The sequence below is a fragment of the Cupressus sempervirens genome, chromosome 5 (assembly GCF_028749045.1).
Source record: "Cupressus sempervirens isolate cs-2001-9-10 chromosome 5, ASM2874904v1, whole genome shotgun sequence".
Taxonomy (NCBI): domain Eukaryota; kingdom Viridiplantae; phylum Streptophyta; class Pinopsida; order Cupressales; family Cupressaceae; genus Cupressus; species Cupressus sempervirens.
Window position 1 is genome coordinate 929683117 of NC_143122.1, and position 144179 is coordinate 929827295.

Genomic DNA, 144179 nt, shown 5'->3' on the forward strand with positions numbered 1-144179 from the left:
TGCCTGTGAATGGAATATAAGTGAATCTTCTCCTTCCTTGTGTCATTCATCTAGGTTTTTTAATCTGTATGTGGTTGTTAGATTAAAGCAAGTCTAAATGTGTATATCTTTTGGTGTCATGATGGTTCAATAGTGCATGTATGGGAAGATATTGATTTGAACACTCTATTTTGGTGCATCACCCCCTTAGGTTAGAATAGGTAGATTTTCTTTCATGCATTCCTTCTCCCTTTTCCTCTCCAAGAGTAGTTAGGTGCACCTTGATAGTAAAGGAAGTCAGCATTCTCCAAAGATTCAACCTCATAGTTCAAGTCCCATAGCTTGGAGGTTGTTTCCGTGTTTCACAAGGTTGTCCTTAGGTAATAACTTTGGATGTGGGTGAAAACTTTTGTGACAATAGTTTTTGGCATGCCTAGTGGGACAATATTCAAAAAATTTCAAGTCTACTAGTTCAAAAGGAAGATTTCAAGATTAATACCAAGGAGATAGTACTGGCTTTTGTGTTCAAGCCTTCAAGAGGCTCTTTCTTCAAGTACTTAGTGACTCTGAGCTTCAAATACACCTGGTTCCAGACCAAAGTTGCAGTAATTCATGACCAAAGCCAAAACAAGGGCATCTTTTAGAGGTAAATTTTAGTACCAAGAGCTTTCATTTTCAAATCCTAGAAGAAGGAGGACTAGAGTATCTCTATTGCTAGTTAGGAGTGCAATAGCAACAAATACACCTGCAAGATCTATCTCTACTCCTCCTACTATTAGATCTCAACCTAGATTTCTATTAGCACATATTAGTAGATCACTTTCCTTTATGGCACAACCTATAGCCCATACTTTTTCCACCTTTAATGGTGGAAGTCCTCTTTTGTTGGCCCAAAGACATGACATACCAATAGCTGCACTCAAAAGTATACCAAATTTTACTGGTGAAACTTCTATCTCTCCCTCAAAACACATTCAAGAAGTTGCAAATGTTTATAATATCCATGGTATTATAGAGGATGATGTTACAGTTAGGATTCTAGCCTCTTCTTTAAAAGAAAAAGCACTACAATGGTATAGAGGTTTGGCTCATGGTTCTATAACAAATTGAGATGGATTAGGAGCAAGATTATGCAAACACTTTGAGGAAAAAAGTGAGCATTTCTCACTTTTAGAACAATTGACTACTATAAAAAGAGCCCTCCATGAATGTATGACTGATTTCAACTATAGATTTCAAAAGACATGGGATAGAATACCTGCTTTAGTAAAACCTACTCTTGGTAATGCCTTCTTGCATTACCTTAGGGCTTTTAATAGTGATATTGCCACTACAATTCAAACTATAGGAGGAGATACTTTGCCTAATGCCTATGACATAGCAATAAGGTCAAAAAATATCCTAATACAAGGAGGTAAGCTAGCTCCAAGGCCTCTCGTGCCTTTCTTTCCTGATGTTCCAAATCACCAACCAGTAATGGCTCCTCTTCACACAACTTCCACATCATAGTCCCTTGCTCTAGTCCCGCAAGCTTCCATATCTTCAAATGGGATAGATGAAATCAAGGAGATGTTGCAATCTATGATGTTGAACATAGATAAGAGATTGTAGGGCCAAGAGAAGAAACTAGAAGATAACTTCTCTGTGATGCAGAAAGTAAGCAACAAGCTAGTGACTTTAGAAAGATAGCAAGATCAAGGTAGTAAGGCTAATTAAATGCAACATCAAACTATGAACAGTGGTAGGCCACCAAATCAAAATTATGGGAACAATTCTTTTGATAAAAATAGGTAGAGTAGTCATGCTTCAACCTCAAATGTAAACCAAAGTAGGGCCATAGTCCCTCAAAACAACATGACCCAAGATCAAAATTTTTGTCCCTCCTGTATCTAGTCATATGCTCATTGCATGTGTCAGAAGGCTGAATCTTATTTGGATTTGACCATCCAAGAGCCTACAAAAGGAAAATCATACAAGGAGGACCAATTTAAAGAGGCCTCATATATGCAGGGACACGGTGATTGCTCTTTTATGAATCATTAGGTGGAGGAACATTGTAATGTAAACCAGGATTCCATTGCTCACAACACTAGGAGCAAAAGAAGAGCTATTGAAGATGCTACCCATCCTCTTCCCAATCTGGTCTCAACTTTCAAGGAAATACCTCATGATCAAGTAGTAAATGGTCAATCAAATACCTTTTAGTAGTAGAGGCAGAATGGTGGAAGAAAGAATGTAAGTGATCCTTAGGTTGTTCCACCTCAACCTCCTACAAATGCAGCTCCCAAGGTTTCTACCAAAGCACCTACTATGCCATTCAGTGTTGTAGAAAAAATGAAGAAAACAAATGTGAATATTTCCATGTGGGATGTTCTTGCTACTATACCTATGCAAAAGAGGTTGCTACAGCAAGAATTGGAAAGTATTGAACCAAAGGATTAGCCACCCAGCATGGAAAGTGACACAAGCCTAGTACAACCATCAAGGGAGGAAGAAACAAGTAAAATTTTTAGACCCCCTCCATTTTATGTATCTTTAATCATATGGGATAAGTTAGTCCACAATTGCATGATTGATTCAGGGGTTGATAATTCAGTGATGCCTAGGTGTGTTACTAACTTTTTGGGAATGAAATATGAACCCATTATCATGGATGTGCTACAGTTGGATGGTAGTACTATCAAGACTATAGGGATCCTTAGGAATGTGGAAATGGCCCTACATGCATGCCCTAGTTGTACTGTAACTCAAGATATATCTGTTGTTGAAGTCAAGCCACATTTTGATATTTGTTTGTCAAGAGATTTCACTACCCAAATAGGTGGTGATATATCTTTTGATTGGTCATATATGTTTTTTATGACAAGATATGGGGCCAAAGATTCGATCAAAGTAGAGCCTCTAGCCCTCCATCGTACCAAACCCTACACCCCTAATCTCATCAACATGAATTGCACTATCCTAGAAGTGGATGAGAATGACATAGTAAATGAGCCTACTACCTCCCTAGTAGAGATAGCTGATTTTCTCTTAGATGAATGGGCTAATGCATATCAATTTTATCCTATGTCAAAAACCCTCGAATCAAGCCTTAGTACATACTGTATATTAGAGAAAGATGCTCTAGTTCCCAATCTTGTGGAGACTAAAGAAGATATGATTGGGATATGGAGTATGTACTTTGATGGCTCAAGAAATAAGAATGGATCAGGGGCTAGTGTTTTGTTGATTTCTCCTACACAAGTAAGGTACTACTTCAACTTTAGGCTCCATTTTAGTTGCACTAATAATGTGGCCAAGTATGAATCCTTGATTCAGGGTTTCCTACTTGCTTGAAAAAGAGGAATTCAAGCCTTAAGTGTATATGGAGATAGTGAGTTGGTGGTTAATCAAGTGTGAAATCAGAATATCACCAAGAACGGTTTGCTCAAGTCTTATAAACATAGGTTATGGGATTTTCTTGAGGGTTTCAATGCATTTAATATTCAAAGCATCCCTAGAAATAAAAATAGACATGCTGATAGACTTGCAACAATAGGTACATCTCATGATGTGCCAAGGAATCTAGAGGAGGAGAAGAAGCAACAAATCAAAATGGTAGTAAGGCCTACCATCCCTGACAACAAAATCCATTGGCAAGTGTTTGAATCTAATGAGCAAATTGTAAGCTTCTTGCAGAATGAAGCAGAATCTTCAGATAGAAACCAGTCAAGACTACAAGATTAGTATGGTGATCAAATCATTAACCTAAGTTCCAACAAGTTGCCTAAGGGTCTCATTACCTTATAGAGTGTTTTCAATCTTGATGACCAAGCAAGAGGTAGAATCATGAACTTAGCTGCTAATGGAGATGATCACACCCCAATCATGGTTGCTGATGGAAAATCCTTAAACATGGGGAAGGTATGTTCTGAGTTTGAGCAAGAAATTTTTATTCATCTATGTCAAGAATTTAATGATATATTTGCTTGGACATATGATGATTTAAAGGGTTTTGACCCAAGGTTGTTTCAGCATACCATAAACTTAATTGATAATGTCAAACCAATAAGACAAAAAAAAGGCCAACGAATCCCAAAATTGAACCTTTGATGAGAAAAGAACTATCCAAATTGATTGAGGCCAATATAATTTTCCCCATCAAGCACTCATCATGGGTAGAAAACCTAGTCCCTATTAGGAAGAAGAATGGAGAAATTAGATTGTGTGTGGACTTTAGGGACCTTAACCAAGCTTCCCTTAAAGATCATCATCCTGTCCCTTCCATGGAGCAGATCTTGTCCAAGGTCAGTGGTTCAAGGAGGTTTTCATTTCTTGATGGATTTTCTGGCTACAATCATGTGTTGGTCAAAGAGTCTAATAGATAAAAGACTACATTTACCACCAAGTGAGGTACCTATGCTTATTGTAAGATGCCATTTGGGCTAACCAATGCAAGTGCTACATTTCAAAAGGTAGTGGAGATGTCCTTTAAAAGCATGATTGAAAAGTTTGTATTAGTTTACCTTGATGATATCAAAAAGTATTCAAAGAATGCAAAAGATCATTTTGATCATTTAAGATAGGTGTTCTCAAGGTGTAAAGAGTTTGGGGTATCTCTTAACCCAAGCAAGTGTGTCTTTGCTACTAATCAAGGTAAATTATTAGGACACATTGTATCTAAGGATGGTTTTACTATTGATCCAGAAAGAACAAAAGCAATACTTGTTCTCCCTCTTCCTAAACATAAGAAGGGGCTGTAAAGTTTCCTTGGTGGGATAAATTTTGTAAGAATATTTATCCCTAATATTGCTACCATGGTAAAACCCCTTATGGCTATGCTCTAGAAAAGTATGGTTTTTGCATGGACCAAGAAATGGAAGGAAACTTTTGAAGAGATCAAGGTAGCGATAGCCTCAAGCTCTACTCTCATTAATCCAAACTTTGAAAAGGATTTCATCCTTTATATCCTAGGTGGTGAGTCAAGCATTCCTACTGTCTTGACTCAAACAAATGATAAAGATGAAGAGCAGCCCATAGTCTTCTTTAGTGAAGGGCTTAAAGAGTATGACAACGAATACAACTATGTAGAGAAGTAAGCCCTTGCAGTCATCAGAGCTTTCAAGAAATTTAGACACCTCCTATCTCATAATAAAATTCATCTATTAGTACCCCATACTAGTGTGAAAGATTTCCTTTTGAGCAAAGATATTAGTGAGAAGAGAGCTGGCTGGATTACTAAAGTAATGGAATATGATGTTGACATCTAGATCACAAAGTTGGTAATAGGGAAAGGGTTGTGTAAATAGATGATATCATCTCAAGAATCAGATGAGGAAGTTGCTATGATACTAACAAAATAGAAAGAGACAAGAAATGATGACCCAAGGAATTGGATGGATGATATGAAGAATTTATTATTAGGCAATGGATATCCTCAAGGGTTAGATAGAACTAAAAGGAGATAGTATAGATTAAAGTCAATTCCTTATGTTATAGTTGATGGTATCCTTTTTAGGAAATATTTTTATGGAGCCCTATTAGGATGCGTTGACATAGACCAAGCCAAAAGAATGATCAGAGAGCTTCATGATGGTCCTAATGGTGGTCACTTCTCAGCAAGGATAACTACAATTAAGGCCATGAGGGCTGGTTACTACTGGCCATCCTGTTCTATGACTGTCATAGAAATGTGAGAAAATGTGAAAAATGTGCATTCTTCTTTGGCAAGCAATAACTTGCAGCTCTCCTCTTCATCCCATTCAAGTAGACCAGCCTTTTGCTCAATGGGGATTGGATTTCATAGGCCCTATTAATCCTCCTCCTAGTTCTAGTCACAAATGGATTTTAGCCACTACAGATTACTTTACCAGATGGATAGAGGTAGTTGCATGGAAGGACACCATAGAATCTTCCATTGTTGAGTTCCTTCATGGAATTGTAACTAGGTTTGGTTCCCCTTCAAGCATTATTTTAGATAATGCAAGATCTTTTGTGGGAGCTTAGATTTGTGCATGGGCAGTTATACATAATATCTACCTAAGCACATCCTCAAACTACTATCCTCAGGGCAATGGTTTGGCTGAGTCCTCCAAAAAAAACTTGATTAGGATTATGAAAAGAACTATAGAGGATAACTAGAGGTGTTGGCACCAAAAGTTGAAGACTACATTGTGGGCTGACAAAATAACACCTAAAAGTTCAATAGGGAATTTACCATTTATGTTGGCATATGGCAAAGAAGCAAGACTTCCAATTTCATTAGAATTCTTATCCCTAGAGCTAGCTCATTACCTAGAGCTAATTGAAAATGATGCCATGATAGTGAGAATGGTAGAACTAATGGAGCTGGAAGAGAAAAGAAGTCAGGCCATGTAGACCCTAGAAACACATCAACATCAGGTGAAAAGGAGCTTTGAAAAGAAGGCTAGGGTCAAAGCCTAGAGAGAGGGTGATTTAGTTCTGAAATGGGATGTAGATAGGGCAAAGCCAGGGAGGCACTCAAAATTTGATGCACTATGGAGTGGCCCCTATCTAATTGTTAGTTGCAAGTAGGCCAATGCTTTTCAATTAAGCAAGCCTAGTGGTGAAATTTTGCTTATCCCAGTCAATGGGATTTATCTCAAACCATCTTTTTGACAGGTGTTGAGGTTTCATGTATTTTAGTAGTGTAATTTTCTTTCTATTGGTTTCCTTCTTTCCAAGAAGTGCATGAGCATATAGGCTATCTCTCTATGAGATAGTCAATTCTCCAAGTTTTGAAGGTTGTAGAGGTTTTTGGTCTTTGGTTCCAATTTTAGAGTTAAGGTTTTCAATGTTTTGCTGCCATAAAGGTAGGGTTAGGGTTTCATAGTGCACTAATCTATAATTTTTATGACCCCATAGCCCAATGGATGTATAAGGTCACTGGTTATATGCATAGCTAGCTTGTGTCCCCTCTAAGTCGCCAGAAATGTTACCATTTTTTGCCTCCTACCAAAATTTGAATTTGAATGCTACCCCACCCAATGGCTATTTCCCATCTTTTATACTATTTTAATGCTCAAGAATTTAAAATGCAAAAATTTCAATAAAATGATCAAATTGACCTTCTTCTTTTTTGCAGCTTTCTACACCATCAAATCTTTGGCAATCTATGGTGGGCACATTCTCACATTCTCCAAATGCATGAACTTTATGTAATGCGAGGAAGCCCCTTTATGACATGTGGATCAGTGGGTCTATGTTCTTTCTATGGGCCAAAGAGGGAGGAAGTCTTAGTCTAGCTAGCAATTCTATTGGTGCTTACTTTCTCACATTCTAAGTTTTGTTGGATCTCCTGAGAATGTGGGGAAGTGCTTTTTGGCCATGTGTTAGGTGGGTCTGTCTTCTTTTAGACATCACAGATAGGGTAGAAAAGGTGGTAGGGTGAGTTGGCAGTTCAATTGGCACCCACTTTCTCGCATTTTGTCTTCTATCAGACCTCCTAGAATGGAGCCATGCACCCTAGTGATACCTATCCCACAACCTTTCATGTCCCTAGTTCCACCTCCCACTATCTGATGCGATCAGATCAATGGCTGGCACATGTTTGCAAGATGAAGTTCCAAGGAAGTTCAACAATGTGAGCATGACCCTTTGTGACATGTGACTGGTGTGATGTCATGGGCCCACCCTTCTCAAGGAGGTAAGGACGAACCATCTTCCATGGCAATTATCAAGAAAGTTAGAGTATGAAATGGGTATCTCATTGGTTAGTTTCACTTACTAGGTATGTAGTCATCTAAATCTCTAATCAACGTAGATTCAAATCAGATCAGTGGGTGGTGCATGCTTGAAATATAAAGATGTAGGGATGTTAAGGAATGTGGGCATGTGCCTTGCTTCTGAGTGTCCTTGTGGGATCAGTTTTTATTCCAGGTGGTGCCAGTTGTATCCCAGGGTGATGCTAGTTGGGGCTAGATCAGGTTGAGTCAGTTATTGAAGTATTTCATGGGCCCAGGTTTTCATGAATAAGCATAGTATATGGAGGATATTTCATGATCATTGATCTTATAGAGAGCGACGATCAGCACTTCCCTGCAATATGGAGATACAAGAATTTTAAATAATGTGGGAAATCACCTTGGTGATGCATGTCCTTGTGGGGTCAGGTTGTTATAAATCTGCAGGGTGGTGCTAGGTCATGTTGAGGAGTATGCCAAAGGGTTTGTGGGCCCAATATTTTTAGTGAATGGCACAATATATGGGGAATCTTCTTACCATTAGATCAAGTAGATCAATGGTCATCACCATCTCACTATGGTGAGTTGCACAGGTGTTACAAATAGCGATATGGTGATATAAGATCCACCACTTTTTAGAGTACTTCATGTAGTCCTTCATGCTTGGATTGATCTCAGATCAACAACAATCACTATCTCACTATGGCAAGGTGCTCACTAGACATGTATGGCAAGAAAGCACCTAAAGGGAACCATGTCCTTGTGGGTCTGGCAAGGGTATTAAAAATAAAGGCAACATAGTTAAGGCTGGCAGTTGGCGATTGCATTATGGTTAGGATTTGAGGAGGTGGCATAGTTAGTAAAGAAGGTGTTGGTCAACTGTGTGGAGACTTGCAGAGTGGTAAAATAAAATGAAGTTATTGGCCCACGTGGCCTAATTTGGGTGCAATATTCGATTGACCTACTAATCATGCTAATTTATGAGCTATAAACAGTGGAATTTGAGTTTTTTTGCATGATCTGATCATTGTGATCAATGACAACCACCCTTGAATGAGCAACAAACTCAATGAACATGGGAAAACACTCCACCATCTCTAATTTGATCCATCTAGTTGGTCAGAAGTGGTTTCATGGCATCATTTCTATCTTCTCAAGACCTTGTTTTAACAAAGATCAGATATCATTACATTTGGATCTGTGCTCAGATTAGATTTTCTTCAGATCTCCATGATTGTTCTCTATAAGACTTAATGGCAGTGGTTGTAGAGTAATGTCAATTGGAAAATATCTCAATTATGCCTAAACTATAAAGGCATTTTTTGTAAATTTTGTTAATGTTGAATCTTCTCTAACTTCTCTAATATTGCTCTGCAATTTCATGTGTAAATTTTCTTTGCCTCTGAACTTTATGACATTCTACCTTATCTCCTTTAGCTATTGATGTAAAGTGCAAGAACTATTTGCCTCTCATTGGTGTTTTGTAGAGATTTGTAGCCTACATGACTATATCTCTTCTGGCCTATGAATGGTATATAAGTGAATCTTCTACTTGCTTGTGTCATTCATTTGGGTTTTCTTATCTACATGTGATTGCTAGATTAAAGAAAGTCTGAATATGTATATCTTTTGGTGTCATGATGGTTCAATAGTACATGTATGGGTAGAGATCAATTTGAACACTCTATATTGGTGCATCACCTCCTTAGGTTAGAATAGGTAGATTTGCTTTCATGCATTCCTTCTCCTTTTTCATCTCCAAGAGTAGTTAGGTGCACCCTAATAGTAAAGGAAGCCAGCCTTCTCCAGAGACTCAACCGTATAGTTCAAGTCCCACAACATGGAGGTTGTTTCCATGTTTCACAAGGTTGTGCTTAGGTAAAAGTTTTGGATGTGGGTGCAAACTTTTGTAACAACAAGTTACATCTACACCATTTTTTGTAGTCCTATCCAAATATTGCTTTCACAATTTGTTCTATTGAATTCAATATCTTGGTTATTCATTCAAAAGATTCATGTCCTTGTTCCTTGCAATTGCTACATTTACCTCCAAACTTATGTTTCTCCTTGCATGCATTTTCTCTATGACCATGCTTATTGCAATTGTAGCACTTTCTCCGGAGACTCAACCGTATAGTTCAAGTCCCACAACTTGGAGGTTGTTTCCATGTTTCACAAGGTTGTCCTTAGGTAAAAACTTTGGATGTGGGTGCAAACTTTTGTAACAACAAGTTACATCTACACCATTTTTTGTAGTCCTATCCAAATATTTATTTCACAATTTGTTCTATTGAATTCAATATCTTGGTTATTCATTCAAAAGATTCATGTCCTTGTTCCTTGCAATTGCTACATTTACCTCCAAGCTTATGTTTCTCCTTGCATGCATTTGCTCTATGACCATGCTTATTGCAATTGTAGCACTTTCCATTAAATTTTGCTTTACCATCACTCTAATATTTGTTTGATGTATGACCTAACTTACCACAATGATTGCAAGTAGGCCTTTTATTCTTTTGAGCTCCTTGCTTGCATGATTCACCTTCTTCTATGTGTCTTATTCCATTCTTTTCCTTTTTGTTTGAACTAACTTTTATCATTGAACTAATTCATGTTTTCTTGAGATTTCAACATTCTTTCATAGGTTTTCTTTTCAATGTTTAGATCATTTTGCAATATTTCATTCTTTAAGCTTAGATTGATGAGTTCTTCATTTGCATTAGTGAGTTGGTCAATGAAGTCTACTTGTTGAAGGGATAGATGCTAAATGTCATTGTTCTTTTCTTCTATCTCTTCTTTGTTTTTCTTTTTCTTCTATGACTTCACATAATCTTACTGACTAGATTTCTTGTTCTATTTTTATCTTTCTAGCTTCTTCTTGAAGATTGGAATTCTTTTCTAGGATGTCTTTGATTACCTCATCAACTTCATCCGAGTTCCTTTCTAGACAAATATCTTCAATTCTTTCTTTAGTGTAGAGATTGTCATTCATTTGTATTGCAAGATCTTTTCTTCTTTTCAATGATTGAGAGAGTTTCTCCTTTTCTTTCTTTGGATGCCCACTAGCCAATTCAAGTTCCTAAAATTATTCTATGAGAACCACAAATCTCTAATGCTAATTGTGTGAAATATGAGGTAGAAAATGTTACTGAGAGGGGAGGGATGAATCAAGAACCAATAAAACTTTAATCTTATTCCACCAATTAATACTTCATTAATATTTTGATATAGTTGCATGCATGAAAGAATGAAAGAAAATAAACATTCATAGCAATTTGACACAAGATATGGTGACCCAGAAACCTTCCAAATAAAAAGCAAAACTAGGGTGGGGATGATACCCACAAGTTTTAGTACTACAATACAAATTTGGCCTATTAAGGCTTACAATTGATTATTTTTTATGATCTACCCTATTAGGAGAAATAAGGATTGCTAGGTTCACCTTGTGAAAGGATTTATAGAACATACAATAAAGTATACACTTAGTAAAGAAATTTGTGAAAGACTATTAAGTCTATGTTGTTAAAGGATTTAATTGATACACCTATTATGGTGAATTAGTGGTTGATCTTTGATCTGCAACTTTGATTTGCTGTTTGCCCCTTATACTACTTGTAGCCTTCTTAATTCACACTTTTTCTCTTTATAATCACTTCATACTTATTTGGATATGATACAACTCATTACATATATACCAATCCAAATCACAATTCAATAACATCATCTACAACATAGGTTTCCATCAAGATCACAAAGTTGGCTTAACTACTAAAACTTTGGTTTAGAAGACAAACTCATTGATGTTATGATACTCAAAAACCATACTCAACACTCAACATCATCATGCACTCAATAGATGTAGAAGCTCAATTCATACTAATCACTTCCAAGTAGCCTAAACTTGGTTAGCACTTTTGACTTGGTTAGCACTTGTGATTCAATGAACACTGCAAAAATTGACATATAAACTGAATCACTTGCATGACACTACATGGCTCGGTCAACAATAACATTGTGATCTCAGTATAAATTGAATCACTTGGTTGACACACCTTGGCTTAGTCATTACTAGATTCTCATCACTGATACTACAAGCTTAGTAGATACTGGAGACAAGGGTTGAGATTGTGTAACTTAGTTAATACAATGAGGTTTGGTTAGAACTATCACTGAACAACTTGGTAGATACTACTCATCATAAACTAAATAAATATTTTGGAACTTGGTAGCAACTATGGAACTTTCTAACAACTATATTACTTGGTAGTAACTGAAACACTTTGTTAACACTACAAACTGAAAGATAAGCTTGGTAGCAACTTAACCAATTGACTAAGTGTGAGTCACTAATAAAAAAATTTTGACCTTAATTTCAACACATCTTTCTTAGGATTTTGCAATTATTATGCACCTTTCTTTGTTATAGTAGGAATGGGTAAATTGTAAATAGATCTTTATATTGCTTTACTCTTAGTTACCACATCCTTTACATTATTCTTCAATTTACTAAATGCTCTATATTTTGTAGTAAATTTACCTTTGTGCAACTCCATAGCCTCATCTATCAATATCTTTCGCAATTCAAGCATGACTTAGGCTAAAGTGGTTTCCCTAAATTGTCTTTCTATTTGTAAGTTGTATTGCCATTTTTTCCCAAATTGGTCAAAAGACTCTTAGGTAATGAGTTGGAAATCTCTATAGAATTTTTTTTGAATGTAGCCATCATCACATATATGGCTACTTCTATAGTATTTTTTTAAAATTTTCCTATCTTATCAAAATCTATGTGTGCAAAACTAGAAAAATTACATTTGATTTTATATTGTCACATAAATTATCTAAATTAGAGGAGGGACTGTGGCTTACCACATTGAATTGACTCATTTCATCAAATTGTGTATTTTCCTCATTTTATTTAGCTAGAGCTACATATTTTCTCCTTACATAGGTCTTCTTGACTAGTTGGATTGGCTCTATTGAAGCAATATTCCTTTTTCCTTTAGATTTCTCAATAGCCTTGACTTACTAGTGGCTACCCTTGTGCAAGCCCTAGTAATTGGAGCTTCTAGCTTCTATTGTGGCAATTTCACAACCTTCCTTATGGGTTAATTTTCCACTACATGATCCTTATCCTTTATTTCCTTTTCAATAGGCTTGGGTTCTTCCTTGACTTCTTCTCCCTTGACACCTTCTTCATGAGCTCCGTTTTCTTCTCCTTGTCCTTGAGTTATTTCCAAAAGGGCTTGGAATTTTTCTTCCTCCTGTTCATCTTCATCTTCTTCTTCATCTCCCTCTTTGCCCAAATTTCTCCTTTAGCTTCTTCACAAGTTTATTCTTCTTTCTTAACACAATTTTTTTCTTCAAGTCAATTGAAATTTTGGACTTGTCTTCCTCATAATTTCCAAATGAGGTGGCACTTTTATCTATTTCCTTTGATAGTAGAGTTGTAATAATTGATGATGCTTCATCAATATTTATCTCATATGGTAAGGTCTTAAGCCATCTAACCCTAGGTAGGATTACCTCCACATATATATAATCAACATCAATTAGAAATAAAACATCATCACAATGTTTCTCAACTAGTGACACTAGAAATCTTAATCTTTGCTTCATAAACTTCTTAAAGTCTTTAAAATAACTTGTCATTACTGACCTAAAGTTCTCTCCAAGTTTCTCTATGAATAATCCAATATGAACTACAATAGACCTGTTGGTCTTCCAAGAAACTTTATTAAATAAAGGAAGTGTGTTCTACACATAAAAGAATATAAAAACTAATAAAGAGACAAATTTACAAGATTCACTCTTGATTTTCCTTATGGCTAGGAAGTTTTTAGATAGTTGTTGAAGTTGTAACTCAACAAGATTATAGGTGTGGTCTCTCTTTACTATTTTGTATCCCAAATCTATAGTCATGTGAGACATACTATTCAATCTACTAGATTGAAATAATTTGTGAGTTATCACTCTCATAGAAAAAGAAATTAGGGGGTTTGTGATAGAATCAATAATCATTCCCATATTATTCCATGCTACACCTATGTTCTTCTCAATTATCTCTTTTGAATCACTTTGCATGCTCTTGGGTCAGTCTAGGGTAGGATAACCTAACACTTAGCTAACAATCCTTTTAGTGATCTCAATTAGTCCATCTTCTAGCCAAATTAGGTTTTTATGTATTCTACTAAGCACAATCTTGATCTATTCAGTCTTAAATATATTATGGAAATATAGCACATGGGTCAACCCTTTCCTTTTATGATTTTATTCTCTTCCCTTAAAAATTCATCATCACAAAGTTGACTATACAATTCCCTAATCTCCATGTTACCTATACTTCCAAATTTACATGTATAAAAACAACTGACATCCTAAATCATTAAGAGTTTTGTTGGTAACATGGATAGCACACTAGATGGGTCTCCTTTGTATGCAATTTCTAGTATTGGCTGGAAATATGGTTGTCTAACATCATTACTAATTAATTTCACATTCAACACTTTCTTTCCCTCTTTCCTAATAGTTTTAGAAGAGCTTCTTTCTATATTTGATATCTAGGGTTATGAAAACATAAACAGTGAAACTTGGTACAAGTAAAATAACTTTCCAATCTAGTGAATATGTTGAGTTGTAGTTGAATTCAGTTCGTAAATGCAAGAATCTCCTATTATAATTTGACTTCATTCTCTTTGCACTCTCTATAATCTTGAATGAATGCAAATGATTTGAGAAATGGCTATATAACCCTAAAATTTTGTAATAAATTATTAATGCTTACACAATTGTAAGCTTGATCAATATAGGGTTTCCAACTCACTCAATTTACACAAGACTTCCACTTCACTCAGTTCACATAGCATGCTCAGCCAATAATGGCATATCTCCATAGCTTTGCATCAATTGAAATTCTATTCACACTCAATAGTAACTATGAAATCTTTCATGCTTTGCAACAACATGAAAATTGACAAAACTAAAGATTTCTTCTAGGTTCTAACTATTCCATTGCATCTTAATTTTGATTGCTTAGTTGGGGGTGATGTGATCTCTTGATCTATTGGATGAAGTGATCTCATCTAAACTTGATGTGCTACAATATTTTTTTTCTTCCATGTCTTGTTCATCTACACTTTGACTTTTTCAACATCAACCTTGTCTTTCCCTTTGTTGAATTCACTACTTGGTACTTTTGACCTTATTGGACAGTTTCTAATGATATGACTAGTCTTTAAATAGCTAATGCATGTAGTTTGACTCTACCATCTTCTATAATCACTTTCAAAATGGGTTCTAATGAAATTTTCAATAATATCTTCATACTCTTGATAATAGTGACAACTATACCTTGTGTTGTAATCCCAATTGTAGGATTTTATATTGTGTTGTACCTTTTTCTTCTTGTTTGATGTCCATTTGGCATTAGATGTGCATTCATATGCTTTATGTCCATACTTTTGACAATTGTGACAATATCCTTCAAATATTTGTGTACTTAAGGTCTTGGTCCTACATTCATGTTCCTAATGTCCTTGCTTGTTGCACTTGTGATAGTAACCCATGGATTTTTTCTTAGGGTTTTGATTTGCATTGTTGCTCCTACAAACATTGGCTATATGACCTAACTTTCCATAATTATGAAAAGTGGGTTTGTAGTTCTTACCTTTTTTATTTCTTTGTTCACCACATTTAGATGATTCTCCTTTCTTAGTACTAGGATAGCCCAATCTAGTAGTATCATTGTTAGATCTAGGATATCTTATTAGTTTCTCACAGTATTTGATGGCTTCATCGGGTTTGTTGGAACTTTTAGTAAAATTATTTTCTCTTTTTAGTTTAGTTCTCAGCTTTTCATTTTATAAGTTTAGGTTTGTGATCTCAATTCCCTTTCCATTTAATTCATGATTGGAAATCATCACTTGATTCATTATTTCCAATTGCATGTTAGCAATCCTTTGTACCTCTAATGTCTTCTCTTCCAATCTAATGGTTAGTGTTCTTTTGTCATCTTAAATCATGAATTTTTCTTCCTTAAATTATTTTTTCTACTTAGTTTCCCCACATAGTAGTACTTATTGGACTTCTTGTTCTATCTTAATATTTCTAACCTCTTGAATTAGGGCACCATTCTTTTCCATTAGATCTACATCTACTGCATCAAATTCACTTGAGTTTCCATCTACATCTAGTTTATTAGTGTCTTCCTCTTGGTAATGTATGGAATTTTACTCAATAGATATCTCTTTCCTTCTCTTAAATGAGAACTTCAAATCATCTAATTCTTCATTTAGTTGATGTAGGGAAAGTTGGATTTCAATCTTCTGGTTCTCAATAGTCTTTCCCAACTTGTAGACTTCCATCTTCAACATCTTTCCTCAAAGATAAAAAGCTTTCCTTTCTAGAGAACAAGGTTTTGATACCAATTGTTGGAATTAACAATGGGAAACTATGAGAGGTGGGGGTGGGGGAGGGGGGGGGAAGTGGGTGTGAATAAAAACTTCAAAAATTTGACCATAAAAATATTCACCACACACCTATATCACAATTTGCATGTAAACTAAAATACAAAACTAAACATATTCATCCATAGCATGAAAAATAATTTGACACATAACATATTAAATTTTTTACCTAGAAACCCTCCAATTAAATGGTAAAATTGAAGTGGGGATGACACCCAAAAATTTTCACTAATGCACTTGTAAAGTGTATCCAATGAAGGTTACAATTATTTGATTATAAACCATGATCTACCCTATGAAAAGTATGCCCTATTAAAGGGTTACAAAGACTAATAAATATTACCCTATTAAAGAATTTCAAAATCCTAATAGAAATGTGTCTACTTAAAGGAATTTAACTTACAATAAAGTAAGCAACCTGTTAAAGGATTTACAAAAGCCTATGATGTAGAGCAAGCACAAAGGAAGAAAGTATAAACCGAACTCCTACATAACCTCCAAAGTCTTCACAAAAGGATTGAATAGAGGATTTGGTTTACTTCCCTTAGTGGATACTCCTCCTAAAAAACTTTGAAATAATTTTCTAGACCCACCTTCCACAAGTAAGACCCAGGACCAATTGCAACCAACCTAGTGCAACTATGGCAACCTTCCTCAAAATGGGCAAAATGGGGATTTTACTATTCTTTGCCTTTATACCACCAAAAATGGAATGAAAAAACTTAAACTCAACATAAATAAGGAAAAACATCCATTGGATGCACTCCCAAAAACCCACTACTCAAGATGCTCAATTAGACCTATTAGCCTATTAGGTCTCCTAAAATAGTTTTGACCAATAACTTCAAAACTTTAAAAAAAACCTAGGGAATAAAATGTAGATTCAAATACCAATTTTCAAGTACTAGAAAACTCCTAAGTTCCAAATTCCAACTCCACTCCAACATGCCTTAACCAGTACCAAGTACGCAGGCCTAATTAGCCACTTTAGGCTTGGTTTTCAAGGTAAAAATTAAAGAATGGGTTCACAAAGTCAGATCTCCACCACCAAGCTATTCTTCAGACTCAAATAAGGGTACTTTTTTCTTATGCCAAGTCCTCAAACTTCTTCCTCCTTCCAATCCATTCAAACATCATCAAAACAGTGTCAAATACATGGAGATATTTGACCTAGGGCTTGCTCTTAAAAATCATTGCTGCAACCTCCTATCCCAAAGATTCAAAAATATGATAAAGAAAACCCATAAATTGCTCCATGCAAAAATGGAAATAATTCCACTAGTGGAGAATCAAGTTAAGTTCATTTTTGTGACCAAACCTTGATTTTAAGGGTTTCTTAGATCAACAACCAAAAAAATTGGATATCTTTTGCAAAATAAATGATAGGAACTTGAAACCAAAACCAAAATCTTGTAGATGAATAGTGTCAACTTCCCAAAGAAAAAAATTTAGCCTTCAACCATTGGATTCTATACTATACAAAAAAATCAGGGAAAAATGCACTGGAACAACAAATTTTATTAATTTCAAAGCAAGATACAATTTACTTCTTCATTCTACCTCCTCCTTAAAATTTTCAAAGCCTTTATAAGCTATTTGAAACTATTTGAACCACCTTATGATAGTTCTATTAGTTGGGAGTTTTTATTTGAAATAGTTGTCAACAAAATTACAAAAGTTGCTAAGCAACTTTTTGCAATTTTTGCAATTTTTTTGTGCTATGCCAACATTATCTTGCAAAATGGATTCCACCAACTCCTAGAGACTCTTCTAATGCTCTAAACACCTAGACTATAAAACATGACATTTACCAAAAAACCACTTTATCGGACCAATTGAATCCCATTCTTATAATTGCACCATGGGTTCTTGTGTAAATTACAAATGTAGATGGTCTTAGGGGGATCATTTGATCTATCCCTAGAACTTATTACATTAAGAAAGAAAACCATTTGATTAGGTTCTCTACACCATTTTCCCCAACATAAAAGAAACTCTAGTCTCTGGAGCATTATGAAGTGAAGGATGAATGCCATGGGCCTTAAGAGCCTTCTCAATCATCCAAGTTGCATCTGCTACTGTTTTCCCCTTCCACTGTACTAGATACTCATAATATGTCTTCCTCCTTATTTTTTAACTGATCCTTTTATCCAAAATAGTTTCCACCACTAGTTTAGGCATAGTTGGGATGGATTTCTTTAACTTCTCCTTGGATTCTTCAAGTGTACCTACATTTTCATTAGTTGAAAAAGAACCTTTGAAAGCATATAGTTCAAAAACATTAAAAATAGGAGACAAGTTAATATTAGGGGGTAAATCAATTTGATAAGCATTATTGCCACACTTCTTGACTATCTTGAATGGGCCAATATTTGTCATTTTTTAGTTTTGTATGCATCTTCTTTAGAAGCCTTGCCTTATTAAGATGAACCATTACCATGCCCCCCACTTTGAACTAAAGTTCTTTCCTCCTTTTATCTGCCTGCTACTTGTAATTGATGTAAGTATCTTGTAATCTGTCCTACACCTACTGATGGATTTCTTTCATGACATCTGAAAAATATTCAGCTTGTGCACTCCTATTATCCATCTCCTTAACATCTCTAAGTTCCAATGTACCCTAGGGCGAGTTCCATAAACAACTTGGAAAGGGTTTATACCAATGCTTCTATTAACAGAATCATTAAAGGAAAACTCTACCAATGGTAAAATACAATCCCATGAGACTCCATGTTTCTTGGAAAGGCACCTTAACATGTTTCCTAAGGACCTATTGACTACCTTAGTCTATCCATTAGATTGAGGATGATAGGTAGATGAAAAACAAAAAATTGTTCCTAACTTTCTCCATAGAGTTCTCAAAAAATGCCCAAAAAAACTTTGGATTCCTATTAGATATAATGGACAAGGGAAAACCATGAAGTCTAACAACCTCTTTGAAGAAAAAACTTGCTATATGGGAGGCATCATGAGTAGTCTTGCAAGCTATGAAATGAGCCACTTTGGAAAACCTATTCACAACTACAAAAATGCTATCATGACCTAATTTAGTCCTTGGAAGTCCAATAACAAAATCCGTACTTATTGAATCCCAAGGCTTGTGAGTTATTGGAAGTAGTGTATAGAGTCCTACATTTGATGTGCCTCCCCATGCTTGTTGAAAAATTAGACATTCTTCAACAAATCTCCAAACATTAGTCTACATTTTTGGCCAAAAATAAAATATCCTTACCTACTCTAGAATCTTGTCAACTCCAAAATGTCTTGCTAAATTGCCATGATGCTTCTCCTTTATAATGTTCTCCCTAATAGATTCCTTTGGAACAAAAAGCTAATCACCTTTGAACAAAAGTCCTTCTTGTAGAATGCACTCACTAAATTTAATATGATGCCTTTCTTCAATGGATTTGTAGACTTGCTATGCCTCCTTGAAATCCTCATCTTGCTCATACGTGTTCTTCATTGCATCAATGCCAATGCTTTCTAACTAAACTTCTTGGATTGTCAAATTTCTCCTACTAAGTGTATCAACAACCTTGTTAGTTTATCCCTTTTTATGCTTAATGGTGAAGGTGTAGGATTTTAAAATTTATATCCACTTCATATGCCTATGGTTTAATTTCTCTTTCATATCCAAGAAGCTTGAGGCATGATTGTCAGTGTACACAACAAATTCTTTAGGCAATAAGTAATGCCTCCATTTTCTAAGGGACTACACCATAGCATAAAGTTCAAGGTCATATGTTGAATATTTTTTCTTGTCCTCATTAAGCTTTTCACTAAAAAAGGCCATAGGCCTACCCTCCTAGCTTAGGACACCTCCAATTGCCTTGTTGCTAGCATCACACTCAACTATAAACAACTTGCAGAAGTTAGGGAGCACCAAAATAGGTTGGTCTACAATCTTCTTCTTCAATAATTCAAATGAATCGTTAGCCTCCTTGGTCCAAGAAAACACACATTTCCTTCCTCTTTTTATGGTATTTATCATAGGAGCACACACACCACTAAAATTTTTTATAAATTTTCTATAGAAAATGCACATACCATGAAAACTCTTTACGTTTGATGGAGTGGTGGGTGGTGGCTAGTTAAGGATGGCTTCAACCTTGGAAGGGTCCATTTTGAACTCTGCTCCTAATATCACAAACCCCTAGAAGATCAATTCTATCTGCAAAAATGAACATTTCTCCAAGTTTATCATAGGTTTCTCTTCATGAAGCCTATTCAAAACCAAATCTAAGTGCCTTAAATGTTCATCCCTATCCTTGCTAAATATTAAGATATCATCTAAATACAAAACAACAAATTTGTTCAAGAAAGTTTTTAGGACTTCATTCATTAGTCTCATAAAGGAGCTAGGTGCATTAGACAAGCCAAAAGGCATCACAAGCCACTCATATTTCCCTTCTAAGGTCTTAAATGTTTTTTCCCACTCATCTCCAGCCTCGATCCTGATTTGATGATATCCACTCTTGAGATCCACCTTTGAATAAATACTTGCCTTCCCCAAAAAATCTAAGAGGTCTTCTATCCTTGGCATAGGAAACCTATATCTAAGGTTATCCTATTGATTGCCCTAGAATTTGTACACAATCTCCAAGTACCATCATTTTTAGGGGCTAGGACTATAGGGACTACACATGGGCTTATACTTTTCCTAATAAACCCTTTTGCCAACAACTCTTCAATTTGTTTTTTTATTTCTTCATTCTATTCAGGGCTCATCTTGTATGTTACTTTTTTTGGAAGTGTGGCCCCTCAAATGAAATCTATGCAATAAATGATATCTCTTTCAAGTGGCAATGTCTCTAGTTGGATACTTGCAACTATTCCTCTATACTTTTCCAACAAGTCTCTTACCTCCTTGGGTCCAATATTGACAACCTTGGGTTGGTCTTGTGACTACTTGATGGGATTTTTTTGAAGTCTAACTACCAATACATAGCAAGGTATGTCCTTCTCCTTAATGATTCTCATAAACTCCCTTTCACCTACCAACATCACCCCATTTGTATTAGGGTTCCCATCATCTAGCAAAGGTGGCATAGTGTATTCAACCCCATCCTTGGTTATAGTATAGACATTTGTCTTGCCATCATCTTTGGCACACACATCATATTGCCATGGCCTCCCAAGAAGCAAATGGCATGCATCCATCTTTGCCACATCACACAAAACTCTATCATTGTATTCCCATATCTTGAACTCCACCCACACTTGCTCATTTATGAGTGTTTGTTTGTCTTTTTTCAACTATGACACCTTATAGGGGTAAGGGTGAGGTCTTGTGGTCAATTTTAACTTATCTACCATCTCCTTTGAGGAAACTATTGGAATGTCTTAGTGGGAAGAATGCTTTTGAAAGGCACAGGGTGAATTAGAAGTATTGGCCTTTCAACCACTTTTATAACCCTAATAACATATAGCTGAAATTAACATGCATGCATATAAACATTAAACAATCATGAGAAACAAACATGCATCACCACACAACACTTGAGATTTTGGTGACCCAAAAACCCTCCAGGAATAAGAAGATAAAAATGGGGTGGGGATGATACCCACGAAATTACTGCAGCAATTGATTTCAACCACTACTAATGGTTTGCCCTATTAAAGGCCTACCCTGTTAAAGGCTACAACACACTATTAATATGTGACCTATTAAAGGATTTCTACACCCTGTTAGGAGTGTGCCTTGTTAGAGGACCTAAGAACATTCAACTTAGAATGCCACCCTATTAAAGGATTTACATAAGGCTGTTAAACACACCTAACTCAATAGGATTTCCGAATTCCTAATACAATTGTGAGAGAGTATTAGAATAATACACCTGAACTAATCCAATCTCTAATGCTGATCTCAAGCTCTTGATCTGCTTGTCTATCCTTGATCTCTGCTAGATCTGATTTGTTGATTGTGTTCCTTGTTCTATTTTGATCAACTGGATATGTAAATGATGTCCTTTCCAATAAATCTTTGAAACCAATGGTCTACAATGACCTTAATAAAAGGTTCAACTTTTCCTTCTTCTCTCTAACAACTTGTTCAATGGTGTCAAGACTCCCTTACAAAGATTAGTGGATTGTTATGCATCCTTGGATAAAGTGTTCTGGCTCAAACCCTTGAAATTCACCCATTGGCTGCATGCAATTCCAAATTTCTAATTGGCTACATGAGGATCACATAGGTGGATGGGAGAATTTGATCTTATCTCCTTATCTTTTCATGAGTCATGCATAACTGTTTTACATCTTGGTTTGTATTAGCACAAACTCTTATGCTAATCCTGTGTTTCTCGGCACATGTAGTAATATTGATGCTCGACACCATCTATTGTAGATTTCTTTACATCCACTGTGTTTCCTATGTTACTTGGCTCCTATGTTTCTCGGCACATGTAGTAATATTGATGCTCGACACCATCTATTGTAGATTTCTTTACATCCACTATGTTTCCTATGTTACTTGGCTCCTATAGAATTCTTGTGTTACTCAGCTGTTGTTAGTTTTCTTGCATTTCTTGGCACACACTATCTTCTAATATACTCGGAACATGTTGAATTCTATATAGCTTGGCATATATTGTAATGTGTTCTGCTCAGCATCAACTATAGTTTTCTCAGTACTATCTGTGACTTGGCACATAAAGAAATTCTAGGTCAGCTTCCATTGTGTACTTGGCATGTATAGTGAAAATGGTTAAGTGTGTTGACACTCATTTGTCAATCTTATTTATTTGATAAATAATCTCCCCCTTTGACATGAGTGTCAAAAACACTTAACTTATCATTCATGATCTAAACCTTATGTATACATTCTTTACTTTCAAAAATTCAAAAAGATATTATGAACAAAAATATACCTTATGACTCCCCCTAAGTTGATTATGCCTTGTCATGTCATGAATTCTAATGTCTTGTGCCATTGTGCCTAATGTTCTCTATTTCTAATCCTGTTATCTTTTTATCTTCTCCTTTAATATATCTCTCCCCTTATAATATTATCTCTCCCTTTTTGACACTAATGTCAAAGGGTCGTAAATGGTAATGCCATGCTTGGCCAAAAATGTCTTATTTACCTCAAGGAGCATCTTGAGAGCTGCATCCCAATTATTCAATGCAATATCCAATGACTTGTGTTGGATTGCAAGCTCTACTACTAGATCAAAGGGTCCTTCATGAGTAGAAATATTTGGATCTTTCTTCAGGACTATTTCTGCATACATTTTCTCCTTATCTAATATCTCCAAGTGAGGAGTGATAGAGGCTTTTATTTGCATCAACTTTTCTTTAATAGTTGCCTCTTCTACTAATAATGCAGCTAATTCCCTCTGAGTGTGAAGTGTTTGAGCAAATTGTTTTTCACTCTGTGCAAGATTTGAGGGTAGTTGCATGCTGGAGAGCTTAAGTTAGCTCTCAAGGTTTAAAACTTTTGGATTTATTTCTTGTGTAAACTTGGAAAAATCACACAATTTCCTATAAAGGGAAAAGATATTCCCTAATACATTCTTTACATTATCTAGTTTCTTAGCTAGGTCAACCTATTCCAAAATTATGTTATTAGCTATCTTCTGGTTGACCTTTCCTTCAAACTTCTTTTCTGACCATTCCATAAGTTTTACATTTGTATCATGTTCTTCATTATTCACTTGGTCAACTATATCAGATAGTTGCTCAAGGATTGGCTTGCTTAAATCTAGAGGTTGAAGGTTGAAGGCATCCATGAATATATCTTTGATCTCATTCATTACTTGCTTGTATTTGTAGTCTTTCCTCATTGCCTCTTGCCTCCTTCTCTTATCTAATGCACTTTGTATCTCATTCATCTTTTCTTCAGTTAAAGTGCTTGAATCATAATAGGGTATTTTAATTTCTTCATCAAGCTTAAGAATGCCATAATGAATGGTCTTGGCTACCCTAGTAGAACTTGAGCTTGGTGTACTAACTTGTAAGGTCATCATTTTAGTACTCAGATTCTAAATGGGTTTGGTAGGAGTACTTATTTTTGGCAATTTAACCAAAGTTTGTATTGCTAACTCCTTATCCTATGTTTCTTCCTTATCTTCTTCTTGTACCACTACTATTGGAGGTGTACTTGATGTCTATACTATTATACCTATGACTTCCTGTACTATTGTACTTGAATTCTAATGAGCTTGTATGGCTATTCTTGGTGGTGATGGAGATGGTAGAAATGAAAGTCCAGTAGTTTGAATGATTTGAGGTGGTTCTTGTGGTGACACCTTGGCTTATTTGAGTTTATATATTGACTTTTGAAGATCATCTACACTGACCAATATGGTACTTGTACACAATTGTGCTTGAAGATTTGTTTGGTCAAGGATCTTAGTGAGATCCTTTGTAGTTAATGGATTGATGTTTTGACATGAGGTGTCAACAACATCCTTAATCCTTATGATTTTTGCAAGTGTGGTAGTAGAGTGAGGAGGACTAGGAGGTGGAAGTTGTGTGTCTTGCACACTTTGCTACTCATCAGTACCCCTATCTTCATCTTTTCCTTCCTCCTCTCATTCTTCCTTGTTTTCCTCTTCTTCAACCTTTTTCTCTACTTCTATCTTCTCTTCTCTCCTCTTTCTTTTCTCTTCTAGCTTAGCCATGGCTTCTTCCTTGTATTCCTCTTCGAGGACATCTTCAGTTTTCTTATACAAGTTCTTCCACACTCTTGTGGTTCTCTGTACAACTTCTTCAATTTTATTTTGGAGAATGGAGAATGTCTTATACTTAGGTGTAAACCTATTGTTATGCCTTTTGACTACTTGATTTACCCGTTCCTTTGTCAAATCAAGCAATATGCTTATTAGGGTTGATTCCCTCATATCCTCCTCCATTTTCAAATAGAAATGTCATCTGTCTTCTACAATTTTAGATAATTCCTCTGACAATTGTCCATCCAATTCAAGAGGTGTGTACTTGAATTGTGCCATTAATGCATAGACTGATTCTTCTATGCTATTCTATTCTTCTTTACTAAACTTATTGAAATCAATCCTTTTCATGTTACTTAAGTCTCCATTTCTAATCTTTTCACATAATATATCAACTGAAGACCTAGGAAGATGACTTACCTTTTTAGTCTGATCTTCCTCATTAGTATCAGGTTGAGCCACATATATTTTTCTCTTCCTTGGCTCTTCCTATACCTTCTTGGCTATCTTCTTCTTCTTTGTAGCTTCCTCTTTGGCCTTTTGTGTAGAGGCCCTTTTTGTAGCTCTAGTTGTTGGCTTCTTGGGCATTTGCACAGTAGCTTTCTTTGATTTAGGCTAAGGAGTAGGAGGTGTCTTTTCCTTCTTTTGATGACTTTTCCTTTGATGGGTGCTTCCTTGGCTTCTTCTTCCTTGGCACTCTCATCTTTGTCTTCACCTTGGTCATGTGATAATTCAAGTGACCCTTGTTCTGGCTCATCCTCATCTTTCTCATCATCACCTTCTTCTTCTCCTTCACTAATATCCTCAGCTTCACCTACCACACTTGTTTCTCCAACACCAAACTTCTTCTTTATTTTCTTTACTAACTTTTCCTTTTTCTTTACTGCTATGGCTATCTTGAGTTTAGTAACCACTCTTGATTTGATAGTGTCATATGTCCCAAATGCCTTTGCAATTTTGTTCTTTTCCTTTACAAGTAATGTTGTGATGGCTGCAGAAGCTTGGTCAACATCAAGCTCATATCTCAATGGTCTAAGCCATCTTGTTCTTGGAAGGATTGCTTGAATGTAAGTATAATCAATGTCAACCAGAAAGCATATGTCATTTACATGCTTTTCCACTAGTGAAACTGGTATCCTGATTCTTTTCTTCATTGCATTCTTGAAATCATCAAAATAGATAGACATTTGATCATCAAAGCTATCTCCCATTTGTGCAATGAAATCATTTATTTGATCAACAATGGTTTTATTCGAACTCTAGTTGACTTTGCCAAATGAAGGGAATTCCTTCATCACATAGAAGAACATACAAACTAGCACTAACCCAAATTTGCATTGTGCTCCTTTAGACTTTCTAATAGCTCCAAGATTTTCATTAATCTACTGCAACATGAGCTCTACAAGGTCATAGGTGTGGTCTTTCTTTACAAGCATATATGCCACATCCACTACTATGTAGGGTACAATATTCAACCTGCTAGATTGATAAAATTTATGTGATATGATCCTTACAAAAAAGTCTAATAAGGGGTCTTTTACTGTGTCAATTGTCATTCCCCTATTATTCCATTTTGCACCTGTGTTTTTCTCTATTGTTTCCTTCTTTTCACTTCTTAGTGTCTTCAGCCGATCTAGGGTTGGAAATCCTATAACCCTATAAACCATCTTCTTGGTAATCTTGACTGGTCCCCACTCTAGCCAAAATGATCCATAATGGATTCTGTTAAGTATTATGCATATCCACTCAGTTTTGAATACGATTGGGAAAATTAGGGCTTTGGTTAAACCTTTCTTCTCTATGATAGAAAACTAATCTTTCAATATACCATCATCATAGAGTTTGTCAAATGCATTAAAAATTTCCAAGTCTCCTATGGCTCCTATTTTGCAGTTATAACACTTTTGTACATCCTGAACCATAACAACTTTTTTGGGGATGGCGGATAGGGCACCAACGAGATCATTTTTATATGCAACTTTTGGTATGGGTCTAAACTTAGGTTTCTTAACCTCGTTATTGACAAGTTGAATCTCATGACTCTCTTTCCCTTGGGTTATCTTTGAACTAGATGCTATTTTTAACTGAACTAGGGTTTGACGATTAAAGGAAACTTCATAAACTATAAAACTTGGCACCTGAAGGAAATACCTAGTTAAATGCTTAGATCACTTGGGTAGATGCTAAATCACTACAAATCATTGGTTGAAAGCTTGAAAATTACTCAATCGTGCTCCTGGTAGTCACTCTTCATTTGAATGGCTCAAAAATGAATCAATTTTCACCTTTAAGAAACTCAAAAACCTTGCATTTAATGGATTTTTGTACTTGTACCTATCACTCAACTCCAAAGGTTTTTCAACTCGACACCCACTCGACATCTACCAACTTTGTTAATAACTCAACCACCACTGCAGTTTCACTCTGCATCCTAAGACAGTTCACCATCATCATTCAAAATTTTGTCTTAGCATCTTGTCTCATGCAAATTTATACTTTACAGTGCTTCTTCATGGTTTAGGGCTAATGTATGATACTTCCTTATATGCATTAGCCCCGTAGGCTCATCTTGTGATTAATTGGATGAGAAATGATCACTTAACCTCATGGGTGAAGTGACCCTTCCATTGGATGTACTTGATCCATCCTTTTTCTGTCATGTCTTCTTCATGTCTATTCTAATGTGTTCCACATCAATCTTTTCTTTGCCCTTATTTACTTCTATCTTGGGTACCTTGGCCTTTGTTGGACAATTCCTGCTAACATGTTCAGTTTTAAAGCAACTAAAGCAGGTAGTTTGGTTCAACCATCTTTTATAGTTTCCCTTGAAATGTGCTCTTATGCAGTTCTGGGGTTTATGTCCATACTCTTGACAATAGTGATAACTTTTCCTTGTATTGTATTCCCATTTGTAATGGTGTTCATAGTTGTCCTTTCTTACATGCTGATTTGGTGTCCACATAGGCTTTGATCTACATTCAAAGGCTCTATGTCCATACTTCTTGCAATTATGGCAATGTCCATCAAATCTTTGTGTCCTTGTGACTTTAGACCTGTAGTCTTGTGTCATATGTCCTTGCATGTTGCACTTTTTATAGTAACCATTGCTTTTGGGTGTGTTAGGCTGATTGATCCTTCTACTCCTGCCAACATTAGTGGTATGCCCCTTTTTATTACAGTAATGACAAGTGGGTTTTGAATCCTTACCTTTGTTACTTCTTTGCTCAATATTCTTTGATGATTCCCCAACTTTAGTGTTGTTGTATCCAAGTCCTAATGTATCATGGGCTGATCTTGGGGATTTCAACAATTGTTCAAAGTACTTGATGGCTTCACTTGACTTGTTGAGATTCTCTACTATTTTTTTTTTTCTTTTCAAATCATTTTACAATTTTTCATTCTCCATCCTCAAAGTAGAGATCTCAATATCTTTCATATTGAGTTCATGATGAAGGTTCATCATTTGGTCAAGTGTGTCCATCTACATGTTTGAGATCTTTGTTAATTCAATACATTTTTCTTCAAGTCTATTTGCAAGATTTCTTTTGTCATCTTCCATCATGACTCTATCCTCAACTGCTCTTTTCTTTTGTTTAGTGATTTCACAAAGCATCATGGCCTATGATTCATGCTCTATCTTAAGAGTTCTTATCTCTTCTACTTTAGCTCTATTTTTCTCCATCAATTCTTCTATTGCTGCATCAAATTTTTTGGAATCTACTTTGGCAAATACTTTTGTGGTATCAATCTTCTTGTAGTGAATATCATTTTTGGCTATAGCTATTTCCTTCCTTCTTTTTAAGGATTTTCTTAATTCCTCTCTAGCTTCCTCTACCTTGTGTAGAGCGAGATGCACATCTATCACCTAGTTCTCAATGATCTTCCCAAGTTTGAAGACTTCCATCTTTAGATATTTTCCTCCAAGATGTTAGGCTTCTCCTTGAGAGAACTTGACTTTGATACTAGTTGAAGAATGATTTTAGGAGGGGAGGGGGTGAATCAAAAGTATTGGCCTTTTAACCACTTTTATACCCTTAATAACATATAACTAAAATTAACATGCATGCATATAAACATTAAACAATCATGAGAAAGAGACATGCATCACCACACAACACTTGAGATTTTGGTGACCTAGAAACCCTCCAGGAATAAGAAGGTAAAATTGGGGTGGGGATGATACCCACAAAATTACTACAGAAATTGATTTCAACCACTTATGATGGTTTGCCCTGTTAAATGCTTGCCCTGATAAAGGCTACAACACACTATTAATATGTGACCTGTTAAAGGATTTTTACACCTTGTTAGGAGTGTGCATTGTTAGAGGACTTAAGAACATTCAACTTAGAATGTCACCCTGTTAAAGGATTTACATAAGGCTATTAAACCCACCTAACTCAATAGGATTTCCAATTGCCTAATATAATTGTGAGAGAGTATTAGAATAATGCACCTAAACTAATGCAATCTCTAATGCTGATCTCAGGCTCTTGATTTGCTTGTCTATCCCTGATCTCTACTAGATCTAATCAGTTGATTATGTTCCTTGTTCTGTTTTGATCAACTAGATGTGTAAATGTTGTCCTTTCCACTAAATCTTTGACACCAATGCTTTGCAATGACCTTAATAAAAGGCTCAGCTTTTCCTTCTTCTCTCCAACAACTTGTTCAATGGCGTCAGGACTCCCTTATAAAGATTAGTGGATTGTTATGCATCCTTGGATAAAATTTTCCCACTCAAACCCTTAAAATTCACCCATTGGCTGCATGCAATTCCAATTTTATGATTGGCTACATGAGGATCACATAGGTGGATGGAAGGAGTTGATCTTATCTCCTTATCCTGTCATGATTCATGCATGACCATTTTACATCTTGGTTTGTATTGGCACAAACTCTTATGCTAATCCTGTATTTCTTAGTACATGAAGTACTACTAATTCTCAACACCATCTATTATGTATTTCTCGACATCCATTGTGTTTCCTACATTACTTGGCTCCTACAGAATTCTTGTGTTACTTAGCTCCTGTTAGTTTTCTTGCATTGCTTGACACACACTATCTTTTGATCTACTCGGCACATGTTGAATTTTGTATAGCTTGGCATATACTGTAATGTATTTTTCTTGGCATCAACTATAGTTTGCTCAGTACTATCTATGACTCAATGCATAAAGAAATTCTAGCTCAACTTCCATTGTGTACTTAGCATGTATAGTGAAAATGGTCAAGTGTGTTGACACTCATTTGTCAATATTATTTATTTGATCAATAACAACATTATCAGAGGAACCAAAATCCACTATAACCTTGCAAACCTTGTTATTCCCCTTGCACAAAGTTTTAAATAGTGACTTTCTTTGAGGTGGTTTTGTAGTTGCAAGGGCTCTTATCATTGTTCTTTTTATCATTAAGGACTCACCATGCTCTTGAAGTGCAAGTCTAGAAGTGGTAGATTGGTACAAGGTAACACTTTGACTATCCTCCTCTTGGGTTAACTAAATACTCCTATCCCCTTGTTTGTTCTTTTCAAGGCACCTAAAGGACTAATTTCCTACTTGGTTACAAGTGAAGCATTTACCAGTGAACACATTAGGTCCTCTTCCACTAGACCTTCCTCTACCATTAGATCTTCTGCCCCTAAATGTCCCTCTATTTGTAGACTCGCCTTTAGCATTTGAACCACTAGATTCCTCCTGAATTTTGTCAAAGGATCCCCTTCCATGGAACCTACCTCTACCACTATTGTTTCTTCCCGTACCCCTATTTCTTGTATCTCCTTTTCTTTTATGTTTTTCCTCAATTTTCAAAGCCATATTAAAACATTGATGTATTGAACCAAGAGTAATCAATGTAAATTTATCTTGAATGCTATACTTTAAACCATTTACATATCTTGTAGGTTTTTTCTTTTCAGTTCATACATCTTGGCTCTAAGGGTCAAATTGTGGAATTCTTGTGCGTAGGTGCTAACATCCAACTCCCTATGCCTGAGATTCTACAACCTTTTATGTGCCAACACCTCATAGTCTTTAGGTATGAACTGCTTTCTAATTTTTTCCTTCATTTTCTTCCAAGTTGCAATTTTTTCCTTATTTACATCCAACCTCTCATTTTACAAGAAATTCCACCAACTTAAGGCAAGGCCTTTGAGTTTGGCCTTGGAAATCCTGAGTTTTTCATTTTTAGGGGTCTTGTCACATTCAAAATAATTTTCTACGGCCTCTATCCGATCCATACATTCATCAAGGTCCAACTTACCATGAAAAGTGGGAAAGTCCCCTTCTCCCTTCTTTCCAACCCTCTCCAATTATTCAAGGAAGGGCCTCTAATTTGTAGGAATGTTCTCTTGTTCTTGATTCCCTCCTATCTTTTTAGGTTCTAATTCTTCATCACTCCCTTTCCTCATTTTGTTTTTGAGTCTCTCCAACTCCCTCTTAATAGTCTTGTTCTCTTCCTAGACTACTCTACTTTTAGCCATCTACTCCTTGAATAGCTTGGCTAGTTCCACATTGGTGATCCTCAATGGGATATCCCTTTTAGGTTCTTCTCCTCCATCAGACATGGTGTCACAACAAGATCAAATTGGCTCTGATACCACTTAATGCAAAGCAAGCACAAAAGAAGCAAGTATCAATCCAACACCTACACAACCTCTAGAGTCTTCAAAAAGGATTGAAAAGAGGATTTGGTTTAACTCCCTTAGTGGATACTCCTCCTAAAAAAATCTAAATTAAGTTTCTAGACCCACCTTCCACAAGTAAGACCTAAGACCAATTGCACCCAACCTAGTGCAAATATGGCAACCTTCCTAAAAATGGGAAAAATGGGGATTTTACTATTCTTGGCCTTTCTACCACCAACAAGGGCATGAAACAACTTAAACTCAACATAAACAAGAAAAAACATCCATTGGATGCACTCCCAACAACCCATAGCTCAAGATGCTCAATTAGACCTATTAGCCCATTAGGTCTCCTAAAATAGTTTTGACCAATAAATTCAAAACTTACCAAAGGACCTAAGGAATCAAATATAGATTCAAATTCCATTTTTCAAGTACTATGAAACTCCTAAGTTCCAAAGTCCAACTCCACTCTAGCATGCCTTAACCAATACCAAGTACCTAGGCCTAATTAACACTTTAGGCTTGGTTAAAAGGTAAAGAATGGGTTTATGAAGTTAGATCTCCACCACTAGGCTATTCTTTAGACTCAAATATGGGTACTTTATTCTTATTCTAATTCCTCAAACTTCTTCCTCCTTCCTATCCATTTAAACTTCATCAAAACATGGTCAAATACATAGAGATATTTGACCTAGGGCTTGCTCTTAAAAATCATTTTTGCAACCTCATATTCCAAAGCTTGTAGAATATGATAAATCACACCCCTAACTCACTCCATGCTAGAATAGAAAGAATTCCACTAGATGATAATCAAGTTAGGGTCATTTTTGTGACCAAACCCTGATTTGAAGGGTTTCTAAGATCAAAAACTAAAAAAATTGGATATCTTTTGCAAAATAAATCGTAAGAACTTCAAACCAAAAAAAAAATCTTGTAAATGAATAGCGTCAACTTCCCAAAGCAAAAATTTTAGCCTTCAACCATTGGATTCCATACTATATGGAAAAATCAGGAAAAAATGCACTGGAATAGGAAATTTTATTAATTTCAAAGCAAGATACAATGTACTTCTTCATTCTACCTCCTCCTTCAAATTTTTAGAGCCTTTATAAGATATTTGCAACTATTTAAACCACCTTATGATAGTTCTACCCATTGGGATTTGTTATTTGATATTGTTGTCAACAAAATTGCAAAAGTTGCTAAGCAACTTTTTGCAATTTTTGCAATTTTTTTGTGCTATTACGTCAAGAAAGAAAACCATTTTATTGGGTACTCTACACTAGCTTGATAGGACTACTTGGTTAAGAGATTTTTACTAATTTAGCTATTAAATTTTTTTAGCCTTGAACCTTTGGTTAGCACCCCTCTAACAAATATCAGATCTCCTCTTTCTTGATGTATACTTGATCCTCCTAATTAGATTTATTTCTTTTGTCCTTTCTCTACTTTCCTCTATTCTCTCTAACTAATTTTATAATTCATATCTCTATCACAACCTCTATAGTCACCATGAATTCTCTCTCTATACTTAGCACTCACCCCTCTCTTCTCATCCATGCATACAAACTCTTTAGAGTTTTCCCTCCTTAAGAAGATAGGTGAAATAGAGTTAGGTAGGAATCAACAGTTATAATTCATCCATTTTGCTACTTAGAACATCCCTCCATCTGATTAGTTGCATTTACTACATAGGGATTTGTAATACACACTTGTATAAATAATCTAGAATCATAAAACAATCCTTAAGTCATCCAAAAAATAGGCTTTATATAAGTTTGTGCAATTACAAACAACTATGTCCAAAACTATTTACTTAGTACTAGAAGGATCTGATGTTCAACATCCATTAAATCTTCAATGATATAACTCATCACCTAAATGACTTGGCATACTCTATTTACTTAGCTTATGAGTGACTTGGCACTCACTATCTTCTTGGCACATGCTAGTGCTTGACACTATCTATGTATATTACTCAGCATGTATTATCTAGCCACTTATGCTTGACATGCTTCAATCACTTAGCTCACAACTATTTCTTGGCTTTCTCTGATCACTCAGCATACATTATTAATATAACTAAGTTTTTTGCACTTAGTTGTCAAAACCAATCTAAGAATAACAATCCCTAACCATAAAAGTTTCTAATTGTAGTCTAGAAATGTTGTTATATAGACCATAGTACTTATTTAATTGAATAAAATTATCATCATTAATGATTTAAAAATTTAAATTCCATACCTTTGGTTTTCAAGAATTATTTCTAATGGATGTCATTGCTTCTCCAACTACCTTTTCTACTGGTCTATCCTCTATTTGTTCTTCATCTTCATTTGACTTCGATTCAATAATTTTGCAATATTTTTCTTATTTTTCCTAGTCAACTAGGTTGTTGTTTGACTCTCTTCCTAGATGTAGATCCTGATAGCCCTTATTTTAGCTAAGCCAATCTCTAAAAATTTATGATAAAAATATTCTGAAATATATTGTTTTGTTAGGATTTGTTCTTTATTTTTTTTTAGTTTTCTAGAAAATAACCCTAACTAGATCAATTTTTGCCCTATCCCAGTGTCGAAAATCTTTCCCTAGTGGGGTGGTCTAATATCCTAAGTTTTGTGTTTTACCTTGTCATGAAGATTTTCCTAAAAATATGAAATCAATCTTCATCTCTACCCAAGGTTTTTTGTTAAGCAAGAGATTGCATGTCATTTTAAAATCATGTAGTACAATCTTATGATTAGGATTTAGGCATTTAGTCATGAGCTTAAGATTTCTATCTTCTGATGTTACGATGTAAGGGTTAGTAGAGGATAGTAAGGGTAAAGTGTTGAGTCTCTTGATAGTAAGATATGCCATGTGGTCATAACATTGTAGGTGTTTAAAATAGAGTTTCCAATCTTATGATCACCCTTTTATCATGTCATCTTAAGTGTCTCATGAGGAAAGTTTGAAGTTAAGTTATAAGATGTTATGACAAGTTATGTTCATAAGATTGTAAAGGTAAAAAGGAATACCCATGACCATATGAAAACAAAGGGATCCTAAGATCACAAGGATGTAAAGTACACATATTATGGAGAGTTTCAATCTTATGATAAATGGAGATCAATACATTGTAAACACTTTCAAGGAGACCTCCAAAGATATGAAAAGTTGTGATCATAGGATCATAGGAGGATATTATGAGGTGTCTGATGGTAGGATAAGGAAGTAATCATAAGATTGTAAGGATCAAAATGATAAAGCAAGGTGGGGCCAGGCACATGAGCATAAAGATTTTTGAGACATGTGGTAGTTCATATCATTCAATGCTATAAGGAGTAGTACATCATAAGATCTCAAAGGCAAGTCAAGAGCTTTCTAAAGCTACGAAGAAGTTCTTGATAATAAGATTGTAAAAATAAAGGTTAAGGCTTTTGAGGCAACAATAAAGAAAGGATGACTACTGACATGTGGTCATAAGTCAGTGGTAGCAATTAAATGTAAATTTAAAAGTTACAAAGTTAGTTAATTGACTATGAGCAAGAGATTGTAAGATGAGAAAATTTGAGACACAAAGTTACGCCAATCTATATTCATGAGATGTTTGTGAGGTGACTTTTGAAGTTATGAATGGGCTTAGTTAACCATGATTATAAGATTATAAAGCAAGTAAAGGCTAGGTAAGATGCCATGAAAAGGTTTATTATATATTTATCATAAGTTCATTGCTATGGATGGTGATTATGTTTCCAATGATTTGATCTTAAGATTAATTGTGTCTCATAAGATCATGAGAAACTTAAGGGTGAGCTCCAAATACATTGTAAATGGTATGTCGTAGGATCATAAGGACCATTTTCTAGCCTTACAAGAATGTGATAAGGGTTGAATTCCAAGTGATTGTAAGATCATAGTGCTAATTTTCCCTACCTAAGATGATACAAAGGTCTTACATTTTAAATTTGATCATAAGATTGAAAACCCCAAGTAAGACATAAAAGAGCCTTTTGCTTTTCCTTTAAGCTGGAAAATGATAGAAATCCCCTAGGAAATGAAGTTTGAGTAAATTACAGGAAGTTTGAGCTAGATAGTTAGTGGATGCTCCATTTGAGGTGATAGATGACTCTAAATTTAAAGCTTGAGCATGCATGATATCAATGCATAGGGAAGGTTGATGAAGTACACACACTATAAAAAGATTATCTAAACCAATAATAGGTTACCATTTGCAAAGAGAAGAGATTTTTAGTAATTGCAAAGTTTTTAGTGCGAGAAGATTATTGTTTTCAATACTAACTATAGAAATTCCTAGTGTCTTCAATATATAGTCAAAATTTTAGACAAACAAGTTGAGGAGATTCAAGCCACAGACATACAAGTGGTTGAAACTTTGACTTCTAAAGGAGCAAAAACTACATAGAAAAAATTGAATAGGTTTTCTGAAGAATGGATTAAGTTATTTTCTAAATCCTCCAATGCCATCTCTAAAAATGACCATGATTTTAGAGACACATATGAATTTTATAGAGATTCTACATGCACTAGTATCAATGCTTATGAATCATTCAGATATTTCTATCACAACTAAGTAGGAAAGATCCCTGTTTACAATCCCTAGAAGAAGAATTTGGCAAAGCTTCTCTTTCTAGAGGTATTCATAGATGTAGGTTTGGTAAAGGCCTTGATCAAATCATAAAATCTAGCCACCAAATCATTCCATAGGTAAGATAGGACTATTCTATGTCAACTAGATCATGCCTCATTCATAGAAGCTTTTTGATTGGATGGAGCCATGAGTGAACCAATAGATCTGGTTGACTTCCAAGAGAAATTTGAAAGAAATACCAAGGCATACATAGGGAAGTCTATTCTATAGTAGATTCCCATGGACCTCAAGCAAGTGGGTGATTACCCTAAGAAGGTGGATAAAAGGATACATCTAGATGAATTTAAGTACTATTTTGTAAAAATAGTATATGGTGTCCACAAGGTGGTAGGAAAAGATGGGACTCATATGGTATATGGGGTAGAATTCATTATTGCCAGAGATGTACAAGATTCCTACCATGGTGGAGAATATGAATATGTGGAGTATATTCTAGAGAGGATGAAGGATAATATTGGATTATAACAAAGTGGGGAAATTGGAAACTTCAAGTTCCACCATTGCTTACTGCTGATGCACTTGATGTTTTTCAACTTAGATTTCATCAATCACACCTCTAATGCATATGGAGAGCTTCTAGTTTAGCTATAGACATGGGTATGGGATAGTTCTCATCACTACTCTAACTCTATTTCTTTTTTCAACAATTTTAGTATTTTTATAATGAAAATGCTAGACCCAAGATACTTTAGGGCACCTAAGACTTTGAAGAGTCTTTTAAGACCAGCCCTACTACCTAAAAAATAAAAGGTTAGACCAAAATTGGACGAGCATTTTCTTATTTTTAACCTTTTCCTTATTAAAAGTATATGGTTTCCCTTAACCACCTCATATATTGCCTAAATTCATTTCCCCTAGACTTGCCATCATTGAAGTCATGTGGCAGTTACTCATGGTGAATAGGAAATACTTAGGACCTAAGGTACATAGAGGTACATTCTTATGTAATTTCTTTAGGATTGGATACTTTTCCATTGGAAAAGAATCCTTAGATTAGATACATTCTTTCCTCTACCATTCAATTTCTGAACTACTCCCTATAGAATGTATGAACCTAACAATTAGATGAGGAATACCCTCAAAGAAATTAAGAACTATGTGTTTCCAAGAACAAAGGAATTATCTCATGGGGACCTCATTCCAAAAATTGTTATTGAGGGGGAGGTAGCTGATAAATTGGCCAAATTTGATGATGTTCTATGGCTTGAGAGGGAATTGAAGAGAATAGATCCCAACTTCAAAGTTTTTTACATGGATGTCCCTTTCCCAAAGAGTATAATGAAGATGGTGGTAAACCATGCTAAGATTATGAGACAAATTCCATAAGAGCCAATTAGAGATGAAGAGAGGGTAAAGATTGATATCCTAGAGCCTAATGTAATTGTAGAAATTGAAGAGGATGAGCTTGCTAAGGCATCATGGGGCACAGAGGGAAATAAGAGACAAAAAGTTCTCCACATATATAGAAAAAGTAAAGCAAATGAAACTTTAACTACTACTTGGTAAGAACCAGTATTTTTTTTATCTAAGGGAAAATTACATAAAAGATAAAATAAACATAGTAGAGAATTCTCTAACTAGCTTAGAGCTAGTTGTAGCAAGACTAGATGATAGGATCATCCAAGCTCAAAAATTAATTGAAGATGAAAAATTCATAAAGTATACTCAATTCAAGTTCTTCCTCTATAAGATTAAATAGAGTGAACTTGTACTAAAGATGAAACTAGGGGATTCAAATAAAGAGAATCAATAATTGATTGATAAACTGCATGCCTATGATCTAGAGAGTGAAGTGATGCCTTTTGAGGAGGAAAGAGATTTAGTGTAGAGAAGTGGAATGCTAATGGTTCTTGGCTAGGATTTGAAGCAAGCATTTATGCTTGACCAAATCAAGAGACAAAAAAATTTCATATCTTATCAGGCATATTGTGCTAGGGGGATACAAAGGGGATTAGGTTTTAACATTGACACAAAATCTTTAGAAGTATGGAGCATTGTCATGTCCCCTTTTCAAATAATTAAAAATAATAATCTTTGCTAAGGCAGGCAGGCCCAAAAAGGTGAAGTTTCAGAAAAAGGGAATAATATTTCTAAGCTAATGGACTAATAAATGAAAATTATTATTAAAATATGTTTTATTAACCCCTCTTGGACGTGAGTTAGGGTTGTGCCCTCTTTTAAGGGGTTTGGAGGCATTTTGGGCTAATTCTAGAACTTGATTTTTGCACATTGCTTTGTTGTTCTTTAGAGGCTGCCAAACCTGTGGAGAAGGAGAGCCAAGAATGGGAGTTTGAAATTTTTTAGGAAGGCTAAGGATAGGAGTTTGAAGCCATTCCATGTGCATGCTCATGCAGAGTTTGCCTTTGTGCTGAATAGTGCAGATTTGTGATTTTTCGAGTGTGTTTTTTGTAAGAGTTTGGTGTTTTCGGTTGAGTATTTCATATCAGTTTGGTTTGCTGCTGTATTTCAGAACTTTAGATATTGAAATAGAGCTGAATATATTTATTTGGTCATGATTATACTTCTATGATAGATTATTAGTGTTTTTGTGGTGTTTTCGGGCTATTCTATGTTGTTTTCGGGAGCCCGATGAGCATTGTTTTTATCCTCCGTTTCGGAGCTGTTGTGTAAATTTTATAAAGATCTGAAAATTTCATTTTGTAGGCTTTTATGCTGCTGAAATTTTTATAAAAATTTCCACTTTCAGATTTACTAATAATATGTGAAGCTATGAAGTTTTTGGCACTATTTCCAGCATACCCGATTTGGGGTTTATTGAGAAATTGGTGGATCTTTGAAAGATTGGTTGTTTGATCTTAAAGATCTGATTAGAGGCTTGAATATCATATAAAATCAGTAAAGGAACATTTTAGTGGTATCAGAGCTATGATCTTGCCAGCCTGAGGGTTTGTAGAAGTTTGCATGTCAGTTTTGACAACTACCCAAATCTTGCATGTCAAAATTTATAGTTGCATGCTACTTCTAATCATTTGCATGTTAGTTCTTGGTGAATTTGGTGGTTGCATGTTTCTTCTAATCAGTTGCATGTCAAAATCTATGGTTGCATGCTACTTCTAATCATTTGCATGTTAGTTCTTGGTGAATTTGGTGGTTGCATGTTGCTTCTAATCAGCTGCATGTCAAAATCTATGGTTTCATGCTACTTCTAATCAATTGCATGTTAGTTCTTGGTATTTGAAGAAGTTATAACCTATTGAGGTTACACTCTACTTTATCTAGAATGGATAGGTATAGTACAGAGTCTTAGAGGACACGATCTTCGACAATTGATATCCAGAGTCAGAATAGTAGAAAGGATGGTTATTTAGATATTCGAGATAAACTTAGGAAAATAAGCCATGACATGTATGAACAGTTGGTTGAGCACCACCTTATAATGAATGACATGTTTTCTAACCCAGCTAAGGTGGATAAGTTGACTGGATTTCTATTTGGCAAATTTTCTCACAGGGCAGATGACACAATTACCAAGAACTTGCATGAGGAGTTTGAGAAACTAGCTTATAGCCAGGCTGAGGTCTCAGATTATACTCTACCATAGGAGGTAGTGAGAAAGGATATTATTTAGATTGATAGTAATGGTAAACTTGATACTCAAATTGAGACAATTGTATACAAGTCGTCAAAGGGTAATGTCATAGGTATTCAGGATGGTATAGTTACAACAGGTAGTGACTACAACGTAGTGGGTTCAGATTATGATTATGAGGATGTTGTTGTGCATGATGGTGAGATACCTAGTAGAGATGAGCAGACATTGAGCATTCATGACTCTGTCAAGAAAGAGTACCAGGCACAATTAGATGCTTCAACACATGAGGTTGAGGCTGGTCGTACTTCACATGATTTGTCCAGCCAGCTGAAAGTGAACAAAGACAATATTTTGACTTCATTATCTCATCATGATAGGTATGTGGAGTTAGTTGGTATTGGTCATATTACTTAGGTGAGGAGTTTTCTTGAGTTACCAGCTGATTCTAGTTTACAAATATGGACTAGAGATTGTTATATTGGCGTTTGGGATTCAGTTGACTAGAGATCTTTAACACTTTTTGGTGCAGTGTTTATTTGGGTGCTATCATGGATTTGATTAGCAGATTGCAAGGTGTTGTCTTTTCATGTGCCAGTAGCTTGTCTGATGCTGGTATTAGTTTTTATACACTAGTGTTGGGCTTTGTTCATATATCCAGTTGACCATACTTGCTAGAATTTGTTGATGATCTTTCATATTTGGTAGTGTGTATAGATGAGTCCTAGGATCATATTAGCATTGATGACATCTAGGAGGATGCAGGGGGTAGTTTTGAAGACTTAGTTTCCTTGGCAGTTTCTTTTGGTACAGAGGAGTTAGACATCAGTGCTACAGTTTTTGATACTCCATATGTTGACATGAGCTTTGGAGTTGATTCACAGGATATGGATGGTAATACTCTAGAGACTAGTAACTTTGAGGATACTCCTTTAGAAAGTGCATCAAAGGAGGTTTATAAGAGACAGTCTAGCCAGTGCCATCATGTGTCTAATCAGTTGAGAGTTAGTGAGCAAGACATTGCTATTGCTTGCCAACATTTTGAAGCTGCTCGTCAATTCTTAGTAGTTTATGGATGGGGTTCTCCTACTAGTGATGAGTAGGGAGGCAGTTATTTTTCCATGATAGAGTTCCACTCTTTATGGGAGGCTACCCAAATTTTGAGATAGGATTATATGCAGTTGGTAGCCGATAGAGATTATCTTATGGAGTGGGGCAGTACATCATATGATGCATTATTGGCCAAGGAAGATGAGGTGAGTGAGCTTACTCAGCAGCTTGAGGTGACTTCTGAGATTCTTGAGAGTACATAGTTGGCTTTCAAGGAGTCATAGTTTCATTTGGCTAAGGTGACCATGGAGTTAGAGAAACTACAGTCTTTACCAAATTCTATATAGTCACAAGCTATGGTGTTTGGTGATCCGAGGATGTCCATGGTCGAGATTGTCAAAGATAGTGGAGATGGGGATGCATCAATCCTTGATACTAACATTGGCATATCGGGTTTGTCCCCACTAGATTCAGGTTTAGTTGAGTTGGGTGCTACAACAAATTGTTGTGGTATGCCTGACATGGTGGTGACCTCTAGTACTAATGGCACGAAGACTAGAGATGATGTATCAAAGACCATGTGTGATGTTGGTGAGCCGAAAGTTGGCATGGTTCCTGCTAGTAATACTACTCCCTTGACAATGTCTTCAGAGGTAGTAGTCAGTTCCAAATTGGTTAGTGATCAATTGTAGTTAGTTACATCTAGATTGCAGTCTGAGCCACTAACTAAGATTGGCGCATTCTATCGACATTACATTGTGAGGTATGCTCATCTATTCACCTTTGATGACCATGTTGATGAGATGATGATACAGAGATGTACTTTGGTTCCTAGTGCTTATCATTATTTATTTGATATTTTGATGCCTTGGGATGAGAGTTGTGATGGGCATGACATGGAAAAAGGTCGTGCAGTTAACAGCTTGATAATACTTGACTTAGAGAAAGAGTTTTGGAGTGATGCTTTAGTGGGTGTTATTATTGATTCTACTCCTTTGGCTATGACATCTCCTAACTTAGCTGGTGATCAGTAATAGTGGTTTGTATCTCTTGTTCATGGTGAGCTGTTGACTGAGGTTGTTCTTTTTTATCAACATTATATTGCAGGGTATGTACATCAGTTAGCATTTGATCCTTGTGCTGTGGAGTTGATGGCAGACAAACTTGGTTTGGGTTCCATTTCTTGTTGTTTATCTTGTGATGGCTTTTCACCATCAGGGGTGCATGGGAGTTATGGTTATGAGATAGTTTCTGGTGATCTACAGAGTTGTGTTGACTACAAGAGTTGTACAGTGTGTGGATTCTCCATACTTGGTACAGTTTCATTTGGGAGCATTCACCATTGTTGCAGAGTTGGATTGTACATTCTGTATAGGCCAGTGGGATGCATTGATGGTATTTACTATGTTGGAAATTTGATTTTTCCACTCTACTTGATTTTTGATGTTCTAAGAGTTTATGTCTTGTGGGTTTTTGACTGTGGAAGTTGTGACTTTGGAGTTTGGTTGAGCAATAATTGTTAGTTTGATTATGGATTCCTCTTGGTTATATTGCAGAGGATATTGCAGGAGCCTATGTTAATTGACAATAGTATAGTTCATGACTACATTTGGGATCCAGATGGATTGATTTGTCTATTGTTCAGCCATTGCTTGATGACAAGAAATATTTGGAAGGGGAGGACATGTCATGTCCCCTTTTCAAATAATTAAAAATAATAATCTTTGCTAAGGCAAGCAGACCCAAAAAGGTGAAGTTTCAGAAAAAGGGGATAATATTTGGAAGCTAATGGACTAATAAATGAAAATTATTATTAAAATATTTTTTATTAACCCCTCTTGGACGTGAGTTAGGTTTATGCCCTCTTTTAAGGGGTTTGGAGGCATTTTGGGCTGATTCCAGAACTTGTTTTTTGCACATTGCTTTGTTGTTTGTCAGAGGCTGCCAAACCTGTGGAGAAGGAGACCCAAGAATGGAAGTTTGCAGGTTTCTAAGAAGGATAAAAATGGGAGTTTGAAGCCATTCCATGTGCATGCTCATGTAGAGTTTGCCTTTGTGCTGAATAGTGCAGATTTGTGGTTTTTCGGGTGTGTTTTTTGTAAGAGTTTGGTGTTTCTGGTTGAGTATTTCATATCAGTTTTGGTTGCTGCTATATTTCAGACTTTTCGATGTTAAAATAGAGCTAAATATATAAATATATATATATATATATATATTCATGATTATACTTTTTTGATAGATTATTAGTGCTTTTGTGGTATTTTCGGGCTATTCTATGTTGTTTTCGGGAGCCTAATGAGCATTGTTTTTATCCTCCGTTTGGGAGCTGTTGTGTAAATGTTATACAGATCTGAAAATTTCATTTTGTAAGCTATTATGCTGCTGAAATTTCTATAAAAATTTCCACTTTCAGATTTACTAATAATATGTGAAGCTGTGAAGTTTTTGGCACTATTTTCGGCATACCCGATTTGGGGTTTATTGAGAAATTGGTGGATCTTTGAAACATTGGTTGTTTGATCTTAAAGATCTGATTAGAGGCTTGAATATCATATAAAATCAGTAAAGGGACATTTCAGGATCCTGCATCAAACAAGCCCATGTTGATGGATGTGTAGAGCATAGATTAGGGAAACATGATTGTTTGTAATTTATAGGGTACCTTAGGTACAGAGATCTCCAAAGCCTTGAAACACTTCTCATTAATTAATGAGCAAAAAGTGGAGGAGATAGAAGCAAGATTAATTAAGGCCTTCCATGACTATATTGATGTCAATAAGTTATATAAGGATGAGATCAATAAGATCCATGTGTTCAAGCAAAGAATTAAAGAATTATAGGCCAAAGTTCAAGGGCTACAAACTAAAGTTGCATCTCTAAGAGAGCAATTGTCTAATGTAGAGAAACTTGCTACTATAGTTAGAGTAGAGAATAGATATCTAGGAACAATATACCAAAATCATAGTAGAGACAACTACTCGGACAAAAGAGCTTAAGAAAGAGGATATAGAGCCAAGATGAATGAGCATTGATGCTCCACCTCCATAGTAGGATAATGAGGTAAGGACAATTGTCCTTAAAAGAATTCCAGGCCATAGAGTTGAGACTCTAAAAAATATATCCCAATAGGCCCATACTTTATATATTTCTTTACAAGATTTTGAGCATACTTACAATGACAAACTTCTATGGCTATCACCCACTTTCAATCTTTACAGGGAATACACCTAGTTTTTAGAGAGGTTGATTATGTTGCTGGCTAAAAAGATAGATTTGCTGAATAAAATTATTATAGTAAAGGAGAGTCTAGAGATAGTAAAATAGTTAATTGTCTTCTTTACTAGAAAGGTAAAAATAATACAAGGGAAGATAAATGTATTATAACAACGAATTGAGCCCCGCATTCCACCTATTTTGGATGTAAACAAAAAATTGAGAGATTGGAAGGAATGGTCTAATTATTTAATTCAATGCTGACCCAATAATCCATACTATTAGTTTTTGAAGATGGTAGTAATATTCCTTTCAATAATTTTATTGATTCTTTGTTTAAGGTTGAAAGTGACTTAAATAAAATTTCACTAGAATCAAAACTAATAACAAAAGAATGTTTTGATTGTAAATTTCTAGACATATCTTATCATTTTTCTATCTATTAGGGTTTTTACATTTGTCCTCCCATTTGAAGCTTGTTACAATCCTTCTATATAAGGATTTCCAAGATGTGGAGTAGAGGTCCAAAGTTTGTAGAATTTTTAGAGTTTTATGTTATTCATAGTCAGTCCAAGTTTTTTGTTATTTGTCTAAATGTATTCAGTTTTGTAAATCTAAGAGTATAGTGAATGTTAAGTGATTATGAGTGTCAAGTTTTGAGTTATGCTTTGAGTTTCTATTAGTACTACATTGGTTTTCAAAGAGAATTAATATAAAAGGACATTTTGCAAATCTATTTCTTTTAGTTTTGTCTCCATTCTTATATATTTTAGATCTTGGGATTGAAATGAACAAAGTTCTTTCATTTTAATATAGTTTGAATGAATTGTATATCTCTTATTGATTGTTTTCATTTCAAAGAGTTAAGTAAACACTTTCAATAATTGATAGGGTTTTAGGTATATGAGAAGGATGTCATAAGAATAAAGTTTAGAGTTAACTATTGACAAGCTTAATTGCAAGTCAATTAAATAGGTCTGGAGTTACCAATTTTGACCTAGTATAACAATGGATAAGGCACTAAACAATTAATTTAGTTGCAAGTTTATGGTTTATATGGTTGCACAATGCATATATCAATCAAAAATCAAATTTCCCTTTATGTAATGAAGAACTAAAATTGTTGGTCGACACTCATTTGTAATAGCTTTCCTTCTTTTTGTAATTGGCTAGTGTAAACACAAAGTTTATTGTAGGTTTATGAAAAATATTGACAATTATCTTCTATAGGGGATAGATTTGAAAGAAGAATTATTAGTGAGAAAGTATCTAAAGAATATATCAAAGTAACCAATCATATTCAAATCCCTAAGGTACACCTACCTTGCCCCAGCAAAGCCTAAAGACTTGAGAGTCTTTTGTGCTTTGTTGAAGTTGGTCTAGAGATAAGATTAGTCATGTTGAATACAATATTTAGCTGGCCCTTGGGCTTGTTTTCATCTACAACATCCTCATATTGGGTTTAGAGTAACCTGGTAGTCCAAAAAACACTAATAGACTCAATGGGTTTATTTTTTACTTTATAAAGTATTTCTAACTTTTGATCAATTAAAGGAGTGACTAATTTCTCTTTAACTATATTCACTTCCTCTAAATATTTCTTCTTCTAAATAGAAATAGGTTGTACTTGTGCAACTGTGGTATAAGGAGAAGTAGGTAACTAAGAAGTAGATCTTGTTACTATAACTTCTTCTATGGATCCTACCACTACAAGGGGTTTGGTTGCAAATACCTCTATTTTTTCACTTATCTTTATTTCCAAGGTAGTCCTTTTAACTTCATTAAATTTGTCTTTGGTCATACCAGATTCCTTTAAGATTTCTTCTATCTATTTGTCTACCCTTTTGTTTATTTCTTTACCACAAAGTTCACTATAGAATTATTTAATATTTTCATCATAAATACCCCATCTATGGTATTCCTTATCCCTATCATGCTCTATGATGATCTTCAGATAACTTTCTATTAGATCTTCACTCATTTCATAGCCCATAGGGTCTATGAACTTAACTCTAGGTTCAACTACTTCAATACATGTGACATCAGTTGCAACCATGAAACATATGTCATCATTGTAATTTTCTACCAATGAAGGAGGGATTTTGAATCTCTCTATATTTTAGATTGGAAATTTTTCATCATCTTAGTTATATCTTCTATAATTATTTCTCTTGACTATCTTCTATAATGATAATTGATTAGGTTCATTGTACACTAGTTTCTATTTCATTCATGACCTAGAATACCTAGAAATGTCCTAATAACTTGAAAGAAAATGTGAGTTATCAGTGATTCAAATCTGAAAACTATAGTCTTGGTCCTTTTTAGTTTCTCAATGTTGTCAAGAAAATATTTCTTCACAATTTCAAAAAGATTAAGCTTTTTTCCTTTTTACTATCATTAGGTATGCTGGATGGATGATTCTAGTAGGTACAAAATTCAACCTTGAATTATGGTTCATTTTGTATCCTAAAATTTTGTTGATGATTCTTATATCCTCCTCCTTAATCAAGTCAATTTTTATTTTTCTTCCATCTAACTTGGTCTTTAGATTAGTTTCATCCATTTTATTAACAATATTTTTGCTTACTAGATTACTCCCTTTGTTACTTAATATAGCGAGCTTATGAATCATATCATTGTTAATCATAATAGGGATGTCTCTTACTCAAAATAGTCCTTCATGGATTCTTCTCAAGATTATTTTGCTCCATTAGTGGTTACCAAACTCTGTATAGAACATGTGCATGATAATATTCAATTCTTCCAAACATTGAAAACCTTTCTTCAAGGAGAAGTTATTATTACATAACACATCCAAATCCTTGTGAATATAAATATCACCAATAGTATTAAACTTGTAGTGAATGTATGCTCTTACATCCTCTACATGTGATACATTTGGTGGAACTTGCAAAAATGCTCTCAAAGGATTATCTTTGAAAGACACAAATGAGTGTTTCTTGAACTTTTATCATTATCTCTCACTAACATCACTTATAGTAGGATTTTCCATCTTAATTGATTCAAAAATTGTTAAAATATAACTAAAAACTAATAAAATATGTAGAACTCATGTAACTAATACTTTCTTACATCGCACTTGTAAATGTTTCAAATTATCCTTCAACTCATTTCAAATTTCTCTCAATTTCTTATTAACTCTTCATATGATTGGATGCTACTCACAATCTTGTTTGCATCCTTTAAATCCTTTTGAATTGGACTTTTCACTGACTATGCAACAACTCAATTTGTGAAAGTTTCTATCTATTAACTAGTAAAACTTGTTTTCATTCATACAACCTCATATGATCTCTAAATGACTTGTGCTATTGGCCAAAGATCCCTTATGACATGTTGATCCTTCTATCAACTTTTCAACCTCTAATTTAATATCTAATCTTTTTTATATCTTTTTGATGCCTTATCTTCAATGAAAAAAATACTTAATTCAAATAAGATGAATCACACACAATGGATGACATCAATTTCTCATCAGGTGCATCAAAATAGTGTTCTTCTAATACCACATGTGAACTTGATGGATCATTTTCCTTCATAGATACTTCCTTGAATTCTTCACCATGATCTTTGAGTGCCTCTTTTTTACTTGTGTTTCTACTATCATTTCTTCTATCATTTATATTTTTGTTCCTTCTATAGTTTGGGTTCCTATTTATGTTCCTCATATCCATTCTATAAAATCTTGCAATGTGACCAAAATTATTGCATAACTGGTATATAGGTGTACTCCTTCTATGATTAGGTCCATTATGATTGAATAGTGCTTTGAAATTCCATGCAATGTGTCCAAAGTTGTTACACTTGTAACACACAATATTTCTCCTTGTTCCATCAACTCTTTTCCCTTCATTAGATCTTCTTGAGGATCTCCTTCTTTCATTTCCTACAAGGTTAGTATCCCTAAACATTCTACTATTTTCATTATTACTATCAAAATTAGGTTTCCTAAAATCAAATGTTTTATTTCCAAAACCATGATGGTTAAAAGAATAGAAATTAGTAATATGTTTGAAAGACTTACCTATATAATATTTTTTGATATGACCAACTTACTTACATATAAATCATCTACCTTTAAATTCATATCTAACTTCTTTGGGTGGTTCAACTTGCTCCATTTGTTTGCATCCACCACATTTTTCAAATTGACTTACTTTCTCAACTTATTTAGGTGATTCTATAGATTTTTCTTGATTCATTTTCATTAGGATCATTCTTCTTAAGTTAAGGGGTTTCAACAAATGGATTTGGTTCTTTTCTAGCTTCAGATTTATTTGTTGATTTTTCTCCAATAAGATATCAAAGAGCAGTCTTATCATAAGAAGATCTCTAAGAGAATAGTTGTTCTTAAATTTTATCATTAGTATAATATAACATCTCTAATTATTGCTTATCCTAATTCAATTATGCTTTCATAATAGTATTTTACTTCTTGAGTTCTACATGCCCTATTTTGCTAGAATCTAGTTCAGATGTCACTTGTGTTAGATGAGATCTTAAGTTTGCATTCTTAGATTTTAGATATGATTCAATCTTGATATCATATTTTCTTCAAGCTCAATTTTAGTTCAATAATATTCAATTCATGTTTGAAAATCTCATTTTCTTTCTTTAGGTTTTCTACCTCATCACTATAATTTGTCTTCTTTCTAGGTTCTTTTCTAGATTTGAGATGATCAATCTTATCTTTTAGTTTCCCAATGTAATCTTTTTTATCTTTATACCTTTCATTTAGGTTGTCTCTTTCTTAGTAAGAAGATCAATCTATTAAAGGGCTTCTTCAAGATTCCTCTTTAATTATTATATATCCATAGGGGTCTTACTCAAGAAATTAAGATTCTTCTGAGTAACTAAGCTTTGATACCAATTTTTAGAAATAGATAATACTAAGAGTGGAGGGAAGGGGGGGTGGGGTGAATTTGTTGGAAATATATATGGTAGGATAAGTTACTTAGAGTAGACAGGTGAATCAGTAACACATAAAACTTAATCCTTTATTAACAATTAATCCTTCTTATGTATATTGATCTAATTTCATGCATGAAAAATTGAAAGCATCAAAACATTCATAACACTTTTGATACACAATATGGTGACCCAAAAACCTTCCAAATAGAAAATAAAATTAGAATGGGGATGATACACACAAGCTTTAGTACTATAGTATAAATTTGGCCTATTAAGGCTTACAATGATCACTTATAATGATCTACCCTATTAGGAGTAATAAGGACTACTAAGTCCACCTTGCAAAAGGATTTACAAACATATAATAAATTATGCAATCAATAAAGATATTTAAAAAATACTATTAAGTCTACCTTGCGAAAGGATTTAACTGATCCACCTATTAGGATGAAATAGTGGTTGATCTCTAGTCTACAACTTGGTTTGCTGAGTGAAATTCCTTTGAGTGTAATGATCACCTTGCTATGATAGATAAATATTTTCTACTTCTTATATTTTTATAGCCTTTGTACTTCACACTTCTACTCTTATTTTCTTATTACATTACTTCCATACTATATTTTGGATGTGATATAATACATTACATATATACAAATCCAAATTACAAATCAACAAAGTTAGTTACAATACAAGTTTACACAAAATACACAAAGTTAGCCCAACTATAGGAACTCAAGGTTTGAAGACTAGCTCAGTCAAGTTCTAATATTCAACATTCACTATTAATTCTTGGCATCATCTTGTACTCAATAGATGTAGAAGCACAATCTATACTGATCACTTCCAAGTAGTCTTGAACATGGTCTGCACTAGTGACTCAACAAATACTATAAAACTCACTTGATTCACACTGCATAGCTTAGTCAATGCTATCACAATGAGATTAGTATAAACTAAATCACTTGGTTCACACTATGTGGCTTGGTCAACACTTGATTCACATCACTATTACTTCAATCTCAGTAAGCAATACACAACTTGGTTTGGACTGAGAAACTCAATAAATTTTATGAAGCTTGGTTTACACTATTGATAACCATCATGTTAGAGACTACTCAACGCAAACTATATACTGTTACTTGAAGTTGGTAGCAACTAGAGAATTTGGTAAAGCCTAAAATTCTTGGTTAACACTATTAATTGTACAATAAGCTTAGTAGATACTATCTATCTAAATAAGTGTGTATCACTAATAACAAACTTGTCTATAATGTCAAAAATCCCCCCCTTTGGCCTTAGTGACAAAAACACTTAATCAATCAAAACTTATTTCCAAAAATTTTGAAACACAATCTTCATCTTATGTCTTCAACTCAATAGCATACTCTAATTTTGATATTTTCAAAATTTCTTTTGTAAGAGATGTTTCTCTAAGTATCTGTACATATGTATAAAATATGATGTTGCTCTGCCATACCTTTATATACAATATATTTTATATCTTTTCACATCTTTCATAAATCACATCTCTTCCTCTTTTACATGTGCCTTTCATGTTATACATTTTTCTCCATCTTTTTGTATACTACATCTTATATTATACTATCTACATTTTCTCATCTTCTCATATGATATATACATTTTCTCCCTTTTTTGACATTACTGCCAAAGGTGTATATTATATACTATATAGTAATGCCAAAATGTGACAAGAAATTAGAATGTACCTTTAGAATCAGTGTCATTGTCTTGTCCCAATTTTCTTGCAATACCTTGCTTGTGTGCAATACAACATGAACTTAAGCTAATAGTACTATCATGTGATCTACAATAGAGAAGTTGTTATCATAGATGAGTTTGTTAGCATGTGTAATATGTTTCTACAATGCATCCATGTTTGGGAAAATCATGCCCTATATATCTACCAATGTAGCTCTTATCCTAGCTTCTTCTCTTAGCAATTCTACCTACATATCAATTAAAAATCTGATTTTGTATAGTGGGTAGAGCTGTAACTTGGGTCAAGTTGCAACTACTATGCACTTGCATTTAGATCTTCATTAATCTTTGAAAAATTATCTTTGGTTTCCTTGGTGAAAATTGAATTATCATAGAGTTTACTGAATAATGAAGTCATGTTGTCACAAGAGGTCTCCAATGATCCTAGAATAGTAGACAAGTCTACTTGATGAATAGAAATCAACTATGCTACTAGCTCCAAAACTTTATTCTCAAATTTCTTCTCCACTCTTTGCAACAATTTCTCTTGTCCATTCATATCTTCATTAAATTTTGGACTGCCTCTACTAAATGAACCAAAATTGGTTGAGAAGTATCAACCTCTATGCTAAGTGCCTCTATTAGGAAATTCTTAGAATCTTCAAGAACTTGAAATTATTTCTTTCTTTCTTCTCTAAGCTTATGTTGCTTAACTTTCTTCTAAAGTAGCTCTCCAAATATATGCATTTGATCAGGATTAAGATTGGAGATGTGCCAATTTGGGATGACTATCTCTTCATCAAGATCAATTTCTTCTTCCTTCTTTTTGCCTTTACTCAAATTTTTTTAACTCAGTTGAGGCTTGGTCTCAACTATCCTTGTACTTATTAATTGCATACTGGGAATAGATATAATTGTAGGAATAGTAGGACTGGGTAAAAAAGTAGATACTGCACTTATTGAAAAAATACCTTATGTAACCAAAACTGATGGTGGAGAAAGTATTGACTACTTAGTAGATGAAGTGCCTATCACTTTTTTCAATGAAATATTGAGCTGAATAGGTGCAAAAATTAATTCAGTGCTTGTACTTGTAGTGTTTGACATAATCAACTCTACTATAGCTTTTTCTATGCTTGATGTTTTTAATGTTTCACTTGGACAATGAGGAGGTGATTCTATGATCACTGCTACAATTTTCTTTGGGTTAGTCTCCTTAGTGCTTTGAACTTCAAGTAGATCTTCCTCGGTAGCTTCCTATTCCTATTCTTGTTCCTCATCATCTATATTGTCATAATGTGTTACTTCTTCATCATTAATTTCCTCATCTTTGTCATGTTTAGCATCACCTTCCTTGTCAATGACATTAACAAAATAATCACTTTGCTCATGAAGATTGTAAATGTTCTTCCATGTGTTGGTGGCATTCTTTACCACATGTTCAATGTCATTCATCAATATTAGACAAGTGCTAAACTTCAAGGTAAGCTTTTCTTCGTTATTCTTTAAGGATTCTTTTATTTCCTTATCATTCAAGCTCAACATCAGTTTCCTTAGGGCTTGCTCTATATATCTTTAATAGTTTTCCTTCCATACTCCCATATTGGCTTTATCTTTTCCATTAACTCACTTGGAATCTACTAAATGAGTTCATCTAGATAATATTTCCATTTTCCTAGTTTAGACATGACGATGTCTTCAACTTTCTTCTTCTCCTCTACAATCCTAGTTTCATACCTTAATACTTTGAAGGTTGTTATGTTGGCTCCTGAATCTATTTCTTTCAATCTTTCCTAAAAGGTGGGTGGAGGATTCTTGAAAATTATATCCTCAGCTTCTTCAACCATCTTCAATTTCTTTCTGGTTGTCCTCGTGAATATTGTAGTAGATGGTTTAGCAATTTTCATTATAATAACCTTACATTTCTTCTTTACTGGCTCTTCTTCCTCTACCTTTTCTCCATCTTCTACTTTATCTTCCTCAATGTCATCACCTTTTCATTTAGTTAACAAAAGAGTAGAGCTAGATTGTTTCAATTTTTCTATCCTCTTCTTCCCTTTGTTGACCACCTGAGGGATTTTTATTTCAAGTTCTATTCTTTCTTTTGCTTAATCATAAGTGGTAAAGTATGCAACTTTTGGATCAACAAGCTCATTTAACAAATTTCATCAATACTAACCTCATAACCTAGAGGCTTGACCCATGCAATTCTTGGTCCAACTGTTTGTATATACACTTTATCACAATCAACCATGAAACAAATATCATCTTTGTAGTTATCAACAATTTTCTTAGGTATCCTAAATCTATTATTCATTTTATCCTTACATGCATCAAAGTAGTTATCCATAATACTAACATAGTTTTCTCCAAAATCTGATATATATTCATTAATTTGGTAAAGAAAAAGTACATCCTTCCTCCATACGAATGTACTTTTCAATGAAAAGAACTTTTGAACATAGAAAAATAGACAAGAGTGAACCAAACTTACAAGGATTGTTCTTTGAAGTTCTTATGCTCTCCATATTTTTGTTGAACTAATTCAACATCAACTTGGCAAGGTCAAGTGACATATTATTCTTGACCACTTTCTATACAAGATCCATAGCTTCACATGATACACTATTGATTTTTCTTGAGCTATATAACTTATGTGCAATGATATGTATGGAAAACTTCATTTCCATATACATAACATAGCTAATTTTCATTCCTATTCCATCCCACTCGGCTAGGGTTTTCTTTTCTAGCTCAATCAGACTTAGGGTTTTGGTCATCTTAACCTTTTTAAGCTTTGGGAGACTTGTGATCCTATGAATCATTTTCTTCATTATCATAATAGGTTACTCCAACCACAATTGACCATTATGCACATGGCTAAGAATGAATCTCATCCATTTAATTTGAAATTCTTGTGGCATGTGAGGAATGTGAGTCAAACCTTTTTCTTCAAGGTTTTGATGCTCTAGTTTTAACATGCCATTCACACATAGCTTCTCCAAGGTTTCATCCATTTCTAGGGTTCCAATATCTTGAATAGAAAATTGAAAATGTGAATGAATATCATTAATCAACAATACCTTGGATGGAGTTTGAGATTGTGCTTTTCTTGGATCTAGGGTTTTCATGATAGTAAGATTCAAGCCTTCTATTCAATGCCTCAAACTCACATATATGACCCTTTCTTAGTCTTATTGCTAAAGGATTCCATTTTCTTGGTAGGGTTTGCAAAGATACGAAAAAAATTTGATAGCAATTTCCACAAATCGTTTGGATGCTTCAAAAATCACTCTACACAAATAGCTTTGGAAAATTTGTGGTGGCAAATGAATTTGATTTTGCCATTTTATCAAATTGTTTCTTTCAATCACCATAAGTTCCTAGTATGATAGCTTGGTAGATGATAGTCTATCTTACACTCAGCTTATATTGAATGCTCAGTGGGAACATCCATGACTTGATTTCCACCGAATAATGAGTTACTCTTGACCTTGCTTAGTAGGGTCTCATAATTTGACCTTGCTCAATAAGGTCTACAACCCAACCTCATTTGACAATGATTGGAATCTTCTTCAATACTCTGTGATCCCTTTATATCATGAATGCTGATATGGATCTTTCATTCTACTGACTAGAATTGATGTAAGATGTCTTCTTTAGAATCCTAGTTCCATTTTTCCTTGTGAGAGATCAAGTAGAAATAATTGAGTCACCTAATTCTTGAGTGACATTTTCTTCATTTCTTGGACTTGCATTTTTAGAAGATTTTAGAATCTATTGTTGTCTCATCTACTTTTTGATGTTATTAGCCTTGGCTTTCTTTTTATCTTCAATACTTCCAGTATTCATATAGTTCTCGGAAAGATGACTAGGTTCTATACAATAAAAACATATTTTGGTGGAATCTCTTGTCCTCATGTAATTCTTTACACAATTCATTCCAATGTATCCAAATTATCCATAGTAATGACATTTGCACAAAGTGTTATAGTCCCAACCAAATACAACTTTTCCAATCTACTTTTTTGGGTTCAATATCTTAGTTTTGCATTCATAAGATTTGTGTCCATGCTTCTTGCATTTGTGAAATTTTCCTTCAAATTTAGGTTTCTCTTTGCATTCATTAGCTCTATGACCATGTTGATTACAACTGTAGCATTTTCTATTGAATTTAGCTTTCTTAATGCTCCAAAATTTGTTGGATGTATGATCTATCTTACCACAATGACTAAAAGTAGGTCTTTTATTCTTTTGAGCTCCTTGCTTGGAAGATTCACCTTCTTCTATATATCCAATTCCTACATTTCCTTTTTCTCTATATTGGCTTTGCTCATCAAATTGATCCATGTCTACTTAAGATTTCATCATTCTCTTATTGGTTTTATTTTTAGTGTTTAGGTCATTCTGTAATCTTTCATTTATTTTTTATCTTAGATTCATGATTTCTTTATTTGCATTGGTGAGTTGATTAATGAACTCTGCCTGCTGAAGGGATAGATGTTGACTTTCATTGTTCTTTCCTTCTATCTCATCGTTTATCTCATTTTTCTCTTCCATGACTTCACACAATCTTACTAATTGAATTTCTTTCTCTCTTCTTAGTTTTCTTACTTCTTCTTGAAGTGTACCATTATTTTCCAATAGTTCTTTGATTGCCTCATTAGCTTCATTTGAATTGCTTTCTGAATCAATGTCTTCAATTCCTTCTTCAATGTAGAGTGTGCCATTCATCTAGATTGCAAGATCTTTTCTTCTTTTCAAGAATTGAGAGAGTTTCTCCTTTTCTTTCTTCAGTTGTCCAATAGCCAATTCCAAATCTATCTTTTCATTGTCAATAGACTTATTAGGTTTAAATACCTCCATAGCTTCTAATCTTTGCTAAATCTATTAAACTTATTTCCTAAGAACCACAAAGCTCTAAAACCAATTGTTGGAAATATATATGATAAGCTAAGCTATTGAGAGGGAGGAGTGAATCAATAACCAATAAAACTTAATCCTTTATTAGCAATTAATCCTTCTTGTGTGTATTGAGCTAATTGCATGCATGAAAAATTGAAAGCATCAAAAAATTCATAACACTTTTAACACACAATATGGTGACCTAGAAACCTTCCAAATAGAAAGTAAAACTAGGGTGGGCATGATACCCACAAGCTTTAGTACTATAGTATAAAGTTGGCATGTTAAGGCTTACAATGATCACTTCTGATGGTCTACCCTATTAGGAGCAATAAGGACTGATAGGTCCACCTAGCAAAAGGATTTATAAACATACAATGAAGTATGCACTTGGTAAAAAGATTTACAAAAGACTATTAAGTCTACCTTGTGAAAGAATTTAACTGATCCACCTATTAGGATGAAATAGTGGTTGATCTCTAATCTATAACTTGGTTTTCTAAGTGAGATTCCTTTGAGTGTAATGATCACCTTACTATGATAGATAAACCTTTGCTGCTCCTTATACTATTGTAGCCTTTGTACTTCACACTTTTTCTCTCCTCTTCTTATTACGTTACTTCCATACTATATTTTGGATGTGATACAATACATTACATATATACCAATCTAAATTACAAATCAACAAAGTTGGCTACAATACAAGTTTATGCAAAATATACAATATCATCCCAACTATGGGAATTTGGGTTCTGAAGACTAGCTTGGTGAGGTTCTGATACTCGACATCTATTGTCAATGCTCAATATTGTCATGCACTCAATAGATGTAAAAGCTTGGTCCATAATAATCACTTCCAAATAGTCTTGAACTCTATCTATACTAGTGACTTGGTGAATACTACAAAACTTTACATATAAACTAAATCATTTGATTCAAATTGCATAGCTCAATCAATGCTATCACTACAAGCTCGATATAGACTAAATCACTTGGTTCACACTGAGTGGCTTAGTCAACACTAGATTCACATCACTGTAATTGTGACTTGATAAGCACTACACAACTTGGTTTGCATTGAGAGACTTGATAAACCTTATGAAGCTTGGTTTACAGTGCTGACCACTATTATGGTAGAGATTGCTCGATGCAAATTGAGTACTATTCCTTGAATTTGGTAGCAACTATAGTGACTTGGTAAAGCCTAAAATGCTTGGTTAACACTGATAACTATAAAATAACCTTGGTAGATACTATCTATTTGAATAAGTGTGTGTCACTAATAACAAACCTGATTGTAATGTCAATAGAATCAATATTCTACTTACTTTCTCCCACAACTGAATATTTTTAATTACTTTATAACCTACAAATGAAGGTAAACCAACAATGCTAAGTATAAAATAAATCCATACACAAAGAGAGCTCACAACACCATTTTTTTTTAACTAGGGAAACCTTAGCCAAGGGAAAACCCCAATGGGCATAGCACCAACAAAATAATCCACTAAACAAAAGAATCCTATTAAGGATATTGACCTTGTTAGGAGTCTATGAAGTACATATAATATCTCCATCCTTGTTAGAGGACTAGGCCCTATTAAAAGAATCAACCCTAATAGGAGTTTCTTCAACCTTGTTAGGAGTTGGTATTATAAATTTATATAAATGCAAGAGGATCTCACTGCCAAAACATGCAATTATACAATATAGTTCCTTTATACACAAGAGATAGATATAAAGCCTCTTTACTACTGAATGTTATAGTCAGCACATCTCTAATCTTACATTAGAGTTTGCATCACATAGCATTCATATAAGTTTATGTATCATGTGAATAGTTCACAACACCACACATAACTTCACAAGTTATAATCTTCCTTTATATCTTATATTTTAACAAATATATGTCTTGTCGGCCTTCAAGCTCTCACACACTTGGAATATTATAAAAATAACTCTTGATAGCATAGATTTAACATCTAGGATATCATCCTTAATTAGTTAAGAAATTATTTTGTACCCAAAATAATTCCTTAACTTTTAAATTACCTTTTACTACTAAGCTTTGTTTTTCTATGTAAACTACCTTGATTGATAAAGCTAATATATTTGATATCATAGTATTTGCACTATAATAAACACTTAGCCATGCCATTAAGACACTTTTTACTATCTTTTCTTAATTAGGCACATACCAAATATCTCTATAGACTATGTATTACCAAAACTATTTCTAAACTGCCAATTAAATTGTGAAACAGTTAGACAATTTTCTATGACTAACTATGAGATCAACACTTAGACAATTTTCTATGACTAACTATGAGATCTTTATCTATTAATTATGCCTTCTCATCCTGAGATATATGTTTCCATAAATGAAAAACCTAACTCGTCCTACTCTACCTTATTGTCAATAGTATGATCTTTCAATGTCCCTAATAAGGCTCAATGATAAAAACTAGGACCTAACTATATAACACATGTAATTTCAGCTTTGCATACTAGCTTGAATTTTAGGTTCATTTTAGCTTAGTTTTGTATTTGGCTATTGAGAGAGTCTTCTTATCTTTTATTGATGTGTTGGCTAATTGTGTTTACCTTGTGCTTCTTTTTTCTCCTCTTTCTTTCTCTTCTTAGGATTATTAACTTAATGTTTCTTTCATTCTTTTCATCACAAGGGGTTAATTTTATCATCATCTATAATCTATTCAAGTGCTAATTTTTGAAATCATGAGTCTATATCATCACATAGAGCTAACCATATGAAAAATAAATATCCATACATACATGAGCATAAACATGAATATGAGTATACATATCAATATCACATGAGAACATAAAAATAAGTGTTGAAAGATAAATACATCCATCACATAAGCGTGTAAAGAAAGTTCACAATTATAGAATGCCATAATATAAATAGCAAAATCTCATATATATAATGGTGAAATATCAAATATGCATTGACCTGAGTAGATAATTTGGATAAGTGTCTCTCAAAATGATACATCAAAACTCTCATAAGGACATCAAGCCTATACTAAACCTAGACCCTAGGACTAACACCCTTCCTTGTGGGTTGCATGTGTCTAAGGAGAGGCTACTTGTTTCTTATCTGGTGGCTATTTGGCTCCCTTTGATCTCCCTACTTTTTCTATGAAGAGAGACATCTACTTATCTGCTCACACCACAACTATATACATACTCTAGTAGTATGTTTCCCTATCTCCTTATCACATTGCCTCTCATTTGGCATCTACTAAATCCTTTTAGAGGGCCTACTCTTAAATATTTGCCTATGTTGTTACATCTAGAAATTTTTGATCTCTCATATCTATAGTGGTCCTCATCTATTGGATCTCTACCTCTAGAGGCCTAATCCACTACTCTCATAGATCCTCTCTCATACCTACCATAGATTTCTTATGTATTTTCTCTCTATCACTTTCTCACTCTACATGAAGCTATCTAACCAGTCTCTCCTCATCCTCTACTCAAAGTCTACTTGAGATACCCCTTTATATGTTTTCATGAAGAGATCATCCCAATCCTTTCATTGTAAATATTGTGTCTCTTATAGGCACCCTATGTAGTCTAATATGGGTAGCCAATCTTATCCTCCTCCTCTCACACTTAAGCATTATTGGTGGTCTCCATTGAGATTCTTCCTTTGGTTGAACTACCTCCACATGTGGCTAATCACAAATTTCTCCATTATTTCATAATGTCTTCCCACCAGAGGCCTTCTATAAAACATATACTTGAGCTCATAATGTGCCTCATTCCATCTCTCACAACTCACATACATCCTCCACTTAGATTCAGCCAAATCATCAAACATGCCCTTGTAATAGGTCACATCCACACTACAAGGTTGTATGATAAACCTTAATTACCACATAAACACACACATACACACACATCGCTCTATGTGTGTGTATGGGTATCCCCTCTCTCTCAACTAAATCTTGGGATGTATCACTATAAGGTAGTCTCATGCCCACACCTATGCTAGAATGGTTTGGAGCTCATGATACATATCTTATATGATGATTGGTTCCTATGCCATATATTGTGGCCTTCCCTCCAAACCCACCACTAATATTCCAAATACATATAGTAATCCCTTATGGCTCTGATTCATGGTCAATGTATGGATGATCAGAGAGCACACTATATACACCACCAAATCTTGAGCTCCACAATCTACAATCAAATGCACCCATACAATGTGCCTTTCCAAGATGGTAACATCCTATAATACCTCTTTTAATGCAACTCTCCCCACTACTAGGGTCTTACCATAGTACACCTATGACATACAATCTCATATCAACACTTATATCAAAAGAGATGGCATAAAGTTAACTAGTGGACACGCTCATAACACTCATTGGGTATCCATAATATGGCACTCACAAGATGTGATACACATCCTCTAATGTAACCATGGCCTTTCAAGTGGGTAGATGGAAGGTGTTATGCTCACTATCCCACCTCTATTCTAGCATTTTCAAGTGGGCATTGTTTGGTCAGATATTGGGCAACTTTAATAGCCATCTAAATCCCATGGTCTCCAAACTCCCTATGTCTATTTCATCTAGCAAGGGCACTAGTATAAAACCAACCACCTAGGTTCCCTATAGTTGAGAGCTTGAAACACCTCCTACATAATCAAAATATACAAACATGTCAATAGTCACATGAAAATCAAAATGAAACTTAGTTCATCATAACTCAGCTACTAGAGCAACAAACTAAGATGTAACAATGATGCACAATGAAAAAATTGCATAGTACTCATAAAGTGTTCAAACAAGTATCTTGCAATACTTTCTTCCATACTTGTGCAATATTTTCTTCCCATGAAACACTTGGCATGGTATCATATGATTGATTGGTGGGTCCAATGCAATATAACTCATAATAGGGCTATGATACAATCTAGTTGATGATACTTTTTGAAAACCTACGAAAAACCCTAGATAAAATTCTATATGTTCAAAATGCTAAAAAATATACTAAAATAATGAGTCCTTACTGATGGACCATACTGCGAAAGCTAGTTGTGCAATTGCATGTGCTCAAATCAATGTCTAGCAATCATAACTCCTATGTGGACCATAACTCTCTCTCTCTACTCTAAAGGTCTCAAAAAATAAAATAGAAAAAATTATTTGAAAATGGCCCCTTGCGCTCCATACATAACCTTTTGACCCTATTTTGACCTAATTATTGAACTTCTTAGATTTGCAATATTTTTTTACCCCTAGTTGATTTCAACATCTTGGATCCATTTCAAGATCGAAATTTTGATTCAAGTTCATCTTAATGGTCAAAATTGCATTTTAAAAATCTTCTTTCTTCTTTGTAGTTAACTAACTTTTTAAGATTGAATCTTGCTGGGAAATTCTTCATTTCTTACTTTTCTTCAGCATTTCTACTCTCTTCACCACTCTTCTCTTTCAATCCATTTCATTTTATTTCACTGTTATTCTTACTTTGACCTAATTCTAATACTTTATTCTTCTTGATCAAATTATTCAAAATGGGGCATATCTTCATTCCTTGGTGGTCATTCTCTTGACCTTAATCACTTATTTGTCATCATGGACTTTGCTTTATCTCAATTCGATCATATCCAACTCATTTTTGAATCTCCTCTATTTCATTTTGATTTTGATCCCAAACGAGTAGGAATATTTTATCATTTCTATAAAAAAACATTCTACTATGACCATCTATTTTCTCTTTCCACTAGCTTTGACTACTTTGTTTGACATATTAGTTCTCATCTTGGGCATTGGTATTGTCTATTTCTTCTTTGTAAGACCCGCTCTAGTACCCTATTTTAGATTTCATAAAATGAACATGATTAAGAGTTAATTAGAGTATGATGGACATTTTTGTTACTAATAATTATTTATGAGATCCTTTTAGAGGCTAAGAAAACTTTGGTTATGATAAGTGTAATAACCATTAAATACCTTTAGATGGAATAACTAAGATCACCTGGAAATGAAAATCTATATGTTCAATATAGGGACTCAATCAAAGAATAGTTCACTAGCCAAATTAGGGAAGATGGATTTCAAGCACGATGACACAATTATGGAAACATTCTAACATATTGAGAAATTAACCCTAGAAACTTACTCACAAACCCTCATAATGTGATAAAGGGATATTGCTAGGAACATCTCTATGTTTAACTTGACCTAAAGTTACTAGTTAACCAGTTTTCACATTAGTGATTTTCACTTAGGACATATATGTTAAGATCCATTTTATATTATTTTTACAATTCACTAAAGATGACTTAGAGTTTCATTGTTATGCGAGAAAGAGTTGTGATGATACTCTGATTGAAAATGATTTATAGTAAGAAGGATTAATGTTGATACACATATTCAATATTTCAATGTTTTAAATATTTTATGAGAGTGATAATGAATATGCACTTAGATGAAAGTTAAATGCAATATGATATTGCAATGTTTTACTGATAGTACTTAGAGCATAAGTGATTAGATGATAATTAATTGTATATGTTAATGAGAAGTATGAGGTATTGGATCAATGTTGTACATGTTTGTATGTATCCTATATTATTTTATTGGGTTATTGATATTTAAGTTGAGTGTGCAGGAAAGTTGAACCATGGAAACTTAACAGGGAAACAAGGTATAGACATATGTTTAATAACTCTACCAAGGTGAATCTTTGTAAGATTTGTAAACCTTGTTGTGGTGTGCTTATTTCATGAACATGTGATGTATGTGTGTTTCACTTGACACTTGTGCTTGTTATGTGAAATGACATGTTATTCATCAATGGATCATGTGGCCACCTTGCTCCATGTTATATGCTTCGATTGAGAAATTTTTTTATTACCTTAGTTAGGAAAGGACAAGGTTATCACCTTTGGAAAGGAAATTCGAAATTTGAACTACCTATCTTTAGAAGGGTCATAAAGTAATTTTAAGGTAAATTGTGATTAAAATTAACCTTACCCATGTTAGTACTATAGGTTAGGGGGTTATTAATGACCTCTATGGTGTCTAGTGGACCTAAGAGACCCCATGAAAATGACATTCTTCATTGAATCCGAAAATAAGAGGGTTATAAATAGAAGCATGGCTAAATTGAACCTCACTTGGAAACTCTCTACCTTTAGAGACTAATAAGGTTTGAAGAAGAAGGAGGGAACTCTACCACAATTATTCATCACCTTGCTTGGAGGAAGGTTGCTAACATGATCCATGAAGCTTCTTTATTCTACATGTAGAATAGAAATGGTGGTTTTCATTTCATGATGGTATTGTGGTGTCTTGTGGTGTGTTTGTGAATGGATCTTTGTGGTATGTTGCATGTGGGTAGATTTGTGTGAGTATTTCTTGATTTTTTTGTTTCATGATCTATGTCTTGTGAATTGGGTGTGAGGCATCACTCACCCTTGGGAGGGAAGAGATGCCTGGGTGAAGGGGTTAGTTGGTCTCACACTTGGAGTTGAGGAATTCTCCCTTGTGTGGAGATGGTTGTACTTATTCTATGGAATGTGACAGATCTTGCTCACTTGATTTTTGGGAGGTACAAGGAGGTATGTAGAAGGGAGAATGTTGATTGCCTCGAAAGGGCATTTTCAAACTGAAAAGATGTGAATTTTTAAGGCTATGCAATCCTCCTCATGATGAGAGCCCACCTTCACCTTGTACTAGATTCATTTGTTGAATCTTTGTGCATAACCTTGGGTGGGATGTGTTGTGATGTCTTGTGTTAAATTTGGTCTTATTGTTGTGTATTTGCATGGCATGGGATTGTGATGAGTGTAACCGTTTATACCTTATTTCCGCAAGCTCGGTGGGTGGTCTCCTTAAGGACTAGGTTACAAGGTGAGCCTCCATGGTTCATTATTTTTTTTCTCCTATGTGCAAGTCCTTAATGGATGATCTTGAAATCTTGAAGCTTTTATTGTCTTTCAGTGTGCATAGAAGACAAAGATATTCTTTATGGTATTTGAATTGAGGCTATGAGAAAACTCCATCTTGATGTGTGTATTTAAATGTGTTGCAAGAGTAGTATCATTGTTTCTCATTGGCAAGGAGATTTTGTTTGTGAAGCATCTATGGTTAGTGAAAGAATTTCTGTTGAGTTATCATATTATGAAGATGTCACCGCCTTTTTGTGTATTTTAAGAGTTATTGAAGAAAGCATGTAATTGGTACAGGTGGATAAGATATCTTGGTTCTTAAGATTATTGTGCTCCTTCATTTCTATGTAGATTGCAAGAATGGATTTAATTAGCATGGAATAATTGTGGTGTTGGAATAACTGATTCATAGAAGACATTACCATTTTAGCTCTAATGAATCATAGGAGAATCTTGCATGATGATACATTATTAGTTTTCTATAAATTGTTCCAAATTTCATTATCCATAAGGAAGGATTAAATAGTTAGTTTCATGCATGTTCTGTAGTGGAATGTACATATGCATTTCATTTGAGTAAAGGTTCATATGTTAGAAGAATTCATTTAGACTATGCATAACATAATAATAATCTCCAAGATCATGGAAATAGCATACAAAGACTACCTTAGAGTATGGGTAGAAAATCAATAAGTAGCAAAGAATGTAAAAGTGTATAAGGAATAAGTTTGTTGTAGATGCAAATCTAACTCTCTAGTTTTTGTATGGGGTTGTAAAAGGCCTCTTCAAAAAAAAATGCAGACAATAAAATATTAGCATTCATAGAATAAAATAAGTATGATATGACCCTAGAGAATAAATAAAATAAAATAAGTGTCTACCTCACAGTTATGAAGATAGTCCAATAGTCAACCAAAAAAAAATATCTATATATATTCAAGGTGCCTCATTACTTACAATAGCTAGATCTATAAATGAGAATATAAAGACATATATTATTTATATATTTTTCCTCACCTAAGCTAGGAGTTATCGTAGGAATAAAACATTTATATTTTTTTTTAAAAGGGATCACTTGCAAGACTCCCACCTACTTAGCTAACCACCTTCCCACCCTACATCCAATCAAGCATTAAATCTAGATAAGTGAAATGTAAAGCAAATCTTACCTAGGCGATATGTGCCTTGACTTAGATATATGAATTTATAACAAAACCATGTCATGGACCTGATATGTGTTATGGTCCCTCCATTGTTCCTTAATTCGCTTGGAAACCTTATTTAATTTATTTCTTAAAACCATATCACATGCTTGGTAAGTACCCATGTCTGCTGAATTAATGATGTCGGAGGAATATTGACTTTGTAGGATTTGGAAAGGAAAATGTAAAAATGCAAGTACTAAGGGGATTTGAAAGGGTATGTATATAGGCAAGAAAAGTAGGATTTGGTTAAAAATTCATAGCAAGTATTATTAGTGCTTGGTAAAGGGGGGGTATAAAGCAAGGGTCAAACACATATTTTTATGTGTTAGGAAATATTGGTTAGTGAGGTAAGTAAACATGGTAAGTGGGTTAATTAATGTTAGTTAGTAAGAATATGACATAGGATAAGAATGGTTAAGGGTAGATGGTGTAGGTTAGCATCCTATTTAGAATTGATAATTTAGTTGGTAGTTAATGCTTGGGTTTAATATATATAATTGTTAACTAATAATGTGTGGATAATAGATAATAGAAATAGGAGTTCATATATACATATCTGTAGTTAATAAATAAATCATAATGGTTGGGGAAGGGGGTTAACAATTAGTTGATGAAAAATGTAATTCAAGTGTTTCAACATATAAAGTAGAACGATAGACAAATATATTAAAGATTTAGTTTAGTTAAAGAGAAAGTCGAATTATAGTTAAGTTTAGTAATAAGAAATTTATAGTTAAGTTCAATTATTATTAAAATGATTAAAAATAATAAAAGTAAAATAAATAAGGATATAAGATAAGGGTAGATGAGTGGCTACAAGATATCACTATATAGATAAGTGGGAAATAATTAATGAAGAGATTGCAAAATAGGAACATATTATAGAATTTAGTTACTAAGTGAATCATAAACAAATTTAGACACCTAGATGTAAAACCTCTAGCTAGCTAACGACATAAAAAGGATATAGTGTTCTTTGAAATGGACATACCATAATAACTTAGGATCAAAAGGGGCAAAGTGTAGCAAGTTATAATCGCTACCTAGGGAAAACCATGAACATACTTCATAAATGACTATGTAGACCATTATAGCAACATTGACATAAATTATTGTGTTATACAATTACTTAAGTAATGTCTCACTTGGAGAATGGGATGCAATTTTGATTTATAACACTATGTAGCTAATAAGATCAATGGATGTTAGGAAATGAATTGGTAACCTGTGAGAAAAAAAATCAGAGATTCCAACCTTGTTAGGATTTGTGGAAGATAGATGGACCCACTACCCAATCAGCTTTAGGGTAAGACTAATGATCCCATTGTGCAAATGATCTTTGTATTATTCCTTTTAGGATAATAGAAATGAATTGTACTTCCTTCCTCTATCTCTATCATGTCAATTAGACCTCTACTCCCTCTATTCTTGTAACTAGAATACAAATCTCACATCTAATAATCCCTTGGATCACTTACATGCATTCACTAAACACTCTACTCCTTTTTTCATTATGCAAATGGTGCTCCATAACATATATCTTATGAATAAGGAAATCTTCTTTCTTTTATACCAAATCTTCAAAATAATTCCTTAAGTTAGCCTTGAGGCTTTTCAAATTAATTATATTAAGATAATTAATTAATTTATAATTATAATAGCATTGTTGGCTCATAGTCTATAAAAATTCTCACACATGTGATACTAGGAATTGCACACATGCTAAAATCACCATCATATTGACTTTGTCATTTCCTAACCATGGATCTCATCCTTATATCTCAACTAACATATATAATTCAAACATCAAAAATTGTTAAACAATCACTTTGTTTCTACATTGCTCTTGGTGAATAAGATATATCTTTTGTACATCTTTGACTTACATCATGCACACTAAACCACATCATCATGACACAATGTAGAATATGTCCATAACCAATCATCACCATACAAGAAAGATCTTGTCTGTACAACCAAGATCTTTGTCTGCTATTTTGCCAATTTTTACATACTTATTGCTATATTGACATCAATGACAAAAATAGTGATGAATGCAACATGTTAATATTCTCCAATACGTAGGATACTCCCCCAAAGTAGTATCATTAGCATTCATTCTAATAATATCCCCCTTTGGCATTGATGACAAGATAGATTAAAAAAATCTAAGTTCCAAGAATACCAAATAGTACTTTGTTGTTGTTTTTGTTGTTCTCATCTTTTCTATGATCAACAACAATTGTCCACAATAAAGAACTCTCTATACTTTACAAATTTTCTTTCTACATATCTCCCCCATAGAGATATTCATTCTTCTTACTTACATGAATCTTTCTAAATCTCCCTAATAAAGTAGAGATTTCCATGAACACTTCTCCCCAGAAAAATTTTAGGAGATGTTTTTCATACATACTTCTTCCCCATTAACATTAATGACAAAGACCTCATTATGTCAATTTAATACTCCAAGTCTTCAACAAGCTCAAGTGTCCAAAGACATTTTTCAATGCCAAATACTATGAGTCCTTGAAGACTCATCTCATCATAGATACTCCCCCATACCAAAAGCATCAACATTTAGTCCAGTCTAACAATAGTGTTCTATACCATTGGGCTAATGCAATATCTACATCATTCACTCTGAAGTAGGTAGGAGCATAACCCCAAGCATACCTCTCAAGTACTCAAATGTATATTTATGCAAAGGATTTGTAAATATATCCATGATTTGATCTTTAGTACTCACGTACTCTAATTTGATCTCCTTTTCTATTACCTTGATATATGCTTACTCTTAGAATGCAATACATGATTCTTGGACATACTCATTGTAATTGTGTTATTATAGTATATGATAATAGGTTTTTCAAACTCAATCCCAATATCTTTCAACATTTTCTTCATCCACATAACCTAATTACAATTATTTGCTACTGCAACATACTCTGCCTCAATTGTACTCTCTAAAATACAATTGTGTTTCTTTCTTAGACAATAAACAAATATTCCTCCAAGAAATGATGCTCCACCATTAGTTATCTTTCTATCATCCATACTACCTACACAATTCACATTATATAGGCACATAAAGTCAAATCACTTGATCTATCATACCATATCCCATAGATAGAATTCCCTATAGATATCTGAATATCTTCTTTACTATTGCATAATGATACTCCTTAGGATTAGCTTGAAATCTAGCTACAATCCCAAGTACATTTTTTATATCTAGTCTAGTCTGAGTAAGATATTGCAATCCTCCAATCATGGATTTATATTTCTTTTGCTCAACTATAGATGTCTCATCTTTGCTAGACAACTTGTGACTAGTATTCATTGGTGTACCAACATGGTTGCAAGTTCCCAATCAAATCTTTTCAACAAATCTTTCAAATACTTATCTTGTGAAATGGAAATGCCATCATTGTTTTGCATAATTTATAACCCTAGAAATAAATTCATTTCTCCTATAATACTCATCTCAAATTAATCATTCATCTCATCAGCAAACTCATCACTTGCTTCATCATTACCTCCAAATATTATGTCATCAAAAAGTATCACTATTATTAGAAAACCATTCTCAATTTCTTTCAAATACAAGTTATTGTCTATCATACCTTTAGCAAATCCAAGTTTTTCCAAATGCTTGTCCGATATTGCATATAGGTTCTAGGTGCTTGCTTCAGAGTATATATATCTTTCTTCATTCTACATACTATATCCTTCTCTTCTATTAGAGGGAATCCTTCAGGATGCTCAATGTATACTTCTTCTTCAAGTTCTCCATTTAGAAAGGCTGATTTGACATCCATCTGATATACTTTGAACTTCTTATTTAATGCATATACCAAGAACATTCTTACTGCATCCACTCTTCCTATAGGTGCATATGTCTCCTTGTTATCTATTCCTTCATGCTATGAATATCCTTTGCCATATGTTTCTTACAACTTCACCATATTAATTCATCTTACTTTTGAATACCCATTTGGTTCCTATAATATTCTTGTCCTTTAGCCTAAGAAAAAATTCTCATGTATCAATCTTCATAATCTGATTTAGTTCTTCCTTCATTTATTGAATCTAATGGTCATTTTTACATGCTTCATTTGTGTTTTTTGGTCCCACTTCAAAAATTAGACATAATTCCTCATTAACTCTATTTATTATCATCACACCTATGTCTTTACTTCCAATTGTCTTCTCTAGTGGGTGATTCTTTATCATTTTCCTATTAGAGGTAGGAGTTTCTATCTCAACTCTTATCTCATTTCTTGGTTCAAAACTCTATTCTCCTCTTTTCTGAACATTATTCTATAGATTATTGTTACTCTCAAAGAAGGTTTCAACATTCCTTCTAACAATTTCAATATTATCTTCTTCTTCATTGGAATTATAGTCCATCATCTTTTCTTTACTTCCAAACTTTTCATCAATCCTTACATTTATGCATTCAACTATTGTCTTGGCTCTATGATTAAAACATATATATGCCTTAAATTCAATAAATAGCCAAGAAACATACATTCATCACTTCTTGGATCAAAGTTACCAATATCATCATCTATCTTAATATATCCCTTTCTTCCAAATATTCTAAAATACTTAACTAAAGGTGAATGACCAAACCATAATTTGTAAGGTGTCTTTCTCATTACTATGGTGTTTATTGCTTTTCTCCAAAATATCTTAGAAACATCATTCTCAAAAAAAATTTCTCTTACTACCTCTTCTACTAATCTATTTCTTCTTTCTGTAATCCCATTCTGCTCAGGTATTCTAGGTTAAGACAGTTTCTTTTATTTCCATTCTCTTCACTAAACATGTTAAACTCTCTAGATGTGAATTCTCCTCCTCTATATGTTCTCAAACATTTTATCTTAACACCAGATTCATTCTGAACTCTAGTCTTAAATATCTTAAACTTCTCAAATGCCTTATACTTCTCTTTAAGGAATGTTACCCACATCATTCTAGTCAAATTATCAACAAAAATCATAGAATAACTTTCACCATATAATCCTCTTATTTTTTAGGGACCACTCAGATATGTGTGAACAATTTCTAGCTTATCTATGGTTGTGAACTTCTTGCTAGGAAATGATACTTTGTTCTATTTAGCTAAAATACATTATTTGAAAACAACATTAGTAGGCTTTTTTATCTTAGGCAAGTCTCTTATTGAAATGTGCTACTAATTTTTACAATATTATCAAAGTTTATATGGTAGAATCTTCTATGCCATAACCAAATGTTGTCAACTTTAGCTACTAAACATGTCATTTCAGTAGGATTCAACTAAAACACATTACCTCTGGATCTTGTTCTAGTTACAATTAGCTTACAACATCTATCTTTGATAATGTAAGTCTTCTCTATCAATTGCAATTGATATTCCTTTTCTACCAACTGTCCAACACTCATCAAGTTATGCTTTAATCCTTCAACAAAGTAAACATCACCAGTGTTACTTTTCCCATCAAGATTAATGGATCTAATCCCTATTATATGATAGGTTGCATTGTTACCAACTCTAACAATACCTCCATCATGATTTCTAAATTTAACAAACTTATTCATATCACTAATCATGTGATGTGAACATCCACCATCAATTATCATATTAAATTTATTCTCAACTCAAGAAACTAGAGCTCTTTCTTCTCTAATTTTTCTATCAACATCATCTTCGTTGATAGCTAGAAATCCTAATTCATCATCACTTTCACTTTGACCATTTTCATTAGATTCCTCATCTTCATTAGCATACAAACAATTTCTAGGTCTTTTAGGTCTAAACTTTCCCTTCTAATTTTTCTCTCTTTTATGAAATTTAGATGCATAATGATCAAATTCATTACAAGTCCAATATTTAAAGATGTTCATACCATTTTTTTCTCTTCTCACAAGAAGAGCTAAACCTTCAATTTTCTTATCTTCATAATATATGTTGCAACTAGAAAATCTCCATGTGTTCTTACACTTCTAGATAAACTTGGCTAAACATTAAGGGGATTGAAAGTTGTCTCAACTCTTGTTAGATCTCCAAATTGTCTCAGATCTACTTCTGCTACTTCCAATCTTCCAAGAAATGTTTCCTTGGTAAAATCCTTAGTATAGGATATAAGTAGGTGAATCATCTTGAATGGTTGTGTCAAAATTCTCAAGATCTTCCACACAACCTCATCTTCTTCCTTGGTTCTACCATGATTCTTGATTCTTACAACAATATTTGATATCCTACCATTATAGTTTCTTATAGATTCATCCTCCAATATTTTAGCATCTTGAAATGGACATATCCAATTTTGCAATCTTATTCTCTTTTCATGTGTATCACCTTCAAAAGTAGATTCTAGTGCTATCCATATTTCATGAGATGCTTGTAGTGACTTTACTTGACTATATTCATTCTTAGGAAGAGATGATATTAATGCTTCTTTAGCTCTTATGGCACACATTCATAGATATCTCTTTTCTTCACTACATTCTTCAAGGTTTTCTTCTTTCACAATGTCCTTCTTGCATTTCATCAAAATCTAGTATCCTAGACCCATACATAGTAGATGAGTCTTCATCTTCTACTTCCAACTATCATAGTTGGCCCCATCAAATCTAGAACTATCCTTTTTGAAAATATTCACCATGGATCTCCCAAAGTTGTTAAGCTTTCCCTTCAAGGACTTGCTACTATGATACAAATTGTTAGAATATATAGTCCACCAATATAACTAGGTGGGGGGGGGGGGAGGAGAATTGGTTATCCAACTATTAACATAATTATTAAACTCATTACATTTTAACCATATGAGAATTATAATAAAAAACTACAACAATGTACTCATGCACAATAACATGATATATGTTAACTAGGGAAACCCTTGATTAGAGGGAAAACCCTAGTGGGTGGTACTCACAAGATGATGTACTAATATTAAAGTTTCTTGTTAGAGGATGGAACCTATTAGGAGTCTATGAAATACATTCAATACATATTAGTCCCTTTTAGGAGACTTTAAATCTCTATTAGGAGGTTCAAACCTTGTTAGGAGTTGTGGAAGATAGATGGACCCACTATCCAAACAACTTAAAGGCAAGACCAATGAACCCACCATCCAAATGATATCTTTATTATTCCTTGTACAATAATAGAAATGAATTTTCCTTCCTTCCTTTATCTCTATCCTATCAACTGGACCTCTACTCCTTTTGATCTTGTAACCAAATCATAAATCATGCATCTAATAATTCCTTGGATTTCTTACTTACATTCACCAAACACTTTTCTCCATTTTGCACTTTGAAAATATACTACATACCATTTGTATTAGAAACAAGGAAACTATCTTTCCTTTATACAATATCTTCAAAGTAATTCCTTGAGTTTTCCTTGACATTTTCACAATTAATTCTTTTAAGATAATTAATTAATTCATAATTATAATAGCATTGTTGAGTCATAGTCTATACAACTTCTTACATGTGTGATACTAGGACTTGCACACTTATTGACATCACCATTATACTATCTTTTGTCACTAGTTGACTGTGTATCTCTTCATTATATCTCAGCCAATAGATATAATGCAAACATCAAAAACTACTCAATAATCACTCTATTTCTATGCTACTCTTTGTAAATAAGGTATATCTTTTGTCAACCTTTGACTTATGTCACACACACTAAACCATGTCATTAGGATGTACTGTAGAATATATCCACAATTGTGTATAACTAGACAAGCAAGACCTTTCTTGTTCAACCAAGATCTATGTCTGCTACTCTGCCCTTCTTCATAGACTTATTGCTATGCTGACATCAATGACCTATGCAATCATGAATGCAACATGTTAATGTTCCCCAATTCTTAGGATACTCTCCCAAAGTAGTGTCATCAGTATTCATGCTAACATTAGCTAGGTTTATTTGAGATCCATCGTCCCATATCATTTGCATGCCATAGATAGGAAGCTATAAGTTTTCTCTTGAGATGCTTTATTTCATGGGTATTCTCAAGAATAAAGGGTTTATAGAAGTGTGACACTTTGTATACACACAATTGTCATCTCTAATACCTACCCTAGTCTCCCTTAGTCTTTGCTAAAACCAAGCTAGGCCTATTGGAATGTCATTATTTAGAATTTCCAAAAGGAATTATTTTTTTGGAAAGGTAAACTCCATGGTATAGAAGGAAAAATACTTCTTAAAGAATACCTCCCATGTATTCCAAATTATTTTATGTTCTTTTCCCCCATGCTACCGAAATTGGAAGACACTATTGAGAAGATCTAGTCAAAATTCATTTTTTTGGCATGGAGGAATAAATAAAAATATCCCTTTTTAACCATAACTAAGTGTGGAAACTAAAGAAGGAATGGGGTTTTGGAACAAGAAGTTTTAGAAAAATGAGCAATGCCTTAATTTCTAAAGTAGGCTGGATAATTCTAAAGTACTCAAAAGAATGGAAAAAGATCATTAGAGCTAAATATCATGTGTTTTCCCTCTAGGCCTCTACCCTAATGTTGAAAATATCAATGGAACTTCTATGTTATGAAAAAAAATATTAAAAATGAAAAGGATAGTTAGAAAAGGTAGCAAGAAAATTATAGGTAATGGTAGAAATATTTCCTTCTAGTTAGAGTTTTGGGTAGGTGAGTAACCACCTGAGGAGTTAATCTATAACTGCAATATCAAAAACTAGCTCTTAGATAGTACTTGCATTAGAGTGGAAAAATTATACATTGTTTAAAGAAATGGAAATGCTAAATGGCTAGAATTGGAAAACATATGGATTTTCCAAAGAGAGGCTAGAAGGATTGCTAGTATAAGAAGAGAGAAAGTTTGTATTCTAAATGAGGTGTTACCAAATCCTACTATGTTAAATAATATGCAAAAGGAAAAATGGATTTTGAGACATAACAATAATGGTCTCTTCTTCGCCATATATCCTTATCTCTCTTTCGATCCAGTGGGAAATATCAATCAATTATGGAAAAAGGTTTGGACCCATAACCTTTCCCCTAAGATTATATGATTCTTGTTAACATTATAGCTACAATCGGATTGATTTAATCTTAAGATGAAATATTGATACACAAAAAAAGACATAGACATGTATATATAATATAATATTATATATTATACTATTAATATATATATATACTAATAATGATTAATCGTAAAGACATGTCTCCTACTTTTGTATCTATAAGATTTTGGGATCTACAGTTGAAAAATATCACAGAATTTAACATGAAATCAGAGCCAAGATATAGATGTACAGAAAGATAGTTAAGTAAGATCCAAATTAATATATTACCTTCCATAGAGATGCATAGAGGAAAAATGAAACAACTTATATACAACTAGAGGATAATAAGGATTACAACTTTGATGGAATAAAATATTACATATATATATATATATATATATATATATATATATATATATATATATATATATATATATATATATATATATATATATATATATATATATATATATATATATATATATATATATATATATATATATATATATATATATATATATATATATATATATATATATATACACATCACAATAGAATTTGTTAGAGATATGTATATATATGATGTAGGAGCATCCTTGGTTAGCTATAAATCTTGCATGTTGGGTATTCAAGCTTTGGAGTTGGAGAACTTGGTCAAAGAAGAGGTGGTATTCAGTTGAACTGAGTTGTTCATGGTTGTTGTGTTAACCAAGTGACTTGGTTAATGAAGGAATTCAATGATGCTTGGGGCACTTGATAGATACTATAAGCTCAATTTACATTGGGAAGATCAACAATAGTGTTTCCTAAGTTGCTTGGTCTATAAAGGAGGAACTTGGCATATACTTTGGCTTAGTTTTCACTAGTGAGCTCAACTTGGTTTATATAGTTTGGTTATAGTGTTGCCTAAGTTTGCTCAGTTAATATGGGGCTTGGTTATTCTTGGTGGGAAATGGTTATATTTGGCATGGTTTCTCTAACACTTAGTTGAATCTTGGGTTTTTTTTTTCCTAAGTTGTCTTTTAGCCAACCTTTTGGCATTTAATTTGGATTGTAGGTATTTAATGAGTGTTGCATCTAACTTGTGGCTTATGAAAATATTTATTGTAAGGGTAAATTTTAATTTGTAATAGACTAGTCCAACTTGTGGCTTAGTTGAGTATAAATATGGGTGTCTTGTGGAGTCTTAAGTTATTAAGAATCATCCATCTTAGAGAAGAGGATGTGGGGGATGAACAAACTTTGAGAAGGGCTACTAGTTGAGGCTTGGAAAATATGGAGATTGCTTGGTGGGCTTGCAAGAACAAATTTAGATCTTCCTTGGAGGTTTCTACCAGAATGTGTATATGGACTAGCTAGTGTTTGGATTAAATCTTGAGGAATCTTATAGAACTATTATTGTAAATACTGTTGTATTTGGCTATAATGAAGAAGGCCTTATCTTCAGACACATTGCATGTAAATAGTTATTTATGAATAAATACTTGCATTTGGTATCAGATTGTGTATCTTTCTTTGTATTTCCACTATGTGGTTATTTTTTATGGGCTAGGACATTAACTTTGGAAATTCACCTTTCTTGTACTAAGTCAAATGGTATTAGAGCATGATTGTTCCTGAGTGTGTAGGCTGAGCGATAAACCAGAGGTAGTTTGCGCTAGGACTTGGATGAAGGCTGGAAGAGAAGGTTGATCTTTTGGAGCTGATAGATCTTAGAAATTTGTGGGTTTATTGCTTTGGGTTTGTAAAAGATCTTACAAGATTCCTCCATGAACATTGGACCCTATAGTGATTGATGATCTTTGTGATATTGTGGAAGTGAGGCTCTAAGAGAAGATGGCATTGATGAAGAGTGATACAGCCGCTGAGATCATAAGTGCTATAGGTGGTGTACCTTAGCATGTGGGTACTAAATATGGTTATGAGGAAGATGCTAAAGATTTTGAAGCTGATAGATTGAGTGGTGTGGACAAACATACTCATGTGGAGAGACCTATTAGAACTAGTGTTGGTTAGTTTGCTAGATCTAGATCTCAATTGAAGTTGAAGCATAAGATGGAGGTTTCTAATTTCTTTGATACTTTGAATCTTGAAGACCTAGCTGATTAGGTTGGTGAAATGGAAGACTACTTTGAACTTGAGGATATTGAGGATCCACTTAGAGTGAGGTTGGCACAAAATGAATTGAATGGATATGCTACTCTTTGATGGAAAGATCTACAAAGAGACAAAGATAAGGAAAGTGAAATAAATATCACTAGATGGAGATTGATGGTGACTAAGTTGAAGGCTAAGTTCATTTATATTTATTATGAGATTGAGTTGTTTAAGAGGTTACAAAATTTGAAGCAAAAAGATATGACTATGAAAGATTATACCAAGGAGTTCTACAAGTTGACTATTCAGTCTGGCTGTAGAGAATTGTCAAAGGAGAAGGTAACTCTGTACATTAATGGTTTGTGATTTAATATCCATGATGAGGTTTGTATATTGAAAATTGATTCAGTTGAGGATTCTTATTAGTATGTTCTAAAGGAAGATGGTAAGTTGAAGAGGAAGTCAAGGTAATTCTAGAGGGAAGGAGAAGTAGGATAGCTTGGTAGAAGCTAAATCGAGTGTAGAAAATGAACCAAAACCTATTAATCAAAAGAGAAGGATATGTAGAGCTAAGTTTAAGGGTACTTACTGCATATGTGGTGAAGTGGTACATAGATCTATAAATGTTCATAGAATGTTGGTGACACAAGAGTTACTTTAGTGAATGAGGATGAAAACCCTAATAGTCAGCCTAAGCAAGGAGAGAGTTTATAGGCTTGGTGAGTACTGGTTGATAAGAGGATAATGGAATCTTGGAAAAAGAGTAATTTTTTCAAGGCTCATTGTAAGTCTAGTGGTAAAGTATGAAAGGTGACTGTGGATGGTGGTAGTAATAACAACCTTATTTCTAATTAGATGGTTTAGAAACTTGGTTTGAGAAAAATGAGACATCCTTATCCTTATAGGATTGGTTGGCTGCAAGGTGATTATGCTTTGGAACTAAGGGATAAATGCCTTATTAATTTCTAGATTGCGTAGTATAAGAATCAAGTGTTGTGTGATATTTTGGACATGAACAATTGTCATTTTTTGGTTGGTAGACCTTGATAGAATGATTACAAAGTTGTGCATGATTGTTTTAATAATATGTTTACAATTATGGAAGGTGGCAGGAAAAATTCCCTAATTCCATTATAGAATGAAGAGATCAGTACAAGGAACCTAAGTATTGGCAACTGAGATGAGTTGAAGGATTATGAGATGGTAAGAGATTAGTGTGGAAAGAAAAATAGTGGTTCAACACTAAGGATGGATGTAAAGAAGATCAAGGAAAAGAGTGTACAAGTTGAGGACTTAGAGGATATATATGTGAAGAACCAATTTGGGATTTATGTGATGAATCATAGAAAATGTTCTCCTAGCTACTGAGAACATATTTTAGAACCTAGGGTGTCTGATGTAGGAGCATCCTTGGTTGGCTTGTAATCCTACATGTTGGCTATTCTAGCTTTGGATTTGGAGGACTCAGTTAGTGAAGAGGAGGTACTTGATTGATACTAAGTTGTTCATGGTTGCTATGTTAACTGAGTAACTTAGCTAATGAAGGAATTCGATTATTATTGGGGCACTTGATAGATACTGTAAGCTTAGTTTACATTGGGGAGCTTGACAATAGTGTTTCCCAAGTTGCTTGGTCTATGAAGGATGAACTTGGGATATATTATGGCTTGGTTTGCACTAGCAAGCTTGACTTGGTCTATATATTTTGGTTGTACTATTGCCCAAGTTGGCTCTATCAATGAAGGGACTTAGTTATTCAGAGTGACAAATGTTGATATTTAGTGTGGTTTCTTTGACACTAGGTTTTTTATTTCTTAATGTGTTGCTCAAGTTGTCTATGAGCCAACCTTTTAGAATTTAATTTGGGTTGTACATATTTAATGAGTGTTGTAGATAACTTGTGGCTTATACAAATATTTAATGTAAGATTTTATTTTAATTTGTAATGCACTAGGGTAACATGTGGCTTAGTTGGGTATAAATAGGGGCATTTTGTGGAGTCTTAAGTGATTAAGAACATCCAGCTTGGAGAAGAGGATGTTGAGGAGGACCAAACTTTGAGAAGGGCTAGTAGCTTCTTAGTGTTTGAAAACGCTAGAGGGTTTTCAATTATCCCACTAAGAAAGTGACACATCTAGGGGAAGCTAACTCCCATTTTCAACATGCCATTTTTGGCAATGGGCCAACTATAAGGCATGACCCTTCTTCTACTTCAAGCTCTAGTAGACCTAGGTGGGTGGACCTGAGATTCAATTGATGCCATACCAGTTATCAAAGCATACACTGAATCTAACATGAAGTAGATAAAACCCTTATTTCTCCTGATAACTCATGAAATAACATCAATCTACAGTAGCTAAATGAAAATCTAGGAACCTCATAAGCTAAGTGAGGGTATTCTATTATAGCTCTTCAACATGAAAGGGGAAAAGCATTTGATTATTGATGTTGAGCTTCAACAATTCCTCAAATATGAAGAAGTATAACAACTGATCCTACAACTGATTAGTGCATAATCCATTGGGCAATTACATGAATTCAAAACATACATCTACGACATTAGGACACATTTTGTATACCCAGACATTAGATCTATCTAATCACCTTGTGATTCAGACATCAATTTTCATTCAAGTCTCATTCTCACACAATATCCTTCTCAACTAACCAGTAGCCTTGTTAGAATATATCAAGCATTTACTTGGCCCTTTGGTCCAATAGAAAAATACATAAAACATACAACCTAAAGGGGATGCAAATGGATCTTAGATCTTTGTTCCAAGACCACATAAGGCTTATAGATTGTTGAGATAGGAGACAAGAACCAGAATGAAACTAGTGAAATTGTTGCTCATATGTATTCATTTCCTTGAAACTATACAATTAGATGCATAAAATTGGAACATGCAAAACACCTAACATATCAGAACTTCTTGTATTATCTGCACTACTATTGTTCACATGAGAGAAATATGTTAAAGAATGAAGGTGGAATTACAAATCTGGATCCAACAAAGTGGTCTCATAGAAGGACTAAAGATTTCCAACCAACAATGGTCTCCCAGTAACAAAAAATTGGAACCCTTACAATGGAAGAAAAAAAGAATAATATAGGATGAAGATGAATTCTCAGATTGAATCTGTAATCAACATCTGTCCACTTGGAATCCCATCTTGTTCAGTTGCAAAACCTCTTTTCTCTCTCTACCCAATTGATCTTATTTTTGTTTCATCATTGCACTGTAACTAACTTCCAAATATCTCAACTAAATGATGAAATTTGATAATTGAATCCGAACACATTCTAATTGATCAAATTTTAGCCAAAAAACCATAAAGATACAAAATAATAAGATACAAAAGTTAATGAATGTATTTTAGGCATCTTTTCACTGAATCCTGCAACTGGTGATTCAAAACACTTGATAAAACAAGCCAACCAACCTCTAATAGAAAATCCCTTATAGCAGGAACAAACTATGTTTTGTGTAAAAACTAGCTCTGAAATCAAAAAATTTGTCTTCTCCTAATTTCGGTGATATATAATATCGCTTATCTGGCCTTCAAGAAACCCCTTGAATCTCATTTTGAAAAATTCCCCTCTGTTATAGATGTTCAAGTCTGCACTTTGAATTTTAAATTTCAAAAATTTAAAAAATCTAATTTTTGAACATTAGAATGAATCCCCTTTTTGATTTAACAAAATTTCTAAACGTGCATCCATTTTTGAGAAAAAATATTAAAATGACATTTAAAACTATTTATCTTTTCCTCACCCCTTGAAATTTTAGGTCAACCTATGTTGACTAAAACCACATGGCACTCATTTATTGGCTACCTATTTTTCATTAGATGCCTCATCATTAAACATGAGATCCGGCACCACATGGTGCAAGCCCGCATTCCTGCATTACTTAATCACCTTGCATCTTCTTTTTGCGTGCGTGTGCCCATTGCTCGATCGTACCATGTGGCATGATCTTGTGCATCTACCTAAACCTGCACGTCCCTACCATGTCACTACACCTGGAGCCCACCTCGCCACATGTCACATTTTAACAATCTCACATTATTTATCCTCCTCGCAACTTGAAATTGCAGGGAAGTGCCCTCTGCACAATCATGACACATGGCACCATCTTGGAAAATCTAGCCACATCAGCATGGTTGTTGATTTATTTAAAATTTTATTTTAATGACCTACGAGCTATCTTCAATGGCCCCACACATGGGTTTGGCTTTAAAAACCAATGCCTTTAATTCACAATCCAATGGGAGTGCTTTACAATTTAAAGACATAAGATTCCTTCCCCATGAAAAATGTGGGGTAAAAAATCATCCATGTCGCTGGTTCCTTGGCTCTCTGCTCTATTGCATGGAGTTTCTTGAAATGATGACTCTCTACCTCTGCTTCATGTGTGGGCAGTCAAGATGGGATGGCCTTTTGTATTCGTGTAGACCTCTACTATTTCTTGCGGCTTTATCTTTTACTTTGACAACATTTTGTGCTTGGGGTTTTTTGTGTTGACCCTGCTCTATCTTCTCTAGAGAAAACATGAGCCTCAAAAACTCTTGCAGTGGCTTCTTTCCTTTACTAGCAGATTCCCTCTTTTAATGCCACTTCCTACCTTGGATATGGAGGTTAATATCTTTGCCTGGCATGGGAGTTTTTTCTTTTAAATTATCTTCCTCTGTAAATTTTTGTGAATTCTCTGACTCCAACATGCTTGAGTGTTCTCTCTACAATAAACATGAGTGGCTTATAGCTTCTTCATGTGATTTTCCTTCTTTAATTTGATTTGATCTACGCCTTTTTAAAGAACGGTGATTTCTCTTTTAAATGTGTTGACTCCTACTCTCCAACTGCTCTTCTAGAACGTGGGCCATCTTCTTCTTAGCATGGGATGGCTTTGCCTGATGCTATTTTCCTCAAAACATGGACAACTTAATAATGATACTTACACCACTTGTTTTTAATGCATGAGGTTCTTTGTTATGCTTGGTTTCTTGTCTTTTAACTGGTCTTTGATAGTGGTTGTGAGCTTCTTTGTCTTTGACTGGCATTTTTCTACAATCGTATACTTCTGCCCCTCCACGTGAACATCCTTCATGATTTGGCTGCCCTTCCTTTTCAATTTTCTACTTGCTACTTTATTTTGCATGCTTTTGATGCCTCTTTGGCTCCTTGGTAGCTTGGCCTTTTTGAGTAGAAACAATTGGAAAATTTACAACTTGATGAACTACAAACGTAAATCCTTATTACAATCTTCCATGACAATTACTTGCCCCATAGTGATAGGGACATCCTTTGCCCAGTAATAGTTTCTAACCATAATCATAAGCCAACTCTTCCTTAATAGCAATATCTTGACTTGCACAAAGACCGATATGTGCAAGCTAGCAATCCATGCTCTTCACCAATACTTGATAGTTTAATAAGTTTGGCGAGCAACTGTGGTTTATAAAATGTGCAACGTTCCCATACTTAGTAGCATCAATAACATATGATTATATCGCATTGCCCAAATGACTTGCATCTATATGAGCATTGATATCATCTGGATAGCTACAACCTTCATTGTCATACCTCTCCCTTCTTTCAAATCTGGCCCTTGAAGTACTCTAAAAAACACGAAAAAGGATATTAGTGCAATATTGAAGAGAGCTCATGAATAAATTTTGTGTCCAAACACATTTAGCTTGTCTAGTAATCATCATAATAATCATGAACATCTTGTCTTTAAGTACTTTCAATCTCATGACAACTTATCGAACTAGCAAAAAAGGTTGGACCCCAAAGTGGGTCTAGCTAAAAAAAATTTCATTTCTGAATGAATGAATCCTCAAACTAGATTGTTAACCTTTAAAAATCCATTGGAATTGATTTTGATCATTAATTGACTATTAAAAACTCATTTTATCATTTTTTGCAAACTGTCACTTTTGTGCGAGGAGGTCTATTGACTAGCCTTAAAAACTGACCCAAACACCTGACCAAGCTCCAAAAACTAGCACATTGAATCTCTGCTCCACATACTTTTACCCTGTCAGATCTCGTCTTATGAAGAATTTGAGGTCAAAAGATATTGACCATAAAATTTTTCTTCTTAGATTTACCTGCAAGAAAACATGTCAGAAAACAACAAACTGGGTTTCGATTTGGCTTGGAAAACTATGCAAATGAGCAAATGGGAAAACAAAAACTGGGACACTAGTTCTTTGACTGATTGCTATTTGTGTCTTGTTATTTTTCCTAAGCCAAAATCATGGAATCCATAATGTCCTCATGACAGAGAACTAGTGTCCCAATTTTTGTTTCCCCATGTGCTCATTTGCATAGTTTTTCGAGCCAAATCCAAACCCAGTTTGTTATTTTTTGACATGTTTTCTTGCAGGTAAATCTAAGAAGGCAACTTTGACGGTCAATATCTTTTGACCTCAAATTCATCGTAAGACAAGATCTAAGAGGGTAAAAGTATGTGGAGCAAAGATTCAATGTGCCAATTTTCAGAGCTTGGTCAGGTGTTTGGGTCAATTTTTAAGGCCAGTCAACAAACCTCTTGGCACAAAAGTGACAGTTTGCAAAAAATGATAAAATGAGTTTTTAATGATCAATTAAAGATCGAAATCAATTTCAGTGGATTTTTAAAGGTTAACAGGTTAGTTTGAGGATTCATTCATTTAGAAATGAAATCCTTTTAGCTAAACCCACTTTGGGGCCTGACCTTTTCTGCTAGTTTGATAAGTTGTCATGAGATTGAAAGTACTTAAAGACAAGATGCTCGTGATTATTATGATGATTACTAGACAAGCTAAATGTTTTTGGACACAACATTTCTTCATGAGCTCTCTTCAATATTGCACTAATATCCTTTTCATGTTTTTGAGAGTACTTCAAAGACCAGATTTGAAAAAAGGAAGAGGTATGACAATGAAGGTTGTAGCTATCTAGATGATATCGATGCTCATATAGATGCAAGTGATTTGGGTGATGGGAACCAATCATATGCTATTGATGCTACTAAGTATGGGAACGTTGCATAGTTTATAAACCATAGTTGCTCACCAAACTTATTAAACTATCAAGTATTGGTGAAGAGCATGGACTGCCAGCTTGCACATAGTGATCTTTGTGCAAGTCAAGATATTGCTATTGAGGAAGAGTTGTCTTATGATTATGGTTAGAAACTATTACCGGGAAAAGGATGTCCTTATCACTATGGGGCAAGTAATTTTCATGGAAGATTGTAGTAAGGATTTACGTTTGTAGTTCATCAAGCTGTAGATTTTTCAATTGTTTCTACCCAAAAAGGCCAATCTGCCAAGGAGCCAAAGCGGCATCAAAATCATGCAAAATAAAGTAGCAAGTAGCGAATTGAAAAGGAAGGGAAGCCAAATCATGAAGGATGTTCACATGGAGGGGCAAAAGTATATGACTGTAGAAAAATGCTAGTCAAAGACAAAGAAGCTCACAGCCACTATCAAAGACCGGCTAAAAGACAAGAAATCGAGCAGAAAAAAGAACCTCATGCATTAAAAACAAGCGAAAAAAGTATAATTTTTAAGTTTTCAATGTTTTAAGGAAAATAGCATCAAGAAAATCCATCCCATGCTAAGAAGAAGATGGCCCATGTTCTAGAAGAGTAGTTGGAGAGTAGGAGTCAACACATTTAAAAGAGAAATCACTGTTCTTTAAAAAGGTGAGGATCAAAGCAAATTGAAGAAGGAAACTCACGTGAAGAAGTTATAAGCTGCTCCTATTTATTGTAGAGAGAACACTCAAGCATGTTGGAGTCAAAGAATTCACAAAAATTTGCAGAGGAAGATGATTTAAAATAAAAAACTCCCATGCCAGGTAGAGATATTAACCTCCATGTCGAAGGCAGGAAGTGGCATTAAAAGAGGGAATCCACCAGTAATGGAAAGAAGCTATTGCAAGATTCTTTGAGGCTCACATTTTCTCCAGAGAAGATAGAGCAGCCTCAACACAAAAAACCCCAAGCACAAAAAGTAAAATATAAAGCCGCAGGCAGCAGCAGGGGTTTGTGCGAATACAAAAGGCCATCCCATCCTGACTGCCCATGCATGAAGCAGAGGCAGAGAGTCATCATTTCAAGAAACTCCATGCAATAGAGTAGAGAGCCAAGGAACCAATGACTTGGATGATTTTTTATCCCACATTTTTTGTGGGGAAGGAATCTTATGTCTTTAAATTGTAAAGCACTCCCATTGGATTGTAAAGTAAAGTCATTGGTTTTTAAAGCCAAACTCGCAAGTGGGGCCATTGAAGATAGCTCATGGGTCATTGAATTTTTTTTAAAATAAATCAACAACTGCGCTGATGTGGCTAGATTCATCGAGATGGTGCCATGTGTCATGATCATGCGGAGGGTGCTTCCCTGCAATATCAAGTTGTGAGGAGGATAAATAATGCGAGATTGCAAAAATGTGACATGTGGTGAGGTTAGCTCTGGGTGTAGTGATGTGGTGGGGACATGCAAGTTTAGGCGGACGTACAGGATCATGCCACATGCTCTCAAAAAGAAGATGCAAGGTGATTAAGTAATGCGGGAACGTGGGCTTGCACCATGTGGCGACAGGTCCCATGTTCAATGACGAGGCATCTGATGAACAATAGGTGGCCAATCAATGAGTGATGGTGTCAGTCAACAGAGGCTGACCCCAAATTTGAAGGGGTGAGGAAAAGATAAATAGTTTTAAATGTCATTTTAATATTTTTTCTCAAAAATGGATGCACGTTTAGAAATTCTATTAAATCAAAAAGGGGATTCATTCTAATGTTCAAACATTAGATTTTTAAAATTTTTGAAATTTAAAATTCAAAGTGCAGACCTAAACATTTATAACAGATAGGCATTTTTCAAAATGAGATTCAAGGGTTTCCCTGAAGGCTAGATAGGCAATATTATATATCGCCAAAATCAAGAGAAGATAAAATTTCTAATTCTAGAGCCAATTTTTACATAGAACATAGTCTATTCTAGCTAGAGGGTGTTTTCTATCAGAGGTTGGTTGGCATGTTTTATCAAGTGTTTTGAATCACCAGTTGCAGGATTCAGTGAAAAGATGCCTAAAATACATTGAGTAACTTTTGTATCTGATTATTTTGTGTCTTCATGATGTTTTGGCTAAAATTTGATCAATTAGCATGTGTTCAGATTCAGTTATTAGATTTCATCATTTAGCTGAGATATTTGGAAGTCAGTTATAGTGTAATGATGGAAAAAATATCAGATCAGTTAGGTAAAGAGAGGAAAGAGGTTTTGCAACTAAACAAGATGGGACTCCAAGTGGATAGATGTCGATTGCAAATTCAATCTGGGAATTCATCTTCATCCTATATTATTCTTTCTTTCTTCCATTGTAAGGGTTCTAGTTTTTTATTACTGGGAGACCATTGTTGGTTGGAAATCTTTAGTCCTTCTATGAGACCACTTTGTTGGATCTAGATCTATGATTCCACCTTCATACTTCAGCATATTTCTCTCATGTGAATTGCAGTAGTGTAGATAATACAAGAAGTTTTAATATGTTAAGTGTTTTTCATGTTTCAATTTTATGCATCTGAATGTATAGTTTCAAGGAAATGAATACATATGAGTAGTAATTTCACTAGTTTCATTCTGGTTCTTGTCTCCTGTCTCAACAATTTTTAAGTCTTATGTGCTTTTGGAACAAAGATCTAAGATCCATTTACATCCCCTTCAGGTTGTGTGTTTTATGTATTTTTCTGTTGGACCAAAGGGCCAAGTAAATGCTTGATATATTCTAACAAGGTTACTGGTTACTTGAGAAGGATATTGTGTGAGAATGAGACTTGAATGAATATTGATGTTTGAATCACAAGGTGATTACATAGATTTGATGTCTGGGTATACAGAATATGTCCTGATGTCACATATGTATGTTTTGAATTCATGGAATTGCCCAATGGATTAGGCACTGATCAGTTATAGGATCACTTGTTATACTTTTGCATATTTGAGGATTTGTTGAAGCTCAACATCAATAATCAAATGATTTTCCCCTTTCATGTTGCAGAACTATAATAGAATACCCTCACTCAGCTTATGAGGTTCCTAGATCTGCATTTAGCTATTGTAGATTGATGTTATTTCATGAGTTATTAGGAGAAATAAGGGTTTTATTTTCTTCATGTTAGATTCAGTATATGCTTTGATAATTAGTACAGTATCAATTGAATCTCAGGTCCACCCACCTAGATTTAGCAGAGCCTGAAGAAGAAGAAGGGTCATGCCTTATAGTTGGCCCGTTACCAGAAATGGCATGTTGAAAATGGGAGTTAGCTGCCCCTAGGTGTGTCACTTTCTCGGTGGGATAATTGAAAACCCTCCAACATTTTCAAACACCAACATAGCTGAGGCTTGGGAAACAAGAAGACTTCTTGGTGGGATTGCAAACACAAGTTTACATCTTCCTTGGAGGCTTTTACTAGATTTTGGATCTAGACTAGCTACTATTTGGATTTGATCTTGAGGGATCTTGCAGAACTATTATTATAAATGCTATTGTATGTAGTTATAACCAGGTAGGCCTTATAGCTTGGCACATTGCATGTAAACAATTATTTATGAATAAAGATTTTCATTTGGTATCAAATTGTGTATTTTGTGTTGTGTTTTCATTGTGTATTTATTTTCTAGGGGCTACGAGATCTCCTTTGGGGATTCTCTTGCCTTGCATGACACCAATTGATCATCAATAGTATCTATTAGAGATAAACATGATATTAATATTTTAAAAGGTTGGTCAAACATAGTAACATCTCTGCAACGCATGGATACTTGTATGAAGATAACATAATACATAATACAAGGTGACAATATCCTTAGTACTATTGCATATCTAAGGGGTAAAATCTAAGGTATTTATTAGTGGCTAATATTCATAAATTAGATAATTTTAGAAAAAAATTCCTAGCAATTTGGGTAGTAATTTATGATTTAATACAACATAAATCACCACATTTTTATTAAATTTAGTTCTAAAATATTTAAAATTGCTCAATAATTTATTTTATTAAAAAATTTAAACTCAAAAATTTGCCACAATATTTGATACATGATTAGATTTGATTCAACTAAATATTATATATTATCGAAGAAATTAAAATTAATTCACCAATAATTATCATAGTTATTAGTTGCATTAGGGATATATCACTGATATTTAGTTTTCACTATTGATTTAAAATATAATGTAATTATCCTCATAATTTTGAAGAAATAAAACATGTTCAATTTTGATTTGTAACATTCCATGACAACTAGAGAACTTCCTATTATTATTAAGATTCCCCAATATTTTCTACTCAAAAATTATGATTCCAAAATAATCGCCAATGTAAATAATATTTAAAACTAAAAAATTAAGAGATTTCTCAATAAAAATGATTTGGTTTTTCAAAATAATAAAAGATTCGCCAATATTTACTAACTTTTTTCTAGAGGGCTATTTCTTAAAGTTTACCTTGGTAAAATCTTATAATCATCGTATATATAAGGGGAAATATTTATTGAAGATTATTAAAGTGGAAAATAATCATTTCTACACATTACAAGGATGCCACCAACATTAAACATTTATATATATTTCACATTCCAAGTATATCTGTCAAACAAGGAAAGGAAAACAAGTAAAAGATAAGAGAACAAAACATAAATATTTATCCCAAGCAGCGATAATTGACATCCATGGATGTAGATGCAGAAGCACCACTTTGGATGATTTGGAGATTATGGTGCTATGTGGAAGGTCTATGATCTAATCAAGGGCTATTTTGATTAATTCAAGGGAAAAGAGGATGAAATAATATGGGAGATGGAGGGATTTGGTTGACATTTGATCAATTCATCTAAGGAATAATGCATTGAAAAGAAGATGTATTTCATTATAGAACCTTGGTTGTGTTGAAATTATCAATACATAGAGTAGCCAATAGGTTGTATTCCTATACCTAAAATGCATCACTCTATGAAAATTAGGAAGCAATTAAGATTTAGAGCTACTATCAAGATCAATATCATCAAATAGATTGATTACTATTGCCATCCTTGTTAATGGTTGAAGCAACAACCCAAACTAGAGAAAGATGCAGTGACCAAGAGAAATGAAATCCTAAATCACATGAGTCAGGAGAATATAAAGTGAATGGATTGGTGAGAGAAAATGAAATATTTTAATAAATAATGAAATGATGATTGGGGCCATATAGTTTCACATACCACCGTGAAAAAAGGTACTCCTTAAGAGGGGATACTACTAGCATGAATAGGTTGATGAATAAGAGAGAAGTCCACTAAAACATACCATATAGTGATACAATGAAAATATATCAAATAGATTGAGACCTGTAAAATAAAATCATACATGTATTCCTATTGATCACCATTCAAGAAATAAAAATAAATAAGTGATTAACTGAATCAAAATATATATCATTGGCATAAATATGGAGAAGATTCAATGCAAATGGATTTGAACTTAATAAAAGAAAGAAAGATATTGGTGCATCTAAAAGAGAAAAGTAGAGGAGTGTATAAGAAAAAGGAACAAGGTAAAAATTTTGTGTGTGATCAATGATTTAACACAAAAAATAAAGAAGAAATAAATGACATAAAGCACCCTTATGATTACAATAGTGGGCAATGTGGACATTGTAGAGAAGACAGATAAGAGAAAATATGTGAATTTGATCCCACTAGTGGAACATCAATGTAACAAAATATATTTGGATTACATATACCACCATATAAATAAGGCACATCACATATTAAATAATGGAATGTTGCATTGCATTATATTTTGTACTAGAGAATCCACATTCTTTCATACATATAGGTTAAAGAAGGAAGTTGGAGGTAAATATTTTTACATCTCTTATTTTTTAAAAGTTCCTATGTGAATATAATACTTCATAAAATATTGATTGGGAATTGGTTAGAATTTATTATTGATAAAGAATAGATTACTAAATAAGGGTTCCTTACTATTTGCATAGGAATGTCGTAATCATGGTTAAATATTTGATAAGGAAATAATATGTTTGGGGGACATATAATGAAATATGTAAATAGAATATCAAATATATATTATATATTCAAAGTACTCATTTAATCTATAATGTATTTGAAGGATCTAAAATTATAATGTGAATCATGAGAAATATATTTATGTTACTATTAGTAATGGACATGAGTTAAACTACTAACATTCCTATTTGAATTATAAGTATTGTTTACCTTGATCTTCTTCCTTCAAAATATTATTGCAAGAAGAGGGAGATTGAGATTAAGAAGGAGCCTAACATTTCATTTGAGACAACCTTGAAAGAGAAGGAATACATAGAGAATATGATTATGTCAATCTTCAGTGATCTTGATCCCATTTATTCAGAGGGAATAAACCACATTGTGATGGATTGAACAATGATATAAAATTGGAATACATAGATTATAAGATGTGCATAATATAGGATTAATCAAAAGATTAAACAAATACCTTTGCATGAACAAAGGAAGATTGAGTTATTGTGATACATTAATGAATCCTTTAAGAATTCATTTGAACCATCTATGAGTCTTTCCTTGATGAATAAAACTTGATGTATGAGTTATAGAGTCATTCATGTGGCACAATCATACTTAATCAAGATATTAGCATATTATGGACAAGGATATGGGTAGGATCCTAGTGTGCCAAAGAGTGACAATGTGAAAAATATATAGTTTTGTAATGTCTAAAAGCATTCCAAAATACACTTTGACTTTTTTCCCACCCATTCTAATACCAAACAAAAAATGTAATACCTTGTCTTATCGGGTACCCGATTTGAGAATGGGTATTCAATTTGAGAATGGATACCGGATTTCCTATTGTATCCAATCTATGTACCCAAATCATGGAACCAAATTAAAATTTAAAGGGAGTAAGGAAATTTTTTAAAGATAGATATTGATTTTTATTTAGCAAACTCAAAGGGGGGGGACCAATTTTTAAGTTATATCAAGTCCTAGTATAATATAGTTAAAGCATAAGTGGGGGAAGGGGGATGAATTATTACATATAGCTACTTATATTTATTATATAGTATTAAATAATAACTATTATTAATTATATGATTATTTTATATATAGTTATTACTTAATATATATTATTATATATTATATATATTAGTAACCTAACTTAATAAACTATATGATGATGTATGTTCCTAGGGATTCCCCTAGGGACATACATGTGTTACACTAAGTCTAAATGGGTCATGGGATACCCTTTTTATATATCATATATATTATATATTATAAATTATATATATTAGTAACCTAAGTTAATAAACTATATGATGATGTATGTTCCTATCGGTCCCCCAAGGGACATACATGCGTACCAATGAGTCAAAATAGGTCATGGAATACCTTATTGATGTAGAAGCATCCTAGGGTAGTTAGCCATCTTATATTTTGGAGGGATTTTGGTGGAGTTGTGTGGACCTATTTGGGTTTTGGTTAATTTCTCTTGATGTATTAAATAAGTGTTGTAAGCCTTTTAAGGCATTTGGTATTTAATTTATGTTGGAGGCTGACTTGTGGCTCAACATATATTTAATGTAAGGGTTATTTAATTTGCAGCTTACTGGGTTGAATTGTGGCTTAGTTAGCTATAAGTAGGGGGTATTGTGGAGTATTTAATCATTATTCATCCATCTTGGAGAAGAAGATGTTGTAGAGGAGATTTTTTTAGAAGAGTTAGATGCTAAGGCTTGGGAAATAAGGAGATTGTTTAGTGGGCTTGTGAGCACATCTTTAGATCTTCCTTGGAGGCTTCTAACAAATTGTGGATTTGGACTAGGTAGGGTGTAGTGCCCCTTGTGTTTTCTATCTATACCTTTTTTATTTTGATTTGAGAGATAATTATTACTCTTATTATTTGTACTTTGAGATGACCAAAGGGTTTGATATTATACTTTAATTTCAATATCATAGATGTTATACGATTATGCTATTTATTTTATCATATTTTCATTTTGATGCAATTTTGAGATGATAGTAGGTCTATGATGATATATGGTTATCTAGTATTTGGACATTGTACAATCTAAAATAGTCACACTCTAAACCCTTCTATCCAAATGATTCCATGAGTTTGGAATGTTTGGATGATGGCTTAGAGCTCCCTATCCATGAAGTGCAAGTAGTTATGTTTCAAGTATGAAGGCTCTTAGCCAAGCCTTAGAGATATGTTTCTTGCTAGTAAACCATGCAACATGAGGTTCTTCAAGAAAAGATTGAGAATGCAAGTCTCTACAATGAATCCCTCAAGGATGCAATGCAAATATGAAGACTACACTAGAATGAATATGCAAAGTGTAGCTATTCTAAGCATGAATGAGAGTGTTATCGACCAACTAATTAAACTATGTGATCTTAAGCTATTGCAAAATGAAAGCTAAGCTATGTGCAACATGCCTCTAAACTAGTATGCTATGGTATGAGAGAATGAGACAAGATATAGAATGTTCTCCTCAAAGCTCCAAGAAACCTATTAGAACACCTACAACATAACAATATTCAAATTATGATGGATCCTTTGAGGGGGAAATCTCTCTCCCTTTTAATGTCATATGGATGGTAGAGATCAAGATGGAGATGGTGGAAAATCAATGGTTGAATTCAAAAAGAGGAGTTGATACACGTGCACACAGAAGTCAACCTATAGAATATAAGTCAACTTGTCATATAAGACAAAAGTCTCAAAAGCCTTTTCTTTTAATTGTAAAATAGAAAAAGGACTTTATGTGTGCACTTTAAGTGGGTTAGAAGAATGGGGTCTTTTATTTAATTAAAAGGGGACATGTTCTTTTAATCAAATAATGAACATGGGATAGCATAGTCAAGCTATAGGTTATAATAAAATTTATTGATTATTAGCAATTTGGTCTAGGTAAGTGATTAATTAAATTAGCCAAAATGCTGAGAAGTGGGCTAATAGTCTAGATGACCATTTTTAGGTGATTACATTTGCCCCTCTTTGACTAATGCATGATCAATCTAGGAATGCATTATGTCAAAGAAAATAGAAGCCAAGTAGGTAGCAATAGATATAGATATATGATTCCAAAGAACAAAATGTAGAAAGAGATAGCAAATCTTTTAAGTACAGCCTGATAGTGATAGTACTGAATAGTAGGAAAAGAAAGACGATGTCAAAATTGAAGAAGGATGCTAACACCTAGAAAAGTAGATAGATCAAGAACAAGTGAAAAGATCAATCATATGCTCCTAAGAAATAGATAGCTATAGCAAGTGATGATAGAGTATTTCTGCCCCCTTGGCATTGAAATCAAAATGAGGTAAGGGGGATGTAGAAATGAGCTAGATATGAATACATTGAGATATAGCAATGTCCAAGATGATAGATGAATGATTAGAACCAAAGAGTGGCTATAAGAAACTAATAGAATGCTCTAGTTTGACCAAAGTTGATCACAAAGTATAAAGCATAAAAATTAGGTCAAAATGAGTAGAAAAGTAATTTTTAGACATGAAAATATGAATAGAAGTAGATATAAACTGTAGAAATGGTGAAGACATGAAGAAATGAAGATGCCCCAACAATGATTTGGAGATTACACCTTAGAAGGTTACCTAATTGCTCAGAAGAAAGTAGAATTTTAAAATGCAATTTTGTCTATCAAGATGAACTACGATTTTAATTTCAATCTTGAAAATGGATCTAGGATGTCAAAATTAGCTAGGGGTGCAATTTTTGCAGAAGTTCAAGGAGTTTGAAAATTAGGTCAAAATGAGGTCAGAAGCTATAAAACAGGGCCAAGTGTCATTTTCAAATTCATTTGTCTTTTGTCATTTGGTGAGAGCTTTTGAGTGGTCTAGAGAGCATCATGGCATTAGTAGGCATTCTGACTCACAAACACTATTTTTGAGCATAGTCAGTTACACAACTGACCAGACGACTACGGGGCACTAATAAGTAACAACTTTTTCATCATTTTTTTTGAGCATTTATGAGCTTTTTTTCATGTTTTGAGGGTTTAAATGTAGAATATTATGTAATATTTTAAAAGTATCACAAAGGTACTTTACAAAATATTGCACAATATCTCACATTAGAAAAAGTGTCACACGCATAGTTCTAGGTTTGTCGTATGAGCCATACCCATTTGTCACTTAGACTAGTGTGAAATATTGAATGATAAAATTATGTCGCACTAATTTATAAAAAGTATTGCATGATACTGTGCCAACAAATTATGTCACTTACATGTAGAAAAGGCATCGCAAAACTTAATTTTGAGCTTTTTTTGTTGAATTTTTGCATTATGATCACGTTTTTGATACGTCACTAATGTTTACATGTTTCATGTTTATAGGAGGTATCTCCAGTGCTTCATATTAGAGCCCCCAAAGTGGTACATTTTGTACATTTTGTACATTTACATGCCATCGTGTGATATTTCAGTGCCTTGCTATGGTGATCTAAAAATTTGTATGTTTGATTTCTTGGTCATGCGTTAGCAAGTTTGATTTTTGATGTTGGGTATATTGATGCCAAGTTTGGTGATATGTCACAAGTGTACTATGATCAGACCTTGACAGAGGGGTAGGTAGTGATGTAGCAGATGTTCTAGGATGTTACCATCCTAGATTGTCATTTGAGTTGGGAGTGACTCATTGATGATTATGGTTCTAACTACCCTCTTCCAAGCTTGTTGTATTCTCTAGTAGCCCAAGCCTTGGTGAAAAATAGGAGCTAGAAGGGCTTCCCATTGGGATGGGGTCAACTAGTGGTAGATTTGATTGCACAGCCACACAAGATGGCATGGGGGCCAATAATATAGGCAGATATGTTCTATGAGCTTCATGAGACTATATCATAGTGGTGGTTCCTAGGCATGTGGGGTAGTTTTGGCATAGATTTGGCCTTAGGAGCACATTGTTGTGATCTAACCACAAGTGCAACCTCGAGAGTAGAGCCAACCTTATATTTTTGGATACACAAGATTTGTCCCCTAGACTCATAGTGGGGATGTCACCTACTACCACCACATTTTTGATGAGCTTACAACATTTACATGGCAACCTTACTAAGAGTGTGACAAATGGTCTAATGACTAGGAGTTAGAGTATATGAGATACAATAGACCACTAGTAGGTAGGCACAGTGAGATTATGGAGTGTTTTCTATCAACTGAGTATGGTGGCAGTTTGCAGAGTGATAGGTGGTATTAGTAGAGACCACTACATATGCTCAATTTCATTCAGATGAGGCAAATGGATGGCTGCCAATTCTAGATTACTAGATAGGGGTATGAGAGATAATGGCTCTAGTTTGGACTCCTTGGGATTATTGCCCAGATGTAGCAGATGCAGGGGTAGATCCCATATATTTATATGAGAGAAAGAGGCACCCATTCCCTCAATTTATAGTGCTTAATATGCTACCCTTAATGGGGGGACATGGAGGTGGTGGAGGTAGAGGTGAAGGTAGGGGTGTTAGACAAATGGAGATTAGAGAGGGGTTTTGATCAGGGAGGAGGAGGATGAGGAGGTGCCACTAAGGTGATGGAAAGGGGAGAGTGGTGGTAGAGCCAAAGTAACCAGCTAGGGGGGATGATGATCGAGATGCATAGATTTGTACTTTAGAGGTAGATCTATAGGTAGCCTAGGTGATTATCATAGTATGGGATTAGTAGCTCATGAATGAGTGAGCATGAGGAGAGGAGCTCTATAAGGAGCGAGATGCTATGAGGTGAGAGGCATCACATCATGGTACACATGCCACATATTATTATGTTTCCTAGAGAGGTGTAGTGCCACTAGGGTAAGGACTTCCTAATTACTCAGAGTGGGCAAGTAGATCAGAGGGTGCAATATAGCCTCTAGATAGGAGATAGGCTCCATCACTAGGGTCACCACCTCCTCCTACTACAAAGGGTGGGAGCTAGTCATAGTCTGATACTGATAGTTTTGACATTTTGGTTGTACATCATCTATTCTTCAGATAGATATCTAGAATTTGGATCTCATTTTTGTATATGTACTGTGACACATTGATTATATGTGTGTGTGTGTGTGTGCAAGAGAGAGAGAGAGAGAGATACTATATTTGATTGGTAGTTTTGTGTACTTGTCTCAAATGGATTGTTTCAGCATTTCAATTTTTTGTGTGATGTTTTTGTTTATCTTTCTTGCTCATGTATGCATCTGTTTAGGTACTTATCATCATGTATCTCTCTTATGTATCATTTTTTTAGCTCTCATGTGTAAGATATAGACTTTTTGTTTCTAAAAATATTTGACACTTGGATAGATAGAATGTGATGTTTAGAATAACCCCTTGTGATGATAGGATAGCAAGATAGCAATGAAATGAAAGATCAATAAGGAGAAAGACGTGATAAAGAAATCAAAGAAGGAAATGAAAGTAGTTTAGCCAATATATCTATAAAAAAGGATGAAGAGAGAGTTCTCCCCATATGAAGGAATGCAAAACTAATCTAGAGAATGAACCTAAAATGCAAATTAATATGCAAAGTGGTTTTCCAGCAAGAAACACATAACATTTAGACTCTTTTTTCATCATTGAATGTTTATTAGGGACGTCATGAGATCATACAACCATCACTAGTTTAACTATGAGGATATGAATATGATCGATATTAGATAGGTATGTGGAAATCCAATCTAAGCATCAAAGGCATAGAAGTCAAGATGACTACACAATTAGATTTCCTAAGTTTAGTATAGAAAGATTACACCTATATCAAGGCATAAGTGCCAGGATAACCCTTGAGTGCGGTCTTGTGAAAATAGTCAAGGATGATATGTTTATAAGTCAAAGTGTCAAATAGGACAAGCATGAAATGCTTAAAACACTATAGACAAATAAAGTATACCCACAAGTAGAAATCAAGAAAACATGTCCCATTCCCCCAATCTTCTAGTCAATGACATCCTTGAGAGACTATTAGGGAGGGAACATATAGTAAAGAATTCATCATAGATAGCACACAAAGTAGCTAAAGATCAACATAGCTCAGTCATTTAAGTGTAAGAGTGTGTAAGTAACTTGGCCATTTCTTCAAGACTTGATTCTGATAGTGAGAAATATTGTGGCATCAAAGACCATAGGTAAACTTATCTAAAAAGTGTTGAGAAACATTTAATGTCAAGGTGGGGTTAGTTTTGAGAAACACTATTTTGTGAGTTGCCGAAGAAAACCAATGCACAAGGATACCTCTAAATAGGCTAATTAGCTATGCCCCCAAGATGAGGACAAGAAGCAATCCCAAGCTAGGAAATGTGTAGTGAAAATGGGTGAATGAGACTGATAGACATAGGTGCAAGGGTCTCAAGTAGCACCTATTTCTAGGTTTTCACCCCTCTTCTCAATCACTCAATTGAGTCCCCCATCATATGTATGGGATATGATATAGATATGGGATATGGCATATCACACCATAGCAATTAGAGATTAGATCAAACCCTCTCCCATTTCCATATCTATGTCTCCCCCCTATTGAACTCTAACTAGAACTACAACTATATAGTAGAGTGGTTCCTCTCCCTTTGGGCCTCCAACAGAACTCATATATTCTCTGATGCCAGATAGTAGATATGGCCACCCAATATAAAAATAGATATGCTAGAGCTAGAGGTTATTGAATTATTAGCCTGCTAGAATAAACTAACCCATTGAATCACTGGCCGATATCATGGATTGCCTATTATTTCTTTAGGTGACTAGATATACATATAGGGGCTCCTCCTATCAATCCCTAGATATAGTAGAGTATAGTCTCAATGGAGAGTGAGACTAACTGGGGAGCACTGCTTCAGTGAGATCACTAGCCATATAACCATCTAGTTGGCCCCTCTCAAGGATGGGTTGGACTCAAGACCTACCCCTCCCCTCCCTCTATATAGATTGATCTTAGAGCCAATTAGAGTGGGGGTCCATTAAGTTACTTGGCTCACTTGGCAAAAAAAAATTTAGGACTTTTTTCAATTTGTTTGTATTTTTGTATTTTTTATTTTTTTGGTGATACATCAAAGTGCTTATTGCTAGGTTTTTACTAAAATGATCATTTTTTAAGGTTATTTTCTAATTTTTAAGAATTTTTAATGATCATAGATATGTACAAGATAGCTGGATAGTGCGCCTCTAAGCATAGAATTTCTTCAAATGTAGGACATTGATAGGCTGTATAGGTTCTTCACCTTTAGGAGTAGATAGTTGATAAGCAGTAGACCCAAATACTGCTATGATAATGCATGGACCTAACTAGTTAGGTTCAAATTTTTCATTATTCTCTTGATGCTATTGATTTTTGGTATTCTCTCTAAGCACAAGTTCACCTACTTGAAACTAACATGGGTGAACTTTCTTGTTATACTAAGTAGACATGTGCTTATTATAAGCCCTCATGCGATCAAAAGTAGCCTTACAACATTCATCAAGAGTCTCTAATTCTTGTGCTTTTATAGCTCTATGGTCTTCATCAGTTATCAACCCATGTAAGGAGACTCACAAGGATGGGATCTCAACTTCTAATGGAAGGACGAGCTTAGAGCCATAAACTAGAGGAAAGGGCATAGCCCCTCTAGGAGTATGAATAGTAGTTCTGTAGGCCCAAAGTACCACATTTATCTAGATGTGCCAATCTTCCCTAGACTTGTGAACCATACAGTGTAAGATTTTTAGTAATGTTTTGTTGGAGGCCTTAGCTTGGCCATTCCATTAAGGGTAATAAGTAGAGGACCAATTTTGTTTGATGTAGAATTTCTTGCATAGTTGTTTGAGATCCTTGTTCTTAAACTATCCTCCATTATTAGTAATAATGGAGGAAGGAATACCATAATGAAAAATGATGTTGTTCAATATAAATAGAGCAACATATTTTCCTATAACAATAGATAGTGGTACAACCTCAATCCATTTGGTGAAATGCTTAGTTTCTATAATGATGAACTCAGTTGAATTTTTCCTACCAAGTCAAAGGCCCATTGTTGAAATAGCTGGTAACTCACAGAAGGAATCAACTCACATCTAAGAGCATGAATTAAGTTTCCATGAAGCTAACATTTCTAACAAGACTTGGCATAATGAACAACATCAGCTTACATGGTAGGCCAATAATAACCCATCCTAAGAATTTTTTGAGCAAGTGCAAGGGCATTAGAATGTGCCCCACAAATTTTGGCATGGACTTTAGTAAGTGCCTTTTCAAACTCTTCTAGTTCTAAACACCTAAGCAACATTCTGTCTAGATTTTTCCTATACAAGTCACCAGAAACCAAAGTGTAATGTGAAGCATTGTGGAAGAGTTGACATTTTTGGTTGTGTGTGAAGGTTTTTGGAATAACCTGAAGATAGCCACATAGAAGGAAGAATTGTGACCTACAATAGTTCAAATCACTTGGTTATCTGAGGAATTATAAGTGGGATGACATAGTTCTTCCACTAGGAACTCAAATTATGATGCATGTTCTTGGAGTTGGAGGATAGATGCTAGAGTGACCATAGCATCGACAGCCTTATTTTAGCTCTAGGAATTTATTGGAATGTCACAAAAGTGTAGTAGTTCCTTAGAGCATCTATCAACTTCTTATAAGGGATCAAATTGTCATCTTTTGTTTGATATTCATTGTTCACTTGGTTTATAACAAGTTAAGAATCTCCATAGATATGCAATTTAGTTATTCTCCATTCAAGAGCCATTTTGATACGATTTGTGAGTGTGTCATATTCTACAATGTTGTTTGTACAAGGGAATAAGAGTTTTTAAGATTTGTGAATTGTATATCCATGAGGGGAAACAAACAAGACACTGGCTCCAGCTCCATTCTATGTATGAGATCTGTCAAAGAACATTTTCCAAGTTCTCTTAGTGATGTACATAATTGAGGCATCTAGAAACTTAGTTTGCATGAGTGTTGTATCCTCTAGTAGACAATCAGCTAGTTGGTCAATTATGGCCTTCCCCTTGATGGCTTTATGTTTGACATATTGAATGTCAAATTCTAAAAGAATCATCATCCATTTAGCTAGATGACCAGTAAGCATAGCTTTGCTCAACAAATATTTCAAAGGATCAATTTTAGCAATCAGGTGAATTGCATGTGCCAACATGTAATGTCAAAGTTTTTGAGAAGAAAATACTACTGCAAGACATGCTTTCTCTATACTTGTGTAGTTCATTTCATAAGCAACTAAAGTTTGATTGATATAATATATAGCCCATTCTTTTCCAATTTCATCACTTTGGGCTAATAGTGCTCCTAGAGAAGTGGTTGTAGCTGATATATATAAGACCAAAGGTTTTCTTGGAATAGGTAGCATCAAAATTGGAGGTTTAGCCAAGTATCCTTTGATTTGATTGAGACTTTGTTGATAGTCATCATTCTAGATATGAGTAGAACCTTTATGCAAATTCTTATTGAAAGCTTGAGCTTTATTAGCCAATTAAGAGATGAATCTTCTTATGGATTGCAAACATTCATGTAGACTTTTGAGTTGATTGATATTTCTTGGAGGAGGCATTTCATGATAGCTTAGACTTTTCTAGGATCAACCTCGATACCCTTGGATGATATGATGTATCCTACAAATTTTCTAGAAGTGACACAAAAGGCACATTTTTTTTGGGTTGAGCCTAAGTTGAAATTGTTCCATATGGTCCAATATTAGACTAAGGTCTTCAAGATGTGTGTCTCATTTTCTAGATTTAGCCAATGTGTCATCAACATAGTCTTCCATATTTTTATGTATCATATCATGGAAGATGGTGGTCATTTCTCTTTGATAGACGAGCATTTTTGAGCCCAAAGGGCATGAGATTCCAGTAAAAGGTACCCAAGTCACATGAAAAAGCTATCTTATCTTGATCAGTTGGAGCTATCTTAATTTGGTTAAACGTAGAAAACCCATTCATGATGGAATACATTTCATAACCCACAGTCATGTCCATTATCATATTGAAGTTTGGTAGTGAAAAATCATCCTTAGGGAATGCTTTTTTAGGTCTCTAAAATCAATACAAGCTTAATAGATTTATCATGTTTAGACATAGGTATGATGTTGGAAAACTGTTCTGCATAGTCAATAGCTTTGATAAAATTTGTACTCAAGAGTTTTTCTAGCTTTTCTTTGACCAATAGAGTGACATGTGGATGCATCTTTGTCAATTTTTTCTTAACAGGTTTGATATCAAGAAAGATAGAAAAATGATGCATGATAAGATCTGCGTCAAGCCCTAGCATATCTAAGTATGTTGATGCGAAATTGATCTTCTTGTCTTGAAATAATATGGGAAAATGTTCCTTCTCCTCTATTAACAGTGATTAAGCCACATGTATAATCTTAGGAGATTCCTCTGTCCCCAATTTGATAGGCTATGTAGGTTCACTTAGAATCGAAGATGTATCCTTAAAATAGCTTGGAAGACTACAAAGTACCTCATACACAGGTGCCTCAAGGAGGTTTTCACCATTAAATATGTCTTTTTTGTTTTACTATTTTTAGATTTAGACACTACCATAATGTGGTTTTTTCCATTTGACAATTTTTTTTATTTTAATTTTATGACTTAGATACTTGATATTTGATTCCTTCATGTTAACTATGGGTTTGCTAGTGGAAGAATTGATAGGTTGAATGGAATTTAGGTAACAAGCAATCTCATAGTCGTTTTGAAAAGACTATATTTTAGGTCTTTGATTTTGAAGTAACCAATCTATGAGATTAGGGTGAATCAATGAGAGTGAGGTGTAACCTTCAAGATTGTTAATACAAAAAGAGTCATCTAACCCTACACTAGACTCATCGACTACATTTGGTTGGGTTGCATAGGCATGAATAACATCCACTCCTAGTTCATAAGATGCATATGATAGGCTTTCCCATTCATACTTGCGAGATTATGTACTCTGATCTCTAGTAATTAAATGAGTAATATTTTGTTTAATTTGATCTCTATTTATGTCTTCATGGTTAGATTCATCTTATTCTATTTGTCAAGAAATAGAAGCTTTGGCATAATTAGTAGTATTTGGAGTGTTTTCTCCTGAAAGAAGAGAAGTTTTAGGCACAAAATATTCATCTTGTGAAGTAGTAGCAAAAAAGGGAGGATCATCATCCTCTTATTCAGTAGACATAGGTGCTCTTTGATCAAATGTTGGTATATCATTTTCTAGCACAAAACCTAGACCAATAGTATCTCAAGCATCATGACCTTGAGTATGACTTATATGTTCAACTAGAGCTTTTTTATTACTTGTTAAGGACCTATTGCCCTGATAGCCCATTTTTGCTATAAATTTATAGACTTTTCCATAAAATTTAGGAGAGATGGGAGCAATGACTATGAATTCCTCCTCAACTTCCTCTTCCCTATAGATCCAATCTTTAATAGCTTGTTCTTCTTTCTTTGCTTCTAGGGGAACTAAGGACTACACAAAATGCCAAAAAGAGTCATGGCAGAAGCATAAGGCATCTTTTTGGTAGATGGTTTCTCATAAGACTGAGGGGAAACAGGTAGAACAAAAATAGAGTTTAGAGTGGATTCCACTATGCCAAGGCTCATCATTTTCAATTTCTATTCACACTCTATGAATGATGGTGTCAGCTTGTAAGAAGAGTGATTATGTGGAACTGGTATTTCAGTAGTAGATAATGTGTTGATAAACATTGAGTTGTCATTGAGGACAACTACTTTAGTACCATTAAAAGGGAACTTGATGCATTGATGGTACGTAGAAGGTACTACTTGCATGTCATGAATCCATGGTCATCCCAACAACAAATTGTATACAAGTAGTATATCTAGGACTTGGAAAGTGACATTCTTCTCAACTAGACCAACTCTGATTGGAAGTACAATTAGACCTTTAGAACATCTTTTGACCTCATCATAGGATTTTATAGTGATCTTGCATTTAGGGTCAATGGCTAATTTAGATATGCCTAACAGTTGAATGAAATAAAATTTAACCCTAAACTATTGTCTATCAGGACTCAACAAATGTGAGTACAGAAGATTTGGACTTTGACATGGAGAGAAAGGTTGTGAGGATGACTGAGAGCTTGGTCATCTTCTTTAGAAAAGGTGAGATAGTGAGGTGAAGAGATATGGTTCACCATAGCTTGGAATCATTCTGTATCAATTTTAGTGGGAATGTTGGCAAAACATAAATCCTTTTTGAGGATATCCTTGTGCAAGAGGGACAATTCTAACAACTTGAAAATGGAAATTATAGCTAGGGTATGTTGTAGTTGGCTGACAAGGTCATAGTTGGAGATCTTGGAAGTAGTTGGTTGTTTAGAAGATGAAACATTCTTAGGATCATGAGCAACTTTTAAGACAACCTTAGATTGCCCTCTAGTGATGGCGTTAAGTGGTTCACTCTATGAAGAGGAAGATTCAACCACTTAGAGCACAACCTTAGGTCTAGTGTCATTATGGTGTTGGGGAGTATTTCATATTTTTAGGACAACTTTGGGTCATTCATCCTCAACATCATAATTGGGTCATTTATCATCATGAGGAGTAGCCATGCAGAGATACTCAATGAGCTCAAGCATGCCTCTAAGGTTTTTAGTGTCATCATTGGCATAGATGATTTTGGCATTATGATTCTTTTTAGTATCTTTGGAGGTCTCACCTTTCTTTTACTTTGGTAAGGGCTATTTAAAAGCTTTGTGGTCAACATCTTTAATAAGGTCATCTATGAAAACTTTACCTACCTCAATGAGATCTTGAATTACATCTTTGAGCTTAAAATAGTTTTTAGTGTTGTGACCCTTGCTTTGATGATAACTAAAAGTGTGATCATCTCTCTACCATGGAGGTCTAATAGGTGGGTCATAGGGTTGGGAATTATCTGGTAACATAACTAGCTTTTTTTGAATTAAACTTTTTAAGACCACTTTGTAAGGCTCAACCATTGGTGTATAAACACATCATTTTTTGGTAAACTTAGAACTCTTGTCAAATATTTTTGGTTTTGAACCATCATGTTGTTTTGTAGCATAGATGTCATTAGAAAGCTTAAATGTAGGTTCCTTGGTCTTAGGAGTGTCCACTACTCCATCATTGACAACATACTATTTTTTATTCCAAGCTTTGCCTTTGTCTTTACCATTTCCATTGTTATTTTTGTCTTTGTTTATAACAATGTCATCCTTTTTGATAGCAACATCCTGAATGCAATATGCACTCTTAACCATGGTGTTGAAGGATGTGAATAACTATTTTCTTAGATCAAAGTATAGCTTAGGTACAAGTGTATTGACAAATATGTCAATTTTTCAACCTCGGCAACTTGTTGAGGATACCAAGAGTATAAAGATCTCCATCATTGAAGGTATGTTGCAAAAGATTCTCCCAGTTTTTATTTGATTTTGCATAATTCTAGCACAGTCACAAGATGTTGAATGTTGTAGGAATATTGTTGGATAAGGCATTGTGCAAGCTCATCAAATGTTTTAAGAGGGGGACTCAATTTTGTGGACCATTCCATGGCTTGCCCTCTTAGACTTCTAGGAAACAAATGCATAAGAAAGGTGTCTTCATGCATAAACCCATTCTAATAGCATAAAAATGTCTCACATAATCACGAGGGTCACCATTTCCATTGTATTTGTCATACTTAGGAACCTCTATATCCTTAGAAAATGGTAGCATGTATAGACTTCTATCAAATGGAAGAGCACAAATTGATTCAACAAATGACGTTTTAGGTGGCTCTTTTGAAGTTTTCAATTGTGCAAATTATTTCCTTAGTTCCTATATTTCTTCCCTTAAGATTTTAGCCTCTGTGAGCTCTCGTTTATGGATTATGCATTGAACATCAAAACCTTGAGGGAGTTTCCATCCTTTAGATTCCATGTATCAAAATTATTGATCTCTATTTTCCTCTAAGGCTCTAAGCATCAGTTTTTGGGAAAAGCCATCTTGTTGTAATTTTATAACATCCTCACTAGTTACTTCTTCATCAATTTCATGATGGGATTGTCTATGTGGTGAAGGACATGCACCTAGGGTGACTCTAGGAGTTCTTGGTGGTGTGTTGTTGCCATCATTTCCATCAAAATGATTTCAAGAATAGGTTCCTCTATTCTCTTCATGGTGTGCATGATTATCATCTTGTTGTTGTTCTCTTTCTTTAGTGTATAATGTTACCAAGATTTTTTCATTCTCGCACACTTGTTCTTCTAAGTGACGTTGGACTTCATTGGGGTGCACCATAGTGATAAAACTATTTGCACCCTTAGGTGTCTCAAAGGGTGTACCAAATGGATTTTCAAAGTTGTAAAGTGGATTATGCTAAATGTTGGTTGTTTGTGTTTGGGTAGACTCAGGGTCTTCTACACAAGGTTGTTTGTGAGGACACATAGGTGGCATCTCAAATTGCTTGAAAATGAAAGGGGTATGGTTACCATTACCAACTTGATGTCTAGTTGTGACCAGCATGTAAGGATTTTTCTTTGCTTAATAGGAAAATAGAAGTATGTTGGATTTTAAGCTCTTACAACCAAGATTATTCACTTGTCAAAGTATAATAGATGGCTTGTCAAATAGTGCTCAAGAACTTATAGTACTGGTGACTTTAGCCGAGTGGGCAAGCAAGAAGCTCAATAGGGAATAGCTAGAATAGAGTGGTAACCAAATTTGACAAGTGGTTCATCAAGGACATTTCAAGACTTACAATCAATGGACTAAACCCATATTTTCAACTTAGGACAACTTCCTAACATACAAATTTGCAACCACGACTAGGAAAGACTAAAGTGGCAAGACCCTAAATTGAAAAATCAGAAGACAGACTCTGTTTTGGTAGTAAATAGTCACAAGCAATACTTTTTTAGAAACTAGGTGATAGTAGGATAGCATGAAACATCATGTGATATAGTTTTTAGTAGCAAGGCAATACTTTTCTCTCTGGAGAAAATTCACATAGAGAGGGGTGATAGATCTTATTATAACAATGCAATATATTTCCTAACATGAGGGTGACATAATATTGGAAAAGTACTATCACACGATATTTCTCTAGAGACTAGGCAATAAAGTGTCAATTTTTGTGCAAGAAGATCAATTTTAACTTCAAAATTTTGTCTTTTAGTTTTGACTATCAAGTGATTTCAGATCAGATAGTGTGAGTTTCTAGTTTATGTCAGTTATTAGCAAGGTTTGCAAATAGTAAGTGTTTTAACATGTCTTAAACAATTGAACAAGGGTAAAAACAACCTTGTCAACACCCAATTGTGATATCAAAACAACCTTCCTAACAATTTTACCAAGATGTTTGATTTACAAGAACATTAACACTGGTCAACACATTCAAAAACAATAACCAAGCAATCTACCTTAAGGTCATGGTTGATTACTCAACAACTTGGCCCATGCTTGATGCTCCTTCACCTCACACCAAGTGGTTGCCCACAAGAGATATTGGCTTTATCATGGAATTTCCATAAGTACAACCAAGGGAAAACATATGGTGAGTATAAAATCTTTGGGTGATCTGAGTAGTCCACTAGGATCGATCCTTACACTAAGAAGTTGAGTGGAAAAATAGGGTAGTTACTAATCTTAGGGTGTTTAAAAAAGGCTTCCATTCATAATGTTCTTTTTTCACCCCATTAAGGGACACCCCACCTTGTGGTGGGTAATGGACCTTGCACCCACAAGAGAACCTTAACTATTTTTTCTTAGTGATCTCTCTATGATTGAAATCCCATAAGCGATAACACTAGGAAGAGACAAACACTATGTCTACCAAGGTTGTGTGTCCTTGATAGCCTTGAGCTTATAGTGGGTTGGAAGAGCCAAGTAATTTTCTTGTGCTCACTTGGGTCATTCCTCTTAGGTTGTCCGAGAGTAGGCCCACTAAAGGATTCTAAATAAGAAAAAATGGATCCACTCTCAAGGGTCAAGATTTATGATTCACCACAAGGGTGAAGAGTAGACTCTCCTATCTTGATTACTTCCCCCAAACATGCAAAGAAATCTCAATTACCTCTTGCTTTTGAAAATCCCAAAGGAAAGTCAAGATTTTTGATTCACCACAAGGGTGAATAACATACTCTTCTACCTCAATTTCTTCTCCCAAACATACAAAGAAGTATTAATTACCACTTGCTTTCAAAAATCTCAAGAAATTTTTTTTGATTCACCACAAGGGTGAAGAGACTCTAATTTCAAGTTTTAATGTGCCTACAAAAGATGAACAACTAGTATATGTTGCACATGAAACAAGAAAAAAAAAGCAAGTAAATGTTTGGTTTTTATGTGTTGGGTAGCCCTACAAACAACCATTAGTAGCCTTGTGAATTTGAAGCTTTGACATGTGGTCTTTTAAGCAATGTTTCAAGTTTTCAAAATCACAACCTTCAACAACAACCTCTAGCATCACAGGTTATCTCCAAAAACAAAAAGGAAATCTATAAATGGACCTCTATAATCAGCTTAAAGACCTATAAAAACTAGTAACAACCTAGAAACAATTGAAAACCAACCAAAACACCCCAAATAGAAAGCAATCTCTGTCAAGTGATAGTTTTTGCTTGAAGATTGTCGTGCGATACTTCTTAGTATAGCCATGTGATAAAACTTCTCTAAGTGATCTTTCTTTTTGAGCTAGATGATAGAGTCTTATATACTAGGGTGACATACTTTAGTATGGTCATGTGACACTTTTTCCAACAAAGTATTGCACATAAGTTATGTGAGCTATCGTGCAAAACTAGAAAAATGTCACCCAGAAACTATGACTTGAAAAAGCAAAAAAAGGAACAAAAAACAAGTGAAAATGAAATAAAAATGATAAAGAAGAGGAAAAAACAAGTTTTTCTACCCCATGGTGGGTGCCAAAAGTGTACACTCTAAAAGAGTCACACACTAAACCCTTCTATCCAAATGATTCCATGAGTTTGGAATGTTTGGATGCTAGCTTAGAGCTCCCTATCCACGAAGTGCAAGAATGTATGTTTCAAGTATGAAGGCTCTCACCCAAGCCTTAGAGATATGTTTCCCGCTAGTAAACCATGCAATAGGAGGCTCTTTAAGACAAGAACAAGAATACAAGTGTCTACAATGAATCCCTCAAAGATGCAATGCAAATATGAGGACTACACTAGAATGAATATGCAAGGTGAAACTATTCTAAGCATGAATATGAGTGTTACCAACCATCTAATTAAACTATCTGATCTTAAGCTATTTCAAAATGAAATCTAAGCTATGTGCAACATGCCTCTAAACTAGTATGCTATGGTATGAGAGAATGAGACAAGATATAGAATGTTCTCCTCAAAGCTCCAAGAAACCTATCAAAAAGCTTATAGTATAACAATATTCAAATAATGATGGATCCTTTAAGGGGGAAAGCTCTCTCCTTTTTAAAGTCATACAAATGGTAGAGATCAAGATGGAGATGGTGAACAATCAATGGTGGAATTTGAAAAGAGGAGTTGATCCATGTGTACACACAATTTAGCCAATAGAACATAAGTTGACTTATCATATAAGACAAAAGTCTCAAAATCCTTGTCTTTTAATTGTAAAATAGAAAAAGGACTTGATGTGTACACTTTTAGTGGGTTAGAAGAATGGGGTCTTTTAATTAATTAAAGGGGGGCATTTTCTTTTTAATCAAATAATGAACCTAGGATAGCATAGTCAAACTATAGGTTATTATCAAATTAATTGATTATTAGCAATTTGGTCTAGGTAAGTAATTAATTAAATTAGCCAAAATGGAAAGAAGGGGGCTAATAGTCTAGATGACCATTTTTAGGCAATTATAGACATATCTCTAATTTTGTTATGTCATGAACATTTACTTTATTCTTGTTTTATTATTCTTTATGTGAATGTAAGTGATGTGAATTGATTATTTTAGTATAATTGAATAAATGGTTAAATTAGTCATTTAATACTTTTAATGATTCAACAATGATATTATATGTCATTTTACTTGATTGTCTATTTTAGTGTGCAAGGAATATATCTCTAGTAGTGGCACATGGAGTTAGTTATTCAGTTGTTCATATTTTACTAATGTCATCACTGTATGGTTGACATATCCTTAATTAATTATTTAAATTAAACCTTTCATTGATTAGTAAATTTGAACTCATTTGCATTATGTGACTAGACTAGTGAGCATGTTTGTGCTTTTAGAGGTTCACATTGTTGTCAAAGTTGTTAAGAAAATTTTTGTCATTTGGGGTTTTGGGGCTTTAAATTTTATTGAATTTAATTTCTAGTAGCTTCTCCATAGATGAATTCCTATTTCTAAAAATAGCCTATTTTGTTTGGGTCAATTCGAATTCTAGGTAGTCTAACTGGCTATTTGCCCTAATTGATTATTCAATCAAAAAGTGAATAAGTATGAAAAGAGGAATTTAATTCCTCACTTTTGCAAAACACAAATTTGAGAGCTTTTTTTGAGAATGCTCTACTAGAGGATTACATTTTTTTTTCATTATGAGAGCTATGGTTGGAGGATCTTTGTGAGGTTAATCTTGTTGGATCCAGCTCAGGTAGACCTTTCTTTGCTAATATTTTCAGTAGTTTTAGTGGGAAATTTATTTTCTTTTGTTGTTTCGTGTTTCTACCTCTTTTGCTATTAGGTAGGGTTCTCCCATTTTCTTACTTCAGCTCAAATTTTGTATCTATTTTTGGTAGCCATTTATGGAATGGGGGTTTGTAGTTTTGTGCCATTATGCTAGCTCTTTTTGCATATGGTGTGCAAAACCAAATTTTATTAGACTTTTGAGGCTTTTGTGCCCAAAGACCAAATGGGTTTCAATTTCAAATTTTTCCATTTTTGCAGGTTTTTTGCCTCATTTTGTGTGCCACCCTAATTTTTTGAAGTTTTCTTGACATGATGTTGGTTGTGAACCTGGATTATCCATTTGGATGTTAGTCCAACCACTGTTGCACTTTTATGTTGTATTGAGATGCATGTCACATCCTTCCTCCCAAGTCTATTTTTTGTTGAGTTTATTTTTTCATTATGTTCTCATCTAGTTGTTGTGTTATAATCTTTGTGATGGTGGTGCACCACACACAAGTACATGCACATACATTTGTTAGGTTACTTGTGAGGTCTAATCTTACATGGTACGTTCAGGAGTTATAATCATTAGGGTTGGGATGGGAATATGCATGCCTATGGGTACTCATCATTAGATGAGCATGGGTAGGGTAGGCTATCATATGGAGGGGGATTCTTTTCCACTACCTAGTGTCTATTTCCTGAGGGTAGGAGTGGAAATTTATTAATCAAGTGATAACTAAAGAAAATTCTAGGTGGAAATAAAACTTAAGATAGTAAAATGTTTATGCAAGAGCCTTCTATTGAGGAGTTGAGTTGTATGATCCAAGCTTGGGCTTATCAATGCCAAGTGACTCTCCAAGATGTCAGCCCCTACTTAGTATCCCATTGAGTGTCTGATGAGGACCTATAGTTTATGCATTGTCTCTAATTTTGGTTTTAGTTATCATACTATCTGGCATGAATGTTAGCCATGGACATCTATTTTATGTGTGTTTGTGGTTGATTCTTTATGTCCATTAGTACAACAAGAGTTGACCAATGGGTTTCACATGGTTGGGAGGCATAGTTACCTTCACCACTGCTGGGGATGCAATTCCTTATCATGATGTTTACCATATGACGTTATGATGTTATCTATTTTGTTGGAGTATCTATTGCTTATGGTTTAGCATGTTAGATTTCCTCTTTTTATGATGTTATTACACTTTAGTAGTGACATCCTTAATAAAACAACTCTGACTACCTAGGTTTTAGTTTGGGATGTTATGTATGAGGGATGGCTAGGACCTTCAAGGCCTCATGATGTCATTACAATTTTCTTGAATTGTGCACTTAGTTCATTGTTCTAGTTCATTGTGATGTTGCTTCTATACACTCTGTTGTTACTTTTAGTTATTTCCCTTTACTACTTTGTTTAAGGTTTATATTTAGATTTTATCTTTCAATCTTTCAATAATTTGATCAAGTGCATTTCCTTGATATGTGCATCTGGTACTCCCTAGTGTGGAGGAACTCTACTTCTTACTTCTTCTAGCTTTTTTTTTTCTAGTGTGTTGTTTGGGATTCTCACATGAAATTATACTTTCTCGCATGAGAATTTGAGATCTGTGTGGTGTGTTGGGATTTATCACTCTCTCACATGAATGTCCACACTAGTTTTGGGGTGCCTTGGCTGCTAGGCCAAGAACTTCCTTGCATCATTTGATGCATATCCTCACATGAAAGGAAAATCCTCATGGGTAGTGTTGCACTTCCTTGCACAAAAAATAGGGGTTATTCCCTCTAGTTTTTGGGGATCAATTTTTGGTGTTTCTAGTACCCTTTGGGTTTGAAATTATTTCCTTGCTTTTGTAGTTTGGAGATTTTAGGTTCTTCTATCATAGTGATTTTTCATCCTTTAGTTGGTTGTGTCAGTTTGAGTAGTGGCATTTGGAGATTTGTTGGCTACCGAGATGGTGGTTAAGTGTTTCATTGCAATCTTTGTGATTTTTCTATGATGTTTTCATGTGCACTCATACTTGTAAACTTTTTTTAATCTTGGCTTGTGTTTCATCCCTATCCTAAGGATCTCTGAGGAAGGCATTACATCTAGTATCAAAGCCCATCTTGCAACATTGGAATCCCTGCATTATGCTTCCACTATGGTTTTGTTTTCTATATGTGTATTGTTATTTACTAGTTATTATATTGATATCTTGATGTGACTCTTATACTTGTGACTCTTTGTTCTAACCTTACCTTGTTGCTTCCATAGTGATGCCTCTTGTATGTAGACCTAGTGGTTGGGGTGGTACCTATAGCAATAACTATGAAGAAGAACACCAAGTGGAAGAACATTAGGTTGGTGGGGGGGATTAGGGTAATAACAATTAGGATGGCATTGAGGTACTAATCCTAGTGCTTCAAGATATTCTTTCTCAATTGGGCCCTTGTGTAGAGGAAAAATGACAAGTTCATGATTACAAAGAGGAATCCCATCATGGGAATTCCCATCAGTGAGGAGGAGTGTGAACATGAACATTCTCATAGGGTGGTAGGGACCACAAAAATGAAGATTCCATCCATTTGGATATGATGAATTCTTTTCAACAATCCAAACTCCCATTGTATAATGGTAAGGGAGGTGACCTCAAGACATAAACTTGGTTATTGGACATGGAGTGTTGTTTCACCACATACCCATATGCAACCAATATGAAGGCCCATTGTGTGATTATGAAGTTGAGGGACCATACATCCATATGGTAGAATATTAAGGCATAGAACCTCTAGATTAACATTGTAGATCTCATCTAGGAGATCTTTGAGGAAAGGTTCTAAGAGAGATTCTTATCTCCCCAATTCAAAGAGGCCTATATTGATGAATTCCATGAGATCAAATAAGATAACATGACAGTGAACTAGTAAAAGATCTAATTATTTGAGATTAGGCTATACTCATGCTACAACCATGATGATTTACTCCAAAATTATCATTTCACTTAAGGCTTTAAGGATGCCCTTATTGGAGAAGTCCATATGCATCAGCCTAGGATTCTTATTTTCACTATGGAGAAAATTTGGGTCATAGAAACAAAGTGCACAAAATTTAGGACATGATGCATAGTTTACCCAAGCATTAGGGAAGGGTTAGACCTAGTTAGCCTCCTCTTAGGGTGGTTTTCATCATAACTGGGAGAAGGGGTATTGTACCAAAATTGGATAGAAATCTGGTACCTCATGGAAGAAGGGAGATAGCCAAAGTCAATGGAAAAATCTTAGTAGGATCACCCCCCTCAGAGTGGTTAGCAAAACTCTTGCAAGGGTAGTGTACCTTACCTTGGCACTACTTAGGGTGGTCATAGAAATGATTCCAACTTCAAGTGAAACTATTATTCTTGTGGTTAGCCTAGCCATAAATCTTTTGAGTGTTCTATCAAACCATCCATGAGACCTAGTAAGAGTGTAGCTAGATCCAAGCCTATAGTGGGAGATGCTAGAAACAATCATTGAGTCTTTACAATGGTTGACAACCATCAAGATAAGCATCAAGGTATGGTAGTCAAGGCTAAAATTACATTGCGTGGTCTTTCATCTTCATTTTTGTTTGACTTTGGTGCTTTTGATTCTTTCATTTCACCATCTCTTGTTTAGTGATGTGGGCTAGTGGCTTTATGTCGGGTCAATAGCTGATAGGTTGAGTTAGCCATGAGTTCCAAAGTGGTCATGGACTCATTGGTTAGAAGTTGTGATTTTAATTTGGGAACCTTCACCACCATAGTAGTTCTTTGTATCTTACCTCTGGCATTGTACATCGTTGTGTTGGGCATAGATTAGTTAGCCTCCCATCAAGCTAATATTGATTGCTCTCATAAGTTGATACAATGTGTTGATGACACTGGTGGGTAGGTGGAACTATTAAGAGTCTAGAGACCAGTCTCACTTTGAATGATCTTAACTAATCAGCTGAAGTAGAGTGTGTGCAAGGGTTTTCATTTGTTTCTTGTTTTTGTCAGTGATTTCAAGGAAGCCAAGATCTATATAGTGACACTTGATGATCACCCACTCTTTTATGAGTATGTAGATGTGTTTCCTAATGAGATTCTAGGTATGCCACCATAGCATGACATTCATTTTTAGATTGATCTCATACCAGGAGAAAAGCCAATTTCACAAGCTCCTTACTACATGACTACTCAAGAATTGAGTGAGCTCAGACTATAGTTGGAGGAATTTTTGTCCAATGGTCATATTTATCCTATTATGGGGACTACTAGTAGTTGAATAAGGTGATGGTAAAGAACCAATATCCCTTGGCAAGGATTGATGACTTGATTGATTAGATGAAGTGAGCACAAGTGTTCTCAAAGATTGATCTAAAGTTTGGATACTATCAACTTCATATTCAGGAAGCTAACATTCATCAAACAACTTTTTGTACATAGTATGGGCATTGTGAGTTCATAGTTGTATCCTTTGTGTTAACCAATGTGCCATCAATGTTTATGAGTTTAATGAATGGAGTATTTCACACATACCTCAATCAATGTGTCATTGTATTTTTGGATAACATATTGATCAATTCAAGGACTATGGAGAACAATAAAGTCCATTAATGTCAGGTGTTGTAGTGCTTGAGAGACCATCAATTGTATGGCAGCTTGAGTAAGTGTGGGTTCTTCTAGTCAGAGGTGAACTATTTGGGACACATCATCACTAGTGATGGTATTGTAGTGGATTTGAAGAAGATTCATGCTATTATGGATTGCCTGGTACCCAGTAATGTCTCAAAGGTTCATAGTTTCATGGGATTGGTAGGTTATTATTGTCACTTTATGAATGATTTCTCACAAGTAGCTCATCCCATTAATTCTCTTTAGTGGAAAGTGAAGAAGTCTATTTGGTTAGATTAGTGCAAGTCAACATTTAATGCTCTTAAGGAGTGTTTGACCAATGCACCAATCCTTTAAGAACCTAATCCTATAAATTATTTCATGGTTTGCATAGATGCTTCATTGGAAGGCATAGGTGTGGTGTTGATGCAAGATGGTCGAATGATTGCCTATGAGTCCAAAAAACTAACTAAATATGAACTCAACTACCCAACTCATGATTTGGAACTTGCGGCCATAGTGCATGCTCTAGTTTGTTGGAGGTATTTTCTTTTGGGACATAGGTTTGAGTTGCATAGCAATCGTAGGAGCTTGCAGTATATCTTTAGTCATCCAAACCTAAATGCATGAAAATGTCGCTAGATGGAGTTCTTGTGTGAATATGACTTTTCATTACATTAAAGGGAAGGAGAATATCATCACAAATGCCTTGAGTGAGAGGTGGCATGAGGTATCAGTGTTGTCAGTGGTAGTGGATTTGTGAGGCCATATCTTGGGGGCTTTTCCTAGTGACACTTGGTATAAAGAGGTGAGGGTAGAGATTGGGTCTAGAAGTACCCTTGAGGGGGGATTTTCAAGTTACTTTCTTGAGTCTAATGGACTACTATGACACTTGGGGCATATTTCTATACCTTTGTTGGGTGATCTTTGTGCCTTTATTCAGTTGGAAGTGCATTTTGCACCATATTCCACACATCTTAGTGTCAATAAGATGTATGTTAATATTAAATAGTTGTACTTTTGGGCGGGGACAAGGCATGATGTTGGTGATTTTGTTGCTCACTGTCTTGAGTGCTAGAGAGTGAAGGTAGAGGATCAACATCTAGTGGGTCTTTTGTAGCTACAACCCATTCTAGAGTGGAAATAGGATATGATATCTATTGACTTTATCTTAGGGTTTACTATGTTATTACAAGGGCATGATTGTATTATGGTGATAATGGACAAGTTGTCCAAGGTAGCACATTTTTCACCCATGAGAGAATCCTACAAATTTTCTTCTACAAAACATGTTTTCTTGGAGGATATTGTTTACTTGCATGGGATCGCTGATTGTATTATTTTGGATAGAGATCTAATGTTTACTTCTACACTATGGATGTCTCTCTAGCATGATTTGGGCACATAGCTCAATTTTAGTTTGGTTTATCACCTAGAGACCAAGGATCAGAATGAAAGATTGAATCAAGTTTTGGAGGATATGCTTTGCATGTATGTGATGGTTAGGAAGGTGAAGTGGGAGGATTATTTATACCTTGTTGAGTTTGCATACAATAATGGGTATCATAGTTCTCTTGGTATGCCACCTTTTTAAGCCTTGTATGGTAGATTGTATCATACCCCTTTCAGTTGGGATCATTTAGAGGATTGACTTCTTTTGGATCTAGAGATGCTTTAGGATATGAAGTGGTAGGTTGTCTATATTAGGGAGCATTTGGTTACTACTTAGGATAGGCAGAAGAAGTATTTAGATGCCCATAGATTGGATCGTCACTTTCCTGTTGGTGATAGGATGTTTTTGAGAGTGCAATCAAGGAAGAGCCCCATCTATTATGAGAAATTCTCTAAGTTGGCACTACATTTTGTTGGACCACTTGAGATCCTCGAGAGGATTGGTCTTTTTTCTTATCAACTAGTGTTGCAACCTAACCTATTGTGCATCAATGATGTCTTTCATGTTTCTATTTTGAGGTAGTATATTCTTGATGTGACCCATGTTCTTGATTGGGATACTTTATATGTAGCATAAAAGAAGCTTACTTTGGATCCCATTCATATCCTACAGCATCAAAGGCTGACCTTGCAAAGTTGGGACATCGAGTAGGTAATGGTCCAATGAGACTTGAGCAATGACCTATGCAACTTGGGAAGATGCTACATGTTTGAGAGGATTTTACCCCTATTTTTTTGTTGGCTTCTAGGAGTAAACCTATGCTAATGTGAGAGGATGTAGTGCCTCTCATGTTTGCAGTCTCTACCTTGTTTATTTTTCTTTGAGAGATACTTGTTACTCTTATTATTTGTACTTTAAGATGACCTGAGGGTCAGTTATTATACTTTGATTTTAGTATCATAGATGTTATACTACTATGCTATTTAGTTTATCATATTTTCATTTTGATGCTATTTTGAGATGACAGTAGGTCTATAATGATATTTGGTTATCTAGTATATGGACATATCTCTAATTCTATTATGTGATGGATACTTACTTCATTCTTGTTTCACTATGCTTTATGTAAATGTGAGTGATGTAAATGGATTATTGTAATATGATTGAATAAATGGTTAAATTAGTCATTTAACACATTTATTTCTTTAGCTATGATATTATATACAATTGCACTTGACTGTGTATTTTATTCTAGAGGAATTATATCCCTGGCAATGGCACATGGAGTTAGTGATTTAGTTGTTCATATTTTAGCAATATCACCCATGTATGGTTGATGTATCCTTAATCAATTGTTGAAATTAAACCTTTTAGTGATTAGTAAATATGAACTCATTTTAATTATATGACTACACCAATGAGTGTGTATGTACATTTAAAGGTTTGCATTGTTCTGAAAGTCATTAAGGAAATTTCTATGATTTTTAGTTTTTCAACTTTAAATTGTATGGAATTTAATTTCTGTCAGCTTTGCTATAGATGAATTCCTATTTCTAGGAATAGCTTTTTTTCATTTGGGTCAATTAAAAGTCTAGCTAGTCTAACTAACTATTTAAGCTAATTGATTATTCACTCAAAAATTGAAAAAGTATGAATAGAGAAATTTAATTCCTCATTTCTCACTTTTGCAAAACACAAATTTGAGAGCTTTTTTTTGAGAATCCTCTTCTAGAGGATCATGTTTCTATTCATTGTGAGACTTGTGGGCATGGTATCTTTGTGAGGCTAGTCTCGTTGGATTCAGCTTGGCTAGACCTTGCTTTACTGAGATTTCTAGCAATTTCAGTGGGTGATTTATTTTATTGTGTTGTTTCCTATTTCAGCCCCTTTTTCTATTAGGTAGCACTCTCCCATTTTCTTACTTCAACTTAGATTATACATCCATTTTTGGTAATTTTTTGTTAGGAGGCTAAGAACTAATATTCCCCTCAATTTTTGTTTCTTAGTTTTTCCTTGTTGGTCAAGTATGAATATTTTCCTTATTTTTGGGATAGGGCTTTGGGGTTTCACAATGTTATGCTAGTCATTTTTGCATATGGTATCCAAACCCAAATTTTATTAGATTTTCAAGGCTTTTGTAACCAAAGACCAAGTAGGTTTCAATTTTGAAGTTTTCTTGTTTTGGAGGTTTTTACCTCATTTTGTGTGCCACTCTATTTTCTTTGGTTTTGTTGGCATGGTGTTGGTCATGGACATGTAGCGTCCATTTGAATGTTAGTTCGACCATTGTTACACTTTTAGGTTGCATAGGAATGCATGTTGCATCCTTCCTCCCATGTCTATTTTCAATTGAGTATATTTTTGTATTGTGTTCTCATCCAGTCCTTGTGTTATGATCTTCATGATGGTAATGTGCCACACAGAAGTCCATGTCTGTGTATTTGTTGGGTGACTTGCAAGGTCCAATATTTTGTGGTACTTTCAAGAGTTATAATCATTAGGGTTGGGTTAGGATTATTCATTCCTATAGGCACTTATCATTGGATGAGCATGGGTAGGGTAGGGTAGCATATGGAGGGGGCTTCTTTTCCACAACCTAGTCTCTATTTCTTGAGGGTTGTCACAATAAAGTTTTAATCAAGTGACAACTAAAGAAAATATCAGGTGTTAATAAAACTTAAGATAATAAAAAATATGTGCAAGAGCCTTCAATTGAGTAGTTGAGATGAATAATATGAGCTTGGGCTTTTTGATGCCAAGTGACTCTCCATGATGTCAACCTCTATTTAGTAGCCCATTGAGTGTCTAACCAGGACCTATAATTTATGCATTGTCTCTGATTTTGGTTTCAATCATAATACTATCTATGATGCAGGAGCATCCAGAGATATAAGGGCAATCTTGTGTCACCCAAAAAAAAAAGTACTTAGACTTAGTTTTTGTTTCATGTGTTTTCATTTCTTGATACCCATTTGGGTTAAATAAAGGTTCCAACTCTCACAGTTACACTACCAGTGTTCTAGATTAGAGTATTTGAACACCTTGGGATATGTGTAAATGCCAAAAAAAGGAGTATGTAATTGAGCCATAATTTCTATAAATTAGAGGGTGGAAATTGGCAAGATGAATGTAATTATAATTTAGAGCATTCCAAAAAAAGAATCAGGTCAAAGGGCCCCACAGTTTGAAAGTTATCGCAGTTTTTTAATTTTTGAAGACCTCCTAAGAATGCTTCAAAGTTAGGTTAGGGGTATTAAATTACCTCCAACAAGGCTGGAAAATGTGGTACGAGCAAAGCTGGTCCATAGGGCTATAGAGTGCTTTGAGAGCTTTTCAAAAATGTAAATGGTTTGTCAATCGGAGCTATGATTCAAAAGTTATGCCTTCCAGAAGTTTGATTACCATTTCTGGATTCTTCTAATTTTGTGCTGACTTCTAATGTGACTTTTGGAGCCTTCTATTTGGTCGGTGGATGCCAACTAGTACATTCTAGAATGTATTTCTAATCCTTAACCTTTTGGGGTCTATTTAAGAACATTTATGGCATTGTAAAAGGCAGTTCAGAGTGGAGTTTGAGACAAGGTACTGGGAGAAGAATTTATCTCCAGATTTATGCTATTATAAGCCCATAGGGCATGTTTTGGAGTCTGTTTCTCTGCAATAAGTGTACTAGCATATTTTTACAATGAATAAAATTTTCCCTTTCCTGTTGTGTCCCTTCTGTGCTTGGGTTGTGTCCCCATCAATCTAGCATGATTATTAGTCATGGACATCTATTTTATGTGTGTTTGTGGTTGGATCTTTATCTCCATTAGCATGGTAGGAGTGGACCTATGGGTTTCACATGGTTTGGAAGTGTAGCTACCTTCACCACTACTAGGGACTAGTGTACAAAGATGATCTATTATCCCATCGTGACTATTACTAGAAGTTTTCACTTAGTACTTTAGGTTCTAGAGTATGCTTCCTTATGATTTATTCTTTCATTGGAATTCTTTTATAACATGTTTAAATGATGTTATAATTGACACAATTCCTTATTATGATGTTTAGCATATGATGGTATCTTCTTTGTTGGAGTATATATTGCTTATGGTTTACCATGTTAAATTTCTTGTTTTTATCGTGTTATTATGGTTTAGTAGTAATGTCCTTATAAGACAACTTTGACTATCTAGCTGGTAGTTTGGGATGTTATGAATTGGGGATGGCTAGGACCTTCAAGGTTGTTAGAAGTAGTAATATTTCCTTGGTTGTATTTATTTATTAAATAGGATAAACCAAGGTATCCCTTATGTATTTTATCCTTTAGTACACATGTGAAAGACATATTATTTTCTTGTCCTCTAGTCCACATGTGAGGATAACTCTTTTTTGTAATTCTTTTATTAAGGAAAGTAGTTTATTCCTCCTTAAGAGGATGTTGACACTTTGCACACACTTATTATGAATGGTGGTATTCATAGAAATGAGAGTTACACATGCAACTCCTTTCTCATCTTTATAAAAGAGATGCCTCTCTCATTAATCTACAACTACTTCTTCTACACATCTTCTTGATGTTATTGTAATGAGCTAATTTGCTCCACAATATTTCTTCCTCCTCTCTCTTTCCTTAGGCTTCTTTGCCACATTTTTAATATTACAAAAGGGGTTTTCTTTGCTTTCCCCTTTCAAAATCTTTTGTCTCCATTCTTGTTGATCCATTGGGAAACTCATTTGGTTTATGGTAATATTCTTCACATTAAGCTCTCTTGGATTGTTTTATTAGTTTTCATTTTGCTTGATTTCTTACATGGTATTAGAGCTTTCTAATGCTTGTTTTGAGTTTTTGTGAAAGTTACCATATTGGAGAACTTTTTTGAGAGGAGAAGTGAAGAAAAAAATTCATTCCTATTTTTTTGCAAGTTTTTTTATTCAATCTTCAAGTTTTTTTCCTAACCCTATTTGGAAGGTTTACCACCAAAGAGTTACTTTTATCATCTAACCCATTTTTTTTCTTGCTTTGGAAGGCTTGATGCCAAAACAAAGGAAAAATAGATATAGTTTTATTTCTCTTAACACCTTCTTTTATAGACTTTTAAAATATTAATCAGTTCATTTTTTTAACAAAAATAAAACATTACTCTTTACAAGTCATTAAAAGCTTCATTAATAATATTTTTAACTATCTTGTTTCTCTTTATTCTATATTTCTTTCAAATAAATTTATATCCATCATTGGTACAATTTTTTTTAATAATAGTTTTAATTTCAAAGCTATAAGGGTTTCTATTTCAAATCTCAAAAAAAACTAATATTTCATAACTATTCTTCTTTTTTATTTATAACACTTCTTTCCTATTATTAGCTTATTGTGAGTTTTACAATCATAACTATGTGTCTTATTCCCTTCTTCTAATTTTAGCCATGTGGTTTGTTCCTTTTGTCTAATCATTTATGAGATTCTATTTCTTCTTTTTTTCAAACTACTTGAATTTTTTCTCCACTTCTTTCATATTATTAGCTTATTGTGAGTTTTACAATCATAATTATTCTTCTTTTCTATTTATAACACTTTTTTTCTATTATTAGCTTATTGTGAGTTTTACAATCATAACTGTGTGTCTTATTCTCTCCTTCTAACTTTAGCTATGTGGTTTGTTCCTTTTGTCTAATCATTTATGAGATTCTCTTTTTTTTCAAACTACTTGAATTTCTTCTCCACCATTTCAATCAATTACTAATTTTAAAAAAAAATGATTGCTCTCATAAAAAAATTGCATTGAAATATACAAAAAAATTCAATCATATTTTTTTTCCTCTCACTTGTTTTTTAAAAATTTTATTTACTATTATTATTCATAAAGTTTTCAATTAAATCTTAATTCAAACTTGAGATTTTTTTCTAAAATAAAGCAAAGTACATGATTATTTTCAAGAAGTTTTTAAAAAAAAAACAAAAAACATATACTTTAAATATATATAATATAGTTAGTTTTTTAAGAAAATATAATCTAGATTTAAAATTTAAAAATTTGAAATTAAAACTATTAAAATATTTTTTAAAAAATAAAAAAGGGGTTTAATTATTATTATTATTTTTCTCTCTCAAATTTTTTTTTTAATTAATTAATTTATTTATTTATTTAATTATTTTTTTGAATTTATTTAGTAAAGAAGGTATTTTTTTTTAAATCTTATAATAATGTCAACTTTAATTTCAGAAATCAAGTTAAATAACTCAAACTATCATGCTTGGAAAACTCATCTTTCATTTATATTCTGTTTCAAACATATTTTAGATGTTGCTACTGACCCTTCTGTAGTTCCCACTACCTTGGGTACACAAGATGAAAAAATGCATGGAATACTAAAAATGAGGAAGCCCTTGGCCTCATTGGTATATCTCTTAACCCAGATTTATATGTTCTAATTGCTCATTGCACTGTTGCCCATGAAGCTTGGGATATTTTAAAGAAAATGTATGACAGGCCATCTGAATCACGCAAGATTCAATTGCAAGACAATTTGGAAGACCTAAGGTATATTGATTTCAAATCTATGGATGAATTTTTACTTAAATTTGATTATATTAAAAGTCAACTAATTTGATTAGGTGTTACTCTCACTGATATTAGATTGAATACCATAATTTTAAAGAAATGTCTTCCTAGACAATTTCAACAATTTATCACTAATGTTCATTCTCAACTTGCTATTCTTACTTTGTCTACTCAGTTAACTTATAGTATTTTTCAAAATTTGTTACGTCAAGAGGAAGTTAAGTTGTTACAATTTGGTACTCTTAGATATAATGAACATGCCTTTGTGTCTAAAAGTCAAAATCAAAATTTTAAATCTTCTAATAATGATTCTCTCAATACTCATAATAATAATAATAATCACAATAGTCATAATTTTAATAATAATAATCCAAACACACATTGTAATAATACTTATCCTAATCAATCTAATAAAAAACTCCACTATACTTATTGTGGGAAAGATGGTCATGTAACTAATAATTGTTTTAAAAAATAAAAAGATAAGCAACCTATCAATAACAATAATCAAAACTCTCATCCATCTCATCATGCTTTTACTATTAGTTACAATGTTCCTAAAAATTTAGAATGGATTATTGATAGTGGTGCTTTTCAACATGTTACATCTCATAAAAAAGTGTTTGATTCTTTGCAACCCGATCCTTCAAATACTTCAATTCAATTAGCTGATAATCATAGTTGCAAAGTTGAAGGATTTGGTGATGTTAATGTTGCAAATGAAAAGTTACATGATGTTTTTAATGTTCCTGACTTGAAAACCAATGTTCTTTTAGTTGCTAAATTATGTCAAGATAATAAAGTTTAATTTCATAAGGACATGTATTCTATTATTGATCCTAGCACTAATGTTGTTGTTGCTAATGCTAAGTTGGGTCATGATAACTTATTCAAGTTTTATGAGTTTACCTCTTCAAGGTACTCTTTGCAAGAAAATATTGATTTTAATGTGTGGCATGAAAGGCTTGGTCATTTGAATTCTGATTATATATCATTGATGCTAAAATCTCATATGGTTGAAGGATTACCTCATATTGTTCCATCTAAGATTACATGCATTGGGTGCATGGGTGGCAAAATGCACAGGGAGCCCTTTCCCCATGGTTCATCATGGAGGGCATCTCATAAGTTACAATTGATTCATAGTGATCTATTAGGACCTATGGAAAATATCTCCATCCAAGGTTCAAAGTATGCTCTTACTCTCATTGATGATTTTACTAGAAGAATTTGGATATATTTCTTACATAATAAAGATCAAGTACTCGATACTTTTTTCTAATTTCATATGTTAGTGGAAAGGCAATCTGATTCTAAGATAAAGATTCTTCAAACTAATAATGGTACTAAATATGTTAATAATGTCTTTCATTCTTACTTATGATCATTTGGCATTAAACATCAGCTTACTATTCCTTATACACCACAACAAAATGGTGTAGTAGAAAGGAAGAATAGAACTATTGTGGAAATGGCTAGATGCATGTTACATGCAAAAAAAATAGATTATAAGTTTTGGGCTAAAGCAATGTCTTGTGCCACTTATATTCTTAATAGAACTCCTACTAAGGCTTTAAAGGATATAGCTCCTGAAGAAGCTTGGTCAGATAGAAAGCCCAATTTACAACACTTAAGAATATTTGGATATGTTCCTTGTGTTCATACACCCAAACAAAAAAGACATAAACTATATTACAAATCTTCTCCATTTATATTTGTTGGGTATGATGAAAATACTAAAGGTTATAGAGTCTATAATCCTCTTACTAACAAAGTTCAAATTGCAAGAGATATTTGTATTGCAGAAAATGAAGTACATGATTGTTCCAAAGTTCAAAATGATGATTTTAGTGGAAGCAAGATTGTAATAGTGGAGGACCAACCTCCTTCTCTAAACCCTACACTTTCTCTAAACCCTGCTCCTCTAAACCCTACTCCTCAAGTCTCTTCTTTTATTCCTCTTATTTATTCTAATTCTAGTAATGATGTTGATACTAATGATGCATTTATAGATCACGACTCTTCTTCTAGTGATGAATCTATTACTACTATGAGAAGACCTAAATGGGTTCAAGGTTTACTTAATGAAAGAGATGATTATCTTACTAGATTTGGTGGACTTAAACCTAGGAAAATTAATTATTGTAATTATAGTTTGATGACTTCTCTCATGAACTCTAATCATCCTCAAACTTTTGAACAAGCTAAGATTCAACCTCATTGGCAAAAAGCTATGCAAGAGGAATATGATAGTTTAATCTCTAATGAAACTTGGGATTTAGTCTCTTTGCTGCATGGTAAGAATTTAGTTTCATGCAAGTGGTTATATGAAACCAAACTCAATGCAAATAATGAAAATATTAAGTTTAAAGCTAGACTAGTGCTAGGGGATTTTCCCAAATTGAAATTTTAGATTATAATGAAACTTTTGCACCAGTTGCTAAAATGCCTACTATAAAAATTGTGCTTTCTTTAGCTTCAAAAATGAATTGGCCTATTTATCAAATGAATGTTAAAAATGCATTTTTAAATGGTGATTTACATAAAAAAATTTATATGGCTCAACCACTAGGTTTTATCAAAGAAGGTAATGAGCATTTAGTATGTAAACTAAAGAAATCTATTTATGGTTTACAGAAATCTCCAAGAGAGTAGTATTCCAAAATTAATGCTTTTTTTATTTCTCAAGGTTTCAATAGAAGTAAAAATGATCCTAACTTATACATTAAACATATTCAAGATGATATTATCATTATTATTCTATATGTTGATGATTTGATTCTTACTTCAAGTTTTAACACTTTGATTTTTGATATTAAGTTTCAACTCAATCACAAATTCCAAATGACTAATTTAAGAATTTTACATTACCTTTTAAGAATGCAAATATGGCAAACACCTAAGGGCATTTTTCTTTCTCAAAGAGAGTATGCTCAAGATCTTTTGGATAGGTTTCAAATGAATGATTCTAACCATGTTTCTATTTCATGTGAATTAGGAACTAAGTTAATGGTTGATACAAACATTCCTTTTGTTGATGCTACATCTTACAAACAACTTGTAGGAAGTTTAAATTATCTCACCCTTACTAGACCCAATATTACATATAGTGTTGGTTTAGTTTCAAGATATATGTCCAAACCTCAACAAACACACTTTAAAGTAGCTAAAAGAATATTAAGATATATCAAAGGAACTCTTAATCTAGATTTATTTTATGATGCAAGTTCTACTTTTACTTTACAAGGATTTACTGATTCTGATTTAGGTGGAGATCCCAATGATGGAAAATCTACTTATGGTTATTGTTTCTTTGTTGGTTCATTTGCTATATCTTGGAAAAGTAAGAAAGACACCTCTGTTTCTCTATGTTTTATCGAAGCTGAATATAAAATTTGTACTTATGCATCTAAAGAAGCTCTATGGCTTAGAAGAATTCTTGAAGATTTGGGTCTAGCTCAACAAGAACCTACATCTTTGTATTGTGACAATTAAAGTTTAATAGCCTTGGCAAAGAATCCTATCTACCATGCAAATTCAAAGCATATTTCTCTCCACCACCACTTCATTAGAGAACACATTGAAGAAAAGAAAGTGACCCTCATCTATTGCAAGGGTGAAGATCAAGTTCCTGATATTTTGACAAAACCTCTTTCTAGAGAGAAATTTGAATTTCATCATAAGAACTTGGGTTTGACACCCTTTGATAAAATCTCCCCAAGTAAAGATTAAAGGGGGATGTTAGAATTAGTAATCTTTCCTTGGTTATATTTATTTATTAAATGGGATAAACCAAGGTATCCCTTATGTATTTTATCCTTTAGTACACATGTGAAGGACATATTATTTTCTTATCATCTAGTCCACATGTAAGGATAACTCTTTTTTGTAATTCCTTTATTAAGGAAAGTAGTTTATTCCTCCTTAAGAGGATATTGACACTTTGCACACACTTATTATGAATGGTGGCATTCATAGAAATGGGAGTTACACATGCAACTCCTTTCTCATCTCTACAAAAGAGATGCCTCTCTCATTCTTCTACAACTACTTCTTCTACAAATCTTCTTGATGTTATTGTAATGAGCTAATTTGCTCCACAATACTTCTTCCTCCTCTCTCTTTTCTTAGGCTTCTTTGCCACATTTTTAATATTACATGAGGGGTTTTCTTTTCTTTTACCTTTCAAAATATCTTGTCTCCATTCTTGTTGATCCATTGAAAAACTCATTTGGTTTATGGTAATATTCTTCACATTAAGCTCTCTTAGATTGTTTTATTAGTTTTCATTTTGCTCGATTTCTTACAACGGTCTCATGATGCCATTGTAGTTGGGTGGAATCATGCACTTAGGTCATTTTTCTAGTTCATTGTGACATTTATTTTGTACACTAAAATGTTACTTTTAGTTATTTCCCTTCACTACTTTGTTCAAGGTTTAGATGCAGATTTTGTCTTTTCATTTTTCAATTATTTAATCATGTCTTTCCTTGATATGTGGATTGGGTACTCCCTAGTGTAGAGGAACTTTACTTATTATATTTTTTACCTTTTTGTTTTCTAGCCTAGTGTTTGGGATTCTCACATGAAATTTTACTTTCTTGCATGAGAATGCAAGATCACATATGGTGTGTTGGGTTTTTCTAGTATGGCTTTTAGCACTTTCTTGTGTGAAAGCCCACACAAATTTTTAGGTGCCTTGGCTACTAAGCCATGCACTTCCTCACATCATTTGATGCATATCCTCATGCAAAAGGTAGATCCTTGCAAGTAGTGTTGCACTTCCTTGCACAAAATTTTTCCAGTCTGTAGTCCATGAGTGAAAAATAAGGGGTATCTCCTTTGGTTTTCAAGGATTCATTTTTGTTGTTTCTAGTACCCTTTGGGTTTGCTAGTATTTCCTTGCTTATATAGTTTGGAGATTTTAGGTTCTATTGTCATAGTGGTTTTTCTTCCTTTAGTTAGTCATGTCAGTTTAGGTAGTGGTGTTTTTAGATTCCTTGGCTGTTGGGATGGTGGTTAAGTCTTACATTACAATCTTTGTGATCTATGTATGATATTGTCATGTGCACTCATACTTGTAAATTTTTTTTTATCTTGGCTTGTATATCATCCTTGTTTCAAGGATCTCTAGGCAGGGCATTACATAGGGTTTGGATTGAACCTCAAGGGATCTTATAGAACTATTACTTTCTTTGTATTTGGCCATTACTGGGAAGACCTTACAACTTTTCACATTGCATGTAATTAGCTATTTTATGAATAAAGAGGTATGTTTTGGTATCAGATCTTCCATTCTTGTTGTGTTTTCATCATATGGTTATTTGTTGGGGGCTAGGACATCTCCTTTGGGGATTATCTTGCCTTTGATTCTATTAAATGGCACCATAACAAAGATTTTACTAAGCATTCAGAATAATATCTAAAGATAAGGTAGTTTTCACTAGGACTTGGGTGAAGGCTAGAAGAGAAGGTTGATCTTGTGAAGGAAGATTGATCTGTTGGTGATTTATTGCAGTGGGTTTACAAAGATCTTGGAAGATTCCTCTAAGAAGATTGGATGCTAGGGTGATTGATGATATTAGTGATTTTGTAGCAGAAAGGATCTCAAAGAAGGTTAAAATATATTTTAGATCTAAAATGGATGAGGTTAAAGCTAGTTTCAAATCTGAGATGGCACTCATGAAGAGTGATATGATTGTTGAGATCATAAACTCTATAGGTGGCATACCTTGACATGTGAGTATTGAAGAGGGTTATGAGGAAGTTTATAAATACTTTGAAGTAGATGGATTGAGTGGTCAGTTTTCTAGACTTAGATCTTAGTTAAAGTTGAAGCATAATATGGAGGTTTCTAATTTCACTAGTACTTCAAATCCTAAAGATCTGATTATTTTGGTTGGTGAATTGAAAGACTACTTTGAGCTTGATGATATTGAGGATCCACTTAGAGTAAGGTTGGCACAAACTAAACTGAAGGGATATGCTACTCTTTGGTGGAAAGAACTACAAAGAGATAGAGAGGATGAAGGTGAAATGAAGATCACTAGATAGAGGTTGATGGTTACTAAGTTGAAGGCTAAGTTCATTCCTACTAATTATGGACTTGAGTTATTTGAGAGCCTACAAAATCTAAAACAAAAGTATATTTCTCTAAAGATTATACCAAGGAGTTCTACAAGTTGACTATTCAGTCTAGGCCTAGATAATTTTCAATGGAGAAGATAGCATGTTACATTAATGGTTTAAGATTCAATATGATGATATTGGTATGTTGAATATTTCATCAGTTAAGGATGCTTATCAATATGGTTTAAGAGAAAAAGAATAATTGAAGAGGAAGAATCAAGGTAGTTTTTGAGGGAAGGAGAAGTAGGACTACTCAGCAAAGGCTAAACTGAGTACAGAAGATGAACCAAAATCTATTGATCAGAAGAGAAGGATAGGTAGAGGTGAGTTTAAGGGTACTTTTTTCAGATGTTATGAAGAAGGACATAGAGCTTATGAGTGTCCATAGAAGGCTGGTGATAGAACAATTATTGTTGTGAATGAGGCTAAAGACCATGAATCTGAGCAAGGAGAGAGTTTCCTATCTTAATGAGTATTGGTTGGTTAGAGGACAATAGAATCTTGTTAGAGGAGTAATTTTTTGAAGACTCATTGTAAATTAAGTGGTAAGGTCTACAATGTGATTGTGGATGGTGGTAGTACTAATAACCTTGTTTCTAAAGAGATGATTCAAAAACTTGTTTTGAGAAGAACAAGAAATCCTTATCCTTATAGGATTGGCTAGTTGCAAGGTGAGCACACTATAGAAGTGCGGGAGAAGTGTCTTGTTGATTTCCAGTTTGGGAAGTATAAGGATCAAGTGTTTTGTAATATTGTGGAAATGGATAGTTGTCATTTGTTTCTTGGTATACCATGGTAGTATGATGATAGGGATGTGCATGATTGTGTCAAGAATCTATTTACATTTGTGAAAAGCGGTAGGAAGCATTCCCTGATTGCTTTGTAGAATGAAGAGGTTGGTAGAAGGTACCTGAGTATTGGTAGCCAAGTTGAGTTGGTAGATTCTAAAAGGGTTAGAGATTACTATGGATAGAAAACATGTTGAACACCAAGAATGAATATGAAGAAGAAAAAGTGGAACAAGGGAAAGAGTGTACAATTTGAGGACTTGGATGACATGTATGTGAAGAACCATTTTGTGATTTATGTGTTGAATCTAGGAAGATGTTCTTCCAGCTATTGAGAGCATCTTTTTTCACCCTTGCGATTTTGATGTAGGAGCATCCTAGGGTGGTTGTCCATCCTATATGTTGGAAGGATTTTGGTGGAGTTGTGTGGACCTATTTAGGTCTTGGTTAATTGTTCTTGTTGTATTTAGTAAGTGTTGTTAGACTTTTAGGGCATTTTGTATTTAATTTCTATTGGCAAATGACTTGTGGCTCAACATATATTTAATGTAAGGGTTATTTATTTTTTAGCTTACTAGGTTGACTTATGGCTTAGTTGTGTATAAGTAGGGGGTATTGTGGAGTCTTTAGTCATTATTCATCCATCTTGGACAAGAGGATGTGGTAGAGGAGAAAATTTTGAGAAGAGCTAGCAGTTGAGGCTTGGAAAATGAGGAGATTGCTTGCTAGACTTGCGAGCACTAGTTTAGATCTTCCTTGAAGGTTTCTACCAGAGTGTAGATCTAGACTAGCTATGGTTTGGATTAGATCTTGAGGAGTCTTGTAGAACTATTACTTTCTTTCTATGTGGTTGTAATGAGGAAGGCCTTACAACATTACACATTGCATGTAATCAATTATTTTATGAATAAAGAGTTGTGATTTGGTATCAGATCTTGCATTATTGTTGTGCTTCTATTGTGTGCTTATTTTTGGGGTCTAGGAATTTACTTTAGGAATTTTTCTACCTTGCAATACATCACCTATGACCCCTTTCAACCTATTACATGTTAACATATGTTTCTAGCATTCCTAAGACCCTTATAGACATATATATTTTGTTCTAATGGGTTGAAAGGGGTTATAGAGTAACATATAACCCTTTTGACCCATTACATGAAAACATATGTTCCTAGCAGTATATGTTGTCATGTAATGGGCTGAAAGGGGTCATAGGGTATCTAATGATCCCTTTTGATCCATTGGAACACAACATGTATCGCCCTAGGGTCTTAGAAACCCTAGGAATATATGTTATCATGTAATGGGTCAAAATTTGACCCATTAAAACATAACACACATGATGAAAGTGGTCCTAAGATATCTAAGAATATATGCTCTCTTGTAATATATCAAAAAGGTTTTTTACCCATTAGAACACAACAAGTATGTCCCTAGGGACCCTAGAACCCTTGGGAACATAATTTGTCATGTATTTGACTAAAATGGGTCATAGGTTATCCTATGACCTCTTTCAACCATTTCAACACAACATGTTTGTTTATATAGGTCTTAGGATCTAGAAGAACATATTTTGTCATGTAATGGGTTGAAATGGGTCATAGGATATCCTTTAACCCCATTTGACCCATTAGAAACTCAACATGTATGTTTTTAGGTGTCTTAGAAACCCTATGAACATATTTTTTCATGTAATGGGTTAAAATGTGTCATGACATGCCCTATAACCCCTTTTACCAATTTGAACACAACATGCATGTCCCAAGGGGGACATATATTATCATATAATGGCTTGAAAAAGGTCATAGAGTATCCTATGACCTCTTTTGATCCATTACAACACATTGTGTATGTCCTTAGGGGTCCTAGTTCACCTAGGGATATAAATCATGTGTTTGAATGGGTCAAAAGGGATCATAGGGTTCACTATGACCCCATTTGACCCATTAAATGATAACATATGTTAAGATCCTAGAACCCCTAAGAAAATATATCATGTCTTCAAATGAGTCGAAAGGTGTCATAGAGTACCTCATGACCTTATTCAATAAATTATATGACAACATATGTTCCTAGGGATCCTATGACACCTAAGGACATAAATCATGTGTTGAAATGGGTCATAGGGTTACCTATGACCCCTTTAGACCCATTAAATGATAACATATGTTCCTAAGGGTCCTAGGACAACTAGGAACATATATCATGTATTCAAATGAGTGTAAAGGGGTCACAAGGTACCCTATGACCCCTTTCAAAATATTTCATGAAAACATATATCTTTTAGGGTCATAGGACTTCTAGGGAGCTTTTTTTTTTAAATGGGTTGAAAGGGATCATAGGATAACTTATGACCCCTTTAAATGCATTTCATGATAACATATATCCTTAGGAGTCTTAGGAACTCTAGAGACCAATTTCATTTGTTCAAATGGGTCAAAAGAGGTCATAGGTTATGATGCATTTCATTCTAACATATGTCCCTATAGGTCCTAGCTCCCCTAAGGGCCTATTAAATTTATTCAAATGGACTGAAAGAGTTCATAGGATAACCTATGGTATCTTTCAACAGATTTCATGATAACATATGTCCCTAGGGGTCCTAGGACCTCTAAGGACCTAATTAATTTGTTTGAATGGGTTAAAAATAGGTCATAAGATAACTTATAACCCCTTTCAACACATTTCATGGTAACATATGTCTTCAAGGGTCCTAAGACCCCTAAGGACCTATTCTATTTGTTTTTATAGGTCAAAAATGGTCATAGGATAACTTATGAATTCTTTTGACATGTTTCATGACAACATATGTACCTAGGGGTCCTAGGAAACCTAAGAACTTATTTTACTTATTTCAATGGATTGAAAGGGGTCATACAATAACCTATGACCCATTTTAACACATTTCATGAGAACATATATCCCTAGGGGTTCTAAGACCTATAGGGACATATTATAATTGTGTAGATGGCTCGAAAGGGGTCATAGAGTATTTTATGACCCCTTTTGAATAATTAAATGAGAAAATATATTACTAGGGCTCCTAAGACCTCGAGGAACATATATCATGTGTTCAAATGAGTTGAAAGGGGTCATAGACTACTCTAGGACCCCTTTTGACCCATTATATGACAACATATGTTTTGAGGGGTTCTAAGACCCCTAAGGACATACATGATGTGTTTGAAAGGATCAAAAAAGGGTCATAAGGTACAATATGACGCTTCTTGACCTATTATATGACAACATATGTTCCTAGGACTCCTAAGACCTCTAAAGACATATATCATGTGTTTCAATGGGTTAAATAGGGTCATAGGGTGCCCTACGACCCCTTTTGGCACATTAAATGAGAACATATGTTTCTAGGGGTCCTATGACATTGTGGAACATATGTCATGTGTTTGAATGAGTTATTAGGGGTCAAAGAGTATCTTATAACCCATTTCAACTAATTATATGACAACATATGTTCCTAGAGATCCTAGGACCCCTAGGAAGATACATCATGTGTTTGAGTGGATTGAATCAAGATATAGGGTTTCCTATGACCCCTTTTGAACCATTAAATAAGAATATATGTGCATAGGAGTCCTAATACCCCTAGAAACATATATCATATATTTAAATGAGTCAAAAAGGGTTGTAGAGTACCCTAAGATCCCTTTCAACCTATTATATGACAACACATATTACCCCTAGTGACAAACATCATGTGTTTGAATGGATCTAGATGGGTCATATGGTATGCTTTGACCCCTGTCAACCCATTATATGACAACATATCTTCCTATGTGTCCTAGGACATACATCATGTGTTTGAATGGGTCAAATGGGGTCATAGGTTTTCCTTTGATCCCTTTTTACCCATTAAATGATAACATATGTTCCTAGGGGTCTAAGAAGATATTTCATGGGTTTGAATGAGTCAAAAGGTTGCATGGAGAACCTTATAACCTATTTCAATCCATTATATGATAACATATCTTCCTAGGTCTCCTAGGACCCCTAGGGATATACATTATGTATTTGAATGGCTCAAAATGGGTCATATGGTACACTATGACCCCTTTTGACCTATTAAATGATAACAAATGTTCCTAGGGTTCATAAGATGTTGAGGAACATATATCATATTTTTGAATGAGCCGAAAGGAGCCAAAGAATACCCTATGACCCTTTTCAAACCATTATATGACAAAGTAAGACTATAGGTGTACGAGGACCCCTAGGGACATACCTCATGTGTTTGAATGGATTCAAATGGGTCATAAGGTACCCTATGATCCATTTCAACCTATTGTATGACAACATATGGTCCTATGCGTACTAAGACCCCTAAGGACATACATTATGTGTTTGAATGGATAAAAATGGGTCATAGGGTACATTGTGACCCCTCTTGACCCATCAGATGACAACATATGCTCTTAGGGGTCCTCAGACCCCTAGTGAGACACATCATGTGTTTGAATGGGTTAAATGTGGTCATAATATGGCCTATGACCCCTTTTGACCCATTAAATGATATTAGATGTTCTTAGGGGTCCTCAGACCCCTAACATATATAATGTGTTTGACTAAGTTGAAAGGGGTCATAGAATACTCTATACCCCCTTTCAATGCATAATGTGTCAACATATATTCTTAGGGTTACTAGAACCCCTAGTGACAAATAAGATGTGTCTAAATTGATCTAATGGGGTAATAGGGTGCCCTATGACCCCTTTTGACCCATTAAATGAGAACATATATTCCTAGGAGTTTTAGGACCCCTTCAAACATACATCATGTGTTTGAATGAGTCAAAAGGGGCCACGGAGTACCCTATGACCCATTTTGACACATTATATTACAACATAATTCTATGATTGAATGGGTTGAATGGGGTCATAGAGTTTTCTATTACCCCTTTTGATGTGTTAATAAGAAAATTCATTCCTAGGGGTCCTAGGAACATATATCATGTGTTCAAATGAGTCAAAAGGGGTAATAGAGTATCCGATAACCCCTAAGCACACTTAATGTCATAAAATGGGTCAAAAGGGGTAATAATGTATTCTAAGACCCATTTTGAGCCATTAGATCACATTATTTATGTTGTTAGGGATCCTTAAACCCATATGCACACAAATTGTGACTAAATGGGTCAAAGACTATCAAAGGGTACCCTATGACCCTTTTGATTCTTTGGAGCCATTATATGTATGGATAAGGGTCCTAAAGCCTTTAAGAAAACATATTAAGGATCCTAAAAAGGGGTCATACTATTATTTAAAAAAATTGAAAATTTGTATTTTTAATTTAAAAAATAATAATTTAATAATAATAATAATAATAATGGGTATCTGATTTGAGAACGGGTACCTTATTTGGGAATGACTACCTGATATTATTGGGAACCTAATTAGGCTTGGTTTAGCTCTAGATATCAACCCTCCATGGTCAATAGAAAAAATGTCCCAAAATGATTTTTTGGCCTATTATTGTGTGTTTCTAACTTTGGCAATGTAGGTAATAACTTTTTCTTCATCCAAATTTGATGAATGGAAAAGGGTTTCTTGAGAACATTCTCAACATTCCATCAATATAATGTCTATTAAATTTTGATTTTAGTATAATTATTATTTATTTTATAATGGAGGTAGCTACAAGGTGTTGATTGAAATATTGATTGAAAAATAGCTATAACTTTCATATTGTGTAAGATTTTTGAAATCCAAAAGATGCATCACATTATATTCTTCAACTACTATAAGGAAAAATATATATATATATATATCTAATTTTAAATTTTTTTGAACTAGTTAAGGTGGTAAGACATAGGAATTTTTTAATTCTAAAAATGGTATAGTAGAAAATTCATAATTAATTAATTATTTGGAATAAAATTACCCAAAAATATGGGTCACCTCTCGGAATGAGTTTAATTTTTATATCTATAGTTACACTAAAAATTATTATCATTTGATTTTTATTAAGGTGGTTAGACATACACCTACTTTTTATTTTTGCCCTAAAATTTTTGTAGTACTGCATTAAAATCCAAAATTTTAACCAAAAAAATAAGTTTTAGTAGTTTAGAAACTACATTAAATTTCCTACAGATTCTTTTCTTAAAAATTTTTGATATAAAGTCTAGAACTACTTTAAAATTACATGTCAAGTTGACATAACCTCAATTTTCTAGTTTGTCAGTACCACTTAAGGCCATAGTTTGGTTCACCATGATCCTATGCATACCCACGAGTTTGATAAAATGGAAGGATATGTTTTCTTCTACTATTAAACTAAATGAATTTTTGGACCTTCTATGGATGAAAAGATAATGTTAGAACTTAGAAAGGAATTGTCATATTTGAAGCAAAATTATTCAACAATATTAGAATGAGTAAAAATTTTACATTGTAGGGGGAATAATAATCAATGTTCCATTCCCACTTGAACCTTATTTAGAGTGGAGATGTTCCATTCTCAAATAATCTAAAAAGAAAAATTATGAATCTTCATGTGTAGATAAGTATTTTTATCTTTTACATTTATCTACTCTTTGTTTTCTCTCTCTTATTTGTAATTCTATACATATTATTAGGGTTATTTGCTTTGATCTTTTCCTTTATGTTGAGGATATTCTTATAGGAAAAGAAGGTTGGTTCTTTACATATGCTACCAAATATTGTGCAAACTCAATCTAATTATTGTAGCTCTAAGGACCCTAATGATAAAGATGGATAAAGTGAGGCTCTTGAAGAAAACATCTTTGATGATTGAGATTATGAGATTCTTATACATTAAGACAGAGTATGAAACTTCTTCTAAAGCAATGTAGGAGCTTAGAATATTGATACTTAGATGGAGTCTAAAACTACATGTGTATAATTGCATGATTTTGATGGGCCCACTCATATGTATATCATGAGGAAGTGATGACTTATCACCAAAAAAATAGATATTAGATTCAGAGTGAGTCTGGCAAGAATACTTGGGGAAGAGAGTTTCTAAGGAAGTAACTAGAGGACCTGACTTCCTAGGATCAATGTTTAGAGGGAGAAATTTTTAGATGGAATCCTTTGTGGATTATATCTTCTCTATGAGGAAATCTTCTAAGAGAAATTCTTTATAATGCACTTTCCTCTATGAAAGAGAAGTCTAAGGTGAAAACCCTTATTCCACCCTCTAGTAGTAGCTATGGTGGGTCCACCTTTTGTCTTGGTTCATGGTGGATATCATGTGAGTTACTACATAATTTTGTTGTGATTATGTCATGAAAGGTGATGATTTTTCATTAATGTATATATTTAGAAGGGAGCTAAATTGAAAAGTGAAGGTCTTATCTATAACTTGACATGTTATCATAATAGACTACATTAAGTTGTTGTCTTAGATTGTGAGAAGTTATGATACTGAATAGAAGGTAACTATTGATAGGTTATCATGGTTATTTAGGCCATATCTTGTTAGACACCTTGATAACAAACTTATCATGGTTCTTTGGGCTGGATTTTGCTGGACACTATGCAAGTTGTTATGGTTCTTTGGGTTGGATCTTGTTGGACACCATAACTTACATCTATCTATTGTGGCACAATGCATACCCCATTTCTTTAGAGAAATAGAAACCCCATAGTAAAAAATTTTTTATTCCACAACCATATTCTATGGTCTCAATCTTTTTTAGGGTTTTGTTAATATCTAAGTCCAACCTAGTCCTTTGCCTAAAAAACTCAATTGTAAGAAACTAAATATCTAAAGTATAAAGGTAATTTTAAGAGGGAAAGGTGCATTTATGTGCTAGGTGCCTTAGTGTGGGAGCACTTCCCTTTGGAAGTGCACACATGCATAGGTGCGCACCTCCAAAGGGTGCACTCCTTTCCAAGCCTATAAAAGCTCAAGGCCTCACCCCTCTTCTACATTCACTTTATCCTTTGAGACTTCCAAGAGTGCATGTCCACACCTATAGGAGTACGCTATCTTCAAACCTACACACACACACACACACCAAGTTAAAAAAAAGGTGTGCACCTTGTGCACCTATCCAAGGTGCACACTTTTATTCACAAAACCTAAGCATACAAACCCTAACACCTAAGTGTAAGGTGTGCATATGAATAGCTATCCAAGGTGTCCATATCCACACCTTACGAAGCATAAAGATAATGCATTATCATAGTGGTGCATAGTTACACACCTTCCTAAGGTGTGCAACTATGTACCATTTTATTTTCAAAGGCTAAGTCTATAGAAATTAGGGTGTTCACATACACACCCCACAAGGTGCACGTGTGCCCACCTTGTTTTTGTATATATATTTCAAGAACCTTCATCAGGATAAGGTGTGTATGTGTGCACTCTTAATTATAAATACTTACATATAGAAATGGTGAACCTAGTGTACCTTCAAGGTGTGCAAGGTGCACCAAAAAACTTAGATACCAAAGTGTAAAAATAGGTTTTTAGGTGTTCTAATGGGTTTTAGTGTTCTGGGTTAGATTTTTTAGTATTGAAGGTTTGTTTAGGATTGGAATTTCTACCTTACAGACTAATGTATTTCTATTTTATGTAGATAAAATGGCTTCCTCCTCATCCTCACTCAAAAAAAGGTTTGCTCCAAAATTAGTTGTCTTTAAGTTTCAAGGTGTCCAATCAAAATCATGCTTCCAAGATGTGCATTCAGAGATTCAAGACACTACTAGAATGTGCTCTTATTACTCTATAGCAAACCAAATGAGAGATACCCAATGATTTTTGCACTTATTATATTAGGATTGGTAAATGTGTCTTTACACCTTGTATTAGTATAATCTTCAAAATTGATTATGGCCTTAGTAGAGAATTATGTATCAGAAGATCATCCCAGATCTAAGACTAAAGAACATTCAGAAAGTATTCCATCTTCCAAGGGAAACTCAATACATTAGGTTGAATTATCATCAAGAATAAAGGTGGTACAAAAACCATGAACAAGAAGGTACAACAATTATTTAATCATCATATTTGATTAATAGGACACCTTTGGGAAGAAAAGTTGGAAATGTTGACATGATTAGAGGGTATATGAAGGATGATATTAGATATTATATTATGTTTTTGAGTAGGAATATGGGTCTACTGGTAGTTGGGAACTTGAACATTTGGATGTACATTTCCTTGAGACCATCAGAAAGGTTAAAATTCTAATTGACTAGGCCACAATACTTAGTGAGAATCTAGATGAACAGTTGGTGGTAGTTAAAACCAACCACAAATTCTATATGACTTCATATTTGGTATATCTATTAGAAACAAGGACTAAAAACTACCCAGGGTTGTTTAAGAGGGGAAGCATGCAAGATTTTGATGCATGTCCTTATGTAGTATACCCCCATGTAGTAATGAAGAAACTATCAAATTAAAGTAAAGAACACATGATGGTGAATGATGCTTTCATTTTTTAGTCATCCAATTCATTGAAGGTGATTATGCAAAAAGGATGTTAGTAGAGGTAGCAATAAGAATTGCATAAATAGGTGCCTACAATATCTAATTCAAGACATTCACCTACTCAAGAGTAGCAAGTACAACTATAAATCCTAAGAAGCTCCCTTAGTATCCATGTGATAAAATCATTATGCTAGAGATTGCATGATAACTCTCATCTACATATGATAGAGTAAGGAAATAGCATAATAAGTCCTAGGTATGGCCCATCATCATAGGTCTATTTTTTTTCAAGTAGGGATATCATAAATATTTTATTTAGAATGGGACCAGTATCCCTTTGAGGATTATAGCTCCCATCATCCATGTTTTGATAATTTTGGTAGAGTTCAATACTTGGCAGGAAAATAATTTAAACATAAAGATTCCATAGAGGATCATTAGGTGAATGTAGTGGATGACTATTGATATCTGGATAAGGAATTATTGTAGGGTGACTCTTTATTTGGCAAGTAGTGCCTTGAAAATAAAGTTCCCATTTAAGATTGTTCGACAAGATATTGTAGAGGTCTTAGATCCCTTGTATAATCAAGATAGGATATATGATTTTCCAATCATGAATGCACAAATTGATAGAGAATAAAATGTAGATATCAATCAAAAGGTAAGGCATATCATCTAGTTGACCAAGGAATGGATTAAGAAGCCATTAAAGTTGGACCCAATTTCTGAAATAGTAGTCTTACAGGCCACAACCCACCTAGTAAAGGGAAGAGTGGTGAAAGTTATAGTGCCAACATTCACTACCCAATCTCTAATTAGACTAGGAATGGTGTATTAGCATGATAAAGAAGTTGAATACTTCACACCATAGAAAGGAAATAATAAAAGGACAAGAGTTTCTCCTAAGCAAGATGAACCAAAATTTGAAGGGACTCAAGCCCAAGAAGCCACTGAAGCTCAAGATAATCCACAAGTGCCACGACTAGAACATGGACAGGGAGCTAAAGAGGAATCACAAGAGGTTTCCCCATAGGTTCAAGAGGAAGAATTTTCTCCATTAGCTCCTAAGAGGAAAAAGGTTAAAACTCGAATCAAAAGGACTAGGAGATAGAAAGTGTAAAGAAAGGTTATTCATATTCCTTTAGTCTCAAAAACCATTCTCAAAGAAGATGAAGAGGATAAATTTCCTTGAGTTAGAGGAATCATATATAAAGGGCTACTAATGCATAAAAAAGAGTTCCACCTTAACACTTCCATCTATTTCTACACAACCTATTCAGGTTACAACCTTAGAGGATGAGTTACAACAATGGATTGATGAACAATAGGACCAAGGGGTTGAATATCTCCCATTTTTACTTCATGCCTATGGATGTTGAAGTCATAGGCAACAAGATAATGGATACACCAAAAAATTAGCCTTGAGGTGAAGGTTGGAGTCAATTACCATCTTCTCCACAAGGACTTGTAGGTGCTCCACCATTACTAGGTCAAGATTATCTTCAGTGGATAAAGGTTCATCCACTCCTCTCCCTCATGTTAATGAAGAGAAAGTAAAAGCTATGAAAGAAGAGGAGCCACAACAAATATTGGATGATGAAGTATTAGAAGAGGGGAAAATATATGAAGAACCTCAACAAACTTCTCAAGATATAGAGTAATGACTATGGACTCAACAAACGTAGGGATGCCTAATGTAGATCCCTTATAGAAAGAAAGGACTCTAGAGGAGCAATAAGGGAAAGGTTCTATTAGAAAAAATGGACTCTTCATCTAAGTATAAGTCTTTGATGAAAACTACTCCAAGATGGTTGAGTAAAGAGGTGATGGTTAGGCATAACAAGCAGTTGTATTGTAGTGAGGAAGAGGAAATGCAAGAATTAGTTGAAGACCTCAAGAAACCTGAGTTACCTGAGGGTGATACATGTACATTAGCCTTTATAATGAGGAACCAAAATTAGCACTTTTTTCCTCACATTGATATCCCTCCTCTACATGTAGATACTAAAGATCTGATCACAAAAGGTTACTAGATTAAAGAGATCTTTCTAGGAAAGCCAACTGTGGACATGACTAAATTGATGGTCACCATAGGAATTAAAGAAGTGTTTATCCACTTGGAAAAAGATGAGTCTAAATTTTTGAGGCTCCAAAAATAGAATTATATTTTAAGAGCCTATTTACATGAACTAGTTGGTCCTTTGGACTTTGATCATTATGAGGAAACTCTAGGTTTGGCACTTGACAAGAAAAAGAATGTAGTTGTACAATTAGATCTATTTTTGAAGGCATGTTAGCAATGGAGGGAATTTTTTTGAGGAAAAAGGCATGTAGATAATACAAGGAAACCTTAAATTATTACACCATATGTAGAATAATAAAGATAGTCTGGTTGTGATACTAAACTAGGATTTTGGATTGATGGATGAGGTACATACCTAGGGTAAAGATGTTCAAGAGTCATAGTCAATAAAGGGGTAGAGATATTGTATACTCATGGATGTATTATTATGGGATGAATTATATAAGATAGATGATTGGATTGAGAAGATTTATATTGGTAATAAAGTAATGGAGATATTATAGGTGGATATTCATAAGATCAAGGATCAAACCCAAGAGTAGATCTTGGAAGATGAGAAATATTATAGTGATGCTTGCCTTGACATTTTTGAATATGACTCAAGAGATAAAATCCTACCTATGAAAATAGTTTTCAAATAATTTTGAAATATCTTTGATGAATCTTTAATTGATGAACACATTAGACAAGCATTTAAGATAGAGGAGGCATTATTAGAATTGGATGTAAAACTACAAGATTTTGTGTAGACTCGCATAGAAGTGGGAAACTATTGAAAAATAGTAAAGGATAAGTATGATTCTTTGGAGTTGTTAGATGCAACCCAAGTGATGTAGATAATAGATAAATTCAAAAGAAAACATCTAGACATAGCTTTGGTATTAAGGGGAACAAAACCCAAAAGCTAGAATTTCATTTTTGACACTTGTGAAAATTTTGGTTTTTTGGACTTGTCACTAAGGTGTACCGTTACAAGATGCACAAGTTGTACCTCTCCAAAGGTGCACTTCTCCAAAGGTGTGTCAAAATTTTTAGAGAAGTTAGAGGTGCATCGACAATTAACTGCTAGTTCCAAATTTAGAGCTTTCCATGCATTAGAAATGCATTCTAATGATAGTTTAACTCCTACAAACATCCAGAGAAGGTTGAACTTCTATTTTTGGCATTTCTAGAGAGTCCTACATCATCTAACAAATTCCTTATTCTTATTTTTATGCTTTCTTTGTTTTAAGACATGCGAAGGCTCATGGACCATTAAATGATATAAACAAGGGTGGAGTCATACTTAGCACCTCCTAGAGAGTTAGTCTGTATATATTTAGATTTGTTTTATTATTTTTATGCATATATTTGCATGAAGGAATATATCACTCTCAACAAAAATTGAGGAATTAAATATGTATTCTTGGCCATTATTTTGATGCAATAATATATGTTATTGGTGCTATCATTTTGAGTGTAGTTATTTTTGCCAAAGTGTGTTATATTTTTTGGTTGTATGTTAATGGAGCTTAATGGAGCCAATAGTTTTATTGTGTTATTTTGATTAAGTGATCTCTTTATTCAGGTGTTTTTTGTGTATTTACAAATTTAGCTAACATACTTTGTTGGAGAAGAGATCACCTATTGTTCCTACATAGCTTTATGTCTTGCATGAGTTCACTTTCTATGGCCTTGAAATTTGATGATAAGTGAAACATCTTATGGTTACTAAATTCCCATCAATGATTGCATCAGTGGAATTAAGAAAGTGCTACTCCTATTTTTATTGGTTACATACCGATCCTTTCAAAGGCTTAACTCCCAAATATGGTGTTTCTATGGCTTATGTCTATTAGGGATTTACTTTTCATGTCATTTTCTTAAACTTCTTGATACCCTATCTTTTTAATTTTCTTCACAAATACTTGGTTAATTTAGGGATTCATATAGTTGCATAGTTAAAATTGCATTCATCATAAATAGAAAAAATAAAGAAATATATCTCTTTTTTTGTGTTTACTATTTTGAAATAGCAAGTAGATTCAATATCTTATTCAAAAATTGGTCAAATAAAAAAAAAACTCCTTGTCAACACTCACATTATCTTCTAGTAAGTAGATCCTAGTAGGTCATAAGATCACCCAGAACCCTAGACTTGATGTCAAATAAAATTTTCAAGGGAGGAGTTCAAATGGATTCCTATCACTAAGCATCATCCAAAATGACAACTCAATAGAAGTGGCACGAGAAGGAGGGCCCCAAGCATTTGAAATAGAATAAAACAACTTGCAATTTTGAAAATCTTGCACTTTTCACAAGTTGAGAAAATTTTAAGAATTGTCACTATTACAAGGTGCACAAGGCTCTAAGGTGTGCAAGGTTCCAAGGTGCACTAGGTGCATTTTTTTGAGAGATGTGCTTCTGCAAAGGTGCACTTTTTCAAAATTTGACACAAACTAGAAGATCTTGATCCATAATCTCTATTTCAGCAAGCTTTAAGATCTTCACTTGGTACACACAAGCTCCTTGAACTTATTCATTTTTGAAAGCCTCATAGTGAAAAAGGATTCCCCTAAATTCTTCAACTTCCATTCAACATTTCATCATCTTCTTCAATTTCACCTCCATGTCAGCCACCCATTATTCCACAAAATACTCCACCAATGGCCTTTTTGGAAAATTTTGTAGACTCACCAATAAACTTAATAAGTGTACTCAATGACCTTCCTAATAATCCTAAGAAGTTTTTCCCAAGATTCATCTATGGAGAGACAAGAATAGCTAAATATCACATCAAGGTATTCAAGAAAATTTACAATAGAAAATAGATTGCTAACAAGAATGTGGTTTTTCTCTTATTCCCACACTCATTGGGAGAAGTTTCCTTTAATTGGTATGTTAATTTATTGGCCAAATGCATTGGAGACTAAGACACTTTCAAAAAATTATTCTTGGAACAATTAAAAACTTTCATCAACCCAGTTGTGATACATCATCAATTCATATCAATCAAAAGAGACCTAGTTGAGATGGTCTCACACTTTAACCATTGCTTTCATATGGCATACCACAAGTTGGAAATTACATACACTATACTAGTTGAAGCCACAATTAAATTTTTTTCAATTCTATGGACCACCTTACTACTATTTTCCTAAGAATACTTCCTATGATAGATATCGACACATTGCATAAAGTCTTCTTTACAAAGGAGGATTGATGCCTCCAAATCAAGCTATTACAATGATACCAACATATCCTATTGGAGCACCCATGATACCTACCCAATTCATACCAATGAATCTAGTTCCATTACAATAGGCACCCACTCTACAAATCCTAGCTATAACATATCTAGGATATGGACCTCCAAAAGCTACTTTCTTTACGCAAAAGGCAACAACTTCTGCTGAAGCAAACAATAATTTTGCCTCTAACTTTGGTTAAATAAAGAAGACCATGTCTCAAATGAATAATGAGTTGACCCACTTGATTTTTTCACAAATAAAAAATAAAAACATTTAGAGAAATAAGGTTGGTCCATATAATAACAACAATTATGGTTAGAACAACAATAGGAATTTCAGCAGAAACAACAATGGAGGAAACAACAATACAAAAAACAATAATGAAGGAAACAATTTCAATCCTCTCAATTGTAACAACAATTTCCAAAGATATAATTAACAATGGAACACTCGACCAAATAATGGAAGCATTTTGGAAAATAATAATAACAATAATGCCCAATATGTGGACATCAATCAATATGACAATAATCAGAATGTAACTAACAATGATGGCTCCTATTACAATGGAAATCAAGAAGCGAATCAGAGAATCCACAAGGAAATGATAATGTTCCCCCTATGAAATCTAATGCTATGCTACTAGAATCCTATGATTCTACATAGAACATGGAAGTTGAACCACAAGTTAGTGAAGAATTTTCTTTCCCATGCAATCAAGAACTAGATATGAAACCAAAAGAGATGTTTTCTTTTCAAAATAATAATTGAAATGCTTACAATCTATAAACTTAGAAAGAGCCTATTATAGATGGGATTCCTCCACCATTACAACCAAATCCTCTAGATCCAAGAGCTAGTAACAAACTAGTACCAATCAGACCCTTGTATGGAGGACAACAAATTTAGACTCAAGGGAATGTACATACAACTTTGAAGAACCCTACATGGTAAACTGAAAAGTATAGTATAGTAGAAGATTTGAAATGAAAAAGAGATAATATCTCCATGTTTTACATGCTACAAAACTATCCTAATTAATGGGAAGAACTAATGAAAAACTTGGATCATACAAGGATAACCCCTAATGTGAATATTGTTCCTCAGAAAATAGTCTCACAATAGGTTAATGCTTTGGAGGCCATGCTAACTATGATGTGCCTCCTTTTTTGCATAGTATTAGGATCTATGGGAAGAATCTTCACAATTTCCTAACCAATTTAGAAGCTTCTTGTAATGTTATGCCACTTTTGATAGCACAAAGGTTGGGAGTCACTTGTCAACCCTCTAATCAAATAGTGATACAATTGGAAAAAATAGAAGTAAAGGTTATTGGTGTGTTGAAAGATGTTTGGATACAACTAACTATTGATCCCCAAATTCAAGATTTTATTGACATACATGTGATGGAAATTCCTAAGACATATAAATTGTGCTAAGTAGAGAATGCACAAAATGCCTAAGAGGGTGGTCTTCTACTAATTTCACTCAATTATTGTTACCATGGAAAGGGAAATAATCAAATCAAGATAGATAGAAAGCCAAAGTTAAAAGCACTAATTATAGAATATAATACACCAAATGAGGTGGTACTCCTACAATCAAATTTGGGTTCCTATAAAGTAATGGCTTTTGA